Genomic DNA, 121,896 nt, shown 5'->3' on the forward strand with positions numbered 1-121,896 from the left:
CCCAGCCTCACCCTTGCATTTCTGTACCATGAGGCTTTTTATATTTGATTATAATCACAGAGTGCTCCTTTTAGCTATTGCACGGTGCGTCCCGAGCTCCTTCTCAGTGACTCACTGCTAATCTCCAGAGCCACTGCTTATTTTCTCAGCACACAGTTTAATTATTTTGGTACGGATCAGAATTGATTCACTCAAAAAACCCTTGGTGTTAGAATCACAGTGAGGGCTTAATAAAACACTGAATATGAAGTCAGCGCTTGTTTGGGAACAGCAGAGGGAGCTGTTTAACAGCCTATCCTGCTTTCTGCCTCTGCTCTCTTCAGTCAGTGTACATACTGTACAGTACATCTTTCACTGCAAATGTATAAGCTTTGGTCGATTTGGAAACATGACGGCAAATTCAGGAAACATATAAAATGTGATCAAATTAAGAAAGACAATAGCAACAAAGTTATGGTTTTGTTTTTATGTCTTGCTTTTATGTTTTTGGTTATAACCCGGGTCCTCCACTATATTCCATGCTGTGAACCAGAGAGAAGAAAATCATCCATCCTGAAAACTTTGCTTGATGAAAAAAAAAAAAAAAAGTTACTAAAAAAGTTAAATTAGCTTAACCTCTGTCTATTACAAAGCGCTGACACTGGAGACTTTTGAAAAAATGGCAAAGAAAAGTGAAAACTTTACCATATCAGCAGTTATGCACTTAAACATTCATGCATTCAAGTCCCTGTGCTAGTTGTTACTTTAGAAGGGGAGCATACTGTATGTTCTGAGGGCTCTATGATAACACACATTAACCCATTATTCTGTTTTTGTGATAAAAGTAACTATCCAGTTTATTATATATTTTTTTAAACATAACAAAGATAATGGCAGCACGGTGGCCTCGCACCTCCAGGGTCGAGGGTTTGATTCCCGCCTCCCTTGGGCAAATTGCCGTTCCCAAATTGCCCATAGCGTGTGAATGAGTTGTGTAGTGTGTGCATGTGTGCCATCCAATAGATTGGCAGGGTATACCTAACCTTGTGCCCAAAGTTTCCTGGGATAGGCTCCAGGCTTCTTTCATCCCAGCATAGATGATAAATGAATGAATGAATGAATGAATGAAAAATAAATGGTTATTATTTTATGTGGTCTTGAAGGTCTCTAGAAAGAATTTCATCAAACAAACACAGAGCACAGGAACATCATTTCCATTATGTGCTATATAAATCAGGGGAATATAAGACCCTGGGAAACTAGGACCTTGATAATTTGGGACCCTTGAAACATAGGCCCCTAAAACTGGGGAACATATGGCTCTGGGAACATAGGACCTTTTTATATGAAGATGGGGACCATACTGTATGCTTATGCAAAAATACAGTAGGACCCAGGGAACATAGGGTCCCATAGAAGAGCTTTTTTACACACTGAACAACCCCCTTTGACAAAATAATTACATATCAGTTAAAAAGCTGATTGCAATACGTTTCCAACTAACCACTGGTTTGTCAAATCTAAAATATGATTCTCTTTTCCCTTGTAGTCCACGTCCTGGTCGTGATGGTTTCTGTGGGGCAGAGACTCCGGGCTCCAAGCGCCGGCTCTACAGTGCTGTGCCTGGGAGACACTACGTGGTGGTAAAGTCTTATCAACCTCAGGCTGAGGGAGAAATTGCCCTTTACAAGAACGACAGGGTAAAAGGTATGTTTTCCAAACGGCTGAATCGATGAGTAGTTTACATCATATCCTTGATTGTGGATTTTGGTTGCTCCTCTAAAGTGCCGGTGCTTATCAGCCACTTTTCAGGCCTGCTCTTGGGGGACAGCTGTGCTGTCACACTTGTTCATTTGCTTGTTTTTCAGGATGCAGGCTGCAGCTGCATGATTGCAAAGCGTGTTTATGTGTTTATGTATTTATGTGCCTCGATGATGAGTTTGCTGATGCTGCTGATGATGGTGATGATAAAATGGGATGCTGGTGATGATCTTGGTGGAGTCTGATGTTTCGGTTGATGAAGGGCTTGGTAATTGCTGGATGTGCTGCATCAGGAGTGAGAGCAGGAGAGCGGTGAAAACAGAAAAAAACTGAAGTCTTTGGATCCAGTAACAAAGTACATTTTGTTTGTTACTGTACGTATATGCTTGGTTTAAGTATTGTACAGTACATCTTTGTTTGGTATTAGTATTAAAATATTTCCATTTTTGCAGACTTTACAGTTGAGGCCAAAAGTTCACTTACACCTAGGCTGAAGATATTTTACTAATCAGTTAGGGCATCTACTTTGGTCACTATAAAACAATCTAAAAAGTCTCTAATTGATTGTTTTATAGTGACCAAAGTAGATGCCCTAACTGATTAGTAAAATGAACTGTATTAGAATTTCACCAAATCAAATGCTTACATACACCAGTTTGACTGTCCTTTCTGAAATCCATTTCTCATTGTAATGAAAGCTTTAGATTGGTCATTCTGCATAATTAAGGATTTAAACTCATGACATCCCAAGCAGTAGGTCAGCCAGTTAACAACTAAGGCTAGTAGCCAGTTGCTACTTACAGTAGGAGCAATTTCCACAAAATGTACCATGAGCATCTGTAAAAACAAGCATGCAAGTACTGTATATACTGTAGATCTCAGGACCACACAGACATGGCATCATTAAGTATGTAAAGTAAAAGTAACTCCCAGAAATGAACAAACTTTGGTCTGAAAGGTTGGCAATTGGCTAAGATGTCTGAATGCATCACACATTCTAATTAAAGCAAAACAATCGGCGGATAGCGCACAATTTCATTTCCACCGGGTTATGCTATTCCTTTAAGGTTAAATGCAGACAAGAAATGCAAACACAGAGAAGAACCTCTTCATTTATGGTAAAGCTACTGTCGAGTGGATTATTTTTTTTTAGAATGACATGACAAGCTTAATGTCTTTCTCTTTATGAGTTATGCTTATGAAAAATAATACCCTAAAAATATATTAAATAGAAACATGAATGTTATAGCAATAGAATATTTTCATGTCATTTGCAATAAACCATACAGTATGTTTATACCTGCCACATTTGGTATAATATACTTGTTAAATAATGGAATGGCTTAATGCTCACTATATATTTCAACTATCATACTTTACAAAAATATTCAGCTCACATACAGTAGAGGTGTCTAGAAACTTATTATCAAAATAAATAAAAATAAGAGTGTACATTTACTTTTGAAACATACTGTAAGTGTACGTGAAAGCAGGTATATTTTTACTTATACTCAAGTTGCATATAGAAAACCTGTTCCTTTACTTCAGTAGCATGTTACATTATTTCTATTTTCACTGAAGTACAGTGGTGTTGTGTTTAGGAGTACTGGTGACTCAATGGTTCAAAGACTCTTGGCTGCCATGCTAAAGGCCTGGGTTTGATTCCAAGCCAATGGACAAACCCTGGCGCTGGATGCAGTCCGGGGTCAGTCCAAATAACAGGGTTGCATGAGGAAGGGCATCCGGTTCAAAACATGTGCCAAGTTTTATGTGTGGATCAGGTCTGCTGTGGCCAACCCTTAATCATCTGTAACAACTACAGTATATAACACTGCCCTGAGGCACTATTCTGTAAGATTTGTATTTTGCATAAATACCTGCACTCTTACTTAGATACATTTTAATGTATGTAGTAACTTTAAATTAATTTATTACAAATCTTAAATTACTTGACCACTTGGGAACATGAAGGATAGATGAAGTAAAAATTAGGTTTAGTAAACTAACCAGGGTTAACTTAGTTTTTTTTTATCATTCAACTAGCGAGCTTTGTATGATAACTTGTTAAATTTCTTTGCAAGTTAAAGCATGTAAAATTTGTAAAATTAGTTAGTTAAATTAGTTATTATTTTTGTTTAGTAACTTGTTTAAAATACAATATAGTTATTTTTTAATTAGCTTGTTAAGTTAGCAAGCTAATTATGTTTAGTGTGTTATATTGTTAAATTTGCTAGCTAGTAAAATGGTTTGTTAAATTTGCTAGCTATTTGTGTAACTTGCAAGCTTGTTACATTTTCTAAATAATCTACTTATGTTTTACATATTAATTTGTTAAACTTGCTAGCTAATTAACGTTTGAAAATTACCTTGTTAAATTAGCTGTACAAAACTGTTATGTTTTGTAAATTAAATTATATACAAAACATAGCAGTTAGCTAATTTAACATGGTAATAACATATACTTATACGTGGTAGTTGATATAAGAAGATAAAACAAATAGAGTAGAAAGTAGGAAGACTCTAGAATTAGCAGAATATCTTCCTTTTGACTGTTTGCTTAGCGAACTAGCTAGTCATGCAGGGTCAGCAGTAATAAACTTAAGGTCCATTTCTTTTTGTCAGTGAAAAGAACTACCTTTATAGAACTACCTGGCATACCTCAATTTGTTTATGAAACACAAAGTAAATCTCTAATTAAATAATTAAATATTCCAAAGTATGTCCGTTCTGGTCTACAGTACATTGTAAAACAATACCGTAGGCATCCAAAATTTACAATCACTTTCTTTTGAACAGTTGAAATGTGTCTGCTACTGTATTTATGCTCTGTAAAGCCTTCATTAGCCTGTTGATTGGTGATTTCTGAGGTCGGTAGCTCTAAATGAACTTCCCCTCTGCAGCAGAGGTACGTTTTGGTCTTGCCTTCCTGGGAACGAAAGGTGCTTGTAAGGTTTTACAAATGCATTTGACAATACTGTTCTTGCAAGAACTGTACCAGAACAGCTGACCTTCATGTTTTGGTGTTGCTTAAGTAGCTATTTCCATATGTGTTATTTAATAGTTTTGAATGAGAAGATTTTAGAAGTTCTGTCTATCAGTTGCTGTATTTCTATTTCTCCACAGTCCTAAGTGTAGGTGAAGGAGGATTCTGGGAGGGCAGCGCTCGAGGTAACGTTGGTTGGTTTCCCTCTGAGTGTGTGGAGGAAATCTCCAGCAAACCTAACGAAGACCGACCCTGTAAGTCCACACACACACACACACACACACACACACACACACACACAAATGCAACCTTTTCTTTTTTTTTTTTATAACTTAACTCCGACTCATTGTTTTTTGTGTTCTCTGGTTCACTTCTTTAAAATGCCATCATGGTTACAGTGCCCTATTAATCATGTAATTAAATCACAAATCATAATATCAAAAATCTTCCACATATTGCTGGTTTCTTGTATTATTATGTTTACATTTCTTCAACTTATAAATGAGCACTTTCAGTGGAACACAATGAGAAGTTTTTTCTTTACAGATTTATTTGTTTTATGATAATTATAATTAGTAACAGTTTCCTGTAAAAAATTAAAAATAAAGTTTTTTTAAATATCTTACATTTATAGCAGAACAGTGTAGCATTTTTTAGCGATCTCTTTCGGAAGACTGTCTCAATGCATGCTGTCAAACTAAAATTATCACACTTCTAAACCCACATGATAACGTGAAGAGCTTTCAGACCACGGCAGGGTGTTGAATCAGTAAATAATTAGCACAAACTGGGCCACAATGAGTATACTTGTCTCACACCTTGAGATTTTGCTTTTGCCAGTCAAGAACAGCATGCACAAATGACCTAAAAATTGGCATTAATTTTCACTTTAATAGGAAAACTTCTTTCCCAGCTCATTCATGCGTTCAAGTATCCAATCAGCCAATCACGTAACAGCAGCACAGTGCATAAATTCATGCCGAGACAATGTTGATTCAAATCTGGGTAATTTGTACCCAGGATTTCAACAGTTTAAAGTGCGTCTTGTACCAAATATCCCATGGATAAAGTCATAATTGACTAAATACGCAACTGTGACTGGTGAAACTGGAGAATGACAGTTAGTGTAATTAATTTAAATTTAAATTCTTACCGGTACAATGTTGCCAAATGGGAGAAGAATAATCCATGGAGGTGGTGGACTGTCCTGGGAAACCTATGAGATTCATTTTATATTTCCACTTAATCAGCTATAGAGTATCAGCTAACTTCCAGGTTTCCTGGCTTAAATTCCAAATGCCATTAAATACTGTAGAAGGCTAGTGCGCTAAGCTGTACAATCTTTTGTTCCACACACCAAGTAGTGCCCTTTATCAGGTGTTAGGTGTTTATCAAGCTTTGTAGCTTGTGTTAGCAGTGAACAGGACAATGATAGTTCAGAGTTTCAATTTGAAACGACTTAGAAGCAATTACTAAGAAGACAACATGTTTAAGATGATATAATCATGACTGGTTTTAAACCTGGGTTTTGGCAGGCACCTGCTCTCCTTTCCTTCCAGCACTGCGGACCATAGCGACCTCTTTTCACCCATGCTGGCGAATGTAATTACTTAGTGTATTTAACGATTGTTAGAACACCTGTGAGGTGGCGTAATACACACAGTTAAACATCCCAGTGCCGTTATGACCTATTATCATCACTCGTGGAATGACTCTCATCCAATCAGATTACTCGATCAGAACCAACTGTTGTACAATTTACAGTAAGATTCCCACTTTTATTAAATGCTATTTGTTAAAATTTACTCGGAGAAGTATAGAGAAGGTAACAGGGAGTTGCATTGTGTCTTTTTAGATTTAGAGAAAGCGTATGACAGGGTGCCAAGAGAGGAGCTGTGGTATTGTATGAGGAAGTCTGGAGTGGCAGAGAAGTATGTTAGAGTGGTGCAGGACATGTATGAGAGCTGTAAGACAGTGGTAAGATGTGCTGTAGGTGTGACAGAAGAGTTTAAGGTGAAGGTGGGTCTGCATCAAGGATCGGCTCTAAGCCCCTTTTTATTTGCTCTGGTGATGGACAGGATGACAGATGAGGTAAGACAGGAGTCCCCATGGACTATGATGTTTGCAGATGACATTGTGCTCTGTAGCGAGAGCAGGAAACAGGTGGAGGAAAATTTGGAGAGGTGGAGGTATGCTCTGGAAAGCAGAGGAATGAAGGTTAGCCGCAGCAAGACGGAATACATGTGTGTAAATGAGAGGGACCCAGGAGGATCGGTGAGGCTACAGGGAGCAGAGGTAAAGAAGGTGCAGGATTTTAAGTACTTGGGGTCAACGGTCCAGAGCAACGGAGAGTGTGGAAAGGAGGTGAAGAGGCGGGTACAGGCAGGTTGGAATGGGTGGAGAAAAGTGTCAGGTGTGTTGTGCGATAAAAAAGTATCAGCGAGAATGAAAGGAAAGGTGTACAGGACAGTGGTGAGACCAGCGATGCTCAATGGCTTAGAGACAGGGGCGCTGAAGAAAAGACAGGAGGCAGAGTTGGAGGTAGCAGAGCTGAAGATGTTGAGGTTCTCTTTGGGAGGGACAAGGATGGATAGGATTAAGAATGAGTTTATCAGAGGGACAACCCACGTTAGATGTTTTGGAGATAAAGTCAGAGAGGCCAGATTGAGGTGGTTTGGGCATGTTCAGAGGAGAGATTGTGAATATATCGGTAGAAGGATGCTGAGGTTGGAACTGCCAGGCAGGAGGTCTAGAGGAAGACCAAAGAGGAGATTTATGGATGCAGTGAGAGAGGACATGAAGTTAGTTGGTGTGAGAGAAGAGGATGCAGAGGATAGGGTTAGATGGAGGCAGATGATTCGCTGTGGCGACCCCTGAAAGGGAAAAGCCGAAAGACAAAGAAGAAGAAGATTTGTTAAAATTTACTCAGTAGTGAAGACTTGAGTTGGTTGCTGATTATCTTATTAAATCCACAAAGAACAAATGAGCAAGGATGGTAGTTTGTTAACTGCAGATTTTAGATCATGGGCTAAGGATTATCAATAACTGTAAAAGTAACAGAATAAAATGAGAGTAAGAACAGAACAGAATCATTTATTCTCTCTCTCTCTCTCTTTTCATTTATTATTTGTTTCCATAATACCATGATGTGCATGAGAATCTCTGAAATATTGATTTTGATCTCAAGGGCACTTCAGATATGACTTTACTGAATAAAAATTGCCATACCTTCTTTGTTGTGATAAAAGAGTTCTATATGAAGCCTTCATTTCCTGTGCGATTCGGCATAAATGGCCAAAGGCAACACTCCACTTAGAGTGCATCCCATACCACTATGGCCACTATACTTTTCATGTTCTCTGTGTGTGTTTGTGTGAGTAAGTGAGAGTGAGTGAGTGAGTGAGTGAGACAACTGCATACGCTGAGGGCCTGAGGAGCCTGCAGGTTGTTTGACTTGAAATTGGGCCGAGGTCTGGTGTGCACGATGCTGCTAAGGCGAAATCCATTAAAAAGGCAAAAACACACTGTTCCGACCTGAAGCTAAAGGAGACCATCTGCTGTGCCACTGAATACATTAAAAGTGTGAGGACGCTGTTTAATCAATTTGCCACTTTTTTCAGATTATTCAGTAACTACTATGAATAAAGTAAATCTGATAAGTGAGTATGCATGAATTGGATTAAAATCCAACATATACTAAAGAATAAAAAACAAAAAAACATTAATATCTGGGCTTACAAAATGGTTTGATTTACTGTACAGTGGTACCTCGCCATTCAAATTAAATCTATTCCAGAGGCACGTTCTTAAGGTGAAATTCCATCGCATCGTGAAACGCATTTTCCAAAAATAAATAATGTAAAAAACAGATTCAGCCACACAAAATTATTACCAATATTACCAATTTTTAGCCATATTATCATAGTTTTGCACACAAAAACAATCAAAAAATTTGGAAAAGACATGTAAATGATAATAAATAGACATAAAACATAATTTATCCTTAATTTATGATTCCTCTTGGCATCAGCTGCTTTAAAAATGAAACTGAATGTGGCTCTCTTTTCTTCTTTCTACCATCCTTCCTAACCGCTGCTTGTTTGTGATTCTGAGCAGAAGGTAGAGCTCTGTACACCTCTGAAGTCACATCATCACTACAAGCCAGTGACCTGGATCATTTGGCAGGTGTACATGCCTATGCCCTAACTCTTCCTCTGCCATATTTAATGATGACATGGTTGGATTTGAGTCTTGAGCCCTTCCTTTTCCTAGTCCTTATTCCTTTCTGCACCACGTTCTGGTGCAACTTAATCTTGCTTTTATCTGTCCAAATAATCTTGTTCCAGAGCTGGGCCAGATTATTTTCTTTAATAGGCAAAAGACTGAAGGCTTCCATAATGATATGTCTGTATCCTACATAGTGTTCTTGACTTTATGATGTTATGAAATTTTTTTTTTCACTGAGGAAAGAATTCTGCAATCATCCACTTTAGATAATGCTGATAATGATGTTATACCAACACAATAATTTTAAATTGGTCACTTCTGAAGTTTCTGCTTGCTCTCCCTCTCTCCCTCTCTTTCTTTCTCTCTCTCTGAGTACCCATGAGCAGCTACCAAACGCTAACTTACAACCCTTGACTTTAATTTGTCATTTAGGAGATTAATAATTAGGAAACCGGCCACCAATGGCCGTCAAACTGCTTACTAATCAGTTACTCAGTTACTTTTGAGTCTGTGAAAACACAGACTGTTGAAAAATGGCTAGAAGTCCAAAACAGTTAATGCAACGTTTTTGTCGAACCACTTGAATCAACCAAAAGTCTATGCCTTAATTATATCGTGATTGCCTCATTTTAAATCTATTTTGGTGGTGTACAGAGACAACACTATGTAAATTGTCACTGTCTAAAAACTTAGGGACCTAAATGTATATGAAGGATATAATGTGATGTACTGTAGAGACAACTTAAAACAAATAAACCAATTTTACTTTAAGAACTGAATATTTAAATAGATTTTCATTTTATATAAGGATTTCCCAAATGTGTAGTAAAATAAAACTATAGGATTCTTTTCAGCAGTATACAAACAGGTATTTACCAAGGCCTTGCAAAAGTATTCATACCCCTTGAACTTTTCCACATTTTGTCACACTACAACCACAGACGTAAATGTACTTTATTGGGACTTTATGTGAGAAAAATAATAAAGTGTTTTTTACAGTGTGGTGTGAGTTTGTATTCAGCCCCCTTTACTCTGATACCCCTAACTAAAATCTAGTGAAACCAATTGTCTTGAGAAGTCACAGTAAATAGAGTAAACACAGCAAACATGCAGAAATGTTTAAGGGGTATAAATGCTTTTGCAAGATATTGTATAGAAAATCATAAAATAATAATAATAATAATAATAATAATTTGAAAAATAGGAGAAAAAATACACATCAGTGTGTGATGATTTAGTCACACAGTATTCATGCAGTCTTCACTAATAACTAGTATTAACTTCGGATACTAGATAATATTACTTATTGTTGAGTGCATGTGTAATTTTTTTGTTCATAGTAATGCTTTAAAATATATTGACTTCCTTATGTATCAGGATGCATGTGTTAGCGTTCTTTCTTAAAATTAGATAACTGTGTTTCATAATAATGAACAAATTTAAAGTTGATTTGTAATGGCCTTTTTTTTTTTTTTTAGTTTTGAAGTCTCTTTGTCCTACAGTACTTCAAAACCTCCTCTTGTACAGAGTTTCAATGTGTGTTAGATGTGTGCTCAGAACATACTGTAGTGTTTCAGAAGTGCTGCTCATGACAATAACAGCTTGCAGTTTACAGATCGGGAGCGGTGGCAAATAGCAGCTGTGATTGGCTGAGAGGGCTTTGTTTCGTGACTCATTGGCTGATCGAACCGTGTGATGCGGCCTGATTCAGATCCGCAATCCGCTCATGTTTTTCTGCAATGAAAAGGATGGGTTGGTGGGTTTTGGTGTTTTAGATAGTTCAAATTTACAAGTGTGGGTCACTTACTGTATTGGTTACTTGTTGCCTTATTGGTAGCGTAACTGAATGTATTGGTTACTTATTGGTCACTCCTTAAGTTAGGGGAAGTTGGCATAATTTTACAAATAAAATGTATTCTACATTTGAACAGCCAGGTTAATCCTTCAAAATATTTGTAATATTACAGTATAATGTGTTTATGGTAGTGGCCAAACTTTTGGATGATTTAATCTACTTTATGAAATTTTATAAATTTTTCCTATAATTTTGGTCTAAATTTACCCCATTATCAGGGAAAATTTGGCCAAAAATTATTGAAAATTCTAAAACATATTTTCCACAATTTTTCAATATTTTTTGCACAATAACCTTGTTTATTGCTTAAGAACAAATTCTTACACGGAAATAGTGTACGAAAATACAGAAAATCAAGCAACAAATAAAATAATAATGTGCCTACACAAATACTGATAATAATACCGAAGTTGGTAAAATATTAAGCAAATTCCACTGTACATGTAATTCAACCATAGCAGCAAAACTAACATGTCTGTGCGGTAAATTTGTTTACATGGCCTTATCCTCCTCATGAGAAATGCCAACAAAATCTTGCTTGATTAAGGAACAATGTCTTGTGTCATTTTCAAAGAATCCTTCAATTCAATATACTGAATTTCACAGTTTCCCCCTATGGGTAGCCCGGATGTTCCCAAAACAGCTAATCTTTATAATATTTTTAGCCAATCCTGGATGTGACCTATCATTACATGATAAATACAATTTGCAGAAAGTGCCCAGGAGGCATCATTATAAGGTGTCCAAACAACCTCAGCTCTTTTCGCCTATTTCAAACGAATGATGGCTTTACTGTCTCCAAACACAGTATCTTCAAGAGATATTTGAATCTCTCCTAATTGGTAAAGCCACAATATGCCATAATGCAAAATTGGTAGTTATTAGGTTCTTCTTTCTTAATCAGTAGATTACCTATTTTAGCTAAATTAAATTGTAATTTCTTTTCTTGTCTTAATAACAGTGCTAATCCTTTCAAGTAAGGATTCTGAAGTAAATTCTGAGTTGCCTGTCAAATTAAGATTCCTCTCCCATTAACCAGGTGCAAATCTAGTAGGGTCTGTATGTTATAGAGGGTTGTTAATATAAAAAGCACTGTTGCCTAGCACCTCCGGGGTTCTGTGTGCATGGAGTTTGCTTGTGTGCTTGGTGGGTTTCCTCCAACAGTCCAGAGACATGCAGATGCGTATGAATGCATGGGTGAATGTTGCCTGCCAATAAGCTAATTAACCACGTTAATTAGCCCAACATGAGAACATGCAAACTCCATGCACACAGAGACAGGAATCAAGTTCTTTGAATAAGTTCTAATAAAGTTCTTTGAATCTTGAACCAAGCCTGGCCGGGAATCGAACCTAGACCCTTAAGGTGCAAGGCGACAGTCCTAACCACTACACCACCATGCCACCCTGCTAGTTATTCTCTAATATATGGCAATTTTGAGCCATTGCATTCCTGCTTATTACTCTGTATATTGACTATATTTAAATTTGGCTTACTGTCTTGGACACTTGCCTCTTTGGATCTGTTTATGCAGTGAACTCTGCTTTCCATGGATTATTTTTTGGATTTGGTGAACTGGCATTAAACGCTACATTTGGTATACACATCTTAAGCTCAACATCTTACTGTAGGTTTAACAAAATGGCACTTGGACTGAACAAAATGTACATACTATGTTTAGCTCCAGAGTCAGCAGAGAAGTGCAGGTCCACACATGCTGATACCATTGTCGAGGGCGAGAGGTGTGCAAGGTGAGAAGTGTTACAGGAACCTATTACTGTTAGTGTAAACATGACTGAACAAATGACTGAACTCTAGGTTTCACATGGAGGAAACAAGTGTGAAGGTGTTTAAAGGGTGATGTGTTTTGCAAATAAAAAAAAACATATGCACTAATAAGCCATACCATTACAACACAAAATATTATACCCAATATTGTGTAGGTTCCCCAGCTCTGGACCCGAAGGGCACGAATTCATAAGACCTCTGGGGTGCGCTGTGGTGTCTGGCACCAGGACGTTGGCAGCAAATCCTTTGAATGCTGTGGATTGTGGTGTGGGGTCTTAGTGGATTGGACTTGATCGAATGGGGTTTTTGATCTCACTGGGATCTGGGGAGTCTAGAGGCAGACTCGTGGGTTTGGGTTATTTGACTGCGGCGGGCTCTGGTGCTCTGGGTGTTTTCATGACTTTCTATTGTGGTCAGCATTGACTTTTTTTTAGCAAGTTGTCCTGCATTTGCTTTTGAGTGGGATCGGACTGGACAGGCCATCCCCAACTCACAGGGTTGGGTGAGCCATGAGTATCCATGATCTCTTCACCAGTTTGTTGGTATATGATTGATAATCAATGTTCATTTTTAAATATGATGTTAATGTTATAACTGATCAGTCTACATGGAGGTTCTTTTGTGTCACTATGGCACTGCTACTGTATGCTGAGAATGGTCTACCATCCAAATAATATCTGGTCAATGCTGCTTCAAATGACAGATGGGTAAAGGGTTAATGACTGGCTGTACATATCATATATGGGGTAGTAGTTGGTACAGTTGTATTGGATCAGATGGCAATATATTGTACAGTAGGTGCAAGGTAGATGGGTCTAAATCGAAATCTCTGCTTTAAAGTTTCTGTTTTTTTTTCTATTATCTTTCCTAAGTTCTAGAATATTATCAAAAGTTTACTGTATGAAAAAACCCTTGCAAAATCTGATAACAACTGTATCAAGAAAATGATACAACTGCCCAAGGGAGGCTGTCTGACAATAAATAGCATTGACTATATACGACAGGGGTCTCCAAATCCAGTCCTGGAGGGCCAGTGACTAGCACAGTTTGTAATTCGAAAAGATATGCAGATTGGCATTCCAATGCTCGTATTATGTGAATTTTGACTGGAGGCCCTACCACAGTTGTACAAAATGGGATTAAATATAATGGTTAACATTGGCCTCCACAGGCTCTAGTTGGCCTACAGAGGTTTGTGGATGGATTGTATGAGAATTGGGAAAACCTTCTGTGATGTTATCCACTGGTTTTCTGAAGAGCTCAATTGTGGGAGCTCTCGTCCTTTCCATCTTGTCAAGAGCTGACTCTGCCTAAACCGAGGTTAATCCATAAATAGGCAAATAGGGACAAACGGAGCCTGGCTGTTTGGTGGAGCATGCCTACTTACCTCAGTTACCACTAGGCTAGCTAGTTTAGCTTTAGCTTAGCTGAAATGCTAAGGTGGCTAACATTAAATTATTCAGTATGCTAGTGTTAATTTCCAATTAATTGAACTCTGTCATTCATACCTTACTCAGTGTCTCCTATCAAGTTAATCTACAACGATTCCAGTTAGCTACAGTCATGCATAGCAAACAGCTAGCAGGTTGACGCATGTAATTCAGCTATCACTATCAAGTCAGCCATGGCACTGTCAAGTCAGCCATGCCCCAAGTTATGCATAATTCTAATAATAATTTTAACTGATAAGTTGCATAAAAATTCCCAACAATGAATGGGAGATCTAGCTATGGAAGCTAAAATGGTTTTTGTACCAGGCTGCAATACAGCTGAACATTTAAACATGGGGCTGTATTGGGGTTGACTCACTTTTGGAGCCTAGTGGTCATTCGAGGATCTGCCACTTCCACATTGCACTCATTTTTCAGAACCTGAGTTTGCCCCTTGGTCTGGAGATTAGTCCAAGAAGCAACTAAGAAAACAAGATCGAGAGAAAGATTCCCAGCTATAATGGAAAAGCAGTTCGCAGGACAGCCATAATCTTAATATACGGCATCCTGTTTGGGCCAGTTAACCAAAAGTCTCTCACCACAGTGGAGGATGATGATGCCAGCATCATGCTGAAATTAACCCCGGCCCCCTTGTTGCTTCCCTGTCTAATGTTCTCCCTCAGTCTGGATTGAACACTTATGCAAGGCAGAGTGAAGCAGATTGTTGGGTTATTTCTAGTTTAGAGGTGCTCCACTGTGACAAAAATGCTGGCAGCAGCGCTTTTTAAAATCAGCTGCATTCATATTCCCTATATGATTGTATTATATGTAAAATGTGGAAATTAGTCTTGCTATACAGTATATAATCCTTATGCTAGTTACATTGTGTATTGTTATGACTAAATAATCTCATAGCTTCTCTATAGCCTTGTATTTGTAAATCTCCGAACCATATGTGCAGAAATGATAAGGTCACTCTGTCCATTCGAAGCATCACAGTGCAAAATCGGACAGCTGTTGTGTATAAGCGTCTGCACTTTCGCAGCATTAGTGCTGCTGATGACGCTGCTGGGTTTTTAGATGTGAGTGCCGAGTCTGTTGACGTCTCTTGAACCTTTGCGAATGTGCAACACTCATGCACATTCCTGATTGATACATTTCCATGGAAACATGCTCTACACTGTACAAGCCTGTTGCTAAGGAGTGGGCCTTAGCAAGATTTTTTTTTTTTTTTTTTCATTTTTTTATCTTTTTTTTTCTCCCTCTCTCTCTCTCTCTCTCTCTCGCTCTCTCTTTTTCTCTCTCTCTTACACACACACACGTACACATGCACATTCGTTCTTTTACAGCATAGAGATCCAGAGATTGCATTAGAGATTTTTCAGTGCAACTATTCTTTACCTTTTTGATGATGTTTAGGGGGTGAAAAAGTTTCGGGGCTATGTGGAGCTAGTGCCGGGCTGAAGGCAAAGAAGGGGAGAAGAGAAGGAGAGAAAGATAGAGGGAGATAGAGAGAGACAGAGAGTGCTTGCTCCCCTTTTTTTTTGTTTTTGGGGGATTAAGCATTTTCTAAGATTGGCTCTGCGATCCGAAGGCAACTGGAGGCCAGATGGATGAGATTCCCAGAATTAGGAAGAAGGTTCATTTTGGAGGTACTGTTAATCTTTATTGCAACTTTGTTGGACTGATGTGTACTCATATTTAATTATTGTGGCCTGTATATTTGAACAAAAAACAAGATGCATTTTGGAGTTCCATTGTGTTTGAGGCATTTCTGGTGCTGCTTTTCCTGTGGTATGTGGATGTAAGCTGTTACATATTTGCATGTACTCGTTTAGAGGGATAAAGCTTGAAGTCTTGTTCAGCGCCTTGCACAAGTCTTGCGCCTTGCACAGATTTGCATTTGTCAGGCTGGTAATTGGGTTTGGAGTATTATTACTGTGTGCAACACTCATAATAGTATCATGGATGGTTGAAAATGCAGTCAGCATCACTGCAACGAAATGTTGGGCGATAAAAATGATTTTGTAATGAGGGATCATGAGACAAGATGTCATTAGAAACTTATTTAAGGAAAATGTAAAAGCGCCATCGTAGGTACGCTGTAATTTGATTCACTTGGTCAGAGTTTCATGAAAGTTTACAAATTATGACTGTCTGTCCATAATGATCTCATGCTTGCAAATAAGGAACAATTCTCACTTCATATAAAAAGTGACAAAGATTCCAGTTTAATTTCTGTAAATTTAAATAAATTAGTTTTTTTTATGCTCTCTGTTTCCAATGAATTATTGGTGCTACATTGTATTAACAAATTAAAATAAGTACATTCATCATGATATGCTTTTAGATTTATTAAACTGCACGAACGTAGTTCTGCATAAATACAGACGGACATAGCTAAATTCAATTTGAAATACTAATAGCTTAATTCTATTTAAATACCAACTAAGACGGGCACCCTAATGCCATTAGTTTTATTTGTGATAGACTATGATATAATATGGGCATCATCTTATACATGATTTTGACATCCTCACAGTACTTGATTGAGTCTCTTTAGGAATTGTTGTTGCTAAGTTACGTGAAATGTCACAGGCATGATGCCGGCATGTTTTAAGACCATTTATACCACAGCGCTGTTGGATTCTGAAATCTGATTGGTCTGAGGATTTCTTTAACAGAAGCTCTGACAGCAGTTGTGGCAGCAGGGCAAATCGATTAATTAATTAATTTAGAGGAATGTACTGGTAATAAAATGATATTGTTTCTACTATAATTGCTCATTCACCAGGAAATGATTGGCCATAATACTCATGTAATCTAATGCAAATAAGAAACAGATGGTGATCATTTTTATCAATTGTTTATAGAAGGAGGCTCCGTTACTTTGTAACAGTCTAAAGTGTAGCGGTAACTTTATGTTTTCTGTACTTCAAAGTCTAAGGATGAATTATGTTGTTTTTTGCTCTAGTTTTTGTTTATAAACACCTGAATTGTTTTTGTTTTATTAACTTCAAAAGCTAATAAATCACTATAATAATATACGCAGTAACTGGAACAAACTAGTTTTAGAGATGTTCTACAACCTGAGTGTATCAATAATAATGGATAAAATACACTAATCAGCCATAACATTAAAACATAACGTTATGACCACCTAGGTTTTGGGTTCCCGTTGGCTCTGGCCGCCTCAGGTCTGGCTCCACAGGGCCCCTGTGATGTCTGGCAATAGCACACTAGCAGCAGATCCTTTGGGTGCTGTGGGTTTGGGCCTATGTGGTTTAGACACGTTTGTCCAGCACTTATGATGTATGCTTGATCAGATTGGGATCTGGGAGGTTTGGAGGATTGGTCGGCGCCCTTGGGATCTTTTTCTGCGTAGCAGGCTGTGATGCCCTGAGTGTTCCAGTGCTTTTCTATCGAGGCCGACATTGACCATTTTTTGGTAATTTGTGCTACAACACACTGGATCAGACTGGACGGGCTGGCTTTTGGTCCCCATGAATGTGGGTGAGCCTTGGGTGCCGATGATCCTGTCACCAGTTTCCATCCATCCATCCATCTATCTAGGAACCTCTGTAGTCTAACTAGGGACCGTGGAAGCTAATGACACCCACTGAAGGCCAATGATGACCATTGTATTTATTTCTATTTTGTATGACTGCGGTAAAAACTCTCAACTATGGGCAGTTTGGGAACGCCAATTAGCCTAATCTGCATGTCTTTTGACTGCGGGAGGAAACCAGAGAACCCAGAGGAAACCCACCAAGCATGGGGAGAACGTGCAAACTCCATGCATACAGACCTGACGTGGGAATCAAACCACAGTACTAAACACTAAGCCGTCTCGTCACCGGTTTACAGATATACTGTATAATCAATAGTCAATTTTAATGTTTGGACATTATGTGACGTTCATGTTATGGCTGATCTGTGTATATATGTCTATCCTTTAACTAAATATCCTTAGTTTGCTCTGGTATAAGTAGAATAAAGCACTCCAGGAGATACTTTTATAAGAAAATGATCGTAACAGGTATTTTTGCATTGCACTACATTATACCATCCTGTCCCTGATAACCTTCCCATGTATGCAGCAAACATGTTTATAGAGACAAGAGCTGCAGTACATTTAACTTGCCCTTTGGTTGCTGAATTATCGCTCCAGACTTTTGTTCTTCTGTTAGCCTTCATATCTAGGTCTAGATTTCCTAAAATAAAAACGAAGAGACATTAGGTTGATCTTAATTGCAGACCTGGCAGGCAATATGAAGCTCATAATATGACAGTTTTAAATAATCCTCGTTTATGCATTACTTCAATACAACAGTTTTGTGTGCATGAGTCATGTGTCTTTGTCTTTTGACACATTAAGCGGCAGAAGGTAAAATGTATATGTATATAATAGAACATTAATGTACTCTTATTACAATTTGTACTTATATTGGCATTTTTTTTGTTGCACACGGTTCTTGAACAGAGATATACTTAGTGTGAGTGTGAAACTGTGTGTAAGTGTGAATCTGTGCTCGAGAGCTTCAGTAGAAGAACCGGAGCCAAAAAAATGACAAGGTGCTCCGTTGAAAGCAGAACCTGCAACTGCTGAATCAGAATAGTTGCCCTTAGGTTAAAACATGTACACATGTAGACACACACACACACACACAAACACACACATGATAAAGACACCTGTAATGTACATTTTCTTAAATGAAAGATTGAATCACTTCTTATATTATGCAATGTACTGTATTATATAATACAATATATAATTATATAATATTAGAATGTAACCATGACAACAGTTATAAATAATGTTTTAGACTGGGATTATATTTACAGATAAACATATCATTTGAATTATGCAAAAGTTATTATTTATAGCCTGCAGTGTGTGATCTTACCAAACAGAAAAAGAGTGAGGTCAAAGTTAAACTTATCTACATTCATAATTACAGTTGATATACAGTATATAAAATATTTATTTAGAAATATACTGTACCTGGACCTATTATATCAGGAAAAAATATATAAATGTCACTGGGGTTCTACTCTCAAGGCCACACTTTTTCTGGCATGTCAGTGCCACGTGCTCCATTAAGACATGGTGTGTTAAGGTTGAAGTAGAGGAGCTGGAGTGTCCTACATAGAGCCTTGAAATCAACACCTTTTAGGATGAACTGGGACTGGAGCCTCCTTGCCATAATAACATCAGAGCCCGACCTCGCTAATGCTGTTGTCTCTGAAAAACACAAATTTTCACCGTTGGACTCTAAAATCTAGCGGAAGGTCTTACAGAAGACTGGTGGTCATATATCAAAGCGAAGGCGGAATAAATTAGGGATCACAGAGACAAACAGAAAAAAAAACATTTTCATTTGAAATTTTTGTTCACGCCCACTACAGAGATTGATATACTGTATAGTGTACGGGTTGACCAGTTTTCGACCAGGCGATTATCAGCATCAATATTTAGCATTTGTATGATGAACGATATCGGGCATTGGTGGCTTAGAGGTAGGTTTCTCGTCTGCCATTTGTAAGGCCCGCGTTTGATTCCCAGCTAATGTCCAAACTCCAGCCAGCGGATGCATTGCTGGTCTCAAGCCCGGAGGGTTGCATCAGGAAGGGCATCCAGCGTAAAACCTGTGCCAAGTTGTTGTGCGGATCTGAGGGTCCGCTGTGGTGACCACTTGATGGGAGCAGCCGAAAGATCAACAGATATTCGAATATTTTATAATCGCATTGTTACAGTTTTTGCAATCTGTAATTTCTTTTTATCCAATAAAATGTTTTCTGTTTATGTATTTTTTTTTTAAGTTAGCTTATGTAAGAAATGCTACTGGGAGCACCCTTCACCTTGTATTTTAAGATAATGTTAAAAAGTTCTCCCATAAATAAACACATGCTTAAAGGCATTTCAACGAAGCTTTGTGTAGGAGTTTGTGTTATTCAAAATTTTGACACCAAGATGATCATTTGTGCTGCAAATGCATATCGGTTTCAAATATCGGTTATCATTATTAATGACCAGGCGATTTGTGGTGGTTAGCGCTGCGGACTCACACCTCCAAGGTCAAGGGTTCAATTTCCGCCTCGGGTCTGTGTGCATGGAGTTTGCATGTTCTTCCTGTGCTTGGTGGGTTTCCTCCCACAGTCTAAAGATATGCATTCATCTAATTGGTGTTCCCAAATTTTCCAAAGTGTGTGAATGAGGGTTGTGAGTGTGTGTAGTTTAAAGGATAGGCTCCAGGGTTCCTACGACCTTGAATAGGATAAGAAAAATAGAAGATAAAGATCAATCGTATATTACTGTATGTATGTTAAAGAGCCATGTCTTGGCTCTCTTATGAACCATTAGTTCATGTATACTGTACAGTTTATACAATATCATTGCTATGATGATTACATTAGACAATTTTTTTCAATCCTTCGTGGTGAAAACTACAAATAATGTCAATAAAAAGCCAACAGTCATCAACCTCTTGACGTCAGTTAACGTGAGACAGCTCGCCTTTGACATCACACACATGCCGTAATGTTTCCCACACAACAAAGAGTGAGAGCGAGTGCGACTTTAACAGATATGCAGTGAGTGGGATTGATGGGGAGGGGGTGGCTGGGGTGTTTCGAAGCCCACGCGTCCTCCTGACGACTGATATGATCAGCATGGATCAACATGAACAATGCAAACGGTGCAGTTTGGAGCTTCAACCTGCCAAATGAAGACAAAATGCTGGAAAATGGAACAATCTGTCTCTGGAAAAGATGAAGGCATAAAGAAAGGAGGATAAAATGTAAAGCATGTGTCTGTAATTTTATGTTTATTTAATTATTTCCTGTTTCCTTGGATTAGATACATATATTCTGTGTTTGAATTCTCATGAGATCTCTAGGGCGCTGATAAAGAACTGTGGTTCGATAGTAATGCAGGAAAGCTTTGTGATTTCACAAGTATGAAACCGGTGGCTATATGAGACACTTAGCACTAAACGCGTGTGCTCCCTCGAGACGCGTTTAGTTTATCTGAAGACAGGGTCAGCGTTTCATTCCAATCCCTGTTTCATTAACTCCATCTCCACGGCATCATCTGTGCTTCTATAGCACCGAGGTTAATACCTCTCTTTCCTTTAAGTGGCTGCTCTCTGGCTCCTCTCCAGCATTTGCTAGCACGCTTCCTTGTGGCTGTGCCGGGTCGATACAACGTGTCCACTCAAACACGCTGGTGATTTTTACCGCTGAAGACGGTCCAATTTCCAGGAAAGAGGTTATTCTATATCGATTTGCTTCTCTGATCAAAGAGTGTGTATTGTGGGTTTTTTTTGTGATTTTTATGATTTCATTTTCTGCAGAAGTGACTGCTGGGACACAATGGCATATGGTCACATATGGACACTCATTTGTGAGCAGACGGCATTTTTTTCCTCCCCTGTGCCCTTTGATATTGAATCATGTTAGCATTACTGGAAGGCCACATTGTGTGCAGTTCATTCCTTTGGGTTTTCTTTCTTCTCCACTGGTTTGCAGCATATTTCAAAATTAAACTTTTTTTTTTCTTATTATGATGATGACGCTCAGTGGTATACAACGATTTAAGAATGCTTCCAGTGCTTTAAAAAAAAATAATAATTTGACCTTTATTAGAAAAAGGCCATATGGTGCAGCTTACTTGAGCCTATATTCTACGCTACAGTATATCGCCAAACGTTTGTTGACACCTGAGCGTCACATCCACATGTGGGCTTTTCCTAGTAAAGTTGAATCATACAATTGCACTGTATATAATGTCTTTATATGCTGTATGCTGTATATAATGTCTTTATATGCTGTCTATCACACTATCACAACCTAACAGAAATCTGGAATGAGATATTTACACATGTGTATGTTAAGGTCCATAAACATTTGGCCATAAGTGACAACAATCATTGCCAAGCAGCCATTTTATACCACAAATGAAACTGGAGACTTCTTCCAAAATTAGAAAAAAATAAAATTCCTTACAATACATTTCAAAATTCCAATCTGAGTAAGTAGTTACTACAGAAATTCCAACATTACATTAATATAAATCAATCTGAATCAACCATTCAGAACTGAGATTTCAATATCAAACAACAATAACACAATAGATCCGCTTTATTATTAAGAACGGACCACTTATTTGCAGATGCTTTCTAGTGAAGCAACCCCTGATTGTCTCCAATGTCTCCAGAGGCTTGTACAGTGGACACTATGCATGATGGTTGCATCACTTCATGATTTCTTAGCCTGATGCGCCCATCCCTCTGGAATAGGGTCAATCTAAATTCATGTCCATGTTCAGTCTGAATTCATGTTCTGAATTCATGTTGCTCCAGAGTCTGGTCCTTATGCTCCCTAGCAAACTGAAGCATTTTTTTCTTTAATGATTCTCACCTATAAGTGGTTTTCTTATTGCCGAACAATGTCCGTGATCGGAGATCATGTAAATGCTTAGTAAAGTTGCATCATAAAAAGTCAACTTCTGCATGATGGGTACATCGATACAATCCCCACCCCATTGTGTGTGTGTGTATGTATGGAAATGCTCTTACTTTCAACTGTATAATAAACATAGCAGTGATTTCTACTGTTGAGTTTTTATGATGCAACTTCACCAAGCGTTTAAGTGATCTCCAATCACGGACCGTGCTCCTGATGTTTTTCCGACCACATTTCTTTCATGATGTTAACAGCTCTTTTTTCAGTTTTTTTTTTTTTTTTTTTTTGTTTTTACATTTTTGTTGATCCCTGGAATCTAATAGCTTAGTCTAAGAGTTACGCTTTTCCTTTAAATTATGGAGTTTAACAATCTGTAACAGAACAACACATTGTTCTAATTCGAACTGAACTGAAATCTCTGAAATATTAGATCATTCAGTTTCATCTAAATTAACGTGCAGCGCGTTTCTCGTCTGTGCAGATGCCCGAGCAGACCGATCTGAGCGACGGAAGCTCTTTCGACACTACACCGTGGGATCCTATGACAGCTTTGAAGCATCGAGGTGAGATGAAAGCTTTTTCTAATCCTTCTGAACATGCTTCTAGATTACCTTGTGCATCTCTAAGAGCTTATAATCCTCGAAACCTAATTCTGAAGGACTGCATGTTCCTTAGTTAGCAACCTTAAAAGGTTTTTCGAGTTCTTTCTTGGTGTCAAGGTGTGCTGTTCCTCCTAGACGTTTTCGCTGGAGAATTTCTTCCAGACTGGGACACTTACTGTATAATTCTGATTGAGAAGAGTAACAATCCTTCGGCACTAAAATCATTTTCTTTGCTAAGGAACAAATGATTCACTATATTACTGTAACACACTTATTAGAAGTTTTCCGACATTCTGAAGCATTAACCCTCAGTTTCTGGTGCACTCTCCATTCCTCGAGGTGTGACCTCATTTAAAAAACGTTTTAAAACTATTTCGCCTGCCACTTTTAAAGTTCCCCTCCGAATATGAAAATGTACATTCGCAAAGCTAATTCTTTTGTCACGTTACAATTAATTAACACCTAAAGGCTTCTCATAGAGCTGAGCATCGAGACGGTCAGGAAGCGATTATTCACAGTCCGGAGCACATCAAATGTCGTCTCATTAGCCGATTAGCCTTTTCAAGCTGTGTGAAGTATGGCTCACGGGCATCAGGATAATTGATCGGAACATCGCTTGCACATTTACCGCCGCATTAATTTCTCCTATGTCAGGCATCACATGTGGTTATATTACTTGAATCTCTCATGATAACGACACGAGTAATTAATTACTTAATTAACAGACTGTAGTCAAAATTTCTGATTTAAATGCGTTCCAGTGATTCCAGATGCAGAAAAGTGATCATCGGTGTGACAAATGATAGAGCATGACAAGCATCACGAAGGAACCACATTATACATAACTACATATTTAAACGCTTCCTTTAACCTGTTCAACAAATCAATAAAATAAAAATATATATATACCGTAGAAAGTCATTGATGCAACATCTTTGGCCTTTTTGTTAATTTCGATTAATAATATACTACATTGGGGGGCCGCACGGGGGGTTAGTGGTTATAGCACTATCAACAAGCACCTCCAGGTTCCAGGTTCAATTCCCCCTCGGGTCTGTGTGCATGGAGTTTGCATGTTCTCCCCAAGCTTGGTGGGTTTCCTCCGGGTTCTCTGGTTTCATCCCACGGTCCGAAAACATGCAGATTAGGCCAATTGCCATTCCCAAATTGCCCAATGTATGTAAATGAGCGTGTGTGTGTGTGTGCCCTGCTATGGATTAGCACCCTGTTCAGGTTGTACCCCACATCATGCCCTACTGTAAGTGTGGAAAAAGATCTAGATTGGAAAAATGTGTTTATTCTCATATTGTGACTCTGTATTATTTCTGAGTCAGACATCGTCTTGTTCCAAGTTCTAAAGAGAAGGGAATGCACTATACAAATTGCCAAACTTGTTTTTTGGTCATGTTTCTCAGCCAGAATTAAACACATTTAATCAGCTTTATGCACCTGCCTGGGCAATCCATAGATAACCTGGTCATTCAGTACATTCAGGTCACCAGCTGACTTAGTTTTATTGCCACGTGAAGTTGCTGAGCCTCGACCTGAGCAACGAAAGCAACCTCAGATCATAACACTGATGCATGATATGTGCTACTCATCAGATCACATGACCTTTTTCCATTGCTCCTACAGTCCAAAGACATGCAGATTAGTCTAATTTACGTTCCCAGATTGCCCAGTGTGTGTGAGTACAGAATGTGTGCCCTGTGATGGATTGGCACACTGGCCAGGGTGTACCTTGCCAACTCTCCTGGGATATCCTTCAGGCTTCCCCGCAACCCTGAACAGAATAAACAGTATAAAAAAATGAATGAATTAATGCATATTTTTGATTATTTAGATTATCCATTTACAGGTAATCTCATGTAATCTGAGATTACATTCATTTTAATCCGCTAAATGACAAGCTTTTCACTCTCTCCGCAAAGAGGACAGTACAATTGCATTCCCCAATATTCATATCTGCCTAATTGATCAGACAAAGTCTGCCCCCATTTAAATGAACCATCATTTCATTTCCCCAAACCCCAGCGTTTGTTCTGTTCCGCTCCATAGAAATCACAACGCAACTGTTCACGTGTGATTTCTTTTCCCGAGAAGCTTTGCAGAGAGTGTGAAAGCGCTCATTGTCAGATGGCTGCTTATGTAAGCGGCCCGAATACTCGAGCCGCGGGTCAGAGCGGCTCAACACTGACATGATGATGGCGTTAAAAAATGTATGTAAATGAAGGTCACGTTCAGACAAAAATGATTTGACTCTCACTACTTTAACCGTAAAGCATGCACGTGAATGAATTAGAGTAGTGATGATAGACTAGTGCTGTAGTACAGTGTGATATGGAAATTTGACATATTGTTATGATATTAATGACTGAGGATACAATGTAATGCCTGGTATATATTTAAATAATAGGAGGCCTAGTTTGTAGAAGAAAATCGGAGAAAAGCTGTAAATAACACCAAAATAATTCTAGTTTCTCTAGCCAAATACTTGAACACTTGCACTTTCTCTGCAGTGTTATTTAATATCAATCTTGTTGTACAGAGATGCTGTAACACACTAAAAGTCTGTGTTTTTACCCTGTGTATCTATCACGCCGAGATTTGTTTCTGTACCATTTTTTAGAGGGATTAGTCAGAAGAATATATTATTTCTCACCCAGAGATTTATTCACCCTTTAGAAGATCGAAGTAAACAGACTTTCTGCATCATCACACTGCAAAACAATACCGCTTTAATTATTGATTAGTGCACAAGTGCAAAAGTTAATCAAGCTCTGTAGATATTTTATTTAAGAAAATTGTCATGCTATTGATCTTGTCTGTTTTGGTATAGGCCACTTTAAAGGAGAAAAAAAAAATCCATAAGCGACAAGCTGAACTCCTACTCAGCACACAAACACACACACACATACACACACAAGCATGTACGCACACCCTTTGCTCTGAGCATGTTGTCATGGAGACACGCAGAAGGAATCCATGGTGATGCATCGCCATCTACTTCCTGTTGTAAGCTTGCTGAATTACAGACCATGAGGCAGGAAGTTAATCGAAATGTTAGTATATCAAATGTATGGACGTCCTAAAATATATTAGAGCAATTGTTATTTTTATTATTATCATTATGCAATAACATTGAGTAAGACGGCATGGTGGCGTAGTTGTAAGCACTGCAGCTTAGCATAGTGGCCTTGCACCTCCAGGGTCGACGGTTCGATTCCTGCCATGGGTCTGTGTAAGTGGAGTTTGCATGTTCTTCCCGTGCTTGGTGCGTTTCCTCCACTTACTATGGATCACATTAGGTTAATACTGTACTACTGACCTACATTCACTCGTGCCCAGTGTCTCCTGGAGTAAGGCTCCAGGCCTCCGCAAACCTCTTCAAAGGATAAGCAGTATAGAAGATATAGCACTTATTAATTATTAACAGTAAAAAAAAGTGAGACTTGTTTTATTTAGGAATAGAAGTGGCTTTTTAACTTATGAAGAAAAGAGTTGAAAGTTTTTTTTTTTCATGTTTAGAAGTCCTTGTTGGTAGAAAGTATCTAGTTTCAAGTTGTATTTGGTGTCCATCAAGCTGGGAAATAATAATCCTTCCTAGTTAGAGAATCTAGCCAGAGAACGATTCATGGGTATTTCTCATCAGAAGTTTTTTCAGTATGAGGACTTGCTATGGATACGTATTGTTTTTTTTTCTTTCCAGGATTGTAAACTGGTTGTATCTATCAAGGGGTTAACAATTCAAATGGAAAAGCAACATAAAGTTTGTGAGTTAAGGTGTTGTGACACCAAAAACCACCAGAACATCATAAATAAGGCTTGGAACTGATCACCAAGGTTCTTGACATGTCCTACCACAAAATGCTTAACGCTGTTTTTCCAAAAAAATGGAAATTTTCACATAATGTTGCTGAGCCTCGACCTGACCAACTGAAGCAACCCCAGATCATAACACTGCCTCCAGAGGGTGGTACAGTGGGCACAAGAATGATCCCCTTCTTACCCTGATGCACCCATTACTCTGGAATTTGGTCAGTCTGAGCTCATCAGACCACATGACCTTGTTCCAAGTCCAATCTTTATGCTTTCTCACAAATTCAGTCCTTTTTTTTCTGATTAGTCTCACAGACTGGTTTGCTTATGGCCACACAGCTGTTTAGTCCCAATCCTAAGAGACCTTGTCATACTGTGTGTGTGGAAATGCTCTTACTTTACCTATTTAAACATAGCTATTGTCTACTGTCTATTTATTTTTACAATGCAAATTCACTGAACAGTTCCATTAACACAACTGTCAGGAATAAAAAGGGATGGGACACGCCATTAAAGGAAGAACACATGTTCAGGTGTGGTGTGACATCACCATTAACACAAATGTAAGTACATTTATTAAACCGGTGATGGTGTTTAATAACAAATACATCCATGTACAGTGGGGCAAAAAAAATATTTAGTCAGCCACCAATTGTGCAAGTTCTTCCACTTAAAAAGATGAGAGAGGCTTGTAATTTTCATCATACTGTAGGTATACCTTAACTATGAGAGACAAAATAGGGGGAAAAAATCCAGTCCTATCATATCACAACTTATTGTTTATTTGCTATTTGCATGCTAGTTTAAAATGCATGGTTCAAAGTTGTTGTTTTTTTTCGATGATTAGTGTTACTATTGTGTATAAGTAGTTTATTTGTGTTTAGTTTGATTAGTTTCCACAGAGCAACTTCTGATGGTTTAAGTACAGATATTCGACTGTGAGCTTGCTACGGGACACACACCACACAACAAGTAGTGCCCTTGATCATGGGTTAGAGATGGATTTGGGATTTAGCCTTGTTTTAGAAGCTAGTTTGCTTTGTAGCTAGCATTAGAAACATCGTAGAAGCTAAGGGTAAGGGTAATGGGTTAGCTAAGAAGCTAACCCATTACTAAGGGTTGTTTAAGATGATGTAAAGTTGTGTTTCCTTGCTGGACTTGCTTCAATGACTGGTTTTGAATGTGGGTTTTGGCAGGCAGCTGCTCTCCCCTCTTTTCTGCACACATCACTGACCTACATTCACTCCTGCTGGCGACGACAGTTAGTGTAATTAAAAACTCTTAGATGATTTATGATGCATAATATATACAGTAATATATATATAACATGATATACAGTAGTTAAACGTCCTAATGCTGTTATGCTCTATATCAGCACACATTGACCTATGACTTCACATCATTGCTGTAAAGAGAATTTATGTTGTTAAAGACCAAATTTAAATAAAATTATACCCTCTGGCATGTCTTATTCCATTAGAAATGCACAAATCCTGTCAAATTCCTGCATACCTAGCTAGCTGCTTTCCCATTACAGTTGTACCTCTGTCCCTTTTGTCGGGTGTTTCCATTGACCAGTGGGGTCAAATGACATCATGCCCACACCAAGACTAGGTACTGTACTAGCCAAATGTCCCTATGATGTACAGATCACCTTGTATTTCCAACATTATAGGGACATTTGATCCCTGCAAAATGCACAGAAACCCACCCTGCTCCCAAGCGGATCTTGTAGCTATGGTAACCATGCATCATTCTGCAGGAGTCAGCTCATTCTTCCTGCATGTCTTTGAATGCTCATTTTACAGTTTGGCAGCGTATAGTTTGTCAGAAACCTTTAAAGCTTTAATCGGCATGCAATGAGGCTTTTATCTGTTCACCAGGTGAGGCAGCAACGCAATTCTCAGCACAATACTGTAAAGCCAAGGTATTTTAATCCAGGTTAAGGCTTAATCAGTCTTACACTCTGCGCTGTGTCGGAAGTACATGGTTGTATTTCTCAGTTCAAGTTCATTCAGCACTGAACTTTATGTGCTATGCATTACAGACCTATGACAAATAAAGATAGTATTGGCTTCTATGTTAAGCTTCTTTTGACATTGTGTCACATCTCCCAGTGGATTAAAGAAAAAAGTTAGGAATTGGTATGCACAATTTGTACCATGAATTATATTTTTGAAAGTCAAAAGAGAGATTTCAAATGAGAGATTTTAAATCGTATAACACAGCAGAAACTTTTTTTGGTTAAAATATATTGAAACCAGATTTATTAGACTCACTCTTTTGTACAATATACGAGGGTAATACAAAAATACTAAATGACCACATGGTATGAGGCTACTGATTCTATTTATCATACTTATTTGAGTATAATTACAGTTGATGAACATCCACAAACCGAGTTAATTTGCTGCTAGCACTTAGCTGTTATAAACAATTCTTCTTTTTCTCTTAAAAGTTAATATAAAATAAAGTGCAGCATGTTCCAGACAAACTGCAGAATGCAAGATTATCAGCCCAGAGGACTTTGCCGTAATGGGAAAACTTTGCTATCTCTGCCTGTTACAGATCACTGACACTGAAGACTCCTTCGCTAAATGTTAAATACAGAAACGTCTCCCTACAGAAGGCTTTGTGTTGTCTTGTAATTTCTTTGCACTGTATCTAATTATTAGCACCTGATAACTATTGAACATGATCAGTGTCTTTAAACAGAAGGAAATAAGGCAAAACAGTAATAAACCCACAGTCCTTAGTGTTATATACTCCAGCAGACAGGCTTACTTTGTATGATGTCCGACAAAAAGCCTTTTTTTGTAGAAACTTTAAAATAGATTCTTAGTTTATGACTTCATTATTAAGTCAGTACAAAAAAACTTTTTGATTCAGATCAGATTAGTATTGCAGGAAATTAAAATCTGCCTACAGGACATTATCTGTACACCAGAAGGAAAGCATCATACTACATAAAAGACCCCTTTTCAGACAAATAAAAGTGTTCTGGGGTTTGCATGCATGAAAAAGGAAGCAGGTGCGACAAAGTCCTCAGAAGGACTACGGCTGGTTCAGGATGTTCAAAAACTTAGCAGCTAATTCCCTTATAAAACTGCACAAATTGTACCTGAGACTAGCAAATGGTCGGGACTATGTTTTATGAATTACTGCTTTTTATGTTTAATTTTTTAAGGTAGAAACTTTTTTTAAAGACCTTTGCACAGTATCCATACATATGATTATGGTTGCAACTATATGTGTGGATGTAGATGGATGTTCTATTGTGGGTTTTTTTTTACAAGAAATTCCTTTCTTCTGTTAAATCACAACCATACAATGTAACATTTATAGGATTTGCCTCATATTATATATTATAGGCAATTTACAGTACAGATTATGTAAGTATGCAGAAGGATGTGAGTAGGTTATATGCAAATACTCTTCCATTTTATATAAGGGACTTGATCTACGATTAGTGGACTAGTAGTCAGTAATCACTGTACTCATCACTATGTCTCGGGTTTGATTCCTGGTCCGGGAACCACTCCTAGCTTAACCCTGATTTATTTTCTCTGTCAAATATACACAGTATATTTGAGTATAGCCTTTGGCAGCCTTTGTAGTGTGGTATGAGAAATCATCCAATTGGACATATTTACTTGTTCGATTAGTCTCTCCTTGATTTGTTCATTGTTCATTCACCTTTTAATTCAACTCAAACATGGAGGCGTAGACAGAAATGTGGTGCTACCAGGTGAACCAATTATAGTTGTTGCCATGAAATGTAGTAAAATTTTTAGCAGCATTCCAGGCTATGCGTAGGCTATGGCATAATGTATTCTGCTATGTGGTACTTATGCCAGATCTACAATGTGAACTTGACACACAAGCATAAATCTGGCTTTACTCTGGAGGGTTTGCAGAGGCTAGTTCATGTTATCTAATTGACAAATATAAATTAATGCTAGGAATAAATATTGGCCCAACGTTGGTCCAACATAATTTTATCCAAGCATTTCTAACGTAAAAAACTACGTATTTCCAATGGTGTCCTAACGTCCGCGATGTTGTGACAGTTCTGGATCCGTCGCAAACCCTGACCAGGATAACACTGTTAACATGAACAGAATTGTAGAATATGTTGTAGAGACATTATGGTCTGTGGTGGCGCAGTAGATAAGGTTCTGCTTTATTGACCAGATGTTTGTGTATTGAAATCCCAGGACTGACAGAGAATTCCTGTTTTGTGAGATGAAGTATATATTGCTCAGCTTTGTGCCTGAAGTGATTAGATCACACGAGAGTCAAATGAGGAACAGCACAAAACCTTACACACCTAAAAAGAATCAAATCAAGGTTTTATTTGTTACTGTTGTCACTGCGGCATGGTAGCTTAGGGGTTAGCACTGTTGCCTTGCTGTCAGGTTTGATTCCTGTGCATGTTCTCCTTGTGATTGGTGGTTTTCCTCCGGAGGCTCTGGTTTCTTCCAACAGTCCAAAGACATGCAGATTAGACTAACTGGTGTTCCCAAATTGTCCATAGCGTGTGTATGTGTGTGCTCTGCGATGGATTGGCACCCCATGGTCCAGGGTGTACCCCGGCACGTGTCCTAAATCTCCTGGGATGTGCTCCAAGCCCCCCCTGCGAACTTGTATACAGGATATAGCAAAATAAATCATGAGTGAGGGAAAACAACATGAACGCTCGCTTTACTAAAAAAATGAGTTGAATTTGTATCATTAGAGCTTTCCGACTTGCGTTCACATGCATTTTCTCAGTCGAAAATTTTTTAGGGGGTGATGATACTTCATATGTCCGTTTTAAAGAACCAGAAGACAGATATTTCAACCGATCGCTTAGGCATTTAAGTGGCACCGAAGTAACGTACCGAAATCTGCGTTTTGATTCGATTCTAGTTCATAGAACTATACTGGCACCGGGAATCAATACCCAACCCTACCAAAGACATGCTTGGCTGATTGGAGTTTCCAAACTCCCTGTACCGTATGATTTAGTGTGTGAGTTCTTGCGTATACTTCTGCCCTGCAATGGGTGGATGGATGGATGGATGGCTTCCCATAGAGATTCCATTAACACTGGATTGCTTCTGAGTGGGCATGATTAGCCAATTTGAAGTTACTGAGAATGAGAAGTGCGCGCTCTCTCTCATCTCCTCTCCCTCTCTCTGTATATTTACAATGCCATTCTGTTCTCATTCTCCATTCCTCCCAGCTGTTTTTTTATCCCTCTCTCTTTCCCCTCATCCATATTAATCTCTCTCTCTCTTACACACACACACACTTCGTGTCTCACAGTCAACATTTTATTTTCATTTCATTTACGTTTCCCTGTTTCCTCATCCTTCCCCACAGCGGTTCATACAGTATGTCTCGCGCTCCATCAGCCCCGCCCACTCCTACCTCAAACCCGGCTCGCGCGCTTGACCGTTAGTTTAATAACGGCCGTTTCCTAAAGCTGGGCATCAGACTACAGGATTTTTTTGTTTGTTTGTTTTTCTTTAATTTCTGTAAATAATTTTACACGTTATTTTTTTTTTGCTCTCAATGATGCGCCATGCGGGTTGGAACAGGTTAGCTGTTTTTTTTTTTTTTTTTTTTTTTTAGTCGAAGTCAATTCTAAGCCTCGAGTTGTCATCGGCTCGCGGACCTGATCGGAGGCGGACCCGTTATTCCATGTTGGTGAGTGTGAGATGGTAGTCAGCGACGCGAAACGGAGGAAATCGGCTCGTGTTTTCAATCGTTCTAGATTAAAAAAGAAGAAAAAAAATCCTGTAGTGTAAGCCCCCCCAAAAAGGCTTTAAGAATAAAGAGCAGTCATGATGAGGAGCTCCGGCATGATGAAGCCGCACTACTCGGTTGCCTTGGTGAGGATGACGGCCGCCTGCACTAACGGTCGCTGCGCGCGCAAATTTCTCCACAGTGACTGCGTCATTGACGAGAAGACCGTGGTCCTGCAGAAGAAGGATAACGAGGGCTTTGGCTTCGTGCTGAGAGGGGCTAAAGGTAAGGGAAATACATAAATAACAAATAATGATAATAATAAAAGCACCCTCCATGTTTAAACCCCCTCTGCTAGCCACATACCAGAGTAATGGAAAAAGAGTTGACGCTGTGAAAAGTTCACGCGCCAAGCTCGCGATTACTTCACGCGTAAAAAAACAAAAAAAAGAGAGAACACAATAACATAGTCGCAATAATGGCATTAGCATATTGCTAAAGTCACTGGCCATCTTACAAAGTTTATTAAAGTCTTCTCATTTTAAACAAACAGACAAGGATACACTATATACAGTATATATTCATCTACACATGTCTGCTTGTTTAAAATGATTAGCTTTAAATACACACACATACACACACACACAATATGGACAAAAATATACTTTAATATGGAGTTGGTCCCCCCTTTACAACTAAAACAGGCTGTCCACAAGATTTTGGAATTCGTGCCCATTCATTCTGTGGAGCATTCATGATATCAGGCACTGGTGTTGGTGGAGAAGGCCTAGCTCGCAATCTCCGTTTCAGTTCATCCCAAAGGTGCTCAATGAGCTTAAGGTCAGGGATCTGTGTTCGGGCCAGTCAAGTTCTTCCACACCGATCTCATTTACCCATGTCTTTATAGTCACAGTCATGATGGAATAGAAAAGCGCCTCCTCCAGTGTTGCCACAAAGTTAAAAGCATAGCATCGTCCAAGATGTCTTGGTCTGCTGAAGCATTAAGATTGCCCTTTACTAGGAATAAGTGGCCTAATTGATTGAAACACCTGAATTCAATAATGAACCCAATTGGGCCGAATACCAATTTTGTCCATGTAGTTTCTATATATGTTCTAAAAACAACCTTGGACTTCCCTTAATGGTCTTTTGTCATTTTAACAAGAAGTATTGAAGGAAGTTAAAAAAAGAGCCAAATTTAAACAAATGAATTCCTAAGAAGGCGCCATGGTGGCATAAGGGTTAGCACTGTGGCCTCCACAGTTCCAGGGTCCGGAGTTGACGTAGTTCCAGGCACCTGAGCATGTAAGTGTAAATCATTGCCACTTATATATTTTGTAGCACTGCACCCTTGTACAACTGTAAACCAAACCTCTAAAAGTCCCCTAAATCATGATGACATGATAACATGGACATAGTGCGTGATTTTCACCATCATATACCCCTTGGGATTCCATTTTTGTGCATCACTGTTTCCCAGCCAGTGCCCCAAACTTCAGCCACTGATTAACAGTCACCTGAGCTTGGATAAAACGGTAGGGTTGTACCAGGAAGGGCGTTCGGAGTGAAACCTGTGGCAAGTTGTTGTGCGGATCAGATGGTCCGCTGCTTGACGGGAGCACCCGACAGACCTACAACAACTATTGTAAAGCTCTGGAGTGTCTCATGGTTCTTATTCTTTACCATGTCATACATGTCTCTGTTTTTTTTCCCTCACTTTGCTGTCATGTGGATCTCCAGCTGATACCCCAATTGAGGAGTTCACCCCGACCCCAGCTTTCCCTGCCCTGCAGTACCTGGAGTCTGTGGACGAGGGTGGGGTAGCATGGCAGGCTGGACTGCGCACTGGAGACTTCCTTATCGAGGTGAGTCAAAAAGTCTCCTGTTTACAATTGGAGTAGTTGAGTTGATTTACTTCTTGGCTTTTTCGCACAGAATGGCATTTGGAGTGATTTTGTCCAATCAGCAGACGTTTGTGTCAACAGTAAAACGTTTATATGCTGTCTCAGAGTGGGGAAGGTCACGGTTACATCTTTAATGAGAGCGCAGTGGTGCGCGCACACACACACACACCCACACACACACACACACACACACACACACACACACACACACATCCTGAAAGTGCATATTGGTCTTCCCAACAGGGGATCACTTCCTTCCTTCCTTCCTTCCTTCCCAGTGTGTGTGTTTCTGTGTGTGTCAGAGAGAAGCTATTAATCCCAACATCATGTATGTCTTTTGTTTAAATGGACCATTTTCAGTGGCTTTAATGACACAGGTCATGATTTTGCTCTCAAGTTATGATGGGGGATAAAGATGTGTAGCTTCATTAGCTTTCAGCACTGGCCAGGAATGGGTGTGAGTACTCAAGTACGCTTTAAAAGTTGTCCCCACAAGATGGTTGAGTCATTTCAATGCAGCTTGACAAAGATACATTCTACATAGATTATCTGGTGGAACATACTCTTATTCCAAAAGGATTTTGCTGTAGTCTGTGTTTTAACGTTGGTGGAGGGAGAGCGCTGTCGGACACTTCACATACATAAGATTTTCTGACTGCGAAGGTCATAGCAGAGGATTTGCATCATTTACAGTACAGCCTCACAAGTCATGTGGAAGGGGCTGTAAGGTAAGGTCAGTCCAGAAGAGACCAAACCACAACTTTGTACTGATTTGTACTGATGCTTTACACTGTAAGGAAAGCAGATCCAAACCATGTCAGCAAAATCAATGCCGTCTAATGTGTGGTGTAATGAGGCGCCGTATCATATCTCATCATTTGATACCAGGCTTTGTATGTCTGCGTTTTGAACATTACATTCAATAGACTGAACTGTATAGAAGGGTATTCTTCATGAAATGCTGATTATTTTGCATTTACGCTTAATTAAGCATACACTCCCTTCTCTAAGAATGAATATTTCTGTTTATCTGTAATCAGGATAGGCTACTAGCGTTTATAAAATACATGCTTCATCTAAGTACACTTTTTTTCCAGTGAGCAGGAGAGAAGAACTCAATGCCATAAATTTTGTATTTAAAATTTTCCTCATGTTTACAGTAAATTTGTGGAATTTATAATTATATTCATTAACTGAAGCACTACAGAGGTGGGTCAGATGCTAGACAATAATTTCAGAGTCAGAGACTAGAGAGCTGGAGTTCCTTATTGCAGGAACACTGAAAGGAAGGAAAAAAAACTGAGCAGTACAGTGCAGCATACGGTTGTTATATAACTCCACTACTAGCACAACATGCCATTACATCACTTTTAAACACTGAGCTCGTTTAAACATAAAGCGCTCGCACTCCTTAATATCAATTGCAGTGCTGGTGGTATTTGGAGGAACAGCATAGTTAATAATCGCAACGTTAGCCACAGACTTCTTACTATACAGAGTGATGTCGAAAGTGTTACTCATTCATTCATTTCTGAATGACAAGAATGCACATAAGTATCTTGGATCCACACTCTTTTGCCTAGTGCTTTTGCAGATATTATTTCTATGTAATTACGGAAAATTTTTAAAACGTGTAATTTTGACCTGGTATTTTGAGCACTAGATTAAGGTTTCCTTTTTTTTTTTTTGTAAACGCCTGTAGAACTGACTCAGGCAGTAAAAGGAAGTTACATCTCAGTGTGAGATTACAGAAAAGCAGGCAGAGTCTAAAAAAGGGAAGATCAGTGACGCTAAACACGCACGCCATCACCGTTTAAACCCGAGACGAGCTGCGGGGGGAACAAGCGCGAGGCACTCTCCGTCCTCATCTCGTTTCTGTCGGGAGAAATGTGTTCGTCTGCATGCAGGATTTGTGGAAACACTGGTCTCACGTCAGCTTCACAATCAGGAGTGAGAGGATGGACTGCTTTGAAGTAGGAGCGTGGGAGGGAAGGGCACGAGAGATGGGTGGCTGCCACAAACATGAGCAGCCATGAGAGCAATTTATGAATCGTTTGATGCTAGTTTTCGAAGCTCTAAGACGCTTGGAGAAGTAGGAGCTGCATTTTGGACGACGTGTCTTCACAGGGTTATTGCATCTCTTTTGAATCCTGGATTATGTTCATGATTGTTTTCCAGGCTTTTCTTTTTCGTGGCCTGTTATTACATCATTGGTATATTGGTATATATTGTTATATGCTTATATCTTTGAAATAGGCTTGCTACGTATGTTTGTTAGCTTGAAACCTGATTTGGAAATAGGTTATATGTTTGGAACTCATGTGTTTCAAAAATGTTTGTGTTTACCATACTTATTCCAGAATGACATCATATATCCCTCTATTTAGGTCAAGTTAGGTCCTTTCATAACTTATAATCAGTATGTTCATATTTACATATCTGCTTCTCTCTTTCTCTTTTCCCTGTTCTTTAAGTTAATATAAAATTTTAGGGTGTTATACTGCAAGGAAAAGTGCAGCATCCTCTGTACTTATGACTGTACTGGAAAGGTTTATCTCTGAATCTTGACCCTAGAGACTCCTTTTTATAATTATGCATAAAAGTTTACTCACAGAAAACATAACCACAGCAACAATTGCATGCTTCTATAGTTTATAAACTGATTAATTTGTGGCGGCCCACCTCAGTGTCAACATCGACCTCATTGATTCGCTCAACCCCTCTTTCTCACACACATAAACACAGACCTGTCTGTAAAAAGCCCCGCCTCTCCGTGGGCGCACATCAGCCGTGCCCGTGGAATGGTCGCGAACATACGACAGTTCCTGCTGTTTAAATGCTTTGTGTACTAAAATTGTTTTAGAATAACAGAGATCAGTTTTGTGACAGCTCTCCATGAAAATAACGATGGCAGAAGAGGAAGTGGATTATAAGCAAGTGACTCAGGTCAAGTATTCACTAAAAGAATCGCAAAGACTCAATTCTTCAACTCTTCAGGTTACCACGACATGCCAAACAATTTAAGTAAATCAATGACTAACATCTCTAGTGGAGTAAATCATTGTACTGGTTGTTACTGCAGAAACGATCATGTAAATGAATAAGTGAATGAATGAGTGCACTAATACTATAAAGTTATCTTCGGCCCACAGCCTAGTGCTAAAATTATAGACAAATAACCGGGAGAATAATCAACACCTTCTAACCGATCAGAATTGAGAGTGAGCAACAGCATTTTTGATTCCGTTAAAAATAACCACATTACTTACTGTGAAATATATAAGAAATTTAAATGAAAATAAAGTACAATTAAACTTTGGATTGCGAGCATAATTTGTCCAGGAAATATGCTTGTAATCCAAAGCACTCATATATCAAAGTGAATTTCTCCCATAAGAAAGAATAGAAACTCAGATGATTTATTCCACAATGCAAAAATATATTTATATTAAAATGAATAATACAAAATAAAAAGTAAAAATAAAACAAATTAATCTGAACTTGCTTGTAATCCAAAGCACTTATATATCAAAGTGAATTTCCCAATAAGAAATAATATAAACTCAGACGATTTATTCCAAAATGCAAAAATATTCATATTAAAATGAATAATACAAAATAAAAAGTGAATTAAAACAAATTAACCTGCACTTCACCATCTAAAAAGTATGATGGCTAAGACGAGAGGAGGGGGGGGGAGGGGCTACTGTGTAGGACAACTTTCAAACACACATATGCATGCACACACACACACTAAATGAAATCACTGGTCCCTGACACAGAGTCTCTACTAAAGTTTAGTCACAAAGAATAGTTACAACACTTGGACACAAAATAAAAAAAAAAGCTTTTCATACACATACAAACACACATGGTCACAATGTCATAGTAAACAGTACACGCACGCACAGATGTTGACTATACGAATGACGCATGCACACTGAGGCTGAGGATGGGAGACGATTCGGGACGCTCGGCAGACAAATTCCAAGACTTCACTTGTTTATCAAGTTAAAATTTATGGGAAAATTTTGCCCATCCTGCAAAACATTTGCAGACCAAATTATTCGCAATCCAAGGTTCCATTGCATTCAAATAAAGAATATGAATATGAATATGAATATCTTTAAATAAGGATATAATAATAAAACCGAAAAATAGAGTACGAAAAGAAAAATATTCAAATAAAGAATATACAATATAAAATAAAAATCTAATTATAAAAATTATACAAAGTCAAAAAACCAAAGAACTTTGAGCTGTAAAATTTCTCTGCTTCAACTATATTAGGAACATTAATAAAAGAAAAAAAAAAAGAACAAGAGCTCTCTTTAAATTTATGACAGCAGCAGAGAGCTGATAATAAAACAAAGAATACGCTAGCAGCAAGACAGGGAGTTCATTTACATTTGAATATTTATAGCCTTGTTCCTCTTAAAAGGAATCCAGCGATGATATTGAGTCCATGCTTCCTTTCTTTCACCCACACTGGATTTGCTAATACACGCAAAGCCCTTTACATATGTCAGTGCTTTGTTTCCTCCTGCCTGGTCATTTCTCTGCGTTTGATGACCTGCCAAACCCACTGTAATCGTGTGATCAATGATATTGACAAATGACTCCAGAGCTCTGGGAGTGTTTTGCAGCTTCAGAGCCGTAACGTAAGCACTCGCTCTCACACACAGAAATACACACACACACACACACACACACACACTGCCGCCTGGCACGCTGCATCCCAGCTCATCCTGCTTAAGCCACCTGGACTAAAAGACTTGTGTCAGTCTCCCGTTAGGTTACACTGACTGTTTATACTCTCTGTGGTGCAGCATCACAGAGCATGATTGCTTTTTTTTTTCCAGACCTGCACACCTCCGAGGTTATCTGCTGCATTACGTTCCAGGAGCATTAAGGAAGCCTTGCTGTTTGTGGATGCAGCAGATTTTCAGTAACGTGCAGAGGGCCGAGCCGAGGAGGTCCGCATGGGTGCCGGTCACCTAGCAACCAGCGGCAGTACTTAGTGTCTGTGTGTGTGTGAGGATGAGGCTGAGAGTCATGCAGCTTTGAGTAGAAGCATTTGTCGAGTTAAATGCCATGCTTTAAAAGCTCTTTACACATGGTACATCACTTGCAGATAATTCTCGAGACCAGACAAATTTAAGGGCATTTTGGTTGTCCTGATATCACTTTGTGTGTCAGTGTGTTTTATCGTGGTTTTTCTGCATTTGCATAATTTTTTCCCTTAATAACCACAGAGATAAGCCACTTTTTAAGCCTGTTTATTCTCCTGTTCTACATTATACAATCATTTATTGTAACATTTTGAAGTGTAAGATCGATCTCGCACAAGCCTGTTGTTTAATCACATGCTGCTGGTGTCTTTTATTGTTACCTCATGCTCTTGAAATTAATTTAATCCTCTTTTATTACCAAACTGTTCAGTTTAATTTAATTTGACTCTAATGTTCGATTACGCTGTGTTGTCAAGTTTGCCTTTATGTGAAAAACAAACCTTCTGGGTTAATACGTTTTTATTCAGTTAAATTTTTAATGCTAATTAATTAATTTAACTATTAACACATCATCACACGAGAGCAAGGGCTGTTGGGATAAATATCAGCACGGCTGTAAGGCACCAGGGTGCACGACCTCGAATGTGATATTGTTTTTTTTATACAACAATTTCCACAAACACCAAACAGATTATAATTACATTCTTTATTTAACCAATTGTTTTTTCTTTGCACTTCTTTACTGCCGGAACTAATTAACTGACTGACAACTGACAGTTAGCGATCGACAGTTGGTCGACTAACTAACGCTGGTGGAAGTACTGTAGTTTTCAAATCTTTCCAAGTATTATGTAGCTAAACATTGAGGAGAATAAACCATGGAGGTGATGCACAGTCCTGTAAACCTCTTAAGTTTCTCTTTATTTTTACACTTTAGATAATCAGCTCTGTTATCAGGGGCTAGAGAGACATTTGGGTTTCAGCCTGGAGACAAAGTTTTTTTTTCTTTAAGATGACAATGTTATCAGAAGTGTTTTCTTGCTGAAAGTGCTTCCGTGACTGGGTGTAAATGTGAGTTTTGGCAGGCAGCTGCTCTTTCCTCTGTCCTGACCTACTTTCACCCAAGCTGGCAACCGACTGTTAGTGTAATTATTGGTTGTTAGAACACCTGTGATGTGGAGTGAAACACATATAGTTAAACATCCCAGTGCTGTTACCAGGTATTATCACAATTTGTGGAATGGCTCTTGTCCAATCAGATTACTCAGCCGTCTATAGTGCTTAATCCTGTCCACAAGGTCGTGGGGGACCTGGAGCCTATCCCAGGAAACACACCCTGAATGTGGTGCCAATCCATTGTAGGGCACACATACACACCCACACACTCATTCACACACTACAGGCAATTTGGGGCTGCTAATTAGCCTAATCTGCAGTTAGTCTGCAGTTAGGAAATTAGTCCTAATTTGGACTGTGGGAGGAAACTGGAGTGCCTGTAGGAAACCCAACTAGTACAGAGAAAACAGGCAAAATCCATGCAAACAGAGGCGGGACTCAAACCCAGACCCTGGAGGTGCAAGGCAACAGTGCTGACCACTAAGTTTAATTAATTATTAACATCCCTATTTAATATGCTTTCGGTTAATTCATTAGAATTGGTAGGAAAAGCTGGATGCAGTTATATTTAATCTTCGTTTAACACTTTTGCCTTTATAAAAAGCTAGTTTCTTGACACAAATGTTCCTTCCTTGCAATATTCGAGGTTTCAAGCCCCGGTCCTGTATGTATAAGTGAGTTTGCATGTTCTCTTAGTGCGTGGTGGGTTTCCTCTGGGTGCTCTGGTTTCCTCCCACAGTCCAAATAAACATGCAGATTAGGCTAATTAGTGTTGCCTGTACTGTGTGACTTTTTGAGTAAGTTTGTTAATAATTGCGCTTTTAAGGTTATTTCCAATTATTATGTTTATGCATTGATGCAGAATGTTTCAAGTATTGTACAACCTATTCTTTGGTCTGTAGCGCTTCCTTTAACTAAATAATTCTAAATGCATGTAATCAGATAAATTGAATGTGTGGAGAGACTGAACTTTGGCTTGTATTTTTATCATTTTATTACAGTACCCCGCTCCAAGTAGTTCACTGAAATGCTCCAGTCGACAAATGTGTTTCCTTCCACGCGAGTATTTCAGCAGATATTTCTGCCTACAAATTAGCTCTGGATTAAAGCTAGCTTTAAAAGTGCCATGTTCGTATATCTGATTGCACAGTCTGAACATGCCTGTTCAGATAAGTCCCACCCTGAAGCTTCTCTTTATCAGGAGACTCTGTAAACCTTTGTGTGTGTGTGTGTGTGTGTGTGAGAGAGAGAGAGAGAGAGAGAGCAAGTGCATACTGTCTAAACAGCAGTTCTTCAGTGCTCCTCATAATTAGACCTCTCATGGCGAAAGTGTGAGCTCGTATCTCTCAGGAGGCGAGTATAAGAGAAAAGATTTCAGTACAATCATTTCAGCTCTGACTGGTCCTGATGGAGGAGGGTAGCAAGACCATGGACCTCCAGCTTTTAGTGTAGATAGCAAGCACACTCTGCTTCAATTCCCTCTCTGTTATTTTAGGTCTGTGTGTGTGTGTGTAGGTGTGTGTGTGTGTGTGTAAGTGTGTAAGTGTGTGTGAGGAAAGAAAAAGAAGTCTGCATTGCAGCTAAAAAAAATCTACAGTGAATACCAGAGAAATAAAAACGTCACAAGTTAATTCTTACTCCCAGATTTTGAGGTGTGGTAGAGCATCTGGCGAGCGTTCAAATAGTGTTATTTATAGTTTATAACTTTTCCTACAGTTTGTTCATCATTACTGAGAAAAAAGAAATGGCAAGCAGCTGTTTAGAAACTGCAGATGTCACAGTTTAAAGTCTCAGGAGTTTTACGTATCCATGTTACCTTTTTTTTTTCCTGCTGGCAGAAAGCATTCAATTGTTCGCGCACTTTCATCATGACAAACAAAAGTGTTACGCATGTGTGGAAACACTCTGGCTCAGCATTTATTTTAGGTCAAACGCTTCCTCCCTTTAGGTAGAAATTGAAAACAGCCTGTTTGTCACGTTGACACCATTTCTCTAAATCCTCCACCAAATAAACAACAAGAAGGCTGAAAATCTGATCTGTCACAAGATGAATTGCTTCACTAATCACACAAACACACACACACACACAATGATTTACATTCATTGGTTCACCATAAATACACAAGACAAACCTCAGGGCATCGCACTCCTAGATAATTGCTAGTGACGTTCCCAAGTCTTTGTTAGTGAGTGTGTGCTATTCTAATCTTGACTCTGTTTAGTTTATTTATTTATTTATTTGTTGAAATGGATAATTGTGGTGATTTAAAGAATTTATTTATGGAAGGAATAGAAGTTACCTGACTAAGGTTTTAGAAATAGCTTTTAATAATAAAAAAAATGTACGCTTAGTCCTCGACGAACGAGTTACGTTCCGGGAGCATGTTCTTAAGTCGGATTTGTTCCTAAGTCAAACAAAAACCACAAAGTGAGACTTGCACAAATATACAATATAAAGCATACCTATCCGCTTGATTAAATCTCCTCTTTTCTCCACACTGTACAAAAATGTAATCGTGCCTATGAAAGTAATTCTCACATAAATATAACAGTGTAGTCTCTGTGCCTTTAAAGAGGAGAATCCTGGACACCATTTTGTCTCAGAGCTGTTTTCCACTGTTCAGGGCTGTGAACTCTGTTTTGTTAAGGATTTTCCAAAATCCATCAGGACAGCTTTACAGGACAGACATTAACAGGACACACATCTATCATCGTGCTCCCGGACTGATTCATTGAAATCGATGAGGCCGACTTATTTCTCCCACAACCAGAGTCACTGGACGTCTGTAGTTAAAAAAACAGTTTTTTCTTATCTGTCAGAAGATGTGTTATAGCAAAAGTCTAATTATTTGTGAGATACCAAGCCTAGAAAACATTTAGATTTATATAATGTTGTCAGATTATTTTCAAAATCAAGCTGTGTCTTTGGTAGCAAGAGGAGAGTCAAATATAGTGAGAATCATACAATTAGTCAAGTTTTATTTCTAGCTGTTTGTGGAAGCAACTTAGCAATAAAAAAAACACAGCAGCAATTGCCACTTACAGAAGACTTTAAGCACAGTACTGTGATGAGATTTTTAGCTGCAGTAAAATATTTGAAAAGTGATAATGTTTTAGAGAAGTACAGAAGAAGTACATCTGTAAATGACGTTTGTGGCTGACGGGGCTCAGAGCCAACTGCAGTCATTGAATGTGTACGTTCAGCAAGTGGAACGTCTGATCCCAGAAAATCAGTGGATCACTTGTGAACCATTTGCAGAAGAGATACATCAGTCCGTGGTAACTGTACACACAATCTTTCACCAACACCACTTGTATAACCCCTGTACAGTCCTGACCTCACTTCAAGCTATTTCTACATGTTTTGGGCCATTAAAGGAGTTACTGGGAGGCCAGCGTTTCAGATATGAAGTAGGACGTCTGATTATGGCTCTGGTGCACTAAAAAAAATTTATCCCCTGATGGTACTAAGAGCATTAGTGTAGCAGGGGATTATATAGAAAAATACTCTCACTGCAAAATCAAAAGTTTCAGTTTTACTTGAGTACCCCTTGTACAAAAGTAAATAAATCCCGTATCTATATTGTATCCTAACACTGCAATACATTAGATATCCTGTGGTGTAGACATTCGCAAGCTTTTTTGGAATTTTACACTGTTGCCCAGGTCGTGCACTTTTTCTTTGAAGTTGCTTTTATATTAGGGACTGCACATTCCAATTTATTGAATACTGCAGTACAGTAGATATTCTGCGATGTAGAGTCATGCAGTTTTAGATGTTTCCTACTTCCACAACAGAAGTAATTTAGTTTTCTTTTGAGCATCTAGCAAGGATTATAGCCTGTAGAAACTTACTAACTGGAGAAACTCTAATTTACTGAAGACTGTTTACTCACAGGTCATTTTTGTGTCTAGGCCCATGATGGACACTGACCAATCAAAGAAGCAGAAACATCTCTCTCAAAACTCAACTGGAAGAGGAGTTTGTGTTAAGCCGTTGCAATCACGTGTGCAGCTTTTAACAAGAGCGGGTTTTGTGAATGCATGTGCTGGTTTTTATCATGACCACATTTTGAGGTTAATTTGCACCCACAGTGTTTTGAAACTTGTGCAATGAATTTTGAGATCAATTTGCTCCAAAAGTTTTAGGGTACAGTACATGCTTTTTCATCACACATTTTTTGTTAGTGGTGTAACTGACTGTGTTATTATAAAGCGCCAGTGACCTGTGTTTCTGAGAGATTTGGTTCACGAGGTTTTAAAGGGATAAAATGTTAAAACACATTCAGTCATACTCGCTTCTCTGTTCACTCTAAAGTAACAAATACACGATTTATCCTTTTATGTGTTTATTATAAATAAATAAATAGAAGAGAGAATCTGGAATGTGCATTGAAAGTCCCAGTATAAAACCAACTCTGCCTCACTTTAAAACAGCGAGCGCACAGCGGTGCTGCTGCGCTCGTCTTTCTCGCCCACTTCAGAACCGAAATATCTCCATATTTCACTTCAGGTCAGCTCATTACTGCGGCCATCTCTTTGTCTAGTCTCCGAATCAAATGAGCGCCATTCTATCTCTAGTCTTGCTTGTGGTTTACTTAATTTGGCTCATATTACAAACTCAGTCAGGCTTTTTTTTTGTGCTACGTCTCACACACACACACACACACACATACACACACACACACACACACACGTCACTGTTGTCAGTGCTGTGCTTAAGGAGACATTAGTCAAAGACCATATAGACATGCACATAGTAAAAGTATTGATTATTATTAGTATATTTACCTAAACCGTGAGCACTTGGAAACCTAAATAGCCCCTTCTTGTTAACACTTTAAAATGGCATGGATTAAGGGCAAGACGTATAGAAGTATTTATCTTAACCTTTTAACATGCTGAGTAAGGAAAAAGCAATGAATAATATTATTATTTGCACTTTTTATTTCCTTGAGGCAATCATAACTACAATCAACTTTTTTTTTTTCCTAAAGACCCCAGTATAGGTTTCTTCTGAATGGTTGATATGCAGTTTTATGGTAAATTTTAAAATAAATAAATAATATATAAATATATAAATAACATTCACGATCACAGTCGCACCTTGGATTGTGAGTATAATTCATTCCAGAAGCTTGCATATCAAAACACTTGTATATCAAAGCGATTTTTGAATGGAAGCTCAGATGATTCGTTCCACAACCCAAAATTATAAAAATAAAGTAAAAATAAAAATTAATCTGCACTTTACCTTTGATAAGAAATTCAGAGCAGTGTTTTCATTAGTGTGTGTTTGTGTGTGAAACTGAAGTAAGATGAGAGGAGGGATGGGGCTACTGTGGAGGACAACTTTCTCACACACACACACACACACACACACTAACGGAAACACTGCTCTGTCTGGAAAATTGGCATTAACTATATAAGTGATACACACACACACTGAGACCGAGCATGGGAGACAATTACCCCTAATCCTGTAGAGCGCATGTAAGAGAAGAACCACTGGCTCAGTTGTGATCGTGTGACGATCGGCAGACTAAGCGCACTCCTCGTATATCAAGACCTCGTTTGTTTATTAGGATAAAATCTATTTCAAAAACCAAGTTACTCACAATCCAAGGTTCCACTGTGCATAGTCCAAATTTGTCCTAAATACTTATTATATATTCATTCTATTTAAATACTATTTTTTTAACCAGAATATACCCACTTTTGTTTATTTATTTATTTATTTATTTATTTACTATTATTATTATTAGTTTTATTTAAATTATTTTTTAGTATAATATTTTTAGAATGGTGTTTTATGTTCACCAAGTGAGTAGATCATTGTGTTTGTGTGTGAGAGAGTTCACACACTTAACACTGTTTTTGTCAGTCGTGTGTCTCTGGACTGTAGCTGGATAACTACTGTAGTTTCCTTATTTATTGAGAGGCATTATATAATCTCAAACTGGGTTATATAAATGGATTTTAGACTGTCTATTTGTGTGTGTGTGTGTGTGTGTGTGTGTGTTTAGATAAATAAAAGCATAGTGCTTATAACTGTCCATAATAGAGTAAATGTGTGTGTGAAAGTCTTAATTTCTTAAGACCAGATCTTTCAAAGTCACATAGTTTTTAGGTTATCGATGTAGATGTGATGTGTGAAAAGGACCCCAATATATAGATAGATGGAGAATTTGACTGCAGAATCAGCCGTATTGTTTCATATAGCTTGTTTCTAGCTTACCACGCTGGATAAATAACACACATAGACACAGAGATCTATCATATACTGTATTAAATTAAAGTCATTCTTGTACTTTTTAATGTAGTATAGATTAATTCCTTAGATTCTTCCGGATAAATACATACACAATAAATAAATACACAAATAACTCTTTTTTTTGTTTTTATCACATTTGGCAGTATGGTTACATTGTACTTAACAAAGATGTCACATTTTTATTGTTGTGGAAGTAAAGTGGCAACTTAGTATGCAAAGAGGATGGCGAGGGAAAGGACAGGCTACTCAAGCTGTGCGCTGTAATCGATCTTTTGTCAGGCAATTCAGTTAATTGAAAAGTTTAAAATGTACTAGGCTAAATCTTTTCATTTTTAATAGGCAAACTTTACCGGGCGAGTCTTTTTTTTTTTTTTTTTTTTTTTACAGTGCAGTATAACTGCTTCAACACAACCACATATCTCAAAACTACATAAACACTTATTCAGCATGCTGAGGGCACTATATTCTTCACTTGCGCAAGAAGTGCCTCTCAATTACTGAAGACAAGTCTGAAGCCAAAAAAACAAAACAATGAGGACTGCAAAATGGAGAGCATCTTGAAGGAAAGATGCACAGCATGCCTTCCAGTCCTGTGTTTTAACACCTTCCTGTTGACTTCTCTGCTGATTCATAGGTGCGTAACACTTTGGTCACTCCAGTGACCGCTTGCAACACAGGACTAACATACCCCGGCAGTAAATCAACATAGTCGTCCAAAGTCAGAGAGGAACGAGAGTCCTGAGCCGGAAGCTCACTGAGCGCATTTGAGGAGCACCAGTCCCTGACTTTACTAATGCGTGTGTGGCTGAATAAGCACAAATTGAATGAGTAAAGGTCACTGGGCAAGCATCAAAGCAAAGGATTTTTAAGCGGTTTCTATGACAATATATTCTGTCGTTAAGGAAAAATATGAAACGTGCAAAACACAAATTAAAACTCCCAAAATGATGGAATACATGTGGCTCCAGGTATTTTTGGACTGCACTGTATAGCCGATTACAGGGTTTTCGTTGTGTGTGTGTGTGTGTGTGCAGAGACAGAGAGAGAGAGAGAGAGACTGTGACTAGAACAACCAGGAACGCAGCTGATATGATTAGACAGAAGGATAGCTTTGTTTTATTTTCCGTTTAGACTGTGTGTCAAGGGGATAACCAGCCCTAATTTAATCAGATCATCAGATCAAGTGCGCATCACACACACCCCCACACATACACACACACACACACACACATCAGTCCTCAGTTTAGTGCAGTCTGTGGTTCATGGTAATTTGTATTAGTGTGTTTTGTGCAGTTTACCGTTTTAAGTGAATTTTTTTGTCGTTTGAACACACCCACTGTAATTAGGATTTTCTGTCTGTTTAAGTTGTGAGCTTGAGCCTGTAGTTCCCAAGGTACGTTCTGATTAGCCCGAAGTATCCTGCAAAGTGTACTACACAGGGGGTTCAGCCATAATAAGTGTGAGTTCAAACCACAGGGAGTGAAACTGCTGAGGTCAAAGGGAACTGCAAACAATTTAAGGAACGAGTGAACAACGGGTCTTTACTTTACCGGAATGGAAAGGGAATAAAAAACTTTCCCTTCAGTCCCAAAAGACGAAAAAGGATTTATATATTTATTATCATTATTATCCTCAGGGACGACATCATATTAATAGTACACAATAATTTTTTTTTATTAAGTCAAGAAATCTGTATAATTTTATAGGCTAGTAATCTGAAAAAAATATATATAAATCTCTGTACATCTTGCAAATAAATCTAATAATTTATTTACACGTTTTACTAGTATATGTTTTATGATGGTATATATTTTTGTTTCAATATTTAATTTTTCGCTGTACCGACAGGTATCTGAGGTGCTTATGTTACCATGGTAACGCACGAAGGAAGCGTCATCTGAGTTGGTGAGGTCACAGGCTGTTTCAAACGGTGGACTTTTGTTGAGGGAAGTTCCCTTAACCGACAATTCCTGCACACGGGTCAAGGAGTAGGGAGCACCCTGTGAAGTACAGACTGCTCAGATTGATGATATAATAAAATGATCCAGATGTATTGGCCCTGAGTGAATTGGCAGTCCAGCATAATGAGATTACTCCAGAGGAAGGGAGCTAGGTGTGCTGTGGATGCTAGAAGGTTTCAGCAGTGACATCAGCATGTGTTATTTATTTAAATAAAAAAAAAGCCCTTATTCCATTTGCATTTTTTATATCTTGCGACAAAATTTGACTCATTTAAGTCATGATGGTCAAATTAAACAAGACAGAGAACAGGAATGGCAGAATGCATTAGACTCACGACTAGGGTTGTGATTAAATATTAAAAATGATATGATGTAATGAGGCAGTTCAGTGGCCTGGAAAAGCCTCGTCTTATGTTAAACTGGGGAAAAGAGCTGAAACGTGGATTTTTAACCTGAAGCCTTTCAAGAAGGGACGGAGCCTTGAGAGGATTCCTGATTGATTGTCTCATCTCTTGTTTTATTGAGGAGAAAAAGACAGCACAGTCCTGAGCGATAACTCGTACCAGTGTTCTGCATAATAACGTTAAATCCTCTTGTGTGCTTAGTTGTGTTTGGACTCAGTGTTTCTTTTATTTACACATGGCATGTACGAATCACACACACACACACACACACACACAGAATAATGCAAGGCATAAATACCTTCATCATGCAGTCCTGTTCAGCGTACTAGCTCGTTTCCTAGGTTACCCACTCTCGATTCAGATAACCTTTTGTGCAAGCATCCTGCTATCTTAAATCTTCCTTTTTAAGTCTTTTCCACAGCACTGTGCTAATTACATGCTATGCTGCTCATGAGGATGTGAACAGACAATACAGGTCATTTTTTAAATTTTATTTCTCCTCTAGAGACATGTTTAGTGCTGACATAGCACTGTCTATTGGATTATTATTAAATGCATAATTTCTTTGGGGGAAAATATTTTCTGCATGGCTTTTTTGAAAGTGGTCAGTCTTTAACTGAACAGTTTTCTATTTAACCCAAATTTACTGTAACCAATTAGCTGAAACATGTTAAGTGTAAAACATTCAAAAGCAATTTTTTTTAATCACCAGCAACCACAGGTTTATAAAAATTATCACTCATATATATATATATATATATAAATAAATATATAATAAATAATAAATACATAATAAATGAAATCAATCAGGCAGGATAGCATGGTAAATTAGTGAGTAGTGTTGCTGCCGCAGGAGGTTGGTGCAGGCTAATATCAGAGAATGTGCTGAGGAAGAAAGTGATTAAGGTTTTGGAAGGGCAACTCAAATGGACAGTTTTACAGAGTAGTAAAAAAAAAACAAAGGCCTGAATAAAATAGATAGAAATAAAATCACAGACTAACACCTGTGAAATTTACGGTAGCAGAGAAGTGCAAAGCAAAACAAAGAGCAAAATTACAAAATTTTTTCTCAGATTTTGTCCCTATTTTAATCATGTCCAATTTTTCCCCGTCACTGGGGAGCTCCCACATTAAGGCTACTACTACCACTTAGTCAGGAGTGACGAAGACTCGCTCACGCACCGTTGACGGCGGCGTAACACACTCGGAGGATGGCGCTATCCGTTTCTTCCGCTTGCGTGAGCTCATACTGTAGATGCTCCTGATTGGCTCTAGAGCCGTAATTAATGTGGGAGCACTAAGTACCTCTCATCCCTACCCTCTGAGAGAGCTTGGCCAATCAGCTTTCTCTAGACCTCCAGCTGCAATCCCTCTGGCAGGGATCTTTTTTTTTATGCAGGACAAATCAGGCAGTAATAACGTGTCAGGAGATTTAATGCCTCCACTTAAAGTTTAAGCCAACAGGATTGATCTGGCCTTTCACAAACACTCAACAGATTCGTTTCTGACACGACGTCTGCACAGCGTCAGGGAGTGTTTGGAGAATAATTAGAGCGTGTGAGGAATTATTTTTTTCTTTCTTTTTCAAGCATGTCAGTAAAACATAATTTCGGACGTACACGGCGCTTCTTTCAGAAAGCGCAATGTGCAATCCTGAATCAGGCCACATGGCAGTTACAGTGATCTTTTATAACAGCGATGGTTAGAAAACACAGCAATGCTAAAGGGATAGGAAGCACAGGGACGGAGAGATGTGAATGACAGGTGGGGGAATTTGTGAAAAGCACAGTGTTATGAAAAGCACTGCGGTGTGAGTATAAATTTCCAAATCAGCACAAACTGAGCCAGGTCACACGTGTTGATGTTCAGGATGTGACTTGAAGTGCCGACGTGACATATGGGGCTGTTGATACATACCTGCAGAATAATAATAATAACGTTTAAAGGTTTTGGATTGTCAATGTAACAATGCTGAGTCTCATCTCTTTGATCAGTTAATTTAGGTAGAAGTGATTAAGAGGTTAATGTAGAAGGGCCAGAGGTAGCTCAGTGGTTAAGACATTGGACTATGGTTCGGACGATCCCAGGTTCAAACCCCACAACCACCAAGTTGCCACTGTTGGGCCCTTGAGCAAGGCCCTTAACCCTTAACTGCTCAATTGTATAATGAGATAAAAATGTAAGTTGCTCTGGATAAGAGCGTCTGCCAAATGCCTAAATGTAAATGTAGAAGGGCACTTTCTAGACTGTCTGCATTTTCAGATTAGACTCACAATTTCTTGCATCCACAGTTTTTATTGCAACAACGACGGCAGTTTTTTATTTATTTTTTGGTCCTACATTACAGCTAGACAAAGGTTTTTTTATAATCACGTTGTTCTCACTGCAGACTTGTGATGACAAGCTTGGCTTGATACAAAAGGACAAAATAAAAATCCAAAAACTGTACAAGGCATAAAAAAAGATGCTTTAGATTTAATGTCAAGCATCAGAATCTTTGTACCTAAAATGTTATTGTCTCTTCAGTAACAAGTTATACACAGGGACTTGTACAGCTTATACACATAATCTAAGACTAATAATAAATGGAAAATGTAAAGTCGCAGTTTATGTAGTGATGTCTTAAATCAGAATCAGAAAGAATTTTATTGCCAAGTACGCTTGCACATTTAGTAACAGAACCTCCAGAACAAAACAAATGACAAGACAAAACAACATAAGCAGGTTCATAAGTCAGATGTGTTTTTAGGTCTGACAAAGTGAGTCTTATACGCCTTTGACGCTAATATACAATGTAAACCAGTTGATGTGCCATTGATTGTGTCTAAAAAACACTATTGCGCCTAAGGAAATTAATCTCACACATTAACTGTAACAGTGCTGTCTCTGCGCCTTTAAATTGCGAGGGGAATCCTGGAAAGGGCTGCAACGATTCCTCAAGTAACTCGGGTTATTTCATTACAAAAAATCATCAGCAAAATCTTCTGCTTCAAAGCTTCTTTTAATTAATTTGAAAAGCTTGCGTTATGTTTTTGCGCAATTTTGTTTGCCGTGACAGCGCGCTTCTGAATGCAAGCCGCCAGTAAACACAGACGAAGAAGAAGAAGAAGCGCTTACGTCACCCATAAAGCGGAAGAAGACGCAAACAGTTAGGTGTTTGCTGTCTATTGATTTGATGAAGCATTGTGTTGTGGGCTGCAAAATGGAAGAGAGCCATAAAATTATATTAAATTTTATTTTTATGTGGGCCTTAGTTTTTTTTTGATACTTAAAGTCACTTGAAATACATTTATTTAGTTTTTGCATCTGAGAAAAGGCTTTAAAATAAGAATGTATGGCACTGTAATGAACTTAATTCATCTCAGTCAACTTTAAGCTAGTCCTTGTATTGTGAATAATGACAATGTTTTTTTTTGTTGATAAAATACTGTATGCATTTAAAAAAAAAAAATAGATTTTTCTAAAATGTAAACCAATTAATCTTTGTTTCTCCTATATATTTTACTTTGCTTTTTAATTAAGCAAAATTACATTTTATCTGATTACTTGATTAATTGGTTACATTTTTGGTAGAATACACTATTCCTTACATATTCGATAGCTACAGCCCTATATACAATACAATATACAATATACACATTTTCTATCATCTTTCTCCCGGACTGATTTATTGAAACCGGTGAGGCCGACTCATTGCTCCCACACCCCCACACGCACACACATACAATATACCAGACTTTAAACATTTTATACATTGATATATTCTTATGCACTGACAATATTGTATATAATGGTAAGTATTGGTATCTGGTGCACTGCAGTGTCTATTTTTGTACAATACACATGAGGTCCGTTCGTATCTGTGTAACGTAAAAAAGTTTGTGACTTGAATGTTCGTAAATTAGGGATTCACTGAAAGAGCATTTGTGATGAGAACTGGGGGATTAACGATTAAGACTAAACATTTGCGTTAGGGAGCAAAAAGATTGGAGCAATGTAAAAAAGGTCACGTGGTCTGATTGACACTATTCCAGAGCGATGGGCGCGTCAGGGTAAGAAGAGAAGCACATGAAGCGTTGCACATCTCACTGTACAACCCACTGGAGGCTGTGTTACCATCTGGGGTTGCATCTGCACTTATAGCATTATTTCATGTTATTTACTTATTTATTTACTTCAGTTGGATCAAAAAGGGCAAATAGTTTTCCATTAGATCAATTTTAGATCCTGGGTGCACTCTATTTATTCATTTTGTAAGCCTAACACCTTAAGTTTGATTCACTGCTCACTTTTGTTGCTTACAAACACTTTGTAAAGTGCCCTATCACTCGGATACACACTGGTGTGACGAACTACACAGATTAATTCTCATTGTGAATTTTTTATGAACATCTAGCAGGCGTAGAAGTGACATTCCGCTTGGAGCATTCAGACAATTCTATTATGTTTTGTATTTCAGTGCTGCTTCTTAAAAAGTCTCAACTCGCAATAATGTGCCAGTAGTAGCTGTAAAATCAGCGATATGTGTTTTTGCACCTTCTCACCCTGATCAGGAGCAGCTCACAAGCTTTTAACCCATCTGCTGGCTCGTGATAGTGTGTTATGACGACAGTGATAGATCAAGTGTCTAGCAAGTATAAAAAGGTTTTTAGTGTTTCAGATGCATGTGACGTGGAGGGTTTGAAAGAGGTTATAATGCACGTTGTTTCAGAGCAGAGTTTTGGTCACAGTATGGACAGATACGAGTCAGTTAAGAAACACAAAGGAGCAGTCAAGGCTAAAAGCCTGGCATCTGAGCCAAATATCGGAATTTGTGAACGTAGCCGTTTGGCCTGCCGCTAGATCGTTATTTTCACGCTACTATTGTTAGACTGTATTATAGCAGAGAAGCCCAGCTGGGACCATTATCTCATTATCTCAGCGGCTGTACTGGAAGGAAAAAAAATGCTGTGCTGCAAAATACTCACGTAGTAGATTTAGGAAAAGCATTTGAATACCTTCTAGTCTACTAAACAACATATATTACATTATATGTGGCTAGAAACGTGCTTAATATCAAGTTCTAGTGTTTATATCTTTGTCTCATGTTGAACAGATTTAGACTTTTGGTTCTCCCTTGATTTCCCTCTCTCAGGTTAACAAAGACAACGTGGTGAAGGTGGGCCACAAACAAGTGGTTAATATGATCCGTCACGGGGGAAATCATCTCATCATCAAAGTCGTGACTGTCAGCAGAAATCCCGACCCCGATGATACAGCTCGAAAAAAAGGTATGTTCATTATGTGGGATTCGTTAAACTCCTTTCAGATTTACCTCTTCAAGATCAGCACTGCTTCTTTAACCCTTATTGACTGCGCCCCCAACAATGCATGAGTAAGCAGTTAAAAAAAATGCGGTCGGCGGGTGTCACATAGTTCGGAGTAAACATGTGATAGTAGTAGCTTAAATGTGGGAGCCCCCTAGTGACGAAGAGAAATTGGACATGAATAAATTAGGGAAAAAATCAGGGAAATCCAAAAAAAAGAATGCCTTAATCTAATTTTTAATTCATTATGTTATGTTTCTCTCTTAAATTTCCGACCATAGATGGCTATCACATGTTTGAGATTTAATGACAATGCTGTGCAACGTGCTATTTCTTAACCAGAAAATAAATAGCTCTTTTTTTATCTTTTTTTATTCTTGTTATTGTTCCCTATAACAGCTATTTACATTGTATTACACATTGTAGTTAGATTAAGAGATCATTTAAACTGAACCATACACCAAGATATACTGTATATATAAAACGCATGTAATTAATCTCAAAATTTTTACGGATTTATATGACCAAGTTTGACCTTATTGGCTTCCCATAATCGCAGCGCGGTTACCCGGCTGTGTGTGATAATGGCACGTTTAACGCGGATAATAAGATGACTGATAAAACGTCATCAGGTGTCCTGAACAGCAAGTCTTCATAAAAAGCTTCTAGATGGAAGTTTAGATAAGACAAAAGTTATGTGCTCGAGCTACCTTCAAAAGGAGCTATTTTTACAAGAATACATTAAACGTAAGATGTGGAAGTGGTGGCTCAGGAGGCTAAGGCTCTAGGTTGTTGATTTTCTGATCTGAGGGCAGGTCCGAGCCCCGCCATCGGGGGGGTAACCACCGGTCCCATTTGAGAGATTTTAACTTAAAGGGGTCATACAGCACTACATGCACTATTTTAAGCTGTTTGGACTAAACTGTGCGTTGGGAGAGTGCGTACACAACCACTCTACGATGATAAAGAGCCGCCCAGTGGTTTTCTTTTCGTTTATTACAGTAACATCCCCCTTCTGAAATCAGGCCAATCGGAAAAGCCTTGCCTTGTGACGCCACACCACAAGAGGGCGTTCCTACACAAGTTGATTGACACTGGTGTTTTAGCAAAGACCCGCCCCGAGTGAGAAGACGCTGTCGGCCATTGTTTTTTCGCCGCTGGAGCAAAATGTTGCCTAAGCGAGTGTTGTGTACAGTTGTTGGGTGTAATAGCGAACACAGCAGTCGTCATTTACTACCTAGGGTTAGTGACCTAGGGTACCTACCTAGGGTTAGGTATCTGAGCCACTGAGGACGCAGTGGCTGAATTTAGTTTTTAAAGCTAACGTCCCCGCTGATTTACCTAAATGCGTTCATGTTTGCGATAATCATTTTTCACCAGACTGCTTTATAAACGCGGGTCAATATAAAGCAGGTTTTACTAGGAAGCAGCTTCTAAAAATCGGATCTGTACTAACGCTTCGTGTCCCTGCTTCACCTTCACCAGGCTCGGTGAGTGTGATTTATTTTACTATGACTCTTTGCAGATCGCCTTTTCTAATAATCACGATAAATGCTGAGTGTAAGTTAACTTACACTCTCATAGACCATGGTTATGGCTTCTTCTCTATGTACATCCGTCTCTATATAATCCCTAATCGCCCGTTTATAATAAACAATGCATTGAGGTGATTGTCTAGTTGCAAACTGTGTACGTAGTCGGAAAACTATATTATGCTTACCTTTGTTACGTTAGATGGTTTATAACGATGTCTGTCGAAGATTAAGAAGTCATGTAAACACATCGCGTCCGTATCTCTCTCGGTAAGTTTCTCCGCTTTTGTTGTTGTTGTTGCTCGCGGCAGCGCAACAGCCCGTTAATTCATGCCCATGCAGTGATGAGAAAGACAAACGGGTCAATGCATGCCCATTCTTTTAATTTCTGCGTTGTCAGGCGATATTACAAACTTCCGCGTAGGTTCCGTACTTAAATCAAACCAAAAACGACTGAAGAAAACAGGCTCGGGCTCTATAATCCATAGTTTTCCAGTTTGGACTGCATTACCCACAAAGCACTGCGTTGTGGCAATGCTTTGTGGGTAATGCAGTCCAAAGCATTGCCCGCACTGGACTACACTTCCGTCGCTATACCCTACGTGTCACGCCCCACAGAACGGGGGGGGGCGGGCTCAGCAGAGGTCATGAGCATTTAAATTAGCATGTACTGAAACAGGTTGCTGAGAACAGAGCTAGTTTTTACCAGGTAAAAGTAGTGTTTTTTTTACACAATCCTTTTGAATTTTTAATTAACGTATAATACAAACTTTTCATTAGGACCCTAAAGATCATATTAAAATTTAATGAAAAATATAATGTGTAGGACCTTTAACATAGGTTCCTCAATTCAAAATACTTAGTAGCCAGATGAAATTTTTAGGAGGCAAAATTGAACCCTTTGAATGTAACTAGGCAATCTCGAAACGAGGGAAAAACAGTTGCTCACTTAGCTAAGCTATGTCACACGTATTAGAATACGACTGGAAAAAAAAAGAGGAAAAAAAGTACAAAAAGAAATTCAATAAAAAACTTATAAATCGAATAAAACATACTACCAAATTAAGTGTTAAATGAATCTTTTCTGCTGTTTTGCAGATCACATTACCTTTTGTTCATCAGCATGTGCATCCAAGTACATTTTATAACAGGATTTAACGATTGCTAAAAAAAATTTGTGGGGGTGGAACGGCTGCCCCTGGCAACTGTCTGGACAGAAACTAGTCGCAAAAATTAAAACATTAAGCACATTGGTGACCATTTCAGTCGCCGTCTGGAGCCCTGCAACCCATTACACACTGCAGAATTTTGTGCTATGAATCAGAATATGATCCGATGAATGCTAACGTATGGCTAATTAACCATTTTTTTTTTGTGTTTGTTTTTTTCCTTGTTATATTTAAGCTCCGGCCCCTCCAAGGAGAGCTCCATCCGCCGCACTTTCTATGCGATCCAAATCCATGACCTCAGAATTGGAGGATTTGGGTAAGCGCTGTACAGCAACACACCAACAGAGGAATGCACTTTTTTGTACAGTAAAATATAGGGCTGTACGATTCATCGGGAAAAAAATCACAATGTCCGATTTATAAATACACGTCATCTCATTTCTGAGTAACAGCGATTCATTTTTATGTATTTCAGGTCACGTTCTGATCATGCAACATTCATGCAACTCGTTTACTCGACTTCAATCCCACATTGCTATATCAGTTACACTTATTGGTCACACTCATACAGTGTAAAACAAAACACTATTAGTTCACCAATCAGGCCAGAGATTAGATTCAGTCATAAAAGAGTTCTGCTGTCACTTGTCACATGACCTGTAACAAGAAGGCAGACCTAAACAAACTTTATCAGTTAACTTGTTGGAGTTGGAGCATTATAAATGTCCAGATTCGTGGAATCAAAATCGTGATTCATATTTTAGCAAGAATCATGCAGCCCTAGTGGAAAATAGTTTGCTGTAATCTAATTAAGTGAAATTGGTGATTTGATGTTTGATGCCTGGCTGAATGTTGAGTGTAGTCTCTACTGAGTAGACAGTTGTTTAGTATGATGTGTTTATTGCTAGCTTCCGTTGAATGCGATAAATCAAAACAATTGTCTCAAATATTTAATGAGGTCAGATGTTCTACAGTTGTATGTTTGATGCACAAAAATGCTAAAAAACATATAACCATGTATTTTTTATTCTTATCCTGAATCCTCCACATTCAGCCTGACATTAAATGTGTGGAGAAGTCAGTGTGCAGAAAAGCAAAGCTTGCTTGGAAGTAGTAGAGATAGTTAGTGCCTCCGGTGCATAGCCGTACTTTAGTTTTAAGTAAAAGAGTTTACTTTGCTTTGCTTATCTGCCATTAAAGCAATTTTTTTTTTAAAAAGAGGCTTTCTGTACATCATAGCTCCATTTCCCTGCAAATAACCAACAAGCTACAAGTGACATGACATAACCTGTTTACTAGTGCATTAAGCTTATAGGTTTGATTTATCAGATCTCTAATAATATGGGATAATTTTTCATGTTTTATCTGTTTTTTGACTGATAAAAGTGGATAAAGGTAAGATTGTTTTTCCATTGTAATTATCCGGCATGCTTATATCCTGTGAGTGTGTGTGTGTGTGTGTGTGTTAATTCTGAGTCACAGAATTGTTCGTGGTCTTTGACTCTATATTTGTATATTTGTAAAGTGCCTTAACTAGTCTGTATTATCTTACTGGGTCATGATATATTTTAATAACACATACAATCCAGTCAGTTCTGTGTTTTAGTACGAAAACCTACACCGCGAGCAGTGAAATGTATCCCTATTTATATATTCGTCTACGTGCAGTATATTTATAGCCCAAACAGGTCTTGCTTTACAGCGTCAGGTTGCACGGATCAGCATCTGATTCGTCAGAAAGCAATACTGACACTGGTTTTGTTCCTGCTGTCAGTTTCCTTCAGTTCGGTTTAAACAGATTTACTCGCACTTACACAGCATTAGATAAAGAACATAAAGAACATCGGATTTAAAGAATGTTTCTACCATAACACGTTTTTTGTGTCTTGTTGCTGTTCGATCTGTCCTGTCTGGTTCTGATCAAATTTTGTCTAGAGTAGAAAGTTGCATGGAAGGTGATAACTGTGTGTTATGGCATTACATTTTATCCAGGTCAATGCCATTTGGTCTGTTTTAAATCCCCCCCCCCTTCTTTTATGTAAATGATGTATGCATATCAGTTCATGAATAAAACTGAATATTCTTTTATGTTATAGCTACTTTGAGGAAAAAGAAGGGTGAGTTTAACAGACGGGTTTTATTAAATATTTAAATGCATATACACTCTGTATACTTATGAAAGCAATTTAATGTAGATCTTTTACTTATTTATGTATATATTTGTTGAGATATTAATGCAGTATTTTTTTTTACTAAACATAACTCTGTGGCTCTACCCCTGGGAACACTGAAAAACGGTGCTCTGAAAAAGAAACTGAGAGAAAGAAATGGTGGATTTCTGCCTCAAAAAGTTCCTCAGTGTCAACCAAATATCTTTTTTGTCTTCCAACTGGTGCCAAATACAGCATAACTTGCCAAAGAGTTGTTTTTTTATCTCTCCTATATGGTTAATATTTTTGTTTTATACCCATCAGTGATTCCCAAACCATGACTGTGACCCTGAGCAGGTGGTTACTGCCGTAAATACATGAAGCAGTACTGATCTTTCATTATTTCACCGTTTACTCAGTCCTGTACGGAAGTAAAAACCTTCCTCGTTGCACCCCATGCTTGACTTTAGGAAGCTCCTGTTCATATCTGTATTTCTTTAATCACTTGATATAGAGGTACAGTGGAACCTCGGGTTACGACTAACACGGTTTACGAGTGTTCCGCAAGGCAGGCAAAGATTTTTAATACATTTTGATTTGAAAAACGAGCATTGTCTTGGTTTACAAGCACCGAGTATGATATTTCCTGCATGCGCTTTTTGTTTTGACCCCGAGCGTCACGTGATCACAACTAAGCCAACGTTTTTTCTCTCTCCTGCGCTGTGGAATTGTCTTTCCTGCTGGGTCTTAGTGCTCGTCTCTTACTGGTATAATCAACATCCGTGCACGCGTGTACTGTTTACTATAACACTGTGACCCAGTGTGTGTGTAAAACATATTTTATTTTGTGTTCAGAAGCGCGTGTGTACAGCGCGTGTACTGTTTCTTATAACACACGTGTGTGCACGCGAGTAAGGCAAAATAAATTCTCAATACAGAGGTTAAAAATCTATTTTCTTTCTCATTTCGCTGTGTCTGCGCGCGCGAGAGCGTAATTTGACACTGTGCTGGCTGAAATTGTGTGAAGCCCCCTTCACAAAAACACACGAAAATTAAGGCGAGAGACACACACTCTGCTCTCCAAAGAAACTCGCAAATCTTTTCAGAGGTAAGGTGCTGGTTCATTTGTTTGTTTGTTTTACTTTACAGCAGGGATTCTGTTAGTTTACGCTTACACGAGTGTCATTAGCGATGTTTATTGCAAATTTTCAGATTAGCAATAACAGTGTAGCGGGAGAGAGACGTTAATTTCTGACCGTTGTTTACGGAAGTGTAGTCCAGTGTGGGAGATGCATTGTGGGTAATGCAGTCCGGTGTGTGTGAACGCGAATGCGAGATGTAAGCTAGGATATAGAGCCTGAGTTTTGTTTTTCAGTAGGTTTTTTAGTCGTATTTAAGTGCAGGATCCAGATGAAAGTTTGTTCTATAACCTGACAATGCAGAAAATAAAAGAACGGGCATTGACCAGTTTGTCCATCTCATCATTACACCAGCATAAATTAACAGGCTGTTACGCTGTCGCGAGCAACATTAAAATAAAGCGGAGAAGCTTTAAAAATTTAGAAGAGAACAACAGTTAACATTAACATTCCGTTAATGTGTGTGTGTTTAAACGAGAGAAGAAAGTTTTAAAGTGTAAGATAAGAAGGGGGAGACAGGAGGGGCTGAAAGCAAGAGCCTCTACTTACTCTAGCCTCACACACACACATAGCGCCTGCGTGCACAAAAGGAAACACTTATCTGCCGGGATTTATTTTTTACTTTTTTGAAAGGTAAAGTGCAGGTTAATTTGTTTTATTTTTACTTTATATTTTGTATTAATTATTTTTATGTATTTATTTTTTTGGGCTGTAGAACGAATAATTTAAGTTTCCATTATTTCTTATGGGAAAATTTAATTTGTTAAAGAGTGTTTTGGAATACAAGCCCACTTCCAGGACGGTTTATGCTCGTAATCCAAGGTTCCACTGTACATAACTAATAAAAATACACCACTTTAATAGGGACATCTGTATAGCTGCTCATGCCATGGTTGTTGGTACCAGAAGGGATAGTTTGAAAATTTTAGAAATGCCGATCTCTTGGGATTTTCACACGCACCAGTCACTGAAATTTACACAGAATAGCAATGAGTAAGGGACAGTTCTGTGGGAGGTTTATGAGAGGTCAGGGGAACATGGCCATATTTCTTTGCGCTGCCTGGAAGTCAGTAGTAATTCAAGTAATTTCAGAGCATGCTAATGAGATACAAGAGCAGAGGATCACTTCGGGTTATAATGTACTGCTGTCAGCCAAGAACAGCGATCCGATGCTAACATGTACACATACAGAATCGTGTCACATTTGGGTGATTCAAGTGGAAGTTGATTTGGTCTTCTGCTGTTGCAGCTCATCTGTCTCTAAGTATTCCAAGGCTGCTTGTTTGAGTCGGTGAAAACTTCCTATCAGCTCAGAACAGTCCGACAGTCCGGTCATTCTCTACTGCTCCCTCAGGAGCAAGGTCTTTGAGCTTGCTTGCAGGCCATCTACTTGCATGGTTTTTTGTTTGTTTGTTTGTTTTTTGAGCCATTATGTGTAATCCTCAGAGACTGTTGTGTATTTATTTCCATCCCAGGAGATGAGCAGTTTCTGAAATATTCAAACCATTGGAAGTGGCACCAACAACTGTGCCATAAATAATATTGAAGTAATCATAAATTTTCCCCAATGATGTGAGCATTACCTCTAAAATTCTTGACCAATATCTGCATGGTTTAACAGATAGATAGATAGATAGATAGATAGATAGATAGATAGAAAAGGTCAATAAAAAAATACATTTTTACAATTTAAGGTGCATTAATTAGGTATATATACATATATATATATATATATATATATATATATATATATATATATATATATACAATAAAACTAGGACGCCTAGTTTTAGACCACAATAATTCATTAGTATTGTGTAGGGCCTCCTTTTGCATACTGATACACGGCACCGCCTTTAAAATATTATGTGTGAACCATTGGGCGCACATTTCCTGACTCCGGAATGGTTCGGTAGTCCCTGCCAGTGACGCACCCATCTAGCACAAGTATTGGCCTAGGGAATGCCATGATATTGCAGCACAAACCATCACTGATCCACCCCCATGCTTCAATCTGGGCATGCAACAGTCTGGGTGGTACGTTTCTTTGGGGCTTCTTCACATCGTAACTCTCCCGGATGTGGGAACACTGTCTTTCAATACATATATACATATAATAAGTTGGAATCAATACATCTTTCACATTGTCCACAGCTCAATATTTTTGCTGTTTACACCATTGAAACCAACGCTTGGCATTTGCATGAGTGACCAAAGGTTTGGCTTTAGCAGCCCAGCCATGTACACTGCCCCTGTGGAGCTCCAGATGAACAGTTTTGGTGGAAACAGGAGAGTTGAGGTGCACATTTAATTCTACAGTGAGTTGGCCAGCTGTGGTTTTATGTTTTTTTTTGTGGATACAATCAGCATTAGTCCCTGGACATCCCTTTTAGACAGCTTCCTCTTTTTTCTTGGTGGTATGCTGACATTACCCTTGATATTGTGTCTCTTAAAACATCACAAAGACTTGCTGTCTTGGTCACAGATGTACCAGCGAGACGCGCACCAACAATTTGTCCTCTTTTGAACTCTGATATGTCACCCCTAATGTTGTGTGCATTGCAATATTTTAAGCAAAACTGTGATATTACTCTGCACTAAATTGGCCAGTGTAACAACTAAGAAAACGTCACTTGTTATCTGGAATAGTTCTTCCAAGACCAGTATTCTTTAGTGTATTTGCAAAAACCCATCAAGCAACATGATGAAACTTGCTCTTATGAAGACTATCCCTGGAAAGCGAAATTAAAACCTTTCCTCTGCTTAAGAGGAGAAGTTCATTTAGAGTTACTAGCTTCAGAAATCACTAATGAACAAACTACGCCTCAGATTAGAGCTGTTATGAAGGCTTACCAGAGCATAAGAAGCCGATACATCTCAATATTATCTGTTCAGAGGGGATTATTGTGTATTTTAAAAGCTTTTGATATTGTTTTACAGTGTAGAAAGGAAAAAAAAAATCTGGAAAACCATTGAATTTGCTTAGGTTTGTCCAAACTTTTGACTGGTCGTGTGTGTGTTTGTGTGTGTATGCACAAATTCTTCCATACAATAAATAAAACACTGATTATAAGTCTAATAAAGAGAATGCTCTGCAATCCTGAATCTTTTTTTTCCCCTTAGAAAATGCAATCAGAAATCTTTTTTTTCCTGCTGGTATTAGATATGCCCCACTGGAAGTGTTAAAGCTGGTTCTTGGTAAAAAAAATAAAAATAAATGAGGATGTGCTAGGGTTCTAGCTACCCATCATTGTAAGTGGCCCCTCAACAGCTTTGAATCATTCTGCAATGAGGTGTTGTCATGGAAATCTTGCTGCAGACATCTAATATAGCAACAATCCACCTGCAAAATGTAATGCCATATTTTCAATGCAAAGCTGCTGGCACTCATTTTTAACATTGACGGGCAGACGAAGTGATCTTACTTCCTCCATCAGGCTTCTTGCTGAATGGACGGATAAAAAACAAACAGAAACACAGTTATCACCAGGCATCAGTGTTGTGTCGGGTCAAAGGTGCCGAATAAGATGTCCATGATGCGTCTCAGTATTAGAAACCTAGTTACGTTGAACAGGAACACATCATATGGTTAAACACCTAATAAGACAGAATATATTTTAAAGGAAATGAAAACATATTTATTATATACATATTTATAAACAAATTTCTTTTCTTGACTAAAAGACACAAAAATTGTGTTTTTAATTACTGTACTGTATTTCTACTAAAACAAGTCATGTGCTTTAAAACCATAAGGGGATGTAAACCTTGCATATTTATTGACTTAATATGTGAAACATAAAACGAGAAATTGTGTGTATGTGTGCGAGAGTGCGTGCGTGTAACCAGATGCACACTTGACAAATGTGATGGCAGCAAATCAGACACTGAACTTCCCTCTCCTCCGCCCCTGTGTAGATGATCAGCTTTCAGATATTGTGGCTCAGAAGAAGAGGATTGTTTTTCACGTCACCCTAAGTAATCATTTCCCATGCATGGGAGCTGTATGAAAGCAAATGCTACCGCTAGCATGTTGTGCAGTGGCCGCTGAGACACACATTCCCACGGAATCGGGAAGAGCTTGCACGGCTTTGACCTTGACCAATGTCAATGTACTTATTTCTGTCTCTTCTCCCTTGCTTGGTTTGGGTTCTTTTTTTATTCTGTACATCCTGTGAGAGGATAATGGCTTGATTTTATTAGACGTAGAGTCCTGTTGCTTTCTGACCCCTAAAATAGATGCTGTGCTGATTTGCAGATAAAGTGGAGGAGGTGGTACCTCCCCAGAAACCAGTGTGGGACAGCGCGAACGTGGACGTGAGGGTGGCAGCTGTTAAACCGCGCCCCACAAGCAGGTGCTTTGCAGTGGCCCCGGAAATGAATGTAAGCATGTGACCTGTGACCCAACAATTATATATATTAGTATTATTTTATTTGTTGTTATTGTTTTATTATTATTATAATTATTATGTTTTGTCAATAAAAATATCAACAATGGTAATAATAATAACTTTATATGTGCATTAAATAACAAAAAGTATGACTGTCACAGAATAGGCCTTACTGTTTTAAGCACATAGCTGGGTAAAAAGTTTTTTATCTGTGGTGTAAATGGATTAAAACAATAGTCAGTACAGGCATTTATAATTTCCTATTTGAACATTGTTTTTTAAACCTCTGTCTTGTCACATCTTGGTTATGCAGTCACTATGTAACAGCCAAGACACATCAGTGGATTCCCCACCAGTAACAGCAGCTCCTAAAGGCCCGTTCTTGGGTGTACCAAAAGGAACCATCCGCCGACAGACATCGATAGGTAAGTACTAAGTAAAAAAATATATATATTTTCAACATTAGCACTTAGTACAAAACATGACAAGTAACTTTGTGTTGTAGTGGGGTTTTTTATGCCAACAAAACTCTACTCTGGTCAAAAATGTTTTTTTTTTAATTTTCATCAATACAAAGAAAAATATAGTAGAAATACCGCAAATTAATATAAACCACCCTATTAATATAAAAGCTTTTTATCTTTGTTATATTTGAAATATTGTGAAATTACATAATATATGATTGCCTTTTTTTATTTTTTTGCATAATGTCATTTAAAGTGGTTGCTCTTATTCAAACCACAGGGGTAACTGAAGAAGAAAAGCAGTTCCTTACTCCTCCCATGTTAAAATTTACAAGAAGCCTATCGATGCCTGACACTTCAGAAGACATCCCCCCACCACCTGCTATTTCCCCTCCGTCTCCTCCCCACAACAATGCCCCGGCGCCTGCTGGACACAGTTATGGCACAATCCGACCAGGCATTACACCTCAAACTCCTACTGTGAACAACGCTCCTTCAGACAGAGGAGACTCAAGCATTGGCCCAGGTTGGAGAGACCAAGGCATGTATTACAGAGAGAATTCTGAACAGTACGATGCAGAGGAATACACCAACAGTCCAACTGCTCAGCAGAGCCTTCACATGCGGCGAGCCCAAATTCCTGAGAACCCATACTCTGACGTTGGCAAAATGGCTAATGCTGCGCTGTTTGTTCCAAACAAGCCTGCACGGCGAAAGGGCATGCTTGTAAAGCAGTCTAATGTAGAGGACAGCCCAGAGAAGACCTGCTCCATCCCCATACCTACCATCATCATCAAAGAGCCCTCCACCAGCAGCAGCGGAAAGAGCAGCCAGGGTAGCAGTATGGAGATTGAGACAACTACGCCTGATCAACCAGGCCAACTACGCCCAGAGGATGGCCTCAGTACAGGAACCCCTTTTGCAACTGCCATGACTTCCAGTGCAGCCAGAGAAAAACGGCTGGAGGTTCACAGAAATTCCCCTTCTTTCAGATCCACAGATGCTGGCGATGAGGATGTGGTTCCCACTCCTACCCCTCGTCTGCGACACTCAAAGTCTATTGATGAGGGCATGTTTAGCAGTGATGAGCGTCTCCGCCGGCTCATGGCTCCACCTTCATCCCTGCTCAGCATCCCTCGAGGAGGCGGCAACGTAACAGACTTCAATAGTCCTGAACCCACAATGGTGCGGGAATTACTCAACACTAGAACAGGCCACAGTCCTATTAGCCTGCCAGCTCACAAGACCTACAGCTCAGGGAGCGGGAACTATGTTCACCCTGTCACAGGGAAACCGCTAGACCCCAATTCCCCATTAGCTTTAGCATTAGCTGCCAGAGACCGTGCCATGAGGGAGCAGTCACAACCTTTGCCACTTAAGAGTGACCCCTCCAAACTTGACCTCAACAAGCCACTTTTTATTGATACTAAACTTCGATCGAATGTTGAAGTGAGTTTCTCTAACACTGCCACCATGGGCAGGCCACGGGGAGGCCTACGGAGACAGATGACAGAATCCAAGTATGAGACTGAGTCCAAGTTCCAGCTGGACCTGGGAAAGGTTGAAAAAAGGCCAGAGGAGAAAAAGAACATGCTGATTGACATTGTGGACAAATCACAGCAGAAGTCAGCAGGGTTGCTAATGGTTCATACCACAGATGGGGCTAAAACTGAAGAGAACAACCTGTCAGAAAGAGAGAGGGATGAGGATGTTTGTCCTGACAGCACACCTGGGGAGCTTCGTGATCCCAATCAACCAGCTCCAGCAAAGCCTGCACCAACAAAGACGCTCTCTGCCGTGCCACCAAAAACCATGATCTCTGTCAGTTCTGTAGATGAGCCTGTCAAACTTCCCTTTGGAATCCCTCCACCACCTCTGGCCTCTGTTGACATTGATGAGGAGTTCGTGTTTGCTGAACCCCTGCCTCCTCCATTAGAGTTTGCCAACAGTTTTGACATCCCTGAAGACCAATCAGGGGCACTCAGTGAGCTACTTAAACAGAAATCCAATGGCATGAGTGGACCAACACTTGCTCCCTATTACCCACATTTAACCACAAGCAACTCAAGAGATCAAGAGATCAAGAGACCAACAGTTCTCACTAACTGCACACCTCCCAGCTTTCCTACCGGACCTCTGGAACCCTATGAGCCCATTATTGACTCAGGCATCGAAGTTGACAGCCGGAGCAGTGGAGACCCCCAACTGGAGACCACAAGTACGGTCTCCACTGTTTCCAGCATCTCCACCTTATCGTCAGAAGGAGGAGAGACCCTGGACACTTGCATGGTTTATGCAGACGGTCAGGCCTTTCTGGTGGACAGGGCACAGGTCCTGCCCAAGCCTAAAGCCAAGTACGCCGTCAACAAGAGCAATGCACTTTACAAGGACGCCTTAAATGAGGAGACCATAAGTTCTTTCAGGGTGCCCTCCTCAATCCCCCCACCACCCCTGGGAACTGCCCCACCAGAGCCTCTAAAAACCCCAACACAAAGAACCTCAAAGCTTTGGGGAGAACCTCTGGATCTGAAAAACCCCCACGGACCAGAGACAAAACCCCAAGGCTTGACTGAAATTAACTCTGTCCTGCAACATGTCAACAAAGACAAAGCACCAAAGCCAGGGGAAGCGCTAGACTCTCCACCAGGATGTAGAACTCATTTTGGATTGAGGTATGTCATCTTATCACCACCGACACCCGCCCCAGTAACACAGACATTCATTTAGCTACACAGATTTTTGTGTGTGTGTGTGCGTGTGCGTGCTGAGCTCATGAAAGAATGAGTTGCCTAGCAACCTAATAATGAGAACAGCCTTGAGGATGAGATGAGCAACATTGGTGTGATGAACACAGCGCTAAGCACAGAAAAGGGAGTGGTGTGTTAGTGCTTGTGCATGTATGCGTATTTGCCTGAGTTGGAACACAACCCATTTATTACACAGTCATTATAGCACATAAACTGCCCCATGAGGGTTTTCAAGAGCCCCTTTTCCCAAATAGAAAAATGTCATCTAGTACTAGTGATGACAAAGGTAAATGCGTTTCAACTCAAATGATTATACAGTTTGCTCTCTTCATCTTAAAAAGCAGCACAGCTTGATCTCTGTAGTCTCTGTTGTATTAGTAGTTTGGGTTGTGCACCTATATCGGGCACGTCTCTTTAAAGAAGACACACTGCTGCCTCCTCCCACTGCAGACCTATTTTTAATCCAGAGCCCCATTTACTATGGAAATCTGTGATTATTTACAGACCAAAGAAGTGACCCGAAATAGCCAATTTACACAATGCTTACATCAAAGTAGCTATTTTTGTTTGATCTTTACTGATTCTAAAGCTTGTGTATATTACCAGTGAAAGTTTTCGAGCCATTTTTGTATTTAATTATTTATTGTAAGTTTAAACAAATAAATTTGGGGCATTTTTGCTACATTTTTAAAAAAGATGAGTTGCTTAGATTTTTTTTACTGCCCCCATGTCTCTTGTTATTTTTCTCATCTTTTTTTTTTTTTTTATCTGACCTGCGTGTCAGGGTGACTGGTCTTGTACTCCACATTTTTAGGCCCCTTTCTCAGCTGTGAACTAATGATATCCTAATATATCCTCCCTGACGAGGAGAGAAACATTTTGAAGACTGCAATACAAGTCCAGTCACCTTGACATTTTTACTAGCCAAGCCACCTTCACTGATTTATTTTTCTGAATTCAATCTTCCCTTTTTTTTCTTCTTCTCCTTATTTTATTTTTAGAAACCAGGACGGTGTGTCCCTCATCTCAGGAACCCAGCCAAACTCCGGCGTGTCCTTCACCAATCAGCCCGGCCCAAACGTGCCTGCGCCATCGCCATGCCGACAAGCTGAGAGCTTGCATCACCATCGGCATCCCTCAAGCCCAAGCATCACATCTCCGCCTCCAATTCTGAGCTGCTCCTCATCTTCCTCCTCTCTACCCGCGGTGAGCACCACGTCCTCAGTACAGGGCCGAAGCCGCTCGCCTTCGCCGCTCTCCTTCCTACAGGCTGCCTCCGGTAAGCCGTTTGCCTCGAAGGCGGTGCTTTCGTGGACCAAACAGGACGTGGCTGACTGGCTGGAAAGCCTCAACCTGGCCGAGCACAGAGACGCCTTCCTGGAGAACGACATAGAGGGCACACACCTGCCCAGCCTGCAGAAACAGGACCTAATTGACCTGGGGGTGACGCGCGTCGGTCATCGCATGAACATCGAGCGCGCACTTAAGCTGCTACTCGACAGATGAGACTGGGACAGCAAAAGCATTCTTTTATCTTGAGCTCCATTTTGTTCCTCGCTCATTTTTGTTCTTTGCTTATTTTAATATCTTGATTTTTATTTATTTTTTCTTCTTGTCAGCTGGAAAGGATTTCTAGGGACCACTCATGTCCTGAAGAAAAAGGTTCTGACAAGATGTTAGAGATACAGACAAAGCACAAACCTCTTTATATGTGAAAGTTCCAGCCAGTGACGGGCCGCGACAAGCCAAACACGCTGTACAGTCCACACACAGACACACACACACATATACACCCACACACATTAGAGCTCATTGCTGTTTTGGGGTTTTACAGACTCAGGCCTTGTGTGAATGGACCGAAGAACCAGCAGAGCTGGCCTTCCATTTTCTATCTTTGCTAAGACGATTATCCAGAGAATATTTCTTCAGCAAAAAGGGAAGGATCATCTGTGTATTGGCTGAAAAGTCATGCTTTTTTTTTTCTTCCTTCTGCATATCTGACCCGGGATGTACATTGATTTTTAAGATAAGCGCATTCCGTGCGTCATGCTGTCCCTCAGATCACGTATTCACGACCCCTGCATATTCACCAGAAACACGAAGGGTCACTTGTGTGTGCGTTAACATGATGATTTTCCATTATTTTGTCCTTGATTGCAGTAAGAACGTAAGCTGTTTGTCAGAATGGGTCAAAATCACTCAAGTCCTTCTAAAGAGTAATATCTACTGTCTTCCACATCGTGAGGTTTGACTGCATTCTTGCGATTTGTTTTAGTTCCACAACTCCTAATAGATTAGACTATTTCCTCCAATATTTTTAGCTCATTCATCAGCTATTATGTATTCCTTTTCGTTGCCATTAGAACGACCGATGAATACTTGATTAAAACGGATTTAGACAGCATAGATGTTTATGTAAGGTTTAGAGGAAAATGCTTGAAAATTGTTTTGAAGAAATGCCTTTACAGAAACACAACCTTGATGTTTCAGCACACAAGCTGGTAGATATGAATCTACTGTATATTTGATCCAATGACCAGAATGTGACTGTCTATCGCAGGCAACACTATCATACATCATATGTGCTCTTACATGTCTCTTACTTAACATTTTATAGTTAATTTTTTATTTGAATGCAAGAGAATTCTTTCATTTTCAATTTATTTTCTTCTTTAGGTGATCTGTAACTGTATTGAATCATGTTTACAGATTACTCATCCCTGCAGTGCTGCTTTGTTTTAACTTTTGTGTTTCAGGACATTTTTTATTTATTTTTTGGCCATGTTGGGGAAAGATAATTTGATTGTACATTATTCATTTGATTGATTCAAAGAGAAAGGTTATAGAGTAACTCCAGTGACTTTCATTAACAACAAATGTCGTAAGCCTAATTCTTTCTTATTTTGTTGTTTCAGACATTGACCTTGGAGTCAGTCAATTAATCCAATAAGCAAGGTTTACAAACAATGTCTCAATAAGCCCCTTATTTCCCCCCCCCCAGTGGTTTAACGGTAGGTTTACTTTTTTAACTGAAAGCCATGTGCAGAAACTGGACATACATGTAATAACAGTGTTTAGTGTTAATATAAAATTCAGACATGATAATCAAAGATTAAGTTCATTATAACAGTAGGCTGTGTTGGATCCGCCTTACTGCAGTTAGTAACAAGCTTAGTGTGCATGTTGGGTTTATAAAGTGGCAGCAATTCTAGCCTGTCCTTTAAAGTTTCTTTTACTTCTTAGTGCTTCCTCACTTAGTAGTAAAACATTCATTTATTCATTCATCTGTTATACCACTACTGTACATCTTGTACAGAGTCACGGGAGCCTGAGTCTATCTCAGGAGATTTTGGGCATGAGGATGGGTACACCCTGGACAAGGTGCCAGTCCATCACAGGGCATGCACACAACGGGCAGACTTTGGCTTAACCTGATCTGCAGGGCTTTGGACTGTGGGCGAAAACCAGAGTACTGATCAGGAACCCACCAAGCACTGGGAGAACATCGAACTCTCAACCCTGTAGGTGCGAGGCGACAGTGCTATCCACTATGCCGTAGTGCCAAGTGACCATTTACACAGTGTGTTAGAGCACAAGCAAAGAAACTCAAGGGATAGGGATGACATTTTTATGTCATTATACATCTGAGAGCATGCAGTGCTCGTCCCAAGCCTGGGAAAAAATGGGAGGGTTGCTTCAGGAAGGGCATCTGGTTAAAACCTGTGCCAAAAGTTGCGTGCAGATCAGACGGTCTGCTGTGGCGATGCCTTGACAGGAGCAGTCTAAAGAAAGTTTTATACATCTGAGCAGTCAAGGGTTAAGGGCCTTGCTCAAGGGACCAACAGTGGCAACTTGGTGGTGCTGGGGTTTGAACCCTGGACCTTCCAATCAGTCGTCCAACACCTTAACTACCCTGGGATTTAGGGCAGCTGCTGACACAGATGAAGTTTTAACGCGGCTGGGACAAACACACTGGAGTTGCTCTTTAAGAACCTTCCTCATAGCCTCAGTGGTGGCTTCCTAGCAGTAGAACAGAACCTTAAACCTCTGACTAGAACTGGGAAAAACTACACTTTGGATAAATTCCCACAGTGCAGGATGGATGTGATACTTTGTCTTGCTAACAAAGTGGCAGCAAAACAGTATAGCTACACAAAGGAAACTCCACTCAAACACCCTGTTCATCCTTCATTAGAAATTAACAGTGATTTACAGGACATCCAGTTCCATCCTACCTGTTTTCATTTTTCATTAGCCCCATGTGTCATTACTGAGACACTTTAGTCCTTTAAGTCCTTTAGTCCGGCTCTCTCATATACTCACCTGTACACCATGTTCAGCTTCTAAAGCTTCAACTTGTTAACACCTCCATCAATGCCATCACACTCATTATCAACGCAGAGGCTTTGAGCCCAACGTCCATACCCACCATACATTTCCACTACAATACAGCGCTCGTTATTGCCCCGAACTCCAGAATATTGAGCGAGGTTGCAAGAGCTTTTTAAGAGCTAACAGAGAAACCTGACTGTTACGTCATATTTGATAATGCTAATTTTTTTTTTCCTTCTATTAAACTGCACGGACGGTCTTTGTGATATCATCTGCTACATTTTCACTAAGAATAACTGCTAACAAGATTAGCACAGAAATCACTAAACATATCACAGATATTTCAGTACTATATGAAACGTATTATCAGGGTAGAGTTTTACTTTATAAACTAAAATTGTATTTTTATATATTTAACAAGGAGGGGGGAAAACGAAACAGGCTGATATGTTTAATCAGCTCCTCGTTACTGTCCGGAGTTGGCCAGTTTTGGTCATTGGATTAGATTTGATCCTGTGTTCACGATGTAGAATCAGATTCATCCATCCAAAGGCTTTGTTTTAGTCACACTCTCAAATCAGTTATGATTGATTTTTTTTATATCATTATTTATTTTTTAAATCTCCAGCAGGGTCATGAGTTTCATTTTTCATCTTTTTGTGTGCGTCCTGTGTTTGTGTGTGAACTGAGGGAGTATAACACAAGATGGTCAAACAAACACTGGTTTAAGTTTGCAGTAAAAAAGTGCGGCAAGCCGTTTGCTTATCTCTACTTTAGAGAAGTTAGAGTTATCGATCATCTCTATATAGCTTATTTTAGGAGAAAAAGAAAACAGCACAGTATTTTAAAGATTTATAGAAATATTTGAGATTTTTATGACATTCAGCTGACTTGTGGTGTGCCAAAAATTGATGTGATATCGGTTAAGAAGCAATACACACTCTTAAGGGAAACTGTTTTTTTCCCTTTTGTTTTGTTTGTTTTTTATTTATTTATTTATTTTGCCAGTATTCCACGTACAGTATATCAATGCTATTTCAATCAATCGAGAATTTATATATAGGTCTCAGTGAAATAGAAACTATTTAAAATATTGAGCTAATGGCTGTCACCTGCTTCTTTTAGATTCTGTAATTAAAAGATGAAGTTAAAATTTAGATTTGTGTGGCGTGAATAATTTACAAAAGAAGATCGCACACATCGTGACACGTTAAAGCCCATCTTTGCGGATTTATGATCTAAAAATTATCTCCCCAGATGGAACGTCCTTTTAAATCGTGTGTACATCATCTGAGAGCTTGTTGCATTTCAACATAACTTTCATTCAGTTTAGTCTAAATATTTAAGATGATGAAGAGAAGCTGATGTGAGCAGACTTTTCCTCTGTATCCTAAATATGTTTTAGGGGAGAAAAAAAAGGAGGAAGTAATAAATTTACAAATGTAAATGCGTGTTTTGTGTGATGACACCAGAAAATCATTTTACTTCTTACACAAGTTGTTTGGTTAACAAAAAGAAATCGGACTATGCTCTCTGCTGCCCACTGGTGTTCTTTTTTTCATTTACATTTTTAACAGTGCAGTCAAAAATGAAATATATTTCATTGCCAAAATGTCCAAAAGTATGTGCACCTCTGACCATCACTACAACTAAACAATATATGTGGGTCTTTTCAAATCTGTGAAACATAAAACTGAAAAAATACAACTTAGTCTGCATGCTGTAGCTTTACAATAGGACAAACAAGCTCCATGAGGACACATTTCATTAAGGAAGAACTCACATGTCCTGGACAGACACCCTGACCTCAACCAGTGGTTGAGGATGAATGAATAAACTGGAACACAAATCCCCAAAGCCACGCTCCAGAATCAAGTGGAAAGCTTTCCCAGAAAAATGGAAGCTTACAGTAAGGGGGTGTAAAAACTAAATCTGGAACGCAATGTTTAAAAAGCATGCAGTGGCATAATCGGTCAGATGTCTACAACTTTTGTAGAAGAATAGGGTATAGCTAAAACTGATGTTTAATTCTGGGACATTCTGTGTGATGTCTCATGTTAATTGTAGCTGCTTTAGTCTCATCACAAGCAGCTTAAAGTTTCTAGATTGTATTTTTTTTTTTGCCTTAAAAACAACAACTATGGCAAAAGCTAATCTTTACTACTAATAATGGTACATCTAATCTACACAGTATGATTGAAAGACATTGAGCTGATACTAGTTAGGAGTTAAGTTGTAAGCTGTTAATATTTCTGAAAGAAAAAAAAGGATGAAACCACACTAAGCTCTTGCCTAATAACCACCATGTTTTAATTTTTTTTTATATAATTATTAATTATTCCTTAAAGTATATGAGGGTCGTTCAAAAAGGTTTCTCAGTACGCCAGAGCCATGATCAGTGTGTGTGACTTTCCCAAAGACAGATGCATCTCTTCTGCAATGTTCCAGACAAACTGTCAGTTTTTAAGGATCAGGTGTTTAACTCGCTGAACGTTCACAGGAACGGCGCTGAGCCACCTCAGCTAAGATCATCATTCACAGACGTACAGTCTTCTTTAAAACAGTTGCACAATTTAAATGTTTTGCTGCAGCTCAGAGTCTCATCACTATAATGTGCTTTAAGTCTTCTGTTAACATCAACCAGTTTTATGCCTTTATTAACAAGAAATTTTATCAAAAGTCCCAGTTTGACTTAAAGCATAGGAGATTTAATTCAATTCAAAATCCAGTTTTGCATTTATCAAGATTATTTATTTGTGGGTTCATCCCCACAATCAACATCCAACAAGGTAAAAAAAAAATATAAACCCACTCCCTGCTGTACATCTCTCTACACACACACAAAAAAAAAAAAAAAAAAAAAAAAAAATCAAACTCTCCCCCTTAATTGATGGTAAGGACGTCACTCTGGATCTCGTGGCTTAGCTGCGTCTGCAGGTCGCTCAGTTTCTTCTTGAGCACAGCGAGCGCAGACATCACGATCGTCTCGGGCCGGAGAGAACCGCACGACTCTACATTATAATAAAACCTGTGGAGCACAAACACGTCTGGTTTAATATTGAATAACGTTTTGTTAAAATAAGGTCTTGCTTTTTATCAGTTTTACAGTTAAACTGTTAAATACATTTTGAGTTGAATTCATATTATTTGTAAAATTCTATATGAATGGATGTCTCTTTGATTTAAAAAAAAACATATACTATATGCATTTGTGGACACCTGAGCACCACACGTAATGCTTATTGAACCTTTCCTTTCCTTATTGAACCTTATTGTTTATTCCCTCATTGCTGATGATATGATAAGCTCTCTCCACTTTTCTGCGAAGTTTGTCCCACTAGATTTTGGGGATGTGTTTTTATTCAGCTAAAAAGGTTTTTAGCAGGACACTCAAAGTTCTTTCACTACAACCTTAACATATTTATATTCATGGAGTTTGCTTTGTGCACAGGAGCACTGTTATGCTGGAACAATTTTTTGTGAAATTGTAATGCTACAGCGTACAAGAACGAGTTGTCATGTCCACATTTTTTTTTTTTTTAAAGTACTAGTCAAAATATTTCTCTAGTGCTATTGAGATCTAATATAAGAAAGATGTGTTTGTCGCTACATTATGCAGCAGCGCCACGTCGTGTCACTTACCGCTCCGGTTTGCCGTTAGGGTCGTATGGAGCTTGCACTTCTTCCTCCTCAAGCTCGGAGTACTCGCTCTTTGGCCTAAGATGGAAATAAAGCGCAAATAAATGTTTGTGCGTTTTGTCTTAATATATCACTGTTAAATCCTCATATCTAATTGGTCAGAGAGCCTGTTGATTAATTTTCTGTAAGGGCAGCTCTGACCGTGGTTCTAACAATACAAAATCAAAAGGTTTTATTAATGTTCTTGCTTGAACACATTGTCGTTTCTATAGTAACAGCTCATGCAAGAGATTTTTAAACAAATGTGAGTAAATCTTTGTTATGTTTAGCATTTTAAAGCTGTAACATAACCAATTAAACATCACACACCATTCTTCAGGACGGGGGTACACTGTGTGTCTCAGTGCGTTATCTGGGTCGTACTCGAAGGCCACACCCGCTGTCGGGTTCCACTTGGCGTGTTCTTTACCAAAGCCCTTCTTGGCGTACGCTCGCAATCGGAGCTCCTGACCCTTTCGGAGCTTTACCAGCAGAATGTCTGAAATCGAGAGGACAGGACCGAAGGTCAAAGGTTAAGCAAAGACACACTCAGAATGGTCGAATTAACATGTATTAGTGTTTCAAGTATTTATATTGCAGTAGCGTGAATCTGTTAATAAGTAGGTCACCATAACTACAAGTGACTAGGGGTGGGTGATACGGACCAAAAATTATTATTATTATATAATAAAAATTACAGTTATATTTATACACTAATACATCACAATATTTTTTTTTATTGTTCAGCTTTAAGTCAAAGCCACATGTAAAATGTCACAAGCACTTTCATTAAAACAAACTGTGATCAACTTAAAAAGCAAAGACTAGGTTTCATTCCCTTTTTTAAAACACGCAGCAACACAGAAATGAAAAAAAAAAAAAATAGGCCTGTCTCTGAGAACACTTCTCTTTCTAGGTTGTTCTAGATAAGAGGGCGAGTGGGGGCGGGGCTACACAGAGACATAGTGGGAGAGAATGTGGGTGGCGCTCTATGGAGACACAGAGGAAAAGTGCGGTAAGGGCTGTGTGGGGGCACTTTAAACAAATTATATAAATAAAATAAAAACAAAAACTGTATATATATATTTTAGAGATGGGAAAAACATCACAGATACATCACAAAATTTATAGTTTTTTCTTTTGCTTGGGATTTATTCCCACCAGTCATTTGGCCACTTCCCCATCAAGGCTACAACTACCAACCAGGGAGGATAAAGACTATCACGTCTTTTCTCCGAGCCATATAAAGACTATCACGTCTCCGAGCCATATAAAGACTATCACGTCTTTTCTGACAGCGGCAGACAGCATCTCTTCTAACTGCTCACTCACGCACCGGAGGACAGCACTATCTACTTCTTCCGCTGCCATGAGCTCACATACATCCGTGACTGGCTAGAGCCAAGACTGATGTGACAGCGCTAGAGTCCCTCCCATCTCACCTCTCTGGGACAGCTCGGCCAATCAGTTCTCTCTCTCTCTAGGCTTCCGGCTGCGGGAGGCTACAACATCACCTAGGATTTGAACTTGCAAGCTACAATACTGATTCACCTTTCAAGGGCCAAAATAGATTTTTTTTTAATTAATTTATGTCAGTTTGCCTTTGAAGTGGTAAAATGTTGCTGTTCCTATATAATCTTGCAGGTGGTGTACTCTAAACTATTCACACAGCACATCATCCTGCCAAGTTTGTTCAGAATTAAGACAAAACCTGAAAACAGATGACATTGAATCTGGATATTTATAAAAATCACAATACTTACACAATCACAATACAAATCGAATCCCGTCTCTAATACATATCAATATAAACAGCATTGTCTCATTCTATATCTCATTTCAAAATATTAGGAATCCCTCAAAAGGTAACTATTATAAATAAAAGAGCAGTTGTTAGTGTCCCATTTCTCAAACGCTGAATCTGCAGTAAGCGTAAAACTGTGCTTTTCATACAAAAGCTCTAAAAATGTTTGTGAAAGTGAAGTAAACCGATGCGATGCTTGAATGTAAAAGATGAGAATCCAGATCCTCACCATCCTGCTCTACGTAGTCGTTGGGGTCGTTATCTCGGCTTCTGGACGTCACCTAAAGAAAGACAAAAGATGAGATTTATCTTGTGCACGGTGAAATCCAGTTAACAAAATTAAGTGTGTGTGTATAATCCAACTAGAGTGTGTATACAGGCTGGCGTGACTTACAGGAATAACTCGAGGGTTATTGGACAGCAGATCCCGCGAGGTCACGTGACGCGTCTGATCTTCCGTGCATCTCACATCCAGTGTGAGTTCGACTGAACATTCTGGACAGAAATCGTCACATGTGCAGTCCTAACAGAGAAGCAACATGGATGATGTAGACAGTTCATGTACTCGCACTAGCATTTTGTACGTGATAAAGATTCTCTCTGTGTTATGCTTTAATTTATTCTACATTGAGTACAGCAAGTCTGATTTTTGTTTTGGGAGCACGTTCATAGGTCGAATTAGAGACCCATAGACTTACCCTTGAGTACTGCATTTTGTCTACGATGTCATCGCTGGTCAGCGGTATGAGTCCTGAAGCAATGAGCACGTCATGACATTATTTCATCTCATATATACGCACATATACACACACACGTGATAAAAGCATCAGGAAGAAAAGACTTAATAATAAACTAAACTGTGGACACATACCCACTCTGTGCGCGATGAACTCGTCATGGAGAACCGAAGAATTGGCGTCAATCTGAACCCAGTCGATTGCTGCAGATGTAAAAACATGATTACAAGGTTTGAATTAAACATGTTCGATATGCTTTGAGTGCTTACATTTGATCATAATGTGAATGTGAGGACGCTTACCGATAGTTGGAACCTCGGACATAAACACTCGCCTGATGGAGTTGGCCACCCTGTTTTAAAAGGGGAAAAAAATACGTTGTTGAGTTGAGAAAGTAAAGCTTGTGTCTTAGCAGAAGGGGCAGTTTCAAATAAAGCTCCGCTTTGAGGCATGTGTAGTTTTGCTAAGGGTCACGTGACCAATGACAACAAAGGCCTCAAGTCAGAAGGCTTCTCTCTCTTCTTTCAGAGATAATAATTTGATAACACACACTCATAGGACCAGTTAAACATTTGGGCACAAGTTTGGATTTGTTTCCTACATTCAAAACTATGGAATAACATATGGCATTAGTTAATTAAGTGACAACAACACTTTTGCTTTTGTAAGACATTTCTTGCAAGAACAGTATTGTCAAGTGCATTTGCAAAATCCATAGGGCACCATGATGAAACTGGCTCTCATGAAGATCTTCCCAGAAAAGCAAGACCAAAACTTACCTCTGCTGCAGAGGAAAAGTTCATTTAGAGTTACCAGCCTCAGAAATCACCAATTAACAAACTGCACCTCATATTAGAGCTGTTGTAAAGGCTTTACAGAGCATAAGTAGCAGACATCTCAATATCAACTGTTCAAAGCAGATTGTTGCATATTCTGGACGCCTTCAATATTGTTTTACAGTGTAGAAAGAAATAAAGTTAAAAGTCAGAAGGTGCGTCCAAACATTTTACTGGTAGTGTGCGTGTGTAACTTTTAATGATGAATGCAGCTACATGTCTATATTAATTGTGCTGCTTGTAGTGTCACCAAATGTGTAGAGGAGAAATGAGGGGTACATCGGGAGGAGAATGTTAGAGTTGGAGCTTTCAGGCAGGAGGAAAAGGACAGAGAGGCGGTTTATGGATGTGATGAGGGAGGACCGCAATCAACCGCTTCTCACCCATTCATCATCTCAGATATTAACATTATCCAAACTACAGTGGAATTATAAGGCTAAAAAGTAAACTGTTTAATATTTTACCGACTGTTTAGTTTTTATTATTATTATTATTACTATTGTTAATATTATGCTCGCGGTGACATGCAGGAGGTTGGAGTGACAAGGGAAGAGTTAGATGGAGACAAATGGTCTGATGTGGCGACCCCAACGGGATCAGGCGAAAGAAGACGACAACACAGGTGGTCATGATACCAGAGGAAGAAAAAAAAATAAACAAAATAGAAAATGTAATGTTATAGGTTTAATCCTGAGTGTTATAAGTCACTGACACTGGAGACTCCTTACATAAAATGCTAAATAAACATCTCCAAGACAACGAGCTTATCAATCCCCGCGTTAGTTGTTACTATGGAAATCATATCATATAAATAAAAGGAGAGCAGTTATAATAATAATAATAACTTGTGATTTCCCTTGTAACCGAAAATACTTCACAATATTTAATAAAGATCTTCTGTCCAATCAGAATCAACCGCTTCTCACCTGTTCATCATTTCAGATATTAACATTATCCAAACTACAGTGGAATTATGAAGCTAAAAAGTGTTAAATATTTTACTGACTGTTTAGTTTTATATTATTATTATTATTATTGTTAATATTATGCTCGCGTGACTAGCAATCTTAGCTAGCAGTCTGCGCTAACACACTCACGCCAGGTCCGTGTTCTCGATCACAAACTTCACATTTTCGTCCGTCAGCTCTGTGATTTTCACCGTCGGCTGGTTGGCGTACGGCATCTTCCACAATAATTTACTTTACACGCTGCTCTGTCTTCTAGAAAAGTCTCTTCAGCGATCAGAGCTCGGCGCGTCCTCACCACAATAACATTCACCGCCACTTCATTGGTGCGTTATAGCGCGAGCTGTTCACTTCCGGGTTCATCCTGGCGAGCACTTCCGGCTATAATAAAAGCGCGATTTGAAATACAGATTTGAAACTTTTAAAGATTTTACATTATTATACCATTATATTATTATGGATTTGTTAGAACAACGTTGCATTAATGATATGTTTATTTTCATTAACATGTTTAATGATAATATATTTATAAATGTAAACTCTGCACCTAGGATTTATCCATTTTAATATTCATGTAGAAATGCCCTTGTTCAAAGTGCTACAAAAATAAAACTTAAAACATTAACACAATATTATAAACTATAGATATTGTAATTTAATTAACTACATTAAAATCATTTTTAAAAACTTAACTTTCAACAATTTTTTAAAACTTTTGTTTTTAAAAACCAATTTTAAACTGTTTTTTTTTTTCCCAAACAATTTTTTCAATAATTTTTTTTTTTTTTACTTTCACTTCAGAATTTTTACTTTACCATTTCAATCAATCAGTACCCAACAGGGTCTTTGTTCATAGCCAGAATAAAATAGGAAACTCATTCATTTAACCCTTTCATTTGGGATATATATATATATATATAAATATAAATAATTATATTATCTCTATATAATTTTTATTTTATTTTAATTTTAACAGAATGCCACCAGTGAGCCCCAGAACCACGTTAAACCCCTTAAGGTAGTACATTTCAATGGTTTTAAATTATGTTGTGACAAACAAGCTATAGCAATCACAATCAAATTCTGTTCTGTTTCCATCTTGGGGAAAAAAAAAGTTTCAAATTGTTTTTTCTTCTTTAATTAAGCAACTCAAATCAATCACACCGTTTAATGAAAACTTTAATGTCAAGTACAATATATGCTTTCTCCTTCAAAGTTTATACAGGGAGCAAAATCAAAGCTATGGGGTCTGATTTAGCACAGATGACCCTGCTCTATGAAAATGCACTGATCTGAATAGACCGGATCTAATCTAAAGACTATCACTCAATGTTCAGATGTTCCTGAATACTATTTGGTAAATTTGAGCAGAGTTGAAGAGCGCAGAGATTTCTCAGAGCAGTGGAAAGTTTGATAGCTGTACAGGCTTTGGCATAGACAGCCTATTAATGTGAGGGTGAATAAAGCAGAGAAATAAAATAACCCAAACCAAACTACATTTACAGCAAAGTGTCTTAAGGGCTCCTCACAGACATTCATATGAAGCTGTGGACGCAGAGCATGACTGATAAATAGTAGATAAAATGGAGGACTTGGAGGCTGGTTTATCTTCTCTGGTTCAACCCTGTGAGGTTCTTCAGCTGCAGTAGAGGGAAAAAAAGGGGGGGGGGATCAGTATTTGATTCAATTAGTTTAATTAGTTGTTTAACACAAAAACACTTATTTTAAATTAATCATTAAACATGTTAAGTGTCTTATGTCATATGGAAAAAGTTTGGTAAGACCTTGTCAAGGTACATGCATGATTTCCTAATTGAGAAAAAGTAACAACCTGTGCCTTTTGTTGTAAAAAAAAAAAACAAAAAAACAAAAAAACAGGCAAGTTGACTAGGGATGCACAAACTTTTTCCATATGCCGATAGATGGCTGTGTATGTAATTGAGCGCTCTAACCGTTACTGCAGCACCCATCAAACCCTGAACCACAGCTTCTCCCGTCGACTGCACCTGCAACAAAACAGCCGCAAGTGAAAAAGTAATCCTGATCAGGGAATCATGGTGAATCGCTGCTCAGTAAAGCCCTATGTACCTGTTTGGCTGTGTTGGCTACATTCATGATATCCTGAATACGGTTGGTGAGGAAGGTCCAAGTCTGCTCAAAGTCAGGGGATGTGTCCTGTAGCATCACAAGCTCTGTAGTGTTGTAGATTCCTGTTAATGCCGCACGGCGCGTGTACCAATTTATCTAAAAGATCAGGGAAATTTAAACCACAAAAAATGTTTAAATACATATTAACACACTATCTTTAAGCCTTACAGAAAAAAATTAATAAAGGTTTCAAATATCTTTCACAGTGGTGGAAGGTAATGAAATACTTTTTTACTGTTACTCAAGTACTGTCTCCACATATCTACTGTATACATTACATAAGTGGTTTTATTAATAGATACTTTTTAATTTTACTCCACTACATCTTACAACAATCTGTGATTTCTACTTCTACTTCATGTTACATAACAACAGTGCTGTGCCGCATCTGTGCTGTGCATAAAGCTGTAATTAAGCCACCTACTGACTATCATACATAGTTACTTGATTTGCTTTTCCTCCAGAAATCAATCAATCATGTAGCAGGTGTTGGAAATCAGAAGTTTACTTCTGTACTTTTTCCTCAAGTTTATATATAAAATGGATGACTTCTGCCTACTCTGCCCACCACTGTTGTTTTATATTAAATAAAACAAGAACATAAATGCATAAATATCAAAAGGATAAAACAGGAAAACAATCGTCAGGGTGGTGTGGCATGGTGACATGGCGACATGGCAGTGATACGTGTCGGAAATGCACAATATAATAAAATCCAGTCACTCGGTTAAAAAAATTAAAAACAGACAAGTGTAGATTGAATTGAGTGAGAGAAGAAAAAGTGCAGTCAAGTGACTCCTTCAGACAAAGACACAGGAAAAGAGACAAAGGGATAGCAGAAAGACGAGCTGTAAACAGAGACACTCACGTCTGTGGAGCGATCTCCTGCGTAATACCAGATGTCATCCACCATGGTAGAGAGGTGCTTCAGGCTGTCTGGGATGTTGTGAGGAAGCAGCAGTAGACTCATCGCCTACAGAGTTATACATTAACACACACACTTACAGTCTAGGACTCTGACAGGAACATTTAAAACGCATGTAAAAGCAGCTTGATCACCTGCGGCCAAGTGTCGATGTACGGGATCAGCATCCTGAGCCGAGTCTCGACTGCGTCTCTCAGGAACTCATCGGTCTTCTTCTTTCTGAAAGGCACAGATAAAAAAGTTAGTACCAAAATTGTATTATTTTAAAATGAAGATATTTATATAGATTCGCGGCCTACACCAAGACTTGAGACTCAACTCAGTCTCAAGGAATACAACAAAGAAAACTAAAGTACATATTTTTTCTTGTAATATTTGTGTATTAGAAGGTTAAGTGTTATTTACTGTGATAAACATCCACTCAAACACCCTTTTACAGATAACAAGCTGATACAAACTGATTTATTTTATAAATCTTACAGGTAAAAGTTGTCAGGAAAATCTTCTTACACTCTGGAGGTTTAAATATTCAGGGACTCACGTCATTTGCGAATGATCAACTTCAAGTTGTAGAAATGAAACTTTACACTGCAGTTTTATCCGAGTTACACTGTCAAGTTTAAATAATCACTTCAGTAAATGCACAAATGTAATGACGAGTGACTAGAAATAAAAGAAAATCTCATGTGTCGCCTTGTTCCTGTACATTCCATCTAGCTTGGCTGTATTGATGAATCCTCCACCTCACTTCTTTTTACATTCTCAAAGAGGGGGGGTGGGGAGGGGGGGCGGTTGGGGGAGACACATCACACCCTCCTGAAGAATAGCTACTTAACTTTCTACAAAATGATAACTTTGTATTTCCATCTCCATTTCTTCCATCATCTACCCACTTGTTTTTCCACAAGTTTTCACCACGGATCCATGTCCCATAACACAAGATCATGGGGACTTCAACTTCTGTGTTAAGTAACATAATGGACAGTTTAAAATCCGATTTGAGTGGGTAGAGCATTTAGACCGTGATATTTAGGAAATCAAATTCCAAATCTAATTTTAAACAACCTCTAGATGTGCTTCAACTTGGATTTTGATTAAATAACTGACTAATGAACCTCATGAAGAACATAAGATAGATTTGGTAAAACTGATCACCCATGTTTGCTCTCTGCTCATATGTCATCTGTTTTGAATTTGCTCAGAAAAGCATCCTGGGCTCGTCTTTCCCACAAATGACCAAACAACTTTATTATTTCTGATTCAATTTAAATTAAAGGCTATTTTTTTAACCCTCATGTTTTCCTGAACACGTTAGTGTATTTTTTATTTTAATATATTTATTTGTATAGCTTCTGTTGGTTTATCAGTAATTGTACTAGATTTGTCTGGAGACAAATCTTCCCAGGATAGTTTTCCTCACAAACTGTTACTAATAAGTTACTTGGATACTCACTCTGCTTGCCCGAGCTGGACTTGGTTGTTCTCCTCAGCCAGAATGCCCGCGAGCTGAGAGTTGCACTGGCTGATGAAATGCAACACCAGGTCTCCTGCACCGTTATCAAACATTCCAGCCGAGGCAGCCGACAGCCCTAGAGTCTTACAGCACAAAAAAGGGGAGTGTTACACAGCAAACCTCTTTATATCAATCACATCACTCTATCATCAAGTCTCTGTTGTTTCACCTCTGCTCCTGCAGCGATGGCCTCCACAGTCCAGCCGTGCTCGGGTACAAAGTCCAGCGCCGCGTTCAGGATGCGAGCCTGTAGCTGCTCCTCGGTCTCATGATCCTCAGCCTGTTCACCGGCCTGATCCTGATAACTAACGCACAATGTAAAAAAGAGACACGAGGACTTAATCTCATATAATGCAAATAAACAAACCAGTAACAAAGCCTCAACAAACTGCATCTGGTACTGTGGCTGTTATTAGAATGATGAATGACTTTCACAAATAATGCCAAGTAAACAAAATTTAAACATTAATGGCTACAATTATTTAGCAACTTATACTGCGGCCATGGAAAAAAAAAAAGGAGTAATATCAGGCTTGCAGGGGTGCGCCGTTTTATTTTGTTTAATTCATTTACTTATTGACGGGTGTTGTTGATAAAATACTTCTGTTTTATTTTATTTTTAATTTATTAATAAACAAGTGAGTATTTTTTATTGACGGGTATCATTTTAATTATTTACTAATTGGCAGGTGTTTTATATTTTACTTTATTAACTTAATCATTCGTAATTGTAAGTTTTTTTTTATTTATTGGCTCATGTGTACTGTTTTTCGACCGATTTAAATTTTTACACTTAGATCTCTGTTATTTATTTATTAGCTCATGCATGTAATTTTCTGCTAGAATGTACTTTATTTTATTCATTATAATTTTACTGAAAGGATTTTACTTAGATGCAAGTAATTTATTCATTTGCAGATTTGTGTAGTTTTGTTGTTTTTTTTATTTATTGACGTTTCATTTACCAAAACAAATATGTATAATTTTATTTGGTTTATTTACTGACAGTGTGCAAGTTATTTATTTATTTATTGATTGTCAGGCGTGTGTTATTTTAATCTATTTACTGGGATAACAAGACTTTATTGAATTTTATAATCATTTTATTGGCTAGTGCGTATTATTTCATTTATTGGCAAGTGTTTTTTTTTAAGTTTAAATTAGGAAACATAATTTACCTTATTTAGGTATTGTATTTAGGTCAATTCTTTTATTTTTATTGTATTATTTTACAGTCATTATTTAATTTCATTATTTACTGACAGGTGCACTTTTATATTTAATTTATAGGCACAAGTAAAGTATTTTCTTTCTATTGTTTTTTTGTATTGACATTATTTTTTAACATATTTACTAGCATGTGTGCTTTATTTAATTTTATTCACTAATTAATTTATTTCATACAATACCTTATTTAATTTATTTACCGATAGTTATTTACTTGCTAATCTATCTAACTACTGTTATAAGTATGTTTTTTTTTTTTTAAGTAAAATTTTAGTTTTATATATTTACTGGCAAATCGATTTATTGTTTATGGGCCAGTGTACGTTATTTTGATGGTGTGTTACGCAGTTGTATTCGTTACCCTGTGTAGTTGTATTTCTTAATATATGTGTGTTACTGTTATTTGGTTTATTTATGCAATACATGTGTATGTGAATATACGTTAGCGTGATCGCATGTGAACAGTAATACTGTATGATACATACAGTTTCATTAGTCTTTTTTTTTTTTTTTTTATCTTATTGTAAGATATCAGCTAAAACCACCCAAACGTGAGTATGTTATAGTAGGATGTGTTATGTATAGAGCTGGTGCAGGTTGGACTGTCTAACCTGGTATTGGTCTGAGGATCCTCGTGCTGAGCGTCATGTGCACAGGTTTGATCCGTGGAGCAAAATGACTGACTTGCTTCTGAATCATACGTCTGCTGGTGTTTAGGGTTGTATGGAGGTGGTTTATTCTGGTGAATTTTGTCATCTGTAAATCTGAGGATGGCAGCACTATGGAAGGCTCGTGTCAGAGCAATGTACTGGGGACGAGGGCTGCTCCGGACCACCACTGCTGCAAAAACAGAAAAAATACTTATTATAATTGATGACATTTCTCATGACTAAAATTCTGATTATGCTCCTATGCGTTAGTGCTTTACTATGTAAAGATGAAAAAAAATTTCCATGAATAAATTCAGATATAAACTGGTTGATCGGCCAGTGACCAAGGCTGGCTGTTTTTCAGGTTGATTAGCTGTGACCACTGATTGGCCGATCAGCCTCAGATCGAAATAATGCTGCATCGAGCGCAGAAGCTTAGGAGTTGTGCAATAAAAACGCATTTTTATAGTGTTACATTATCAAAAAATGTGTTAACAGCGATCTGCCTTTTTCTTCAAACTCCGTGAATGAATTAGTCTCAAACCCACTAATTACACTACGTGTGCTAATTAGTCAAAGTATGTTAAAAACTGCACGCACCCACTTAACCTGCGTCGCCATTTCTTTATGATCCTACAGGTGGCCAGTGATGGGAAGTTCGGATCATTTTACCAACTCGGATCTTTTAGTCTCATTCAGCAAAATGCAAAAAATCTTTTTCTTTTTTTTAGTTATTTCATTCATTTTAGCCAAATGTAATTAAAATGCCTCCCAAATGTTCCCCAACATCTACTACTTACACAAGAGTTGATTGACACAACAATCAGAAATTTAGAAATAATAATAATATCAGATGACAGAGATATTTGTTGCTCAGTTAAACTTTTGTAGTTGTAAGTTAGTTTGTACTGTTTGAATGGTGCACTTGGTTTTTGAGTCTGAAAATCAATGTCATAGGGAATGGACTGCATTTAATTGCTCATTAAACTAAATGAAGAATTAAAGTTTAAAATTGTAACAAAATCGGGGGGAAATGTAATATCGAATCTAAATATTTGTAAAATTGTGATACTTATAGGATCACAATACTAATCAAATCGCCACCTAGGTATCGTGATAATATCGTATCGGGAGGTGACTGATGATTCCCATCCCTGACCACAGCACAGTCCCACTTTCCAAACAAACTTTCTCCGTGTTTCTGTATGAAACATGTATGTTACTGGTAAAATATTTCTAGCGAGCATTCTAGGATTTATTGAAACCTTGACTATCTAAACAATGCATATAAGCCAAAACAACAACTTTATTCACTGTAAAGTTAGATAGAGACTCAGACATTAGGGTGACCTTGCAACTATGATGTAACATACATATTACAATTAGAACGCAAACGTGCAAAAAATATATATGTGCAAGTTTACGCAAGAAAAACCCGCATAAAAAGTCACCAGGCCAGAAAGCGACTCACTAGGCCGAGCTTACCGCTGCCGAGACCCAGCAGGGCTCCTCCAGCGCGTAGGCCTCGAACCAGCGCCGCCATATCGACAGCGGGACACAGGATGCTTCCTTTAGCATAATAATGTTAGCCGCGCTGACGTCATTACATCGCGACTCCGGTTACCAAGGATACAAGGATTAGCAATTCTAAAGTCAAAATATTCGCTAGCAGAATATAGTTTATATTATATTTCGTTCAATGATAGTATATAATGTATTGTTCCCGCTTTATTTTTAACAAAGCTAATGGGTTTTTTGTTGTTTTGTTTTTCTTTAAACCGCGGCTCTAAAACGACTAGCGTGCTAACGCTAGCAAGGAAGAAATGCGTTATTTTATCGCGACGCCTGTACGTGAACGAGTCGACTCACCGGACAAAACGGCAAGTTGAGTCTCGTGTCTCTATCTGACGGACATTTAACATTATTAGTAAGTATAAAAGCGTTTTATATATATATTATGTACATATTCATTCGTATCTTTGTAATATTTAAAAGGAGTACCTCGTTTTTTTTTGTAGACTTTGTTTCTGTTATCAACACAAGGTTATCAATATCAGTTTAACTAACACTTGTTTTTCTCGAATTAATTAAAAGTAAGGCCATGAAAAACCAGCGAAGAACTTGTAAATAATACATAATTGGGACCAAAATGTACATATTAACAGAATATAAATAATATACATCACACAAAACAACAAAAGCACAGCTTCATGATAATGTTGTTTTTCTGCTGAGTCACTGTGCACGTTACATTAGTCAGCAGTATAATAAGTGGTTTTGGTGGCAGGTGGTCATGGCGGATCTGGGACTGAAACAGGGAGATAAAGTGATGGTGGTATGGACGCACCCATCCTCTCCTACAGCTTTGAAGGAGTTTGCTGAGGTGCTCGGGGCTGTGGTTGGTGGCCAGAACCTGGTGTCCCTTGAGAACATGGAACAGCTCAAGAGATGTGAGTTACTACAGAGTTTTCTGGAGTTTGTGGTTACTATCTGGGCATTGCATGTTTGACTATGTGCATGTGTGTGTGGTACCCCTGTGATTTACCAGCCTCCCATCCAGAGTGTCTCAGCCTATAAAATTTAAGGTTTAAACAGCTTTTCCTCCTGTTTCAGCCTCACACTCGGCTTCAAGTTACGACTGGGTTCTGTCCCAGCTGCTTCCTGACATCGCTTCAGTCCACAGCTCTGAGATTCTGGCGGAGATGGCCCGGGTCCTGAAACCTGACGGGAAGCTGGTGCTGGAGGAGCCAGTATTAGGTTAGACAGCGTTTCTTGAAGGATATTAATATATGAAAGTAATATTAAGCAGCATCTTACTCATACCGAACCTCTTAGTCTGGCTTAAATTAACTAAAACAAGGAATTTTAATTAGTGATATGATTCTCTCAGTTTTTTTTAGACTGTATAAACCAATCATTGTTGACTTCTTCTAATAATTTCTCTTTTTCAACTTCTATTAGTTATTTATTGTTTCAAGTAAAGATGCATATGATAATTGGAGGAAGAATTAAAAATCAGACAAAACAATGTACAGTCCAGAGTCTGAGTGTGTAACTGTTTTTCACAAGTGTATTTGGCTGAGCTTGAGGTAACCTATAGGCTTTGTTTCATCACAAACAGCCAACAGGAAGAGAAGATATGCTACTTTGAAATTTCAGTGGAAAACACCCTTATTTCATAAAAAAATTACCTTTAAAAAAATAATCAGTTAATCTAAAAATTTAACAGATGGCGCTGTACATTTTTTAAATACAAGCTTATCAGTGTGCAATTCAATTCCAGGCGGATGAAGTCGCGGGTACATCTACTGTTGTCTACTGTCATGGATAGATAAATCGAAAGATAGATCGATTCAAATAATAAAATTAAAGTACATTTGATGTATATAGTGCTTTTAGCAGTGGTCATCGTCAGGAAGCTGTTTTACAGAATCAAAAACCTATGAAAATTAGTTTGAAAAGTGTGAGCAAGAACATAGTAATTATCAGATTGTCCCTGTTAAGAAAGTTGAGGGGGAAAGTGGGAAGAGGAAAAACGTCTGGACATAATAAAAAACCTTGAGAGGGACCAGAATCAACAGGGAATCCATCCTCATTTGGGTGATACAGATAGTAGGGTGAAAAATCTATTTTAGTTTCAGTGTGACAACTTTAATTTGTGTTATTGTGACGATTTTTGTACGAACTAAATACACTGCCTGGGCAAAAGAATAGGGACACCCGATCATCTCGCCCATGTATGACTCTGTGTGAACACCTTTGCGACGAATAGGAACACAGACTGCATTCCTCATCTCCTCACCAGTTGTCAGTGGACACGGAATCCTCACAGCCACATTCCAAAATCTGGGGAAGCACTAAATTCTGAATGAGATGCAGGAAGAAAAACACACATGGTTGTGATGGTTGGGTGCCCACAAACTTTTAGCCATTCAAACCAAGAACACTGTAAGCTACACAGTAGGAGAAAATCATCAGTGAAAACATTTAAAATAATTGCCTTATGTTGCTAAGGGAAGTGCTTCAGAGGTTTACACAGTCGTTGTGGTTAAATAAAGAGGATGAAAGATTGAACGTGTACTCGCAGGATCCGAGGAGGTGAGCGGATATAGGACAACGGGGAAGCTCATGTCAGCCCTTAAACTGTCCGGCCTGGTTTCAGTCACAGAGGTGAGAACAATCTTCATCAATTATAACGAATTTCAATTCACTGTGGGACTGATGTTCCTACTTTTGATGTAAGGTACAACATTTATCCCCCCTGTTTCACTAGAATCCTGTTAAATACAGAATTAATTTTAATTAAATTATTTTTTTAAACCAGTGCACTGTTGAATTCTTAAATCAGATTGGGATTAACTCGTTGATCAATTTCCTACAACAGCATCTCTGAGGGTAGTCCTGGCTACTACTCAAATCTCAGATTGATACGAATGCACTCTTTCTAATATGTTCTATAATACTTCTAATGACATAGGATTTAATAATGGACACTCCTCACAAACAGATACAAACAAAAACTTAAGTAATTCATTAGATGGTCGTGTTTCCTATAAAGAGACTTTTAGAAGAAGTCTCCAGCATCCATCACTGCTAAGAATGTTTCTTTTTTAAGGCTTTGGGGTTTCTTGGAAACGTACTGCTTTATTTTTCTTTATTCTTATGAAAGAACAATTTCAGCTTATAGCTGCTATAATGTACAGGGTGAAAGGAACCAACATGTTACGTGGATGTTCTGCAACTATAAGCCTTTAAAAAGCATATTGTTTTGTTCTATAATAAATATAACAGTGCTGTCATTGGTAAACAGGTGTTATGTAAAAGGAATAAAACATTTTATGATTTACAGATATAGAAAAATCATCTTCAAGATGATAACATTAACTTTCATTTCTGTGTACTCTGGTCTACATAATGCTAAAGCACTATAGATTATCTCTGACTGCTTTAAACATGCCTTATTTTCAAATCATAATTGAATGTAAAAAGATGTATGTATTAAATTCTATTCTGTCAAAGAAGAAGAGGTACAAAGCCTTCTTATCTAAATGACCTGACTAACACTAATCTGTGATGAACTCTCTAGGTGAAGAGTGAAGCCCTGAGCCCTGAGGCTCTTAATCAGCTCACGAATGCTCAGGGAACATCTCTGTCCAGGGTGCGAATCTCAGCTTCTAAACCCAACTTTGAGGTCGGATCATCATCTCAGATCAAACTGTCCTTCGCCAAGAAAACAGGTCAGTCCATACAGATGTATGTTCACATCCTGGTGACGGTTTGTGCCGTGCCAGCATGTGAATATAGTCACCTCCAAAACCAATTTGGCGGGACAAAAAATCTGTAGCATATAACACAATCAAGAACTTAGACAAAAACACACACATGCAAGTTTGATCAATGAATTACAAGATATTGTTCCAGTTAATTAGGAATAATTATCTGTACTGAAAATCCCAAGAACCACCATATCCCTTGATAAAGCTCTTATTTTTTTTGCTTTGACTTGTTGGTTGATTAAATTAATCGTCGTTTTTTTTCATTCAGAGACGATTAATGCTTTTGAAATTGTTTAGACAAACTTACAAACAGTAAATGGTTAAAATCGACAAATTCTCAAAACAAAATACTACAGAAAATACACAAGATTCGCATTCTCATCCTTGAGTTAGTTCGGGAAAAAAGGTTATGAGACATTTAATGCTTATTAGATACTTTTAGTAGATTTTATTCTTTAAAAATGTGAGAAATATAGCTGCGTGAGACAAATCACACAGTAAAACTAGTGCTACTAAATTAAATCGAAAATTACTAAGCCAAAAAATCTAATGAAATCCATTCAACAGTCTACCTGTGATTCACAGCTCGACTGAAGACGAATGAATGAATGAATGAATGAATTAGTAAATAAATCATTCATGGTCTGGTTGTCATGGCAATAAGCCATGACATTCAATTCAGTTTACATTTTCAGTTAAATTTATATAACGCTTTTAAAATTGGTCATTGTCTCAAAGCAGCTTTACAGAATCAAAAACTGATAAACGGGTTCGAAAAGTGTGAGAAAATCTGTGTAAATCATAACGATCAGTTTTGTCCCTGATGAGCGACAGTCTCGAGCGAGGGACTCCCTTAGATGGCAATAGGTAGAAACCTTGGGAGGAACCAGACTTAACGGGGAATCCATCCTTATTTGAGTGATAATGTATAGCAGGGATTGATCTGAACTCATACTGTGTGTTAGGAGGCTGAAAGTTCAGTTAAACAGGTGAGGTGTTTATATGGCCTTAATGTGGAGTCCACTTTCGTTGTTGGCTAAGGTACAAAACGCTGGGAATTTCAGTCCTGAACTATTGAGACATGTAGCTCTGTAAGTGCTGTACTGCTGTTGCTTTTCAGTTCGTGTTAACCTGTAGGATATTAAAAATGTTCACATTGATGTGCATGTGGCGTGACATTTTCTCCAGAACAATCTTTCGCTAACTGACGAGCAACATGTATAAAAATTGCTTGATGAATTAACAAATCTCTAAATGTTTTTACAGAAAAGCCAGCTCTCGATCCAGGCGCTGCCAAACTCTGGACTCTTTCAGCTAATGACATGGATGATGACGATGTGGTAAATAGAGATTATTTTTATTTTCAAAACAAATGCACCTGTATGAGCATGCTCCATGTCTTAGAGATACAGCACTGCTGTTTACATTCAGGTGGAAAGTCAAACACCTCATTGTTGTATGAGAAAAGAATAGTTTTGGAGAAAGACCATGTCCTTACACTTCTAGAGAATCTTTCAATTCATGATTGTATTATGGAATTCTGAAATGTGTTTTAAAGGTCCCATTTTGTGCTATTTCTTTAACAATAATTTAATAAGTATGTGTGTATGATCTAGCTGAAATACAGCTAAGATAATGTATCTTTTTATACCCGAGACTCGCTGTTAAACTTCCAATTGGCTAGACACAAAATTAAATACAAAATAAAAAAGAAGATAGTATTTTATACTGACATTTTTTGATTTGTTTAGAACTATCTGAACATCTAAAAATTACTAGAAAAGTAAATCGCCCAACAGATGAACTATTAATATTATTATAATTATTTTCTCTTACAATAATTTGCTCATGTCTCTGTGTAGGACCTGATAGACACAGATGCACTGCTGGATACTGACGACTTAAAGAAGCCCGACGCTGCGTCTCTCAGAGCGTCTTCATGTGGAGAATCAGGAACAAAGAAGAAAGCCTGCAAGAACTGGTAAGGACGCTTAAAGAGGATTAGCGTCCCCTTCTCTGTAGAAAACCTGAGCTTTAAGTTAAGGCACAAAATGATTAGACATCATCTGCCATCATGTAATCACTGTAATTGCTGATTGTGTGTGGTCGTTTCTCGCTGCAGCACGTGCGGGCTTGCGGAGGAGCTCGAGCAGGAGAGTAAAGCCACACAGAAAGCTGCCCAGCCGAAATCCGCCTGTGGGAATGTAAGTGTACGGATTTTAGCGCTGAGGTTCAGCCTACTTTTTCTGCATATAGTCAATACAGCTCTTCAGTTCATTATAAAATTTTTTTTTTTTCTTTTCGTCTCTCAGTGTTACTTAGGAGACGCTTTCCGCTGTGCCAGCTGTCCGTATCTCGGCATGCCTGCGTTTAAACCAGGAGAGAAGGTCGTACTGGCCAACACACAGACTGCAGATACATAAAACATGCTGAATTCCCCAAAGCGATGATTCATTCCTTTATTTATGGTCATGCCTGGATTCAACATCAACATTAGACCTGAATGATTTGGAGAGCTTTAAACTCTTTCACTGATGTATAAATGAAATCTTTTGAACATTGCATAATTTTGATGTTTAATACACAATCTATATACTATAATATATAAGCTTCAAAAAATTGCCACTGCTATTAAAATCTGACATTCTTTTCTTCATTTCATTGATTCAGTTTTCCTGGTGTTTTGTTCACACCTCAAATGTTCTTTTGACCATGTACTGTGCAAAAGTTTTGAGCCCCCTCCAGGCTTCCTGAAGGACCTTTACCTCATTTCAGAGGAATTTTAAATTTGTTAAGCCACATAGTGACCTATGAATTATTTAAGCATAAAAAACCATCTAAGTTATACTGGTGATGCTCAGTGCTGATTGGTTGGAACAGACGAGGGGGAAAATGAGGTCGCTGCTGAGGTTGTTACATAAACAACCAATTTTTTCATTGTATCTCTAGGCACTTTACTGCCTGTCAGTAAAGCATTAATTGCCATTAGTTTACATAATTGAATTTGAAATTAATATGAAGAAATGAGGTCTAGTTCAAGACTTTTGCATTGTACTGTTGGATATACAGTGCAGGATGACCCCAAAGTGGGTCTGGATGCATAGTGTAAAAATGTATATCAAAATATAAATTACAGCAACTGCTCAAATTGAAAAAACATCAGATGCACTGCAACTTAAATTAACATGTCAGCATCTAATCTCTGTTTGAAGACTACCAAATACTGTTGTGTCTTAACAGGGTAGTTCAGTAAAAAAATAAAAAATAATTCAAACAATATAGGTTTAAACCTCAACAGTATTAGCTAAGGTGTATCTGAGGTTTGCCTTTTTAGTTTAGTACCTGGAGCTATGACTACCTGGAGCTACAGTATGACTATAATGGAGATAATTAGAAATTGATCTAGCTTAATCAAAAAGAACAACGTAATTTTGTACCAAATTGAAGTGACCACTTTGGGCTACAAAAATTAATTTGAGGATACATTCCACATTTAACAATATAAGTTATAGTGAAAATATAAGGAGGCATTCAAGTCAAAGCGGAAATGAAGGAGTTAAACCAAGTGACATTTACATAAGACTTCAGTGATGAGACTCTTAGCCACAGCAAAACTTATGAATGGTGCAAACGTTTTAAAGAAGGCCGTCTGTCTGTGAATGACGATTGCGGCTGAGGTGGCTCGAAGACCACTGCAGTCGTTCCCATGAACACCTGATTCTTGAAAATCTACATAACTTGACTTCAAGTTTCAAGAGACACATCTGTCTGTGGGAACTGTTACAGGAACTCGGCTTGGAGATATCCCCCATACAGTCCTGACTCCGCTCCAAGCCATTACCACTTGTTTGGGCTGTTAAAAGGAGGCAGTCTGACCACATGCCCTGTTACAGCATACTGAGAGAACTTTCTACCTTAAGAGTATCCAAGCACTAAATGAAACGCTGAGATAAGTGCATTAGTGTAGAAGGGGATTCTATAGGGAAATGAAGGGGGGTTTAATCTCATAACTGTGTTTTGTACAAATAAAAGTCCTTGTTTGACTTGAACCCTTTGTATATTATCTGCATAATTACAAAGGAAAAAAAGCAGGCCGCAAAGAGCATTATAGTTCAGTAATACTGTAACCTGAGTATTGTTGGTAGACTTGATTGGATTCGATTAAAATTTAGCACTTTAGATTTGTCTCAAGCAGCGATTTTTCTTACAGGTTTTAAAGTTTTAAAAACTATTGAAAGTATTTAATAAACATTAAAGTGCTGGGTAACTTGTGTTGTTGATATATATATATATATATATATAAATATATATAAATATATATATATATATATATATATATATATTTTTAAGTCATGCCTCATACAAAGTGATCATCTTTTGTTTTATGCTGATCTTTTGGGCTTCACTCCAGTCCAATTAAACGGCATAATCGATTCAATCTTAAAGATTTAATGTTGATTAGATAATGATTTTTTTTTTATTTAAGGCATTAACAGTGAGTGGTGGCTCAGGCGGCTATGGTTCTGGGTCGTTGATTTGAGCATCTGAAGATCTGGGTTCAAGCTCCACTGTTGGTGGGTTGCGACATACCCCATACTACCCAGCCACAGCATGCAGGGTCGCTCCCAAGGCCGGTTAGCAAAATTGGGAGGGTTGCGCCAGGAAAGGCCAAGTTGTGTGGGTTGGATGGTCCGCTGTGGCGACCTTGACGGGAGCAGCCGAAAGAAAGTTTTTACCCAATTACATTAACCTCATTGCACCACAGGAGAAAAAAAAAGAAAGCAACAGCAGACATAAAACACGTCCAAACTAACTTACTCAATTTAAACTTAAAAGAAAAAAACATTTAAATTTTCTTTATTAAAATAACCAAACTGTGAGATTAAAGGAGATTTGCAATAAAGTCAAAATTACACATCACCTGGAATAGGCAGTTTTCTAAACACAACAAGATAAAAAATGAAAGAAACCCTGTCGAGTGAATCAGTACATTTCGCTTTGGTCAAGCTTGAGTGACTGAAAAGTCCATTTTGATGTCCCCGATACTGGGGTCAAAGGTTATGCTGTAGGTCACGCTCGCCTCTCCGTCTCCGGTGCTTTCCCATGGCTCGCGTAAGAAGTACACTCCCTGTTTCCGGTGTGGACTCCACACACACGCTCCCTGATGAAAGGAACAGCGTATTAAATCCTACACTTTTTCTTGCACAGGAACATAAAAACACTGCTAATGTAAAAGTTAGGATTGCATGAAATACCTCCTCACTGGCGGGTTGAGTCAAGCCCATGCTGACGGTGATGTCATCTGTCAGCCTGTACTCCATCCACAGAGCCACGCCGTGACACCGCCCTCTCCTGATATAAACAACATTTTCAGAATTTTCCACTCGTGAGCGGATTAGGAGTGCAAGTTGCAAAAACAGCGAAATGCAAGATGTGGTTATGAAACAGCACATTTTCAGGGTTTTTATAAAGCTAATACTACAGTCTTGATAAATAAAATCATCATAATAATCATCTGAAAAGAAGGTGACGACAGATTTTTTTTTTTTTTTTTTTTTACCCAGTAAGTTGAACTGCTCCCTGACTGCTGATTGGCTGCTCAGGGACACACTGCAGGAAGTCAAAGGTCATCACGGAGCATGGCTGGGACAGGGCCCGGCAGGGGTACTCCCACAGGGGGTGAGGTTCTGCCTCACGAGACTCCCGGAAGTCCAGAGAGCGCTAAGGACAGAAGAGGAAGAAAAGAGTCGCTCTCAGTTTCAGGCCTTACACACGGTTTTATTAAAAGTAGTAAAATACTTTCACACACTCCATTTGACTAAAAAGAAACGCGTGTGTGTGTGTGTACCTGCACCATTTCATCCATCGGGCTCACGTCAAATCCTTCACAGGTTCCACACGGGGCTCGGATTCGCCACAAATCCTGAACAGAGACAGAAGGTGAAACGACGCCACCTGGTGTTAACAGGACGGTTGATGATTTATAGGATGGCTATTAATATAGCCTGATGATTGCTATTTTAATGCTTGTATATATCGGTTATAGTCACGCAGAGTAGCTGAGGCACCTGAAACTCCACGGCGATCACGTAAAGCGTGGCGGATGAAGGCATGATGGTGGCGTCGGGCCGGAGGAGGCGGCTCAGTGCTGTACGGCAGTACCAGAAGCACAACGAGTGCCAGGGCAACAGACTGGTACTGAAATACGGCTCGCCAATCAGCACCGAGATCTAAGAGCGGGACACAAAGACTAAGCTTGTGGTTTTACATACGACTGCATCAACGTACACATACAGGCAGGAATCGGAAGAATAAGAAGTAGAACTGCAACAACTCATCAATAGGATTAATAAAATGCAATCATTCTTATTTATAAACCTGTAAAAATTGCATGTTTTTAATTGGAACAATCTTCCCTCTCTTCCTAGAACTATACATGTAGGATTTTATATCCGATACATTTTTGAGACTTTAGCTCTACCTGTTCTTCCTCTACATCAGCTGACGTCAGCTGATCTGGTCGGATTTCAAGCAGCTGAACGCCGTTTCTCAGTGAGTTTGCTTCCAAAAACTGAAGCAAAAAAAAAACAAAACAAAAAAAAAAGTTACGAGATTGTTTGAAGTCTGTTTGGGTCAGCTCAGACCGTTATGTCTGGCTCAGTCTCACCTGCTCAATCACTCGCTTCGCCATTCCTGAGTTTTCCAAACTGAACACCTGCAAGACACGTGTGATCAGACGGATTAGATCTTGTACAGTGTAAGACAGGGTACATGAATAATACAAAGACAAACCAGAAATGAAATACCGTACAGACCTTTTTAGCTCCGAGCAGATGTGCAAAGATGGGGAGAAGACTCCCGTCACTGACGGATAAACACACGCTGTCTGGTCTGAGAATCTACAGGGAACACAAACATGTGTACGATATTTACATTCACACACTCCTAGTGTATATACGTGTTTTACTCAAGAAATGCTTAAAGGAGTAAAATAAAAAAAAAATAAATAAATAAAAATTTTTGGCCAAGAAAAAACATTGTAAGACTGACCTGGATGCTAATAATACACATGTATAAAGTTGAAACTAATACTGTCTAATATTATCTTTGGCACAAATCCTGGTAATCATTATGGATATCGCATCAACAAGCAAGTGTGCCAAGATGTATAAGGCTTATATTCTACCACAAAAAAACACCAAGTATATGATCACTTCAAGGGCTTAACCTTCGCAACCGTTTATAATATTTATCCGATTAAAAGCAAAAATAAATGTTTTTCAATAAGGTTAATCACATCACCAGGGCACATAATATTTCATATTTGAAGAAGAAACAGCAACAGATTCTGCAAAGAAAAAATGCAAAGACTTTTTAATCAAACTGGAGTTCGTGTAAGACACCAGAAAGATGGTGATCACGTGATTCTTACGCACTTTGCGCACATTAATACTTCTGGGTCTGTGCTTTGAAACAAGTATTAAACATTTATATTTGCATCATATGTATATATCATCTCCCTTCGCAGTCCCCAAAAGCATTGTGTGTGTGTTTTATTTCATGTATATACGAAAACAATAGAAATACAGAAATTCCATAAAATAAACCAAATACATCTTTAATTAAGACACTCGTTTAGAGTCTTATTACAATCTGAGCCTCGAGCAGGAGGCTTGTTTTTTACTTAACTTTCAGTGATTATACTTCATTATATAAACAGCTTCATAAGCATGCGACAGATTGTATCTTATCAGGTGCTTACACTACGGAGAGCACTAAGATACGACTCTCGTCTCCGCCGGTCATTAAGCTCCCCGAAGCGCGGCCGCGTCCACAGCAGGTGAGCCTGGCAGGTACAACACGGCGTGGCCACATCAGATTGCTCACTGCAAAAATAAGTATAGGTAAACCCATCAGAGTCATCAAAAATACATACAAATCCATTTTTTCGGCACTTTGGCATGACGCATGAGCATGTCACATGCTCATGGTATTTACAGCATTCGGCAGACACTGTAATCCTGAGTGACGTACATTTTTCTGAGCGGTTGATTATAGTATGTAGTGATATTAATGATGAATCATGAATCTTGAAGAATTTAACTGGTTAAAATGTAACAGATAATGCTGGTTTTGCATAATATTTCTCCGCAGCTAACATGTCAATTAACTTAGTACAGCACTGCAGGGGATTATTCTCACTTTTGGATAAGGACAAAGCGATATTTTTGACAACCTTATTGTTTTTATCTGTTTGTTTAAAGTTTTTGAAAGCTGCATCATTAGACAAAACCTTCTTAATTTCTGATATTTTAATACAGTTTATCTATAATAGCGGTGATATCAAAAAAGTTATAAAAAACAGGATGTGAGGTCATATATCCCGGTAACACCTTGATGTCATAAATTTGACTAATCTCCATGGGGACTAGCACTGATGGTTTGATTTATTTCTTATCCTCCTCCATTGCCAAAGTGCTTGGCCCCTTCATCTCTTCTCGCAGCTACGGTAAAATCTCTTATTAAAGTGTCAAAGAAGTTGTCTTTACCCAGCAGAGAGGCTGTACCACAAGCTGTAGTCATCATGGCAGACGGTTAGACTGAGCTCTTCTCCCTCACACACACTCCTTTCAGCAGGCAGGAAGTACACACTCTGCATCCAGTGATCCCTCCACTGTACTCGAAACACAACACAACATTTAAATCATGTTACATATTTCCTCGATCGCATTAGGTGAGAGTGATTTGTCGTGTCTGGCGTACGGGATACTCTCGCGGGTCGGAGTAAGTCCAGCTGGGAGCCATGGAGCAGACGATGCTGCCGCTCGGGTCCATGTCCAAATCCCACCAGGATAAAACTACCTGAGCTCGGCCGCTGGACTGCACCACAAACCTGCAGGAGTGGGACTGAGGAGTGCTGCTGACCGGGGTGCTGAAGTCCACACTAACGCACAGACACAAACCTGGTGTTAGTGGTGTATATACAGTACACAGACCATACAGAACAACAATTTTTATCCTTATTTAATCACTAATGTTAGGTGAAATGTTAAAAAAAAAAAAAAAAACTTGATTAAAACTATTAAGATAAGCAAATAAAGTTAAATAAATATTCCACTCGAACTCCACCTGAACATGGCACACAGGGGTCCGAGGTTAGTGAACGCACTCGGGGTGACCTGACTGAGCTGTATGTCACAGACAGATGGCGCTCCAGCACACTGTGTCACTGCAGCAGGGGGCAGCAGCGTGCGCTCCTCCACCTGGATGGGCTGAATCTGTGCCCAGCTCCAAAGCTGCTCCGACTCCACCACCTGGGCGTAGATGGTGGCACGGTGAGGTACGGCTTCACAGCCCGGCTGTAGGAAAGACGCAAACATGAGGACGTTGAAACCACTTCAGCTGTGTGAAACTCCTAGAATGAAAAACCGTTATACAGAAAATGACACAGATTCGAGTGTCAAATTCAGGATAAATGGAAAATCCCAATTCCAAGACTAAATAGTTTAAAAGGAGAAAACCTGCATAAAGCTCTCTCATTCTCTCTTATATATAACGAGCGTTCAAGTCAAACTGGGACTTGTGATAAAATTTCCCATATCCCCTTTACAGTCCTGATCTCACTCCAAGCCATTCCCCCATGTTTGTACCATGGAAGGAGTTCCTGGGAGGCCAGCGTTTCAGATGTGAATCAGGCAGTCTGACAATGTCTTCATTGTACTGAGAAAACTTCCTACCTTGATGGTATCCAAGCACTAGGGATAAGTGCATTAGTGCAGGGGATTATAACAAAAATCTCACTTTGACTTGAACGCCTCTCATAATAAGTCAATTATATAATAATGATACTGGTAATACTACTAATACCAACAATAATAATAATAATAATAATCATCCTATTTCTCATATTATAAGAAAATGACTAATAATAAAGTCTTCGAAAGAGCGTTTATCGTTTATCCCTGGGCGTGGCTCGTACCTGTACCAGGTGTAAGTGTGCGTGCTCATAGCTGGGTAAAGCTCCCTCTCCAATCAGCTCCGTATCAAACAGCTCTGTCACTAATATGTTCGCTTTTTCCTGCATGTCCCCATCTGAAGGAAAAAAACTAAAACCTCAGGAAATGTTCTTAAATTCAGCGTAGAAACCAGTAACAACATGGTCAATCAAGTAAATACTGTAGAGTATACAAGACTGTGTACTGTGTAATAAGAGACTGTGTGTTCCTTAAAAACATTATACACATTAGAAAAAATTGAATCTAACCTGGACCAACTGTGACCTCAGTCGAGTGCTTATTGATGATCTTGATCTTGTCTGAGAAGCCATTTTTCTTTTTGATGCAAGCTGCAGCCTCGGCCATGGGCTTAAACACCTGTACAACACACAGAGCAAAGAGCGCAGAGTTTATTAACCATTATGTTTTTTTTTTTTGTTTTTTTTTACATTAATCACTTTAGATCTCATTCTAGATGTTATAAGATCACCTCTACGGAGTAGCAGTAGTCTGCTCCTGCTGTGACGGCCATCATGGAGAGAAGACCTGTTCCTGTGCCGATATCCAGAACGACGACTCTCTCGCCTCGAGCCTTCACCCGGCTAACTGCTGCTCGAATGCCCTGGTAGTACTTCTCATTCTGAAGGACACAACACATAGGGGTGTTTTTTTATTATTATTATTATTATTATTATAATTACATTAGAAATCAAGGATCAGTTTGGACACCTGAGAGCAGATCTGGAGTCCTGGTTTTTGGACTGAATTCTGAGATTGAACTGCTGTGAACCAGTGCAAAAGCCACTTTTATGAAATAATTTTAAATCATTATCTGTTCTAAAGACTAAGAATAAAACTCACCCTATCTGTGTCGTGCAGCATATCGGCGTAACAGGACCTGGCCAACAGAAAGGAGGAAGAAAAAAACTGTTTTTTTTTTTTTTTAAGTAATATATATATAATATATAGTATTTTTATATAGTTCATATAACAACATACTGTAACATGAAGTGTTTTAGTCCTTTTATAGCACAGCATTTTGCCAATGCTCATATTTTTGTTCTATTTATCAGAAAATTATGTTATTTGACGTTTTAAAAAATAGATTACAGTACATCTAATGTAGGCCACATTCATGAAAGAAATTAAGCAAACAGAGCAAATTAACTGTAATATTAATTATAGTGCTGCGGCTTGGTGGTTAGCACAGTGGCCTCGCACCTCCAGGGTTCAGGTTCGATTCCCACCTCAGGTCTGTGTGCATGGAGTTTGCATGTTCTCCAGTGCTTGATGGGTTTCCTCCGGGTGCTCCGGTTTCCACCCACAGTCCAAAGACATGCAGATTAGGATAATGTGCGTTCTCAGATTATTTTTAGTGTGAGCGAGTGTGTGTGTGTGTGTGTCTGTGTGTATGTGTGCGCCCTGCGATGGATTGGCACCCTGTCCAGGGTCTACCCGCCTTGTGCCCTAAGTCTCCTGGGATAGGATCCAGACCCGCCTCCTCCCCCACGTGACCCTGTATACAGGATAAACTGGTATAGATGGTGAATAAATGAAGATTTAACATTATGTGCCTGATCCTGTACATGTTTAATTGCTTGCATGTTAAACTGGACTGGAATAATGTTACAATGCACGTGATCAACTGGAGCTTCATCTTAATGGATAAAATATAAATGCACAAATTTTATTAATTCTGTGTGTATTAGTTGTACAGCAGTGTTGTTATTCCTGATAACTGCGCACGAGCCTCTCTCTCTCTCTCTCTCTCTCTCACCCACCTGGCGATCTCCTGGTGATAATCATACTCCTCTCCCTCCTCCACCGAGTCCAGCGAGCCCGTGGTGGGGTTAGCACGACCACAAAACGTCTTCATCATCACACTGTTGTTCATCACCACACTCTATACCGATACCAGAAGTAAATAACGGAATTTTCTAATCATCCGGTGTGACCACACTGCGCGCCGCCATCTTGTTTCCCGTAGCCACGCCCTCTCGGATCACGTGACCACCCCCTGTCTCCGCCCACAGCTCTGTTGTGTCGTTAGTTAGCATTTTTTACTCATCGTACAGTCTGAAACAAATATATAAAAACATTATTCTTAGTTATTATACTCTAAAATATACTTTATTTGAGGAATGATGTGTATTAATTATGTATTAATCAAATTCACTTCAGTTTTGAATTGTTTTAACACTGGACATTTTAATAAAGCTGCTTTCAAGAAAGAAAAAAAATGAAAATAAATACGGCGAACAAAATAATTTACTAATTTTGTAAACCTAAATTCAGCTAAATTTCCATGTAAAATATAATACTGTATACATTTTTTTATTCCAGAAAGGAGAACGAACATAGAAGAAAATGTAGCTTGGGATGGTGGATTGTTACCGTATTTACCCTACAGTACTGATACCAAAGAAAAGGCGCTGGCATGATTTAGAGAACATATAAGGGAAACACCCTTTACATCGATATTGGATATTCACTGGCCATTTTTTGACCACATCCAAAATTTCTGAATGCATTATTGTATATTTATTGATTGAATTTTATAAGTCTATTATTAGCGAAATTGTTAAGGGCCTTGCCCACAGTTGGGCTCCAATTTTGCGGTGCTGTGGCATCTGACCTTCTTATCAGTAACTCAAAGCGTTATTTATTTGAGTTACTACTACCCAAAAAGAAGTCAAGGGGATCACAAACCAGGTCCCTCACTATAAAAAATTATGCACTTCAGATTCCCATATTTTGAGAATTTTCAAGGCTTAGTGCAGCCCGAGCACAATGACTGAGTCTCAGCCTGAATGATCCACCTCCTTCATCATCAATTATTATCTTAGAAGAATAAAAAAATTCTTAGTGCATAATCAATGTCACCAATCAATCAAAGTAATATTGATTATCCCTTTGAATTTAGAATTATATGTTATGGAGTTTTTTGCACCAAGGACGTGTTTCTCAGGTCCATATCAGGGCCCCCTTGTGGTCAGTGACGTAATTACAGAAGAATTTGGGATTGTTTCTAAAAATATTTAAAATATGTATTCCTGCTAAATGTGCCAAAATATACTTTGCATACATAAAAGTCCAACAGATTTTATGTTTATTTTTTTATTTTTAATAAACTACAATATATGCTTATTCATGTGCATTCGCTGTCTTAGTAACTTAGCTTAGCTTAGCTTTCTCATTCTGGAGTGCCCTGGATCTGTGTGTTTATGGTGTGCAAATGGTACACGCTTTATTCGCATCATATCCAGCATTTGTATGTAAAAATCCTATCATAAATTAAAATTGATAATCAAATTAAGCACAAAGTTTAATTTTATCATTGAGGAATAAAATGAAATGTCCAACATGTCAAAGTGTCTTGTGAAATGTTAATGCCGGTGTACAAACTACAGTGTCAGTGATAACGTTAAGGCAAAGTGACAAGCAGGTAGAATATAAAGTGTAATAACTGAAACCTTTGTCACCCTCGCTTGTTGATTTAAGATATTCAAAGCCTCTATAATTCTATTTAATATTAATATTATTTCACAATCAGGAACTCAATTGTCATATTTTTATATTATAATTTTTTTTTTTTTTTACTTTATAAGACTGTCTACATTTTACTGCAATATAGCAACAATTCCACAATATGTCTATAATTATTTGTAGAAGTTGTGTGTGTTCAGAGCACCAGCTCTCTAAGGACCAATCTTCCATGCATTATGTATAATATACTGTAGAAAGACTTTATTATACACATTAAGCCATAATATACATACGTTTTGTAAACAACAATACAACAATGATTTCATCACGGCACAGTGTATCACATTTAATCCTCACATTTACAGGTTATACTGTTAAATGAACCCACAACGATTCATCTTTAAGTTCTGTTTTTTACACATGATATTTTATTTCACAAAAACAAATTTTCAGAGGCCGTTTATCCCTAAACAATACCAAGAAGTTCATTCCGAGTGTAGAGGATCTTGCTCACAGACTCAACAGTGGCTCCCTGGCAATCCTGGATGTTGAAGCACAGAACTTAATCTACTAAGCTTCCACTAGTCAGGGGTCAGCAAGGAAAGGAAGTCGATAAATTTAGCTTTGACGCCGAGTTGATTCCTGTTTGCTCGGCCTGGACAGGATGGCGTGATTCAGGCTGTTCCATTGAGAGTGCTCATCAAGCACACTTGGCTGTAGGCAAGCAGAAAGGCATGCTGGAAGGAGGCACAAGGATGTCTGGGAAGATTGGGCGGTATCCTGGTGGCAGCGGTGGCGAGCTCTGTTCTAGTAAACACATTACTGTTCCTCTGACATCTCGGGGAACGTCCCCTCGAACGTCCAGCAGCACAGAGACATGCTCCTCACTTTAAAACAAGGGAAAATAATATTACGAATAGATAGAACGAAACAGAACTGACTTGAACGCACCTTGTATTTTACATCTATGTATAGAAACAGACGTTTAAAAAAATTATTAGTTTACCTGCACTCATTTGAGACAAAAGCATGTTAATGCTTCTAGAAATAAAATAATTCAACTACAGTAAATTGTAAGAACATTTTGTCAAAATGATTAAAAATATATATGATTTATTAAACACACACCTCTGAAACCCTTTAAAAGATATTCTTTAAAAGAAAACTCCATAAAATTGAATCATTTAGAGAACTTTAAACTATAATTGTTAGCGGGGGGGCACCTACCTGATGTCGGGGTACTTGGATATCAACCCTGACACCTCGAGTGTTAGCATGCCAGGATCTTTTAACTTGATTAAATCGGCCAGCACAGGGATCAGAGCTGTGGGATTCACCTCGCTGATTGTCCCGTCAACTTCCTGAAGATAAATAGACAGTTTTAAAGGAACTGTAAGACTAAAAATCAAACATGCATGCTAACATGGCTAATCAGGAAATTAAAGCTAATTAAGCAAATGTGGAACGTCTAGTGAATCAGACTGCCTCGATTGGTCGAGTGAGGCATATTACATTTACAATGCACTCAATATCTAACATAATCAAATAAGTTAGGAGTAATGACTTTGGACTTGAGTATCCTGTTCATCAGGGCTGGATCAGTGATATACAGTAAACTGTGTCTATTTCTGTGCCAGCGAATGTGCTCCAGTTTGCAAACCATTTTTATGCAGTATGCTATGTGCATTCTCACCATGCTCTGGAAATGTTCCCTCAGCTGCTGGGCATCCTGGACCATCTGCTGAGCTAACAACTGCCTCTCCTCATCGCTTCGGCAGATCAGCTTCTTCTGCATCAGCGCGCGCACATACTCCACCACCGTCAGCCACTGGCACTCCTCCTGCAGCCTCTGTACAGTCACATAAGTACATTACTCTACTTATTCATATGCATATTTATTTTCATGCATATTTATTCTTATAATTGTACACCACTATTGCTTTTGTAGCTTGCACACAAGAATTTCACTCACATGTACTGTACCAGTGTACCAGTAACGTGATGCGACAATAAAAGTGATTTGATTTGATTTGAGTAATGAGTAATAAGCTCACTTTAAATGGGCTAACGGAACTTTTTACATTCAATTCTATAAATGCATCAACATGTTAAGAGTCTGTGAATACTTCATACTTGGTTAGTAGACTGATGACTGACTACATTGCATGTGGTGCAATCAAATGTTGCATGATCATGAGTTGCATTTATACTGCATTGCGTGAAGGTGTTTTGTTTCTATAAAGGACTAGGCAATATACACAGCAGGCCTGACTGACATTTCATACAATTACATGGATGTGTTCATCACTGTCATCATTATAATTATAATTGATGAAGATTTTTTTTTTTTTTACTTAATCAAGTTTTTTTCTTTTACTTTAAAATAATGATCATAAAACCATAAAATAACATGATCATCATCAACATAAAAAAAACACACTGTTGGCCATTTGCCAGAATTTAGACATATCTAATGGGTTCTTCCAGACAACCACAAATATAATCTAACTGATTCTAAGTGCTCGATTATATTTAGTGTGATGATTATGGCGGCATGGTGGCGTAATGGTTAGGACTGTCGCCCTGCACCTCCAGGGTTCGGGTTCGATTCCTGCCTCGGGTTTATTTCCAAGGAGTTCTTCTCCCACAGTCCAAAGACAGACTAACTGTCAATCCTCAAATTTCCCATAGTGTGTAAATACACACGTGTGCGCCCTGTACTCTTTACCCATCCAGGGTGTACCCCATCTCGTGCCCTAAGTCTCCTGGATAGCTTCCAGACCCTGTATACAGGATAAAGCGGTATACTTGATGACAGAGTGAGTGAGTGAGTTTGATAGTTGCAAACACCAACCTCTCTGCAAGGTGAGCGCACCCGGCCATATAGTTCACAATGGCGCTCCAGAACACCGCACACCTTAGGGATAACATCTCCCTGGACCAGCCAGGAACGTGACAAGAGCCCTTGCAAATGTGGCTGAAGATCCAGGAGGAGCTGGTCCATCACGAGGCGACACGCTTTCCTGACGGCCCGATCCAGAGCAGCCAGCGACCCGGGGGGAATCCGTGAAAACCTTACTGATTGACGGGAGCTAACCTGCTGGTGAAGGGTCTCCGTGGACATCCTGGAGAAACATATAGTGAGATATAGGCCCATGAACATCCCATTCACTGGGCAGAGCTTAAGGTGTGTTATGTCAGCAGAACAAACATGGACATACTGTAGTAAAACCCAAACCAAAAAAAACAAAAAAGATACTTGTTCACCATCTCACTTGAGGATGATGCAGTTGCTGATGCAAGCCAGGAGGTAATGGAGGTAGAATTTGTTTTTGTTCCCCACTGGATCATTTCGATGCTCTTTACTGAATTCTATGATAGCGTCTCGAAATCTAAATAGGATTTACAGGAACAGTACACATCCAGGGGTTAGAAGGAGCATGGTACCTTAATAATACATTCAAGTTGATGGTTAGCCCTTAAAGACCACTGATGAACAAACTGAACTGAATGAAAGGTATTATTTGGTACCATTTTTCTAAAGTAGTTTTTCTGGACTTCCACAATAAGGACATGTTTCTTTACTGTGTAAAAACACAAACCTGGATAAAAGGGTTTCCATTTCAAACAGACCCATCTGGATTGTCTGATCCCGCAGACTTTCACTGATCATCAGAGCGACACGTGCATTCTCCTCCAACATCTAACAGTACAAGGACAAATTATAAATAGTTTTACTCAATAAATAAATGCTTTTTTTTAGCTCCTTTTATCACTTATGCAACAGAAACTTTAAACAGTCATTTCCTCTCTAGCTTGTCATGTGACCAAGACACCACCAAGCCCTTTCCAGTGGTTACAGCTTTTCCTCTAACTGTTACAAAGCACTGAGACTGGAGACTCCTTTTATCAAATAAATAATATGTTAGGATTTTATTTGTAAAAGATGTTTGTTTTCCATTAGTTTGCTACTAAGCTTTCTACTATTTAGCTAATTTGGTGATTTTTTGCTGTTAAAGCTGCTGTTCTGACCAATTAGATTTGGGAATTCAACAGATGGTATGGATTGCATTGATACACACAAAATCACTATGATGGGTTGTGACTGCAATCAGTAAAAAAAGTCTCCATCAGTGAACACTCATCATCTGCCATCATCTGCAACTCAACCAAGTAGACCTTATATCAACTCAAGGAGATTTCCTATTATATAAGGGCATGCCTTATCTCAGAACACAGAAGGGCTTTATTTATAGTTACACTATCTGGCATTACCAAAATAAGTTCACTGTGCAAACATCTTCAGAAACCCTTTATTTCTTAATATGAAACTAAATCATGTAGATGGAAATTAACAAAAAAAGAACAAATGGTTTACTATGACAGGCTGGGAAGTGCCTGAAGATACCATTTACAAAAAGGGTTATTTATGGAACAACCTCAGCAGCAACCTCATTTCCCCTCCCGTCTGTTCCAATAACTCAGCAGTCACTCCTCATCAGCCATCATCTGCACGTGTTTCTCACTGGTTCATCCCTTAAGTTAGATGCTTTTTTAAAGCTTGATTGATTCATTGGTCACAATGTGGCCTTAACAAACCAAAAACATTCTTTTGAAACTGCCTAGGTACAGGGACTGGACTGGAGAGGCAAAGATTTGCCAAGAAAAGAAAGCCAAAACAGTCCATCAAGAAGCCTGAAGAACTATTCTCAACTATTCCTCAATACTAGATAAATATCCTGTAAAAATACAGTATAAGCAAATCTGGCTCTTTGAAAGCAAAACACGAATTTACAGTATTGTATATTCAGAATTTCTATTCCTGTAAAGCTGAAATGTCTATTGTTAAAAGTGCTATACAAATACAGCTGAACTAAATACATTTCCTTTAATCTTTGGTGTAAATGAACTATTTTAATATTCACAGTCAGTATGTAATGGTGTAAGGAATCTCTGCACTAACCTGAGTGATGATTGTAGGAAGGCTGGTATGATAGCAGCCCTCATGGTCAATATCAGGCTCCTGATCCCTTTGCCAGTCTGTAAGCTCGACCTCCAGCGCCTTCTGCATCCATTCAGAGAGGCTTTTCTACAGGAAGATTCACACACAAAGACTTTAGCCATACAGCCCTACATTCCTCAGATGTTTTCTGTGATTTAATATTTCCCTTGTGCGACAAATGGCAAATGGTGTCTCACCCGAACACACTGAACGTATTTGTTCTGCAGTTGTTCCAAACCTTCCAGAGATATCAGAGGGCCTATTTCTTCCAGGTCAAGATGAGCAGCAAGGCTGGGGTCACCCATCATTTCTGTGCTACAGGAGCAAATATTGAGAGTCTTTAACAAATGCACACAAAATAAACAAAAAAAATAAATAAATGAATCACTATACGAGTATGAAACAATTAAAGCTCCAAGGTTGCATGGGTTTAGCAAGGTGTATTTAATGGTCTAATATAATAACCATATAAAAGCACACAAACAAACAAACAAACAAACAAAAATGCATAACAAGAATAATTACAAGTCAAACTGGGAATTTCGATTGTGCAGAATAACAAATACAGTTATTAGAGTAATTTCCCTTTATTTCTCTATATAATCCCCTGCTACACTAATGCACTTTTCCTAGTTTTTTTTTTTTTTTTTTTACTAGCGCTTGAATACCATCAAGGTAGAAAATCTTCTTGGTACGCCAAAACACGTCAGAAACTCCTTTAATGGCCCAAACATGTGCAAATGGAATGGTCAGGACTGTCTGGGGTATGTGGCAATAACTCCTGGATGAGTTCCTGTATTCTGCAAGTGGTGTTGGTGAATGATTGTGTGTACAGTTGCCACTGACAGACGATGTCTCTTCTGCAAGTTGGCGACAAGTTATCCATGGACTTTTAAGGATCAGGCATTCCACTCTATAAATGTTTACAAGAACAACAGCAGTGGGGTCCAAGCCACCTCGTTCGGAATCATCATTTATTGAAAAAAAATTGCGGCTAAGAGTCTGTACTGTGCTCATTTGTCAACTGTAAATGCCGGTAAATATTGGTTTCATTCACTAGAAATTTCATCCTAGATCTTGGCTTGACCTGAATGTTCCTAATACATTGGGAAAAAATTCAAGCTGGATCATTTGAAACAAAGTTCACAATTGCATCTTTTGTGTATTAACTTCAAAAAAGAGTTAAAAAGATACACTATGTGAAGGGAATTACTGTGTACAAGAGCCACATATCAGGAACTTCTTTCTGAGCTCTTCAACGAAATTAAGTGCATAAAAAACACAGATACAGCCTCCTTACCTTTTGTAGATGTGAACAACCCAATTAAGGACAGCAAAGATCTCCCCACTTTGCAGCTCCCAGCCAGTGATTTGTCCTAAATGGATCTGCAGGCAGCGGTGGCATGCACGTAGATACGCTTTGGTGAGTTGGTAATGTGGAGGAACGCACTGCTCCAGCAGGTTGCGCACTGTAGCCAAGTCTCCCATGATGCTGTGCTGCAGGGCTGAAAGGTGGCCAGCAAGGCCGGGGCCTCGAGTGTGTAAGTACGACGCGCTGCGGAAACGAGCTGCAACCGCCTCCTCCAACACCTGAGAAACACACAATACATACCTTATTCATTTTATATAAAGTTATTTTGTCACTGTACCAATTTAAAAATATAAAAAAACACATCAGCACAGTGCCTCCGTCTCATCACTATGCGCCATACTGGCTAATTAATGTTGTGTATGGGACATTTTTGGTTTTCGAGTAAAAATGGACTTAGCCAGAACATACTCATGTTGAGCAGAACCCTTTACAACCTGTTAATAGTTCCAAAAGCAAAAATTCCATGATAAAATCCTTAATTTGGCTTTCTTCTTGTTTAGGTAGCTAACAGACAGTTAACCTACAGCTAACAGTCACTACCAGTTATGGGCAATATGGGTGCCTTTATATTATATTATATTGTATTGTATTGTATTGTATTATATTATATTATTATGTAATATATATATATATATATATATATATATATATATATATATATATATTATTATTATGTATACAAGTAATCTATTTTTTTCATTTGAATTATATTATATTATATTATATTATATTATATTATAATTCAAATGAAAAAATAGATTACTTGTATATGTTGTTAACCAACAGCTAACCTTCAGCTAACTGACAGCCAACCATTAGCTAACATACAGCTAACTGGCAGCTAACTGAGAGCTAACTTACAGCTAACTGACAGCCAACCATTAGCTAACATACAGCTAACTGGCAGCTAACTGAGAGCTAACTTACAGCTAACTGACAGCCAACCATTAGCTAACATACAGCTAACTGACAGCTAACCTACAGTTAAGTGGCAGCTAACTGACAGCTAACCTACAGCTAACCAGCAGCTAACCTAAAGCTAATTGACAGCTAACCTGTTAAGTTTAAGAAGACTGCAAATTTTTCACAAGTTTTAACATGCGTTAAAAGATAAAGAGTTATTGCTTGTTAAATCCGCCACACCTCATTTTGCTTACCTAGCAGAGGGACAAACACACACATACACATGATGTGTCTGAAGTCTGTTTAATATCAGCAAAAAGAGCATACTTAAGCTTTTGGCCAGGTGCCCTGCAAACACGAGCATATTTGTATGCATATTTGTCTGGACACAGGCTATAGGAAGTGTCACCATATAAGGCATTAGGAAGCACAATGAGGGGGCTGCTTTATGGGCATAGAGGCATGGAAAACGTTCACATTATGTTACAAAACCTTACACCTCCTGCTGACCTACAACTAACTGACAGCTAATTGACAGCTTAACAGCTAACTTATCTCAGCTAACATATCTCATGTACAGTGTGAGCGAGTTAACTACAAGTTAACTACAGCTAACTTATCTCATGTACAGTGTGAGCGAGAGAACCTTCAGCTGAGTAACCGACAACTAACCAGCAGCCAACTGATAACTAACTGACCATTAACTAACCTAATCTCATGTACATTACTGTGAACAAGAGAAGTTGCTTTCATTCATGTATATATTACTTTCTGTGTTGACTCAGGTGGCCTTGATAGCCTGTGTCCGTTTAAGCAGAAATCAATCCATCAAAGTGTTCCAGGCTTCAGTGGAAGTGTGAGAACCATTACATTTGCCTGTAGATTTATCTCAGCCAGAGCTGAAAATCTTAAGATTGCCATCTGATTGGCTCTCTGCACTGGGTATCAGCTGGAACCTGGTTTTACTAGGCAGATTATTCAGCGTACATAGAGAGCAGAATAAGGACTGTGCAGATATGTAGAAACGCTGATGAAACTGAGGAAAATTAAGCACATTATACTGCATTCTGCAATGAGGCGTAGGAAAAACGATGGTCATTGATTTATTGAAATTTTGTCGACAATAGAAATTAGAAGTGCAGAAGAGAAAATCCAAGAGGAGAAGATGAGATAATAATCATATATTTGTTCATTTCCCTTGTGTACGAAACAACAAACTAGCTTGTTCTAGCATTAAATTAATTTTACGTTTATGCTGTTATGTTTCCTGGCAACCAAACCATGGAACTGCAGCACAAGCTAATAGAGTTTTATTAGTCCATCCTTATACACAGAATGAACTGAGAACCCAAAATGAAGGATAGTAAATGCTATTTTTTAACCATGTCTCATTATCATCCTACATATTAATGATTGAAATCACTTTACAAAGGGTTTAACTGCTTTCTTACATTTAATTTCATCATTAGAATAAATCAAACCTTAAAGAAGCGTTCTCTCCAGCAGCGAGGCCTTTCTGGAGGCATGGGCCTGCCATACCTTTCACCAGATGGGCACTGCCTCTCTTCTAGAAAGTACTGATCGAGAGCTTCCTCTCGTTCCACAATGCGTACTGCCGACACAAACGGCGTGGGGTTCTGCAGGGAGAGAGTGAGTCCGCTCCCCACTACAGCCCACAGCTCTTTCGCCAGGGCCTCCACCAGCCGACCCACTCCTGAAAAATAGTCCTGCACCAGTGCATCATCTTCGGGGCTCAGCAAGGTTCGGGATGAGCCTCTGAGTGCATGGATCTGAAGAAGAACCTCATCCTGCCAGCGTTCCAACTCCATTAGGCGAGCATGTGCTTCCAGTAACCGGCGAGACTCCACCAGGCGCTCTGTTTCTATCACCATGCTCTTCACTGGGAAAATCCAAACACATAAGGAAGCACAATGAGATACATATCATGGTGGATGTGTCATGTGACTGAACGTCTAGCAGTGTAAAAAGTATGAGGAAAAATTTTAACATTTTAAGCACAATTTGTATCAGACCCCAGAAGGTTAGAAAAAGTTTAGTGCCCAGAATTGCATCACAGTTGAACCCTTGAGCAAAGCCATTAAAGATCTTACGCCCTTAAGTCTCAGCTCTGTGCCTGGAATCTGCCTCGTTTGTAAGCCGCTTTGAATAAAAACACATGCCAAAGCAGCAAATGTACCAAATGTTCTGGATTCTTTCACCCCTAATTTAGTTAAAATACCAATGTGCTCCGAACAGACACAAATACAGTTACAAGTAAGTGTTGCACTATTCCACATTTTTGCCAGAAAGGCTTGGTTCAGACTAGTGGTGTGCACCAGTCCTGTGACTCATGTAAGTGGAAGGTTTTTACTTTCATTTTGTGAAAGAGTTTAGATATTAGGTAAATGTTGTATTAAAAATAAAGACGACCTTCATAGCATGAACAATATTGATTCCTTCAGCCTTATTAACTGTTTTTTAGGTTTTAACTGTGCTGACTTTCTTTGTTTTTAGGGAAATAAATTCACATGCAATTCACAGTTCCACATGCATACTTTAGTGAGAATAATTATAAAGTTGAGCGATTTGGCTCAGCTTAAGGAACTTATTTGTCAGAGCCAGAATTCACGCACCATGCATTTCTACGTCTCGGATTGTTCTGGTTCTCTCCATTTCTGAGAGATATATGTACTGATTAGACAGATACACCTATGAGCATTAACCAAATAAAGATGTAAGTAGCAGCACTGTATTGCTACTGCGTATTGGTGATCAACCAGGTACGTATCATCTGGTAGTTTCCCTCTCATCAAAAGAAAAGAAACGACTGGCCAGTCATGCTGTCATGGCTTTCCAGCCACAGATCCCAGTGAGTCCTTTTGCTCTTGAGATGCTGATCACTCTATAATGGTGATGCATATTTAATGAATCTTTTAGGGCATTTTATTTACATTATATTGCTATTCCAATTTGCGTGCATATGGAGACATATAGTAAAACAATGGGAAAAAAGAACACAGTAATGGCCTAAGTAGATACAGATGTTTCATGTCATTTAGCTGAGCTCCTTGCAGTGGGGCTGTTTAAATGAAACTATAAAACCTCCAGTGAATTGCTTCGCATTTTACACTCTGCTCAGTGGGTGACAGTCATTTGCTCTCAACGCTTTCTGGCTTCCAGGAAAACGAACAACCAGTTTTTTATGACTAGCATATTGCAAATTTCCTGCAGGCATCGCATCTAAAATTCTCTCAGCTGTTCCCTGAGTAGCGTTAAAATGGGAATTTAGCAGGTGGGCCATTAGCAGTAAACTGAAACGAGATGTGCGGTAATGGGGTCTAACTAACATCTGAAGCTACAGTACTGTCATTAACGATAATGGCAACATGATTGGTACTGTAGATAATGTCGTGTTCTGGTTCCATGGTGTAATGGTTAACATGTAGGACCCTAAATTATAAGGTCTGTTAATTAAAATAATATTAAAACAAACATGAAATTGTAATGTTATTCGGTTAGTGAGGACAGAGATATTGAAAATATTTCAACCCAAAATATGTGTGATGATGTAATTGCATGAAATTCCTTTCAAGATTTGCCTTAGCCAGACATGTCCACCTTGTAAATAAATGTAACTATGAGGCAAATAATATCAGAATAAAACCAAACCTGAGTGGAGATGTGGCAGGTTCGTAACGGCAGCCAGCAGCTGACAGTGATCGATGGACGTCTCTCTTAGCGCGTCCAGCACGTTAATGCTTTCAGCGTTCTTACTAGATTCGAGTCTCACCAACTTCATAGCGTGAGACACGTCTCTCAGCTCAGCACGGGCCTCTCTAAGCTGTCCCAGTCCCCAGTCTACACCTTCTAGATAGGACTGAACGACCGACTGCAAAAAAGCCACGGAAAGAATTCAAGAGTCACGAATGATTTTTGTGCTAAAACATATGTCCAATAGCATACAAAATCAAGAGTTCACTAACAAGAACTGTTTTTCATAATGATAGTTTTCTTTTTTAAGATTTCACCACTAAACACTTGAACACAGATATTCCAGGAACACTGGGTTCTAGGTTTTATACACAATGGCTTGGATGCCAGTCCGTCACAGGACATACACACACAGCCAATCCACCCACTGGTATGTATTTGTAAAGTCAGCAGAAAGCCAAGAAACCTAGAGGAAACCCCAAATGGACTTGGGTAGAACCACTATTGATTGAACCTTAAAGGTGTAAGGCAACGCTACCTACTGCTCCATGCTTGTAGGATGATAAAACAGGAACAATTCTTTCTAATGGACTCAGACTTCTAGACTTTTTCTTAATTGCAGAACAAGTAATTTCAGAAAACATTCATTCATTTTGACACAAATAAAAGTTATAAAGAACTCTACCTTTAACCTAGAGTTTATGGATGCTGTCCTTTGACTCTCCCTCTTCTTGTAATGTGCGAGCCTTTCGAGGTGTTCTGGGCGGCAAAACACACCCGAAGCCCATTTAAGAGCTGCTCCCCGTGCCAAGCATTCTGCCCGCTCCAATTCCGGCCACACCTCCTCACCTGCTGCCGGGGAATCTGGCACCCCAAAGAAGAAAGCTTTATTCAGCTTATACTGTACAGTATGTACATGGTATATTTTACATGCAATGTTTTTGTAGATTTGTGTGCTAATTCAATCTTTTAAAAATATTTTTTGTCTGATGCCACTAACTTGATGAGATTTCTACTTAAGTGCTTTCTCTCAGAAACTATTTGGTGGTTGTGGTTTCTTTGTAATGAGATGTCATGGGTATTCCTTAGGGTTAACATTTACTCCCGTTGGCATTTGAGCGATATTGCTTTTGGTCAAGTACCAAGCCATGATTGCTTGTTGGAACCACCTTCCAATCAGTGGACTAGTCAGACAAAGGTTTAACTGTTGAGCTTCCACTTTTCCCCTATTTTTTTCCCCCTAATTTTAAAAAGATACACAGTACTTTCTGTAATAAAAAAAAAAACATATAAAGGCAAGGAAGCAATAATTGATGAAACAAAGTAAGTATTTGATGTGACAATGCTTAATGTCAGGTACAATCTGTGCAGTGCTCCTGCAGAAGCACCCAGAGTTCAAACAGAATTTTCACTGTTACAACTGCTTATGTTTTGTATGCAAAACCCAGCATCTTATTATTATTATTATTATTATTTGGTCTTAAAATCGGTCACTGATAATATTATAATATAATACTGTCCTTACTTTTTACTGATGTTTTTGTCCTGACTCAATAATGATGTAAAAAAAAAAAGACTCTAAAACAAAGTTTATAACAAAAACACAGGGTGCCTAAGACTTTTGCACATTATTGTACACTACAGTAACCACATTATATGTGTCGTTTGATTGCCTCGTATAAATGAGCTATCCGAGCTAAACCGTCATGCATTTCAAAGAGAAACAGGCATCTATATTGGTTTATTTCACATTATGTGATGTTAAAACCCCTAAAGCCTAAATAATCTGTCAGTTGTTCATCAGGTAGAACAAAAGTTCTTATCACTTTTATAATGTGTAAAATTTACCACTACCGGAATATGGGAATGAAGTCGCAAAAATGTTTTCAGAACATATTATTATTATTATTGTTATTGTTATTTTAGTCATAGTTTGTATAGTTGACTAAAATAAAATAAAATTCAGTACATCATATCATATATTTTGGACAAGTTTGGACTTTTGTGAAAAGAAGTGCAACAACACCAGTAACATTTAATTTGAAAATACAAACAATGATATAAATGAAGATGATTTCTTTCTAGCCCAGGTTGTACAGTATATTAGCATGTCCAGTGTTTAGTGACAGAAATGTCAGAAGAGAGCCACAAGTTCCTTACATCATTGTCATGCTTTTGATGAGATCTATGATGTAATGCATTGTCTAACCTTACTTGACCTACTGACACATATTACATGTTAGACTCGAAATATAGTATTATTTTAGGTTGCTAACTTCGGCCATTTGGCTTCTAAAAGCATATGACCTTTAATAATTCTGGTTTAAAAATAGTTTTTTGGTAAAAGCTTAAAAAGCAAAAAATCTGTAGTGTCCTCCACTATGCCAAATTTATGTAAACAATTTAGCATTTTTGAATAATACACTTTTCCAGGTTTGTGTCTTTTCATGTGAAATCTTAATTTGACAAGTTTCATCTGAATGACAATTAAGATCATTGAAGGATTTGAATTCAAAGGTTACGGACACTACATACTAAAAGAGCGTAAAATCGTATTTTGCAAATGTGTTCCTTTTTGTCTGATAAAAATATAAATGTGTATGCATATTTTCATATATTATATAATCCTAGCTGATAATTTACTTTTCACCTATGTGAGACACTTTCAGCACTGATACTACAGTATGTATGGGCCGTACGCATTTTTAAATCTAAAATGTCATCATTTTAGCTTAACAACCAAGCTGTGGTACAAGCACCTTTCAATTGCTTGTATTATATCCCATACCGACAGCAAACCTTAATAACTTTTCATCTAGAAACTGTTCATCTAGGGACACGCTGTAACACCTACACTGAAACCTATACTGCAGCGATAACTGACTTCGTCCTCCTTTCCCCAGCAATAAAGCATGTGGTTTGTTTTGCATTCCTGACATGTATACCCGTGACCTGTGCATCGCACAAGAAGTACAACTAAGATACTGAGCTGTAGTGTGTATATCCATACTCTGATGTTATATAAGAACCTTGACCAACTCTCATGAGAGTTTTAAATGAATAAGCCTGTTCATCCTTCTCTGTGGTCATCAGACTGACATCATTTCGAGCAGCATGTGAGCGTTTGACATTAGTGTCTCCAGCCCTACAGTTTACCGAATTACTCTGGCTGTCAGGAATGACTCAGCTCAGTATCCAGTATCTCATGATGCTGAATCTCAATTCTGCTGTTAGGTAGTCAACCCTTCCTCTCTTTTTTTTCCCTGCGTCTCTGCATTAGCTGTAGTTATTGTTACAGCTTAGTAGTGCCGAAACAATGGCTTGGCAAACATGCAGAAAAGTGCATAGTGAAAAGGTAGAGCTGTACCTTCAGGATTGTCACAGCCATTCTGGTTTCCTTGTGACATTTAGGTTCAGGTTTGTCCGGAGTTCAGTTGTCGTCTTCTCGGGTTGTGTAGAAGGAGCCCTTCGCTGAGGGCCAGCAGCACACACGCGGAGAGAGAAAACAGGGGGAAGAGAAGAGGGGGTACATAGCCGCTCTGCTGCCTTCCTCCAGTCTTCCTCTGCCCCTCTTCCAGACACATCCTCCACTCCATGGTCGACAGGAAGGGAGGGAGAGAGAGCGAGAGAGAGAGAGAGAGAGAGAGAAAGGGACGAGGGAGGGAGAAAAAGAGACAGAGCAGTAGAGAGAGAGGGACAAAGGGAGGGGACTTGGTTAGTAGAAAGGATCCAGATGTAGAATTGTTAGGGTGGGAGTGAGTTTATGTCCAGCACAGAGTCTGTGCCCTCACGCCAGCCTTATTTAAATCTCCCAGACTAAAACAGACAGCCTTGGATAAATGGCCAGTTCAGTTCAGTTCAGTTCAGATTAGCTTAGAGAATGATATCCAGGTCAAAGCATTCACAAGCTGGAGAAGTGTGTTAAGGCTTCAGGGATGTCGTTATTAATTAGTTTATGACTATAAATGGTTCCAGAACTCATTACTGTAATGGATACAAATGAAAAGTAAAAGATGTTTTTAAATTCTGATTAGTCAGACGGTGCTGGTTACTTTCTAAACTGGCAACTCAAAGTTTTTATTAATGCCATCACTGTGCGACAGATGCGAAATTTAGGATCTAAGATTGATAATAAACAGAATTTTTTTTTTTTAACCAGGTCAGAAATAGTTTTCAGTATAATGGTGGTTTCTGTTGTGTAGCATTTGTAGAAGGAGCCTCCAGCACTGCCACCGTCATTGGAACAAATGGTTTTCCACCACGGGAAAGTCTTCAGAAACTTAAGGACTTTCTTATTTCTCTATAACATGACAAACTGAGATTTATGTGGTATTAATGTAGCTGCCAGTGATCCAGACTCCCTCTGCCCTCCGGACCTGTCTGACCCATCCTGGTGCCCCGCTTCTGGCTGAAGATCTCGTTACATGGATGCCCCGTGTGTCTCTCTGGGATGCGTCTGGTGTCTGGGAATGATTCTTTCTACCTAGAAAATGGTTCTGGCCTTGACTGGTGTTGGCAACTGTTTCTCTGGGGACTTGACAGTTCGATAGTTCATGACTGGAACTTCTTACATGTCTACCTGAGTCTTCAATAACTACCTGGACTCCATAGTAACAGCAATTAACATCAGCTATTGCAATTAACATCAGCTATTATAGCTGAACTGCCTCCCACCCTACACACTGTATAAATGCAGATCATTTACTGCTTTCTGTTTTACCCAAATGAGGATGGGTTCCCTGTTGAGTCTGGTTCCTCTCAAGGTTTCTTCCTACTACCATCTCAGGGAGTTTTTCCTTGCCACTGTCGCCCTCGGCTTGCTCACCAGGGACAAACTGACCATTTTGATTCATACAAATTCACATTTCATACAAACTTAAATAATTCTTTTGACTGTGTAAAGCTGCTTTGCGGCAATGAAAATTGCTAAAAGCGCTATACAAATAAAATTGAATTGAATTGAATTGAATTGAATTAATGTTAAAGGGGAGAAAATATAGAGCCTGATGAGGAAACAGATTAAGCCCTGTCCTGTAACATTTCAAGCTTTATTATATCAAAAACTTTTCTGTCATTTCTGTCATTCAGACATGCCTCAGTTTTATACAAATGCTCTTCACGCCT

The 121,896-nt window shown here is 38.6% G+C and overlaps 6 protein-coding genes across 8 annotated transcripts; 2 read left to right on the forward strand and 4 right to left on the reverse strand.

Moving 5' to 3' along the window:
- Positions 1-32,647: 32,647 nt before the first annotated feature.
- Positions 32,648-70,793, forward strand: LOC128531577 (SH3 and multiple ankyrin repeat domains protein 2-like). The gene is made up of 8 exons (XM_053505530.1): positions 32,648-32,928; positions 34,384-34,508; positions 54,449-54,584; positions 57,557-57,637; positions 64,869-64,993; positions 65,315-65,426; positions 65,746-68,137; positions 69,214-70,793. Exons 1-8 carry the CDS (start codon positions 32,742-32,744, stop codon positions 69,716-69,718), a joined length of 3,663 nt encoding a protein of 1,220 aa, XP_053361505.1. The 5' UTR covers positions 32,648-32,741; the 3' UTR covers positions 69,719-70,793.
- A 4,480-nt stretch (positions 70,794-75,273) lies between these two features.
- On the reverse strand, positions 75,274-80,882 carry polr2c (RNA polymerase II subunit C). The gene is made up of 9 exons (XM_053505532.1): positions 80,697-80,882; positions 79,066-79,115; positions 78,898-78,966; positions 78,725-78,777; positions 78,421-78,549; positions 78,256-78,307; positions 76,553-76,721; positions 76,187-76,261; positions 75,274-75,572 (listed from the first exon to the last, which is right to left on the reverse strand). Exons 1-9 carry the CDS (start codon positions 80,780-80,782, stop codon positions 75,428-75,430), a joined length of 828 nt encoding a protein of 275 aa, XP_053361507.1. The 5' UTR covers positions 80,783-80,882; the 3' UTR covers positions 75,274-75,427.
- Positions 80,883-81,725: 843 nt separating this feature from the next.
- Positions 81,726-88,622, reverse strand: coq9 (coenzyme Q9 homolog (S. cerevisiae)). Of its 3 annotated transcripts, none has more exons than XM_053506421.1 (9): positions 88,513-88,622; positions 86,989-87,217; positions 85,320-85,455; positions 85,091-85,233; positions 83,772-83,856; positions 83,581-83,685; positions 82,653-82,808; positions 82,517-82,570; positions 81,726-82,204 (listed from the first exon to the last, which is right to left on the reverse strand). In XM_053506421.1, exons 1-9 carry the CDS (start codon positions 88,568-88,570, stop codon positions 82,169-82,171), a joined length of 1,002 nt encoding a protein of 333 aa, XP_053362396.1. In that variant the 5' UTR covers positions 88,571-88,622; the 3' UTR covers positions 81,726-82,168. The 3 variants fall into 3 exon arrangements, with proteins under 3 accessions (XP_053362396.1, XP_053362397.1, XP_053362398.1); XM_053506422.1 differs by having other exon boundaries at positions 86,989-87,214; positions 88,513-88,603; XM_053506423.1 differs by having other exon boundaries at positions 86,989-87,214; positions 88,499-88,515.
- A 182-nt stretch (positions 88,623-88,804) lies between these two features.
- ciapin1 (cytokine induced apoptosis inhibitor 1) lies at positions 88,805-94,972 on the forward strand. The gene is made up of 9 exons (XM_053506424.1): positions 88,805-88,954; positions 89,315-89,477; positions 89,641-89,784; positions 91,115-91,197; positions 92,114-92,264; positions 93,570-93,643; positions 94,166-94,284; positions 94,426-94,507; positions 94,616-94,972. Exons 2-9 carry the CDS (start codon positions 89,321-89,323, stop codon positions 94,724-94,726), a joined length of 921 nt encoding a protein of 306 aa, XP_053362399.1. The 5' UTR covers positions 88,805-88,954; positions 89,315-89,320; the 3' UTR covers positions 94,727-94,972.
- A 1,805-nt stretch (positions 94,973-96,777) lies between these two features.
- prmt7 (protein arginine methyltransferase 7) lies at positions 96,778-104,281 on the reverse strand. The gene is made up of 17 exons (XM_053505185.1): positions 104,080-104,281; positions 103,160-103,196; positions 102,789-102,938; positions 102,568-102,676; positions 102,283-102,395; positions 101,433-101,662; positions 101,067-101,247; positions 100,853-100,977; positions 100,066-100,189; positions 99,119-99,202; positions 98,971-99,018; positions 98,785-98,874; positions 98,372-98,533; positions 98,152-98,226; positions 97,864-98,024; positions 97,559-97,655; positions 96,778-97,464 (listed from the first exon to the last, which is right to left on the reverse strand). The coding sequence occupies exons 1-17, from the start codon at positions 104,190-104,192 to the stop codon at positions 97,306-97,308; spliced, it is 2,058 nt and encodes a 685-aa protein (XP_053361160.1). The 5' UTR covers positions 104,193-104,281; the 3' UTR covers positions 96,778-97,305.
- Positions 104,282-106,029: 1,748 nt separating this feature from the next.
- On the reverse strand, positions 106,030-120,363 carry exoc3l1 (exocyst complex component 3-like 1). Its single transcript, XM_053505062.1, has 13 exons — positions 120,140-120,363; positions 117,458-117,636; positions 116,731-116,950; positions 114,543-114,961; positions 112,087-112,376; positions 110,984-111,101; positions 110,748-110,873; positions 109,387-109,487; positions 109,060-109,176; positions 108,639-108,909; positions 107,478-107,633; positions 107,012-107,145; positions 106,030-106,671 (listed from the first exon to the last, which is right to left on the reverse strand). Exons 1-13 carry the CDS (start codon positions 120,177-120,179, stop codon positions 106,485-106,487), a joined length of 2,358 nt encoding a protein of 785 aa, XP_053361037.1. The 5' UTR covers positions 120,180-120,363; the 3' UTR covers positions 106,030-106,484.
- Between the last annotated feature and the right edge of the window lie 1,533 nt (positions 120,364-121,896).

This window comes from Clarias gariepinus, chromosome 10 (genome assembly GCF_024256425.1).
Source record: "Clarias gariepinus isolate MV-2021 ecotype Netherlands chromosome 10, CGAR_prim_01v2, whole genome shotgun sequence".
Taxonomy (NCBI): Eukaryota; Metazoa; Chordata; class Actinopteri; order Siluriformes; family Clariidae; genus Clarias; species Clarias gariepinus.

Excerpts from the sequence above, each read along its gene's own strand:
- ciapin1 (XM_053506424.1), top strand. The coding sequence starts at position 89,321 with ATGGCGGATCTGGGACTGAAACAGGGAGATAAAGTGATGGTGGTATGG. Across the intron at positions 89,478-89,640 it reads CATGGAACAGCTCAAGAGAT|CCTCACACTCGGCTTCAAGT; the intron begins GTGAGTTACTAC and ends CTCCTGTTTCAG. Across the intron at positions 94,508-94,615 it reads CGAAATCCGCCTGTGGGAAT|TGTTACTTAGGAGACGCTTT; the intron begins GTAAGTGTACGG and ends TTCGTCTCTCAG.
- exoc3l1 (XM_053505062.1), bottom strand. The coding sequence starts at position 120,179 with ATGTCACAAGGAAACCAGAATGGCTGTGACAATCCTGAAG. Across the intron at positions 112,377-114,542 it reads GGAGAGAACGCTTCTTTAAG|GTGTTGGAGGAGGCGGTTGC; the intron begins GTTTGATTTATT and ends TGTGTTTCTCAG. Across the intron at positions 108,910-109,059 it reads AGCAACTGCATCATCCTCAA|GATGTCCACGGAGACCCTTC; the intron begins GTGAGATGGTGA and ends ATGTTTCTCCAG.
- coq9 (XM_053506421.1), bottom strand. The coding sequence starts at position 88,570 with ATGGCGGCGCTGGTTCGAGGCCTACGCGCTGGAGGAGCCCTGCTGGGT. Across the intron at positions 87,218-88,512 it reads CCTGCTGGGTCTCGGCAGCG|CAGTGGTGGTCCGGAGCAGC; the intron begins GTAAGCTCGGCC and ends CTGTTTTTGCAG. Across the intron at positions 82,205-82,516 it reads TGATGGGTGCTGCAGTAACG|CTGAAGAACCTCACAGGGTT; the intron begins GTTAGAGCGCTC and ends CCTCTACTGCAG.
- LOC128531577 (XM_053505530.1), top strand. The coding sequence starts at position 32,742 with ATGATGAGGAGCTCCGGCATGATGAAGCCGCACTACTCGGTTGCCTTG. Across the intron at positions 34,509-54,448 it reads CTGGAGACTTCCTTATCGAG|GTTAACAAAGACAACGTGGT; the intron begins GTGAGTCAAAAA and ends TCCCTCTCTCAG. Across the intron at positions 54,585-57,556 it reads TGATACAGCTCGAAAAAAAG|CTCCGGCCCCTCCAAGGAGA; the intron begins GTATGTTCATTA and ends GTTATATTTAAG.
- prmt7 (XM_053505185.1), bottom strand. The coding sequence starts at position 104,192 with ATGAACAACAGTGTGATGATGAAGACGTTTTGTGGTCGTGCTAACCCC. Across the intron at positions 102,939-103,159 it reads TGCTGCACGACACAGATAGG|AATGAGAAGTACTACCAGGG; the intron begins GTGAGTTTTATT and ends TGTGTCCTTCAG. Across the intron at positions 101,248-101,432 it reads CCCCTGTGTGCCATGTTCAG|TGTGGACTTCAGCACCCCGG; the intron begins GTGGAGTTCGAG and ends TCTGTGCGTTAG.
- polr2c (XM_053505532.1), bottom strand. The coding sequence starts at position 80,782 with ATGCCGTACGCCAACCAGCCGACGGTGAAAATCACAGAGCTGACGGAC. Across the intron at positions 79,116-80,696 it reads ATCGAGAACACGGACCTGGC|GGTGGCCAACTCCATCAGGC; the intron begins GTGAGTGTGTTA and ends CTTTTAAAACAG. Across the intron at positions 78,550-78,724 it reads ACAAAATGCAGTACTCAAGG|GACTGCACATGTGACGATTT; the intron begins GTAAGTCTATGG and ends CTTCTCTGTTAG.